At 33.6% G+C, this 144,179-nt stretch overlaps 2 protein-coding genes across 3 annotated transcripts; one reads left to right on the plus strand and one right to left on the minus strand.

Moving 5' to 3' along the window:
* Positions 1–11,575: 11,575 nt before the first annotated feature.
* Positions 11,576–92,026, minus strand: LOC124414087 (growth hormone secretagogue receptor type 1-like). 2 transcript variants are annotated; one of them, XM_046894994.1, is made up of 8 exons: positions 91,834–92,026; positions 89,302–89,417; positions 83,701–83,863; positions 42,717–42,825; positions 40,617–40,688; positions 14,959–15,657; positions 12,839–12,920; positions 11,576–12,503 (listed from the first exon to the last, which is right to left on the minus strand). In XM_046894994.1, exons 1-7 carry the CDS (start codon positions 91,925–91,927, stop codon positions 12,896–12,898), a joined length of 1,278 nt encoding a protein of 425 aa, XP_046750950.1. In that variant the 5' UTR covers positions 91,928–92,026; the 3' UTR covers positions 11,576–12,503; positions 12,839–12,895. The 2 variants fall into 2 exon arrangements, with proteins under 2 accessions (XP_046750950.1, XP_046750951.1); XM_046894995.1 differs by lacking the exons at positions 11,576–12,503; positions 12,839–12,920; positions 14,959–15,657 and adding an exon at positions 20,697–21,357 and having other exon boundaries at positions 91,834–92,019.
* Positions 92,027–134,845: 42,819 nt separating this feature from the next.
* Positions 134,846–138,203, plus strand: LOC124413943. Its single transcript, XM_046894755.1, has 2 exons — positions 134,846–135,022; positions 137,434–138,203. Exon 2 carries the CDS (start codon positions 137,455–137,457, stop codon positions 138,076–138,078), a length of 624 nt encoding a protein of 207 aa, XP_046750711.1. The 5' UTR covers positions 134,846–135,022; positions 137,434–137,454; the 3' UTR covers positions 138,079–138,203.
* Positions 138,204–144,179: the final 5,976 nt, after the last annotated feature.

The following is a 144,179-nucleotide window of genomic DNA, read 5'->3' on the forward strand; positions in this document are numbered from 1 at the left end:
AAAGTCGTCGAAATTTTCGCCAAAAATGCAAAGGGGTTAGCCTTGGATTTTTTTTGGCCGAAAAATCTTTTGTCTGGGAATCGATCCGTATGACGCTTTTTAGACTAATTCGACGCCCAGGAACTCAGAAAACACATGAAAAATAGCCTAGGACCAGCAGCAGAGCAATGACGACGAAAATCAGCAGTTTTTCGGCTGTAACTTTGCAGGTGTTGCTCGCAGCGCATCGGGACTGCGATGAATCGATTCCTCTCGCAAAATCACGTCGGAATGGTACCCTAAAGAATTAATCGCAGCACTTTTCAAAGTCGTCGAAATTTTCGCCAAAAATGCAAAGGGGTTAGCCTTGGATTTTTTTTGGCCGAAAAATCTTTTGTCTGGGAATCGATCCGTATGACGCTTTTTAGACTAATTCGACGCCCAGGAACTCAGAAAACACATGAAAAATAGCCTAGGACCAGCAGCAGAGAAATGACGACGAAAATCAGCAGTTTTTCGGCTGTAACTTTGCAGGTGTTGCTCGCAGCGCATCGGGACTGCGATTAATCGATTCCTCTCGCAAAATCACGTCGGAATAGTACCCTAAAGAATTAATCGCAGCACTTTTCAAAGTCGTCGAAATTTTCGCCAAAAATGCAAAGGGGTTAGCCTTGGATTTTTTTTGGCCGAAAAATCTTTTGTCTGGGAATCGATCCGTATGACGCTTTTTAGACTAATTCGACGCCCAGGAACTCAGAAAACACATGAAAAATAGCCTAGGACCAGCAGCAGAGAAATGACGACGAAAATCAGCAGTTTTTCGGCTGTAACTTTGCAGGTGTTGCTCGCAGCGCATCGGGACTGCGATTAATCGATTCCTCTCGCAAAATCACGTCGGAATAGTACCCTAAAGAATTAATCGCAGCACTTTTCAAAGTCGTCGAAATTTTCGCCAAAAATGCAAAGGGGTTAGCCTTGGATTTTTTTTGGCCGAAAAATCTTTTGTCTGGGAATCGATCCGTATGACGCTTTTTAGACTAATTCGACGCCCAGGAACTCAGAAAACACATGAAAAATAGCCTAGGACCAGCAGCAGAGAAATGACGACGAAAATCAGCAGTTTTTCGGCTGTAACTTTGCAGGTGTTGCTCGCAGCGCATCGGGACTGCGATTAATCGATTCCTCTCGCAAAATCACGTCGGAATGGTACCCTAAAGAATTAATCGCAGCACTTTTCAAAGTCGTCGAAATTTTCGCCAAAAATGCAAAGGGGTTAGCCTTGGATTTTTTTTGGCCGAAAAATCTTTTGTCTGGGAATCGATCCGTATGACGCTTTTTAGACTAATTCGACGCCCAGGAACTCAGAAAACACATGAAAAATAGCCTAGGACCAGCAGCAGAGAAATGACGACGAAAATCAGCAGTTTTTCGGCTGTAACTTTGCAGGTGTTGCTCGCAGCGCATCGGGACTGCGATTAATCGATTCCTCTCGCAAAATCACGTCGGAATGGTACCCTAAAGAATTAATCGCAGCACTTTTCAAAGTCGTCGAAATTTTCGCCAAAAATGCAAAGGGGTTAGCCTTGGATTTTTTTTGGCCGAAAAATCTTTTGTCTGGGAATCGATCCGTATGACGCTTTTTAGACTAATTCGACGCCCAGGAACTCAGAAAACACATGAAAAATAGCCTAGGACCAGCAGCAGAGAAATGACGACGAAAATCAGCAGTTTTTCGGCTGTAACTTTGCAGGTGTTGCTCGCAGCGCATCGGGACTGCGATTAATCGATTCCTCTCGCAAAATCACGTCGGAATAGTACCCTAAAGAATTAATCGCAGCACTTTTCAAAGTCGTCGAAATTTTCGCCAAAAATGCAAAGGGGTTAGCCTTGGATTTTTTTTGGCCGAAAAATCTTTTGTCTGGGAATCGATCCGTATGACGCTTTTTAGACTAATTCGACGCCCAGGAACTCAGAAAACACATGAAAAATAGCCTAGGACCAGCAGCAGAGCAATGACGACGAAAATCAGCAGTTTTTCGGCTGTAACTTTGCAGGTGTTGCTCGCAGCGCATCGGGACTGCGATTAATCGATTCCTCTCGCAAAATCACGTCGGAATAGTACCCTAAAGAATTAATCGCAGCACTTTTCAAAGTCGTCGAAATTTTCGCCAAAAATGCAAAGGGGTTAGCCTTGGATTTTTTTTGGCCGAAAAATCTTTTGTCTGGGAATCGATCCGTATGACGCTTTTTAGACTAATTCGACGCCCAGGAACTCAGAAAACACATGAAAAATAGCCTAGGACCAGCAGCAGAGAAATGACGACGAAAATCAGCAGTTTTTCGGCTGTAACTTTGCAGGTGTTGCTCGCAGCGCATCGGGACTGCGATTAATCGATTCCTCTCGCAAAATCACGTCGGAATAGTACCCTAAAGAATTAATCGCAGCACTTTTCAAAGTCGTCGAAATTTTCGCCAAAAATGCAAAGGGGTTAGCCTTGGATTTTTTTTGGCCGAAAAATCTTTTGTCTGGGAATCGATCCGTATGACGCTTTTTAGACTAATTCGACGCCCAGGAACTCAGAAAACACATGAAAAATAGCCTAGGACCAGCAGCAGAGAAATGACGACGAAAATCAGCAGTTTTTCGGCTGTAACTTTGCAGGTGTTGCTCGCAGCGCATCGGGACTGCGATTAATCGATTCCTCTCGCAAAATCACGTCGGAATGGTACCCTAAAGAATTAATCGCAGCACTTTTCAAAGTCGTCGAAATTTTCGCCAAAAATGCAAAGGGGTTAGCCTTGGATTTTTTTTGGCCGAAAAATCTTTTGTCTGGGAATCGATCCGTATGACGCTTTTTAGACTAATTCGACGCCCAGGAACTCAGAAAACACATGAAAAATAGCCTAGGACCAGCAGCAGAGAAATGACGACGAAAATCAGCAGTTTTTCGGCTGTAACTTTGCAGGTGTTGCTCGCAGCGCATCGGGACTGCGATTAATCGATTCCTCTCGCAAAATCACGTCGGAATGGTACCCTAAAGAATTAATCGCAGCACTTTTCAAAGTCGTCGAAATTTTCGCCAAAAATGCAAAGGGGTTAGCCTTGGATTTTTTTTGGCCGAAAAATCTTTTGTCTGGGAATCGATCCGTATGACGCTTTTTAGACTAATTCGACGCCCAGGAACTCAGAAAACACATGAAAAATAGCCTAGGACCAGCAGCAGAGAAATGACGACGAAAATCAGCAGTTTTTCGGCTGTAACTTTGCAGGTGTTGCTCGCAGCGCATCGGGACTGCGATTAATCGATTCCTCTCGCAAAATCACGTCGGAATAGTACCCTAAAGAATTAATCGCAGCACTTTTCAAAGTCGTCGAAATTTTCGCTAAAAATGCAAAGGGGTTAGCCTTGGATTTTTTTTGGCCGAAAAATCTTTTGTCTGGGAATCGATCCGTATGACGCTTTTTAGACTAATTCGACGCCCAGGAACTCAGAAAACACATGAAAAATAGCCTAGGACCAGCAGCAGAGCAATGACGACGAAAATCAGCAGTTTTTCGGCTGTAACTTTGCAGGTGTTGCTCGCAGCGCATCGGGACTGCGATTAATCGATTCCTCTCGCAAAATCACGTCGGAATGGTACCCTAAAGAATTAATCGCAGCACTTTTCAAAGTCGTCGAAATTTTCGCCAAAAATGCAAAGGGGTTAGCCTTGGATTTTTTTTGGCCGAAAAATCTTTTGTCTGGGAATCGATCCGTATGACGCTTTTTAGACTAATTCGACGCCCAGGAACTCAGAAAACACATGAAAAATAGCCTAGGACCAGCAGCAGAGAAATGACGACGAAAATCAGCAGTTTTTCGGCTGTAACTTTGCAGGTGTTGCTCGCAGCGCATCGGGACTGCGATTAATCGATTCCTCTCGCAAAATCACGTCGGAATGGTACCCTAAAGAATTAATCGCAGCACTTTTCAAAGTCGTCGAAATTTTCGCCAAAAATGCAAAGGGGTTAGCCTTGGATTTTTTTTGGCCGAAAAATCTTTTGTCTGGGAATCGATCCGTATGACGCTTTTTAGACTAATTCGACGCCCAGGAACTCAGAAAACACATGAAAAATAGCCTAGGACCAGCAGCAGAGAAATGACGACGAAAATCAGCAGTTTTTCGGCTGTAACTTTGCAGGTGTTGCTCGCAGCGCATCGGGACTGCGATTAATCGATTCCTCTCGCAAAATCACGTCGGAATAGTACCCTAAAGAATTAATCGCAGCACTTTTCAAAGTCGTCGAAATTTTCGCTAAAAATGCAAAGGGGTTAGCCTTGGATTTTTTTTGGCCGAAAAATCTTTTGTCTGGGAATCGATCCGTATGACGCTTTTTAGACTAATTCGACGCCCAGGAACTCAGAAAACACATGAAAAATAGCCTAGGACCAGCAGCAGAGCAATGACGACGAAAATCAGCAGTTTTTCGGCTGTAACTTTGCAGGTGTTGCTCGCAGCGCATCGGGACTGCGATGAATCGATTCCTCTCGCAAAATCACGTCGGAATAGTACCCTAAAGAATTAATCGCAGCACTTTTCAAAGTCGTCGAAATTTTCGCCAAAAATGCAAAGGGGTTAGCCTTGGATTTTTTTTGGCCGAAAAATCTTTTGTCTGGGAATCGATCCGTATGACGCTTTTTAGACTAATTCGACGCCCAGGAACTCAGAAAACACATGAAAAATAGCCTAGGACCAGCAGCAGAGAAATGACGACGAAAATCAGCAGTTTTTCGGCTGTAACTTTGCAGGTGTTGCTCGCAGCGCATCGGGACTGCGATTAATCGATTCCTCTCGCAAAATCACGTCGGAATGGTGCCCTAAAGAATTAATCGCAGCACTTTTCAAAGTCGTCGAAATTTTCGCCAAAAATGCAAAGGGGTTAGCCTTGGATTTTTTTTGGCCGAAAAATCTTTTGTCTGGGAATCGATCCGTATGACGCTTCTTAGACTAATTCGACGCCCAGGAACTCAGAAAACACATGAAAAATAGCCTAGGACCAGCAGCAGAGAAATGACGACGAAAATCAGCAGTTTTTCGGCTGTAACTTTGCAGGTGTTGCTCGCAGCGCATCGGGACTGCGATTAATCGATTCCTCTCGCAAAATCACGTCGGAATGGTACCCTAAAGAATTAATCGCAGCACTTTTCAAAGTCGTCGAAATTTTCGCCAAAAATGCAAAGGGGTTAGCCTTGGATTTTTTTTGGCCGAAAAATCTTTTGTCTGGGAATCGATCCGTATGACGCTTTTTAGACTAATTCGACGCCCAGGAACTCAGAAAACACATGAAAAATAGCCTAGGACCAGCAGCAGAGAAATGACGACGAAAATCAGCAGTTTTTCGGCTGTAACTTTGCAGGTGTTGCTCGCAGCGCATCGGGACTGCGATTAATCGATTCCTCTCGCAAAATCACGTCGGAATGGTACCCTAAAGAATTAATCGCAGCACTTTTCAAAGTCGTCGAAATTTTCGCCAAAAATGCAAAGGGGTTAGCCTTGGATTTTTTTTGGCCGAAAAATCTTTTGTCTGGGAATCGATTCGTATGACGCTTTTTAGACTAATTCGACGCCCAGGAACTCAGAAAACACATGAAAAATAGCCTAGGACCAGCAGCAGAGAAATGACGACGAAAATCAGCAGTTTTTCGGCTGTAACTTTGCAGGTGTTGCTCGCAGCGCATCGGGACTGCGATTAATCGATTCCTCTCGCAAAATCACGTCGGAATAGTACCCTAAAGAATTAATCGCAGCACTTTTCAAAGTCGTCGAAATTTTCGCCAAAAATGCAAAGGGGTTAGCCTTGGATTTTTGTTGGCCGAAAAATCTTTTGTCTGGGAATCGATCCGTATGACGCTTTTTAGACTAATTCGACGCCCAGGAACTCAGAAAACACATGAAAAATAGCCTAGGACCAGCAGCAGAGAAATGACGACGAAAATCAGCAGTTTTTCGGCTGTAACTTTGCAGGTGTTGCTCGCAGCGCATCGGGACTGCGATTAATCGATTCCTCTCGCAAAATCACGTCGGAATAGTACCCTAAAGAATTAATCGCAGCACTTTTCAAAGTCGTCGAAATTTTCGCCAAAAATGCAAAGGGGTTAGCCTTGGATTTTTTTTGGCCGAAAAATCTTTTGTCTGGGAATCGATCCGTATGACGCTTTTTAGACTAATTCGACGCCCAGGAACTCAGAAAACACATGAAAAATAGCCTAGGACCAGCAGCAGAGAAATGACGACGAAAATCAGCAGTTTTTCGGCTGTAACTTTGCAGGTGTTGCTCGCAGCGCATCGGGACTGCGATTAATCGATTCCTCTCGCAAAATCACGTCGGAATAGTACCCTAAAGAATTAATCGCAGCACTTTTCAAAGTCGTCGAAATTTTCGCCAAAAATGCAAAGGGGTTAGCCTTGGATTTTTTTTGGCCGAAAAATCTTTTGTCTGGGAATCGATCCGTATGACGCTTTTTAGACTAATTCGACGCCCAGGAACTCAGAAAACACATGAAAAATAGCCTAGGACCAGCAGCAGAGAAATGACGACGAAAATCAGCAGTTTTTCGGCTGTAACTTTGCAGGTGTTGCTCGCAGCGCATCGGGACTGCGATTAATCGATTCCTCTCGCAAAATCACGTCGGAATAGTACCCTAAAGAATTAATCGCAGCACTTTTCAAAGTCGTCGAAATTTTCGCCAAAAATGCAAAGGGGTTAGCCTTGGATTTTTTTTGGCCGAAAAATCTTTTGTCTGGGAATCGATCCGTATGACGCTTTTTAGACTAATTCGACGCCCAGGAACTCAGAAAACACATGAAAAATAGCCTAGGACCAGCAGCAGAGAAATGACGACGAAAATCAGCAGTTTTTCGGCTGTAACTTTGCAGGTGTTGCTCGCAGCGCATCGGGACTGCGATTAATCGATTCCTCTCGCAAAATCACGTCGGAATAGTACCCTAAAGAATTAATCGCAGCACTTTTCAAAGTCGTCGAAATTTTCGCCAAAAATGCAAAGGGGTTAGCCTTGGATTTTTTTTGGCCGAAAAATCTTTTGTCTGGGAATCGATCCGTATGACGCTTTTTAGACTAATTCGACGCCCAGGAACTCAGAAAACACATGAAAAATAGCCTAGGACCAGCAGCAGAGAAATGACGACGAAAATCAGCAGTTTTTCGGCTGTAACTTTGCAGGTGTTGCTCGCAGCGCATCGGGACTGCGATTAATCGATTCCTCTCGCAAAATCACGTCGGAATAGTACCCTAAAGAATTAATCGCAGCACTTTTCAAAGTCGTCGAAATTTTCGCCAAAAATGCAAAGGGGTTAGCCTTGGATTTTTTTTGGCCGAAAAATCTTTTGTCTGGGAATCGATCCGTATGACGCTTTTTAGACTAATTCGACGCCCAGGAACTCAGAAAACACATGAAAAATAGCCTAGGACCAGCAGCAGAGAAATGACGACGAAAATCAGCAGTTTTTCGGCTGTAACTTTGCAGGTGTTGCTCGCAGCGCATCGGGACTGCGATTAATCGATTCCTCTCGCAAAATCACGTCGGAATAGTACCCTAAAGAATTAATCGCAGCACTTTTCAAAGTCGTCGAAATTTTCGCCAAAAATGCAAAGGGGTTAGCCTTGGATTTTTTTTGGCCGAAAAATCTTTTGTCTGGGAATCGATCCGTATGACGCTTTTTAGACTAATTCGACGCCCAGGAACTCAGAAAACACATGAAAAATAGCCTAGGACCAGCAGCAGAGAAATGACGACGAAAATCAGCAGTTTTTCGGCTGTAACTTTGCAGGTGTTGCTCGCAGCGCATCGGGACTGCGATTAATCGATTCCTCTCGCAAAATCACGTCGGAATAGTACCCTAAAGAATTAATCGCAGCACTTTTCAAAGTCGTCGAAATTTTCGCCAAAAATGCAAAGGGGTTAGCCTTGGATTTTTTTTGGCCGAAAAATCTTTTGTCTGGGAATCGATCCGTATGACGCTTTTTAGACTAATTCGACGCCCAGGAACTCAGAAAACACATGAAAAATAGCCTAGGACCAGCAGCAGAGAAATGACGACGAAAATCAGCAGTTTTTCGGCTGTAACTTTGCAGGTGTTGCTCGCAGCGCATCGGGACTGCGATTAATCGATTCCTCTCGCAAAATCACGTCGGAATAGTACCCTAAAGAATTAATCGCAGCACTTTTCAAAGTCGTCGAAATTTTCGCCAAAAATGCAAAGGGGTTAGCCTTGGATTTTTTTTGGCCGAAAAATCTTTTGTCTGGGAATCGATCCGTATGACGCTTTTTAGACTAATTCGACGCCCAGGAACTCAGAAAACACATGAAAAATAGCCTAGGACCAGCAGCAGAGAAATGACGACGAAAATCAGCAGTTTTTCGGCTGTAACTTTGCAGGTGTTGCTCGCAGCGCATCGGGACTGCGATTAATCGATTCCTCTCGCAAAATCACGTCGGAATAGTACCCTAAAGAATTAATCGCAGCACTTTTCAAAGTCGTCGAAATTTTCGCCAAAAATGCAAAGGGGTTAGCCTTGGATTTTTTTTGGCCGAAAAATCTTTTGTCTGGGAATCGATCCGTATGACGCTTTTTAGACTAATTCGACGCCCAGGAACTCAGAAAACACATGAAAAATAGCCTAGGACCAGCAGCAGAGAAATGACGACGAAAATCAGCAGTTTTTCGGCTGTAACTTTGCAGGTGTTGCTCGCAGCGCATCGGGACTGCGATTAATCGATTCCTCTCGCAAAATCACGTCGGAATAGTACCCTAAAGAATTAATCGCAGCACTTTTCAAAGTCGTCGAAATTTTCGCCAAAAATGCAAAGGGGTTAGCCTTGGATTTTTTTTGGCCGAAAAATCTTTTGTCTGGGAATCGATCCGTATGACGCTTTTTAGACTAATTCGACGCCCAGGAACTCAGAAAACACATGAAAAATAGCCTAGGACCAGCAGCAGAGAAATGACGACGAAAATCAGCAGTTTTTCGGCTGTAACTTTGCAGGTGTTGCTCGCAGCGCATCGGGACTGCGATTAATCGATTCCTCTCGCAAAATTACGTCGGAATAGTACCCTAAAGAATTAATCGCAGCACTTTTCAAAGTCGTCGAAATTTTCGCCAAAAATGCAAAGGGGTTAGCCTTGGATTTTTTTTGGCCGAAAAATCTTTTGTCTGGGAATCGATCCGTATGACGCTTTTTAGACTAATTCGACGCCCAGGAACTCAGAAAACACATGAAAAATAGCCTAGGACCAGCAGCAGAGAAATGACGACGAAAATCAGCAGTTTTTCGGCTGTAACTTTGCAGGTGTTGCTCGCAGCGCATCGGGACTGCGATTAATCGATTCCTCTCGCAAAATCACGTCGGAATAGTACCCTAAAGAATTAATCGCAGCACTTTTCAAAGTCGTCGAAATTTTCGCCAAAAATGCAAAGGGGTTAGCCTTGGATTTTTTTTGGCCGAAAAATCTTTTGTCTGGGAATCGATCCGTATGACGCTTTTTAGACTAATTCGACGCCCAGGAACTCAGAAAACACATGAAAAATAGCCTAGGACCAGCAGCAGAGAAATGACGACGAAAATCAGCAGTTTTTCGGCTGTAACTTTGCAGGTGTTGCTCGCAGCGCATCGGGACTGCGATTAATCGATTCCTCTCGCAAAATCACGTCGGAATAGTACCCTAAAGAATTAATCGCAGCACTTTTCAAAGTCGTCGAAATTTTCGCCAAAAATGCAAAGGGGTTAGCCTTGGATTTTTTTTGGCCGAAAAATCTTTTGTCTGGGAATCGATCCGTATGACGCTTTTTAGACTAATTCGACGCCCAGGAACTCAGAAAACACATGAAAAATAGCCTAGGACCAGCAGCAGAGAAATGACGACGAAAATCAGCAGTTTTTCGGCTGTAACTTTGCAGGTGTTGCTCGCAGCGCATCGGGACTGCGATTAATCGATTCCTCTCGCAAAATCACGTCGGAATAGTACCCTAAAGAATTAATCGCAGCACTTTTCAAAGTCGTCGAAATTTTCGCCAAAAATGCAAAGGGGTTAGCCTTGGATTTTTTTTGGCCGAAAAATCTTTTGTCTGGGAATCGATCCGTATGACGCTTTTTAGACTAATTCGACGCCCAGGAACTCAGAAAACACATGAAAAATAGCCTAGGACCAGCAGCAGAGAAATGACGACGAAAATCAGCAGTTTTTCGGCTGTAACTTTGCAGGTGTTGCTCGCAGCGCATCGGGACTGCGATTAATCGATTCCTCTCGCAAAATTACGTCGGAATAGTACCCTAAAGAATTAATCGCAGCACTTTTCAAAGTCGTCGAAATTTTCGCCAAAAATGCAAAGGGGTTAGCCTTGGATTTTTTTTGGCCGAAAAATCTTTTGTCTGGGAATCGATCCGTATGACGCTTTTTAGACTAATTCGACGCCCAGGAACTCAGAAAACACATGAAAAATAGCCTAGGACCAGCAGCAGAGAAATGACGACGAAAATCAGCAGTTTTTCGGCTGTAACTTTGCAGGTGTTGCTCGCAGCGCATCGGGACTGCGATTAATCGATTCCTCTCGCAAAATCACGTCGGAATAGTACCCTAAAGAATTAATCGCAGCACTTTTCAAAGTCGTCGAAATTTTCGCCAAAAATGCAAAGGGGTTAGCCTTGGATTTTTTTTGGCCGAAAAATCTTTTGTCTGGGAATCGATCCGTATGACGCTTTTTAGACTAATTCGACGCCCAGGAACTCAGAAAACACATGAAAAATAGCCTAGGACCAGCAGCAGAGAAATGACGACGAAAATCAGCAGTTTTTCCGCTGTAACTTTGCAGGTGTTGCTCGCAGCGTATCGGGACTGCGAATAATCGATTCCTCTCGCACAATCACTCCGGAATAGTACCCCAAAGAAATAATTGCAGCACTTCTCAAAGTCGTCGAAATTTCTGCCAAAAATCCCAATGGGTTAGCTTTACTTTTTCCGTGATTTCCGGAGCTGAAAATTTTTTGTTTTGGAATTGATTTGTATCACCCTCTCTTGATTATTTGGATGCCCAGGAACTCAGAAAACACAACAAAAAGAGCGTTGGATTAACAGCAGACAAATAACGGTGAAAAATTCCAGCTATTCGGCTGCAGCTTTTTAGGCGCTGCTTGCAGCGTATTTGGACTGTGTTCAGTCGATTTCACTGGCAAAATACGAACATGTCTTGCCCCTTAAAAAGAATTCCAATAATATTTAATCCGGACAATTTCGTCACCTAAAATACACAGATGCTTCTCCCATTCTTCTCATTATCTTCGAAGCATAAACAAATTACATACTCGAAAATAACCTGTGTGTCACGAAGAGAAATTTCACAGATCTCGCTACTCGTGATGCATGAACGAGATCCGTTTGAAGAAACCCTATACGAGCACGAATACGAGGCTTTCAGACAGTCGATAACCATCAGAATACGCTCTGGGCAAATAAATATTTTATTCATTTATACAAAATATTTACAACGTTCTTCACATATACATGTATATCATATATTAAAATAATTCGTTTCGCGTCTATGATATATATTTCCTATACATAATGTAATTATATATATAGTGTGCATCGGGAGGTGTATATGTATTTACATTCAATCATAATCATATTTAGTTGAAAAAGAAACCGTTACTTAAAAATCGGTTTACAACATGTCGACAAAATCATTTGTTATAGTAACATAAATATCTGTCAATTGTATTAAAACCTTGTTTATGAATCGCGTAATTATGGGATTATCACAACAGCCTTGTTGAGAAATAATCTTTTCTTATTCGGTATGAACGTCTGTCTGAATCTCAATTAAACTCATAAACTGCTGATCATGAACGATAACAGACATCCTGGATATCGCATGAATCCTTTCCTATGGAGTTCTTTGCAAAATCCTCGATACATGCTCCATGTCTGATATCGTTGTGAAACGATTCGAAATATTTGGCGAACGGTTTGAAACAATTAAATCAATTCTTATTGCTTCTTAATGAGCAATTTATACCTTTGTTCTTGATAATTATATTACAATCAATCGGAGGCCCTCGTCGTTTGATCCTTCTCGTTATTCATATTCACAGGTAAGTCGTATTTCAATTATATTAATTACCTCGACAATTAATATTAATCACTTCTTAATTAGTCTTAAATCAAACTTACACTGTTCACTATACATATAGACAATTAACCTGTCACATGATGTAACGTACTTTAAACATACAAAATTTATCTTAAACTGATAGTGGGGATACACACTCGTTAATAATTATTACAACAATAAAACTCTGTTATAAACACAGAATATATAATGAGCATGAGTGCGTGCAGTCTCGAATTGAATATAATATTATAATACATTATATAAACAATGGCTTTGTGCTAATAGCTCAGAGCTGACTAGATGAAAGTGAGAAACAACGTGAATTATTCCTTTGTGTTTGGTTCTGAATTATTCTCTAGAACAAAAAAGAAAAAAAAAAAGATTAAATAAATAAATAAAAACAACAGAACGACTTGGTTGAACAGTATTTCAACTGTGATTAAAACTGCAAAAGCAATAAATATCTCCAGGTACACAGTGTAGGCTTTACGCTCATGTGGATCAGCGTATTTTTCATATTTAAACGTATGCCGATGTATGATAATTCAATGATAATTAACATTGACAACATTAATAACATTTAATAATCGTGTAATATAGTTTTTAGGTATAAATGACAAGTGATATATATATATATATATATATATATATATATATATATATATATATATATATATAACGAGAGCTTACCTACAGGTAAGAAGTAGAATTTTGGCCAGTGACAGTTTCATATTAACTCTCCATAAATCAATCTCTCGACTTCTGATTCAGTCTGTTGAAAAAAAAAGAAAGAAAAAAAAAATCAAAAATCTTTAACGAAAACTGATAGAATAACGCAATTTTTTTTCTTTTTTAAAACGTTATTTTGAGTATTAAAATCGAAGCATATTATTATATAGTTATATGTGAGATCGATGCAGCGGTGGATCTGAAAGGAATTCGGAATTCGTCCGAATCGATTAATCGTTCTTTCGATTTATCAAACTTTTCGATTAATCGATCGACCAACGATTTCTGTTAATCGATTGGCCGAAGTTGCCTCACAATAATTTTGCAGGCCATTCGGTGTTCGAATCGAAACCGTCGATTAATCGATTGATAAAAAAATCGAATCGAACGTATTATCGTCGAAACTAAATTCTACGTAATAGCGTACAAAGTATGGAAAATTCATTCCGAAAAAAACGGAACACGAATCTACCGACTAAATGGAACACGATAAATGTATGGCACAATTTTGCGAATCACGATTACCGATATTTTATACGCGGGTATAAAATAATCCTCACGATGATGCGACTGTTGGTTTATATATTTGAAAAATCTTATCGAATTAATCTTCATCTTGTCTTTTACCTTTCAGCAGTCACGGCCAGTCTCAAATTTCAATATTATTATACAAAGTGACTATTATATTAAAGGATCATGTATATATATGAGGCATTCCTTGCGGTTTCGAAAGGTCAAAAAGTTGTTGACTCACAAAAAAATTGAAACTTTGTCAAATTATTCAATTATGTGGAAAAGATTAGTGTAAATTTTTTCAAAATTTTTGGTTCGCATTTTATTTACTTTCTCAAAATTTCAATATTTTCCAAGTACGATTAAACAGAAAAATGTTTCAGACAAAAAAGTTACAGTTTTACGTAAACTTTGTAAAAAATTGTGTTTCTGTACGTTGTCAAGTTAAAAAAATAACCATTTTCATCAAAAATATACGAAAATCATTTTTTTCGGTCGGTATGTCAGTTTCGATTTATTTAGACCAAAATTCCAAAAAATATTCTCAAGTGTGTACAATGGAAACATATTTTTTTTAGATGGCTCGATTAGTTGTTCCAAAGCTATGCTTTGTTTTATAATTATAATTTCGTTTTTTTTTCAGAAAAATTAATTATCATTAAAAATTATTCTCTTCTAAATTTTCAAACTAATTGAGGCATCCAAAAAAAAAAAAAAAAAATTTCGGCCGTTCGAAACCGCATGGAATGCCTCATATATATACATATATTAACAAATGATGACAGAGCTCTTAAATTAGTCTTGACACTCATAATGTAATATTTATAACCTTACATGCAACGACCGTCTTAGCGATTAAAGTTTTATTTATTCTTTATCATCTTTGATCCCAGAATGAGTCGATTCCTCGGTCGTGAATACGTAATAAATATTACACCCACATGCATACAGTTTCTATAATATTATTATATGAGAGAAACTCGAGTCCCAATTATTCGATTCTTCCAAATCATTAAACCATACTTTCGGGTATATTGTTGAAAATTTTTCGGGGCATTTTAAACTTATCGTCCATTCGATGGATCTGCATTATTTCTGGCCCCCTTTGATTCTATCTAAATTATCTGTACAATCGACCCTCTCGCAACGGATTTTTGAGCCAGTGATAAATTTCTCAGTATATCATCAATAATACGTATTTTATCGAACGCGTTAGTAAATTCTGCATGCAAATTTCTCGCCACATAACGAGAGTTAGTTCCCCAAAAATCGATACTTTTTTTTATCAATTTCATTACCACGTAGTCATACATCGAGAACTAATAATAATCTTCGAATAAAATGAGAAATTGTCAAGTAAAATCAAACGTATCTGTAAGATTTTCAAAAAATTTTTTACCGATTCGTTTGCTGCAATTTCGTAATTAACAATTTTTATATTCTAAAAAAAAAAAAAAAAAATGTTGGTACCTCGTGAATAGTGGTAAAAAAAAAAAAAAGAAAAAAACCGAGTGAAATGTATCGATTTTTGGCGTAGCAATTCCTCGCGTAAATTGATTTCCACTTACACATAACTCTCCTGTTTTTTCCTGATTATGCCATCGGCAACGGAAGAGAGAAGCGGAAGTTTGAGCTGTTTTTCAACGGGATTATTCGGCGCCTTGACGCTGCAGCTTTTATTGCTGCTGTGCCTCCGCCAGAAGTCCGAATGATTGGAACTGCAGTTAGTTGATCCTGTTGTATAAGTGCCCGTTCTGCCAGGAGCCTTCTTCTTCACGCCAACGCCACAGAGCCTGAAAAATCCTTCGCGAAATTTCGTCGACATAAGATTGTAGAGGATCGGATTGACGGCCGAGTTCAGGTACAGCATCACCCTGCTGAAGTAAAGGACCCCGTAGTAGCCGTCGATCCCGAGGCCGATCATCGAGTCCTGGGAGCCGCAGATCACCCAGAGTGTGAAGGCCTTGAAGGGCAGGAGGCATACGAAGAAGCTGACAACGACGGTTCCCAGCATGAAGACGACCTGCTTTCGATACTTCAGCAAGTTGTTGGCAGGACCTCGACTTATCGTTGGGTTAGCCATCAGGTGTCTCGCTATTATAGTGTACAAGATAACGAGGATGAAAAGCGGCAGGAAGAAGAATATCACTATCGTTGTTATGAAGAACGCGCTCCTCCAGGCCTCGTTAGTTTGTATAAAGCACACCGGAACCAGCGATCCGTCAGTGTAGATCTCCATCTGGTATTCGGACATCAGGATACTCGGACTGTCGACACAAAAATTTATACCGTTTGTTATTTTTTCAACAATTTTTCACTCACGAGAGTGGATTTTCAATATGCAGATAACTACATTACCGGCAAAAAAATTTTTTTTTCGATTATGTGATGGGTTTTGAAAATGCAGATTACTATATTACCGACAAAAAAATTTCATCGGTATGTGATGGGTTTTGAAAATGCAGATTACTATGTTACCGACGAAAAATTTCACGATTACGTGATGGATTTTGAAAATACAGATTACTATATTACCGACAGAAAATTTCACGAATATGTGATGAAGTAAGAAAATGTAGATAGCAATATTACCGACGAATAATTTCACGAGTACGTGATGGGGGTTATGAAAATGCAGATTCCTATATTACCGACAGAAAATTTCACGAGTAATTTTATTTTGATAATAATGCACACAGCTAAAGAGATGACAACTATATCATTGCATTATGCGATTCTGAAGAATAATTCTTCACCATAAATTCATTCAAGAATAATTTCTCCCATTGTTTTTATTAATACTAGGTATATTTTGAATTATGATTTGGTTAATTGGTTTCAAAAGCCGAATTTTTCAATCAGTCAGTAATCTATAAAAAGTACAACTATATATAATTTTGTATCTCTCAATTGGAATAACCTGAATTGAATAAATTTTTCCACAAATAATTTTGCTGATTCGTAAATTTTTATTGATTCATAAGCTCAAGATTATTGTGTTACACATCATTTTTGGAAATAAACAATTTTGATTGTGTTCGCCTGCGTGAGCCCGATGCTTGTACTATTAATTGTAAGCCTTAATTATTAAATTGTAAACGCAGATCGACAATTGTTACCTATAAATGCTGCTGTATAAAACAGCTGATTGGTGAAACGACGTTTGTATAATATAAGAATCGTATTCGATATAATTGTATTAGCAAAAAATTCTTACGTCTACGTAGCTCCTTAAAACTCTATAAATATTATAAATCGTTATTATTGTGACGTTAATACTGTAAAGTTGTTCTGAATTTTAATGTCCACAATTATTACTGCCATACTTATCACAATTAGAGAATATTTGAAATACGTATTTAACGATAAAAATTTATACTCTCGGAAGCCTAACTATGCGTAAATACTTATAAAATACTTTGAAATTATTTCCTAATGCAGTCCTTCGTGTTAATACTATAACATTATACCATATTAATTGAAACAATTGCGAAAACGACGCAATTACGGATCGATCCATTGTCAAGAGCGAACCATTTCAGCTGGAGCGAAACTTTTTATTTTGTCATTTTGCAAGACGATATTAACAATTCTCAATTAATTCATGGCTTTAGTTGAACTTGGAAATTTGTTTCAGTTTTGAAAATTAGAAAAAAAAAAAAAAAAAAATGTTGTCCAAATCTAAAAATTTGTGTAAATAGAGTAGAAATTTTTTTTTATCAAAATTTTAACAAACAAATTGTACTTCGAAGTCAAACTGCAGCGATTGGCAAGTTTTGTAAAAAAGGGTACAAAACTAAGAACATTTAATACTCAAATATTATAACTTATACAATTATTAATTGGGATTAAAATTTTTGCGAAGCTCGATTCGTGATGCTGCTGATAATTAAGTGAAACACTTAATTAATAATTACTTAAGCACTTAGGCATTTTAGTTATGCTATTATGTTGACTTTTATGTACCTAGTGTTAGACTTTCTTTTTTTTCTTTTTTTTTTTTTTCTTTTTGGTACAAGTACATTGCAATGATTGTCTTCTATTTAGGTACACATATAGAACTAGAAGAACAGAACGTTCCAACGATTTTGACGATTTTTGAAAAATTCGATTCGATATTAAATACTTGATAAATATCATTGAATTTAAAGCACGAGTTGAACTCTATTTGCTCGAGATAATTTACACATACATACGGCTAACCTTAACATATATTTTTTATAGCTAAAAGGCATTTAAACTGTAAATTCTATTTGGATGAAAATTTAAAAAAATAACATACAAAGATCATTTTGTTTTGGCACATAATTGCAGCTGTAACGTATCCCGATAGAAGTAAGAGAAAAAAAATAGGAAAAAAACTGACAACACATTAATTTTCCATTTTTATTTCTTTTTTTTTTGTTTTCTTTTTCTATTTGAAGACTCGAAATTTTGGCAAACCATTAATTTATGGATTTTAAAATCGATTATTTGATTTCCAATCAAATTTCAATTTCTAAGCACTGACGAGAAGCGAGAGATGAAAAAATTTACTCGGTGAATAACTATATTTATATAGAAATTCACAGACTATCTAAATATCACGACGACAGTTGAGAAACGGTGAGAATAATTGTTATTGGTAAAGACCGGAAGTAGGTCGAGTCGACCTGGAATGGGCAATACGCGTTTATATGTACACGTGGGTCTTTTTCAGAGCGAGAATGATCACTCAGGTTCTTAGGAACAAAAAACGAAAAAAAACAAAAAACAAAAACAAAACAGTAATACGTGTGTGCGAGGTCGAGATTTCCCATAGGAACAATTTTTTGTGTGACAATTTCTCTCACCTTATCTAATATTAATTGCAACACATAATATTTTCACAATTTTGGCTCTTAGAGGGTGGAATTTTTTTTTTTTTTTGTTTCATTTTCTCTTTTTTCTTTTTGATAAGAATGACTGAATTTCTTTCCAGTAATTTTTCAATACATCGTTGACGTCTATAAATTTTCTTCTGTTTAACGAACAAACAATCTTCTTGAAGCAGTGATAATTGTCAGAGTTATGGTTTGTTTAAAAAATTTTGACTTATATATATTGTATATTAGGGTGGCGCAAAAAAACCGACTATTTTTTTTTTTTGAGTCTCGTGTGACAAAATGTTAGCTTTTGACGTTTTAAGAGCCCACTCCAAAGGACAGCTCAAAAACAAAATTTTAAGAGGTCAGTTCAAATTTTTTTAAATGTCAAAAATCGTCAAAAAATTAAATTAAAAAAATTGTATTTTCAGTATTTTGTTTGATTTTTAATTCATGTCGTGGTGTATTGTTATCGATTCTTTCTTACTAAATTGAAGAGAAAAAATTTATGAAATTTTAATATGAATGTTAAAAGGTCGCTCGAAAAGATCTAAAGAAATGCGACAAAAAATTGAAAAAAATTATGAGCGACCTTTCAAAATTCAAATTTTGAACTGAAACTTTCGGAAACTTTTTTTTTTTTTTGTCTATAATATTATACCGTAACGAGAAAGAAAATTAAAAAAAAAAAAAAAAAGTGGAGCGACCTCTTAAGAATTTTTTTTTGAACTGTCCTTTGGAGTGGGCTCTTAAAACATCAAAAACTAACATTTTGTCACACGAGACTCAAAAAAAAAAATATTCGGTTTTTTTGGGCCACCCTAATATATACAGCTTCTTGAAAATTATCGTAAGACTAATTCAGGGAGGAAAAAAGAATATTCGATACCTGATCGATTCTTCTCACGCTAAGATTCGCTTGATTTTCAGTATAACAACAATCAGGACAAGTAATGACGGTAAAGTTGGAAAAATCTGAGTAATACTGATTATTAATATTTTAACTAATTTTATACAATATATTATTTATAAATACGTATAATAAGCTAGCCTTAGGTAATAATTAGATTTTTAATACGCAATTGGAGCACCAGATAAATTTTCGTAATGTGATTTTGTCATGTGGCATGTGTGTCAAATAATCCATTTTATTTACTAATAATACATAAAATTTAACGGTTTAAAAAGAAAAAAAAAAAAAAAACGTTTGGCTAATCAAATGAAAATTAGCTTATTGCGTAAATAAGGAATCAGGATTTATAGTTAATCTTAACGTTTGACGATTTGATAGTTGGAAAAAAAATTCGGTTCAAGATACACTCAGAGAAAAAAGTTTTTTATAATCGTAAAAAAATGTGCTTTTTTTCTTTTCTTCGAATCAGTTTGTTCAATACGAAGAGAAAATGTGTTAAAAGTAATTAAAGATTTATTTACTTAGATTTCAAAGTTTATTTCATCAACGAGTTTACTTGCTTTCTCATAAAGTAATTCATAGATTTTTTTTTACTGAAAGAAACAGTTTAACGGATATTCGTTAACCAGTCGTGTGTCTGGAAAGAAAAAAACGATTCATTCATAAACAAATTGAATACAAATTTCTTCAACTGCAGTATCGGAAAGTAAACATTTGTTGGATATTCACGAAATTTGATTGAATTCGAGTTTAAACTTTTTCACTTTACAATAAAAAAACAGCTGATTCTGGGATTTGTTATCAAAAAGACAAAACAAAAACAAAGAACAAAAGGGAGACAAAAATTTGGTCACCAGTGCTGTGAGTGATGAGTCAAAAAAATCAATGATAAAATTACGTTTAGGATAAATTTGAAACCTAAATGTATATACAGAGTGTCCGATTTTGAAAAATTTGCTCAAATATATCGAAGACATAAGTATTAAATTGAAAAATGTTTTGAACAAAATTTGTTGTATATGAAGTAGGAGGTCACATCAGCATCCCAGTTTTTGGGTCCGGGGATTTTGCTGGGCCTATTTGGGCCCAACTTTTGTTTTTCAAACGGAACCTTCCATTTATTACTAGATTTTCTTATTTCTTATTGTGAAAAGTGAGTAAATTTTACTCGCAGTAATTTTTTGGTTTTCGTCTTTGAACAGGCCCAAAAATTTATTCAAATTTTTCTCGTGAAAAGAATGGCGATACGTAAATCTTTGCGATGAATTAAAAAATGAGAAAAAAAATTCTACGACGAACAGAACAATGTTCAACATTGAAAAGTGTTTCTTTCTTGACGAGCTTGATGGATTTGAATGAAACTAACACTGAAGTCGCATCTTTGGGGCTCGTTTTCACCCCTTCAAACCGTTTTTCCGGACATAAAAAAAAAAAAAAAAAAAAAACGTGTCTCTTAGTTTTCAATGTTCAACAACACACACGAGTCTCATCAAAATCAGTTTCATCAATTCCTTGTGAGTTTCCGGTATATCTGAGCATATTTAAAAAAACAGTCCACCCTGTAGATGGGAAAGGAGGGTCCGCCTGGATTCTAAACGAAGTTCTCCTGCTGTCCTTCCTTCCTGGTGGCCCACCTGGAGAGCCTGCTAGCAGTGACAGTGCTCCTGAGGGTGTTCCTCTCAATACGCCTTGGTTTCCGGATGCCACAGAGTTTAAGGAAGCCAATCCTGAAGCGACTGCTCATCAGGTTATAGAGTATGGGGTTGATAGCGCTGTTCAGGTAGAACATGATCCTGCCGAAGTAGAGGAGGTTATAGTAGGTGTCCATTCCCAGGTCGACGGCGCTGTTGGGCGAGATGATAACGAAGAGGGTGAAAAGCCGGAAGGGCGCAAGGCAGACGAAGAAGCTGAAGACGACGGTGAGGAGCATCAGGACGACCTGCCTCCGCGCCCTGGCGTGATAACTTTCGCCGCAGGAGCTCGTCGTCGACGAGTCCTTGACCAGGTGACGGACTATCACCAGGTAGAGGGCTAACAGCAAGAAGAGTGGCAGAACGAAAAAGAGGATTATAAGGACTATCATGAAGGCTACTTTCGCACTCGAGTTCACCTGCGTCACGCACATCGCAACAGTCTTCTCTTCTTGGCTCACTTCAACGCCCGCAGAATTCGCCGCCATTTTTTCATACTTCGTTACGAAGAGTACCGGACTGCAATCAACCAAAAGGAAAGCACTTCTTAATTCACCTAGGATAATCGAAATTACCTTGACGAAAAATCAAATAAAAAATAACAGACCGCACTTTTGGATGAATTGCAATTTTTTTTTTTTTCTGCCTTTCATACTCGTCGTGGAAAATATATTCTAGATCGAATTTCGTTGTTTTGTAATATTGATCGAATTATGTAAAAAAGAGACGAAAAAAGAAAAAGGAACATATAAATATTTATCGACAGGTTATTTCGACGTTGAACAGCCGTTTTTGTATTCTTGGATTTTTTTTTTTTTTTTTTTTTTTGTCACACAAATAACGCTTTGACATCAATTTCATCGAGGTAAATTTCAAATCTAGGGAAAAATCCACGAAAGAATATTTTCACGGATTTTCGCAGACTCGCTAAGATTTTGAAACTAAGGTAAAATTGGACAAAGAGGAGAGAAAAAAAAAAAAGAAAAAGTTAAAGTAGTTAAAGATCTGTTGACGTATGATTAAATCGATAATAATTATATGCATAATATTTTATTAGCGGGAATTTGAATTTACTGTGTATAATTTTATTTGAAAATTTTTTTTTCCCCCGGTATTGATAGTCAATTTCTCTGTTATAACTTGATTATTATTTATTTTCGTTTCTTCGCAAAACCTGTCGAATTAAGAGGGTGATCTGGTCTAGAAGCCTAAATTTTAGGCATTTTTCTAAGTACCATATATAAATAAATCCCTTCGATTAATCGCTGTTTAAAAAGACAAACTTTGACTTCTTGTCGAAGCGTCAAAAAGTGTTGCAAATTTTGGGATGAATGGAAACCGAAAAACTGCAAGCAAAACATAAAAATATGTTACATTTATATCGGAGGAAAGAAAAATTCATTTCCTCCAATGACAAGAGTCGGATATTAATAAGCGAAATTTAGTGACAAAGATTGGAAAAAAAAAAAAAAACAAGACAAGAACCAAAATAATAAAAAAAAAATGGCGAAGGAAAGCGAGGTGCAAAAATAGAATAGTGCGAAAAGCCTATAATATATGTAATATTATATATGATGTATAAGAAAATACAAAAACGCATTTCGCCGGGATTAATACCAAGGCAAGAGAAAAGGAAGCCTCAAGTCTAACACTCAAAAATAAGTATTGAATAACTATAAGATAAAGTTGAAGTATAATTTTTTTTTTCACCGAATCAAGCATCGTTTTCTCGAAATCTCAAGTGTTGAAATTTTATCACTTTTAATAAATAAAGATTATTATTTATAATTACACTTGCTCCGTTTTATTGTGAAGTCAAGAATAGGGTTAACTTTCTCTCAAACCGCAGAAGAAAACTATGTAACATTTCATCCCAGGGCCGTAATTTGTTGCTCCAGACTGTTGTGAGCAGTGGCAGTCTGTTCGGGTTTAAATAGCTATTTATGTGGCATGCCCATAAGCCGCCTGTTTTTTTTTTGGCAAGGATAAAGATTCCAGGACGAGCTGAAGGCGAGCCGGAAGCGAACCGGAAGCGAGTACTGAAATTATCCGAGCCAAATAACGGCTTACGGGCATGCCACGTACAATATTTTTTACGGTATGGGCATTGAAAAGCAAAACGAAGAGTGAGGTTATGTCGCAATCTGTTCAACGAAGCTACTTTATTCGGCAGTTTGGGATGCGCACTTCGAACTGCGCATCAAAACTCCGGAATAAAGACTTTATTCCGCAACTTTGTTCGCTGCCGTATAAAGCGTCACTTTACGGAACGAAAACTGTCACAAAAAGTTGACTTTCCAATGCCCATGCCGTAAAAAAAAATTTTTACGTCAAGAACGATTTTCGATATTCAATTAGTTCTTTCCCAAAAATAATATTTGATAATGAACCCCTAACGCCACATCAATTAGGGATGAATTCGTGTTTATACGTTGTGCGAACTTAAAATTTTTTTTTAAGACGTGTAACTTCGAGCCTCAGTTTCCCCTACATTAGAATATTTTTGCAGATTGATGATTGGGTACGAATTTCGTATTTAATTGCACAATGGGGGGTGAGATTGAAGTTCCAAATTTGAAAAGTTCCGGAAAAGCTTGGTTCCGAATTATTTGACGGCGAAACTTGAAGCAGAGAAATCAAACTTTGAAGAAACTACCAAGTTTCGAATGGTCGGAAAGAGTTCAAAGAATAGAGCTTAAAGTTCCGAAATTTAAATTACGATGGAGTAAAGTTCCGAGAAATAAAGTTTCGATGGAGTGAAATTCCGAAAGTTAAAATATACTCACAGAGCGTAGTTTACTCGATAAGTCGGTGTAAAAAATGAGAAAAACCGAAAATCAAAATGATCAGAATTCCCAAGGTAAAAATATCGACAATCAAAAACAAAGACAGATCAAAGCGGTGGAATTTCACGAAACTGAAAATCTTCGATCATTCTGAATTTCGATGTTTCAAATATTCAAATTTCCGGAATTTTCGGAATTTTGAGCGTCGAGTTTCGGACCGTTCTAAACTTTGATATTTTATCAAAATTTGATTTCCTTACTCAAAGTTTCCCCCGCAAAAAAATTCGTAACACACTGCTTTCGGAACTTTTTAAATTCGGAACTTCATCCACGTCCCAAAAGTTCACCAATTAATTATATATATTCGCAGCTCTGATTTAGAGACTAACTAATTAAAGGCGTAACCTAATTTTCATCGTTCTTCATTTCATAAAATTCTTCATCAAAGTAGTTACCGAAAAAAACTTGTTGCTAATTAATTCCAGCGATTCGATATACCCTGGTAAGAAATATTAAAAATCACCACTTTTAATTGACCAAACGTAAGATGAAATTACTGCAACGCAAAAGGAATTCGATAGTTAAGAAAATTTGTGACTAGACAAAATAATGAAAAAAAAAAAAAAAAAAAAAAATTAACAACAGAAAGAAATGGCTAAGTTACAAGCTATCGGAGCACGTATATCATTAATGTGTTTAACGATCGTCGTAATCCGAGTAGATGAGACTGCGTAGGTATATCGGATACCATGAAGATCTACAACTATAAGGCATTCTGAAAAAAATTGCTTCTGATTAATTACAGACTGTTTATATCGGTGTTGTAAAAAAAAAAAAAAATTTCAAGAATCTCGTTAAAAGGAATATTATATGCCCTAAAAGCTTTCTTCGATTTTGTGAACCAAACATTTTCACAATGTTTTTATTATACCGTCGTGTTAGAATATATTTCACCGTTATACCCCCCGTAATAACGAAAGAATTTTATTACAGTACCTACCCGACGTTTCTGGTTCTATAACGACAAATCATTTTTGGATAAGTGGAGAGTATAAAAATATAGACGGGAGAAAATCGTTGAAAAAAACCAATGGACGAAACCCGAAGGATTCGGACGGTCGAGTGGACATTAAAGGCATCGAAGATTGACGTCCTCGTCAGAGATCTATTATAGATAAATCCCGGTGAACACGAATCCATTAAATTTATCTACACGCCTGTCGTATACGGGGTGGATCACGTGGATCGCGTGGATCACGTATATTACGTATTCACAATAGGCGTATAAATTACATCATCGACTAGTGTGACTCGGGATAAAAAGAATAAAAAAACAAAAGCAAAAGCAAACAAATAAACTCGACAATGAGATATAACCAGTGAAAAATACCGCCTTCAATCATTCCTTCGAAAAAAATCAAATCTACTGTCTAGTATTATTCCGATTAGAATTTATGCCATGAAATAAAACACCATGGCTGATGAAGTGAGGGCACTTGAGACGGTATTCTGGTCTAGAAATTTTAATGAATGGATTTTTTTTGTAGTCCCCACTTCACCACCCTGTAACTTGTTGCATTTTTCATATTTTTTGTTCGATTAAATTTTTTCTTGTATTCTTATTGAAAGATCAATAAAGGTCTTGTAAAAAAAAATTGATGGTAAAAATGTTGTTTGTTTCTTTTTTATCTCATTTAGAAAAATGCCTAAAATTTAGGCCTCTAGAACAGAATACCCCCTTAAATGGATACTACGTCGTACTTTTTGTCGAGGTATCACGATCGTGATGAGCCCTATTGAGCTCATTTCGTGTTCTATTCACCGAGTTTCAACCACACTTCGTAGTGGCTTCTTTATGCACAGTTTTTTTTATTCTTTCTTTTTCGTTTTTTGCTCCTCTTACATTCTACTTCAAACGGTGCTTATAAAAATTACGCTTTGAGGTTAGATTTCATGTTCGCTATCAAATTGTTAGGTTGGTATAACTGGAACTTCAGACCGTTTCAAGCTTGCAAAGATCGCAGACAGTTTCGCTGCGCTGCAATTTTCGTGTTATCGAATGGAAGAGACGCAATGTCAGGGTCAGATATATAAAAATAGAACTTAAGTATATCGAAGAAATAACTCGACTATGTATTCTAACCTCTGCACGCGGCGATATACAAGTGGGTTCTTATAACTAATGCGTCTGCCTTTTACATCGACGTCGTTCAATGTCTCCCGACGCGTTAATAATACTAGATCACAATTTTCTTGGCAAAGTATATTTTTATTGTTTTTTTTTTTTTTTTTTTTTTTTTCATGCTAACGTCCCGACGAAACTAGTTTCCTTCGATTATACCTGCTATTTTTTTTTTCAAAAACGATCCAGTTAGACGGTATAAAGAGTGAATGAAATTAGAGAGAATCAATTCACAGGTTAAGAAATGTTTCAACATTTTTAAGGGTAAACAAATTTCTTCAATTTTCTCACAAAATTCAAGAAGGATTGTAGAAGAAGAAAGATTTCTTGGGTTTTCTGTCTTGGACGAGTTGCGTAAGCCTGTGTGATAAGAGTGGATCGTTTCATGGTGGTGGGAGGCAGTTCATTCAAGGGTGTATCAAAGTGACGGGCAATTAGAGGCTTTGGTTTGACTGGCATCTGGGTATTTCCACAAATGAACGTCGAGCATGTCGATCCTCGGTTCGTTTCTCGCTTTTTTGCTTCATCCCACGTTTAAGGATTCGATTTCCATGGGATATCATCGAATGAAGAGAAGAAAGAAAGAAAAAACGAGCCAAGTTTGCTTTGATACGATGTCGTTTTACAAAAGAATTATGTAATCACGTAGGCGCAAATTTTTTACCGAGGCGATTGAGGGCCGTTAATAAGAGGTTGATAAAGTTTAGGTGCCTATCACCTGTGGAATTATAACGTTATACCAACGTGATTGATGTGCCGTTCGATAATGACTAGTCAACCTCTGCACCAAGGCTTGATGCTTAAACAAGAAAATCTAAATTTCATTACCATGCATTCGTAAGCGAATGAAATCGGTCACGCTTGATTTAACTTGATGAATTGGCTACACTTTTCATATCGCAGAAATACTGGGGTGAATAGAGCTGGACATGATATTGACGAGGCCAGAAAATTTCAGGTCTAGTTTTTTTTTTTCCAGAAAACGAGCTAAAATATGTGAAAAAATGACGGAATAGAGAAGAAGAGTTTATAGTCATCTTGTAAAACCTTTTCTCAAATTCTTGATACCTGATAAGTATTGTGCTTTACAAATCTGCTCAGAATCATTTTTATCCAAGTGGTAAAGAAATTATTTCACCGAAAAAATCCCCAGATGCCGTCGATAAGTAATTCGACTAATCCGTTAAATTTTCTTGTTTTTTCATAAACGTCTACTATGCAGCTCAAAAATGACGTCAGATTTGAGTTTCTGAGATACAAGTATCAAGAAATTATTTCACCAAAAAATTCCCCAGATGCCGTCGATAAGTAGGATTTCTTTTTTCACAACTTGTTAATTCGACTAATCCGTTAAATTTTCTTGTTTTCTCAAAAACTTCTGCTATGCAGCTAAAAAATGACGTCAGATTTGAGTTTCTGAGATACAAGTACAAAGAAATTATTTCACCAAAAATTTCTTTTGATACAGAAATTGTCGTCTATTGATCCTAAAATTTTGGCTATTCGTATCCAGAAGATTTTTGCACCACTATCTATGAACCCTGTGAAATTTGGAAGCGCTTTTGAAGTGGTCATTGAAAAAGTGTCTCAATTTTTTCAAGCCTCTTCCTTGTAAAGCGACGCGATATCGTCTCCAAAAGTGAATCTGGAATACTTGAACTTTTTTTTTTATAGTTCACCGACGTTTTAATCCACACAAACCTCGTGTCACGTCAACGAACAGAGTGCAGGATATCAGATTCTGACGTCGTTCGCTTTCAGGATCATTTTTGACTCGGCACTCGCCGAAAGAAGAGATTCTTACTTTTCACTTCACGTGGGCGTAGGGTTTCAACCCTCTTTGAAACTAATCGATCAAATACCGAGAAACACAAGGTGCCTCGATTTTCTTCATTTCCCCAGGCCATTCTACCAAATTGAATGAATAATAGACAACGAAACTGACAATTAACTTCTGCTCGAAACGAAAAATACATACTAGTCTCCAGACTTACAGTAAATTAGGAAAAGCTTGTTAAAAGTTTTCCAGTACCAATAGATCGGTGGTAAAAATTGATGAATAAATTTTTTACCACTTCGGTGATTCCAGAAATTTTCCAAAAGTGTGTGGATATTGGAGATCGTGAAAATTATTGGAACGTAGAAAATATTTTTGACTGATCTGTGTGCATCTCAAAGATTTTAAGGAAGTTTTTTTATTGTCCCGAAATAAATCTACGCTGCGGTTTTTCGAGTTCGTTTCGAATGACCTGTAAGTTTATCGTTGCCACAAGCATCTCCGTAATTTTCGCCATCAGTAACGTATCAAGATTTACGAACTGTTGCGTAAAAGTGAGAGGCTCGCGGACCTTTCGGGTGATAATTTACGAGGCAATTCAAGTTGGTAAGGTGTAAACGCATAAAAGATGAAAGGGAAGTGCAGAGACGATGTCTGGGTAAGATATCTGGATCCCGGATTAATTCTGGAATAGATTTAGCCATTTGAGGGTTGAATAGTCAAACAGGTCGACACATTCGAGGGCGTTTATTATCTGAATAGAAGATAGACGATTAGGGTTCTGGGCAGTCGTTGATGGAGCAGTTCAAATGAGGTGACTCGCGGGAAAAAAAGAGCGGTTAAGAAAGGAAGTCAAAGGGGAAAACGACTCGCAGAACAAATCTTACAAGCGTATCGCGATGGTTTCGTATTGCTCAGAAGGGAGTCAGTCGCTTATCGATGATACCAAGGAAGAGACGAGGAGACCAATAGAAAAGCTCGTCCTTGCGGTGAAGGATATTTGAAGAAGGGTTCTTCCACTTTCGTCACGGATGTTCAAGTCTCTAGGGTGAAGAGAGTGTAGAGTGTAGGTATGGATATGATCGTATGGTAGAATGCAGCGGGGAAGAAAAATTGGTGGAATTTAATTTCACCTTTTCTTTCCATCCCCCAAAGACGATAAAATCTTGGCGCGAAGTCGCCGATCCGGACTTTTTGGTCTCAAGTCGTTTAGTCGAATCGACGAAATTTCTTCTTATGCAAATTGCGCAACAGTTTCGAACAGTTTACGACAGTTTTATTTGACTTCCCTCTATCTGCAGGGTGGATTCTTTAGGGCGAGTGTAACTAACCGTTGCGAGGAACGTTCGCTTCGAAAAAAAAATCAATTTCGGCTAGGCTCGTAGTTTCATTGAATCCCTTTCCTTTCTTTACCTATTAAGAGGGTATTCTGATCTAGAGGCCTGAATTTTAGGCATTTTTCTAAGTCAGGTATAAAAAAAAAAAAATTAAAAATATTTTTACCGGCCATTTTTTTACAAGACCTTTATTCATGTTTCAAGAATACAGAATCAAAAGAAATCCTTTGTTCGTAAAGACGTCTTCAATAGTCCAGGGTACGGAAAGAGAAAGAAAATTTGTATACCAGGGTAGCTAATGACATGGTTTTACAAATTTCGAAACATTGTTTACTATGTCTGTACAGCGTTAATTTTTTTATTTTACTTTGTCCAGACACGCGGAGTGAGAATAGGAAGGAAAAATGTTGATTATGTGAAAATTTGATTACTTTCTTCAATCGCCATCACAAAAGTACTGAAAATATTATTTAAAATTTTTTCAAATTCGTTATTTCACACGCGATAACATCGTGTGTACTTTAAAGTTGATGATACTGAAAATCATTTGTCAGATCAGTCAATATATTCAATATAATATCATTATCATCACGATTTTTTTAATTACTGGTGTAAAATTATATCTTTCTACCCTTATCACGTTTTAATAATTCCTTGAATATATCGATAAACAGTGAACGATTAAAAAGCTATTTCAGAGTCTACAAACTTTTTGCGAAGCTGGCGAAGGGTGGCAATTGCGTAGATTCCGTTTTAAGCATTCTCTACGGAATTGCTGACCGTAGTTCGCAGTTGTTTAAAACTTTTCGAGGGTTGATCGGTATGGGAATCCCTGCTGCAGGGGAAGAGCGTTAAATGCGAGGGGTTAATCACTGAGTTTCGTGTGTACATCAGATTTCAAAATTTTTTACATGATCTCATGAATTTCAACATATTTTATTTCAAATTTTTATTCCAAAGATTTCAAATGATTTTAAGGGATTCTGAAAAAAAAAAATTCACAGAATTTCAAAAGATCACAAAGATTTCAGAGAATTTTAAATGTTTCCAAAAAAATTCACAGAATTTCACATCGCACAGGATTTTGGCGGGATTTCAAGGGATTTAAATTTTTTTTTCCTTCAATTTTGGGATTTCACAAAATTTCACAAGTTCGCAAAGGATTTCAAATGCTTTCAACAGATTTCACAGGATCCGATAGTTGCCACAAGATATCAGAGATTTCGAAGGATTGCACAAGATTTCGCAGGATTTCAAACAATTTCCTGAGATCGCCGCGGATTTCACAAGGCTTCCCAGGATTTAGCTGGATCCGAAGTATTTCATAAAATTTTGGATGTTGAAAAAAATCTCACGGGATTGCAGAAGATGTCACAAGATTTCAACAGATTTCACGAGATTACCGATAATTTCACAAGGTTTGACAGGATTTTATTGCATTCAAATTATATCATAAAATATTTCACATGCTTTAAACAGATTTCAGGGGATCCGATAGTTGCCACAAGATATCAGAGATTTCGAAGGATTGCACAAGATTTCGCAGGATTTCAAACGATTTCCTGAGATTGCCGAGGATTTCACAAGGCTTTCCAGGATTTAGCTGGATCCAAAGTATCTCATAAAATTTTGGATGTTGAAAAAAGTCTCACGGGATTGCAGAAGATGTCACAAGATTTCAACAGATATCACGGGATTACCGATAATTTCACAAGGCTTGACAGGATTTTATTGCATTCAAAGTATATCATAAAATATTTCACATGCTTTAAACAGATTTCAGGGGATCCGATAGTTGCCACAAGATATCAGAGATTTCGAAGGATTGCACAAGATTTCGCAGGATTCCAAAGATTTCCTGAGATTGCCGAGGATTTCACAAGGCTTCCCAGGATTTAGCTGGATCCAAAGTATCTCATAAAATTTTGGATGTTGAAAAAAATCTCACGGGATTGCAGAAGATGTCACAAGATTTCAACAGATTTCACGGGATTACCGATAATTTCACAAGGTTTGACAGGATTTTATTGCATTCAAAGTATATCATAAAATATTTCACATGCTTTAAACAGATTTCAGGGGATCCGATAGTTGCCACAAGATATCAGAGATTTCGAAGGATTGCACAAGATTTCGCAGGATTTCAAACGATTTCCTGAGATTGCCGAGGATTTCACAAGGCTTTCCAGGATTTAGCTGGATCCAAAGTATTTCATAAAATTTTGGATGTTGAAAAAAATCTCACGGGATTGCAGAAGATGTCACAAGATTTCAACAGATATCACGGGATTACCGATAATTTCACAAGGTTTGACAGGATTTTATTGCATTCAAAGTATATCATAAAATATTTCACATGCTTTAAACAGATTTCAGGGGATCCGATAGTTGCCACAAGATATCAGAGATTTCGAAGGATTGCACAAGATTTCGCAGGATTTCAAACGATTTCCTGAGATTGCCGAGGATTTCACAAGGCTTCCCAGGATTTAGCTGGATCCAAAGTATCTCATAAAATTTTGGATGTTGAAAAAAATCTCACGGGATTGCAGAAGATGTCACAAGATTTCAACAGATTTCACGAGATTACCGATAATTTCACAAGGTTTGACAGGATTTTATTGCATTCAAATTATATCATAAAATATTTCACACGCTTGAAACAGACTTCCCGGGACTTCATATATTCATTCCAAAGTATTTTACCTGGTATTTCACAGACTCTGGTAAGATTTCACGAGTGGCGTAGAGCATATTTCACGGGTTGTTAACCCCTGGGTTAAAAGAGCGCAGCCAAGCGACATGGGAGTCAAGTTCTTTCGGCTGCAGCACCGCACCGGCGCGTTTCTCCCCAGCTGCCATAAAAACTGAATTGGTTGAGCCTAGCTGGCGGCTTTCCCTGATGGATCAGTGCAGCGCGGCTAAGTGGCTGGGGATCGGGAAACCCGTGTTGCAATTTTTCTTTATTTCAACGGTGGTTGTTGGTGCGACGGAAACTGGGTCAAAAGAACGATTCGGATGGTCGGCGCCTCGAGCCGAGGACACTCACCTGTACCTTCGACCTTTTTTTGGTCTTCCTCGGAAATCAAGGATTCGCCGCACGTCGCTTATATGCGGTGGAAAACTGCACAACCGCATCACGTATACATTGCACAGGATTAGATACGATTTGTCTAGAAAAATAGGGCATTCCATGCCAAACGACCAGGGTCTGACCCTCGACCTCTTCGATCTGGTTCGCGATCTATTATATCGTTGTTCTGCTTCTAAAATGCGGGCAAATTTTTTTTCAAACTTTTTTGCCAGTCATTTGTCTCACATGTGATTTTTTGAAAGTCAACATGTCCTTGGACTAAATTTAAGGGGAACTGCTAGTGTGAAATTTACAAAAAATTGATTTCTTTTTTTTTACACTTTCCGATAGTTTATGCTTTTGAAAATAACATACTAGAATTTTGAGTATGTATTTTAAACTGTTTTTGAGCCACAAAGTTGATTAAAAAATTAGAAAAAAATTCAGGATACTGTTTCAAACTTGGGACAATTGCATTTAGAAAATTTTTTAACAACAAAACTAGAAATGCTGAGGATCCCTCACGGAACCCCCTGTACGTAAAAAATCCATCTATAATCGCAAAGTGAATTTGCAAAATACATCGATTTCGAAGCAAAATTAATTCGCGAATTCATGAGAAATAATCCAACGAACCTCGAATTTTCCGAGCTCCGTTCATTCGACGATTTCAAAATAACGACCACATCTGTGCAGCCACCGTTGCCTCAGTATAATGGAGTAAAATCGTGCAGTTATGCCGAGTCTATCGGGGCTGTTTTCCATGCCTCGTAACATCGAAAATCAATCAGTTTGACCGCTTTGAAGCTGTGGTAGCCGCTTTCATCCAATTTGCAATTATGCCACAGAGGCCAAAGCCTTGTTTATAAATGAGCAAGCTGCTTCTGCATTTGACTAAATAAAACCGCATACAATAAAGCCATACAATAAAGTATAACGTATATAATTCTAGCAAATAATTTTACGATCCCAATTCATTTGTAAAGCTTCAAAAATTTTCAGTCACCGATAAAAATGATTCAAGTCTGTGAAAAACGGAGATTATAAAAAAAAGTAGCTCAAAGAGTTAATTGAGAAGATTAAAAAAAATTTCCGAACAGATTTCGTCTGCCTTTGAACACATCGCAGCTGCGAAATAAAGCTCACCACATGCGAACCGCTTATCGCGAAGTTATAAGTAGGATAAAGAAAAAAAAAAAGTAAAAACTACGTCAAAGGAATAGAAGAAGTAAAAAAAGAGGAGAAAACCTCGAGAGTATCACGGCCAGCCCTCGCTTTTTCTTCCCCTACTCTATACTAGGAGAACACTGCGGTGTCGTAGCGGAAGTTTGTTATCCCCAGGGTGCATTAGACTCGCAGGGCATCTTATCCCCCTCGCTTGTTTGCCTCGTCCAGGAGTGCCAAGCGTTTCGTCGTAATGCTCCGAGCAGCGCGATCGAATCGCCGGACTCTCGTTTGCTTGAGAAGAAAATGCACCGAGTTGCACGCGTCAACCTTTATGTTTTCAATCTTCGAGGTGGTCTCCGGTTTTTTGAAATTAACCTCAACTCGTACCCACCTTCCCTCAATTGTTGAAAGTGAAAAAAAGACTCTTCTAATAGTGGTGAAATATTTTTAAACTAGTGGGCAAAAACAGTTTTTCCGCACTAGTGGTGAAAAACAATTTTTACGCACGAGTGTGTAATAAAATGTTTTTACACACTAGTGGAGAAATGGCTGGATATTTTCTAACGTGTACGAAATATTTTTCCACTAATGGGGAAAAACAATTTTTGGACACTAGTAAGCAAAAACTTGATAACTATGCGACAATTTTTTTCTTTCTTGCCTTTGCTGTTGTCTTGGACGTTTTCTTTTTCGTTTCTTTACTTCATCAAATAAGGACAGGTAATTCAATAAGCCGGAATACTAGAGATATATATGCGCAGAGATGTTTCACCGCAAACGGGACAGGGACAGTTTCCATAAATCTTCGAAACGCTGTCGCAGAATTTAAAGCGTACGACCCGAAAGCCGCGTGCTTACACGTATCTATAATACGATGCCAGTGTATTCGTTAAGTTAGATTTATACGTGAAAACGGGAAAACAGCTTTGGTGAACAGAATATAAAACGGAATGAAATGCCATTCAAGTGGAACATCGTTATTTTTTAAACGGAGAAAAAACATTAACGCGTCGTTAAATAAACGTCGTCGTTGGATTTTTAATTATCTTTTCGTAATATCACACGAGTTAATATTTCACTTTTTGTCTGATCTTTCTTTTTATAATAGTTCGTAAACTTGTGGGTTAAAAAAAAAAAGGAAAGAAGAGAAAAAGTTGAGCTTTTAAAGTTGCTGGTTATTGTGTTGGTTAAATTCGCACACAGTGGTAGTAAAAAAATTATATCAGCGATACTATAATCCGAGCTTTTATACGAGCTGAATATCGAGTGTGAGCCAAAAACTATGAGACGTAACGTAAAAAATTGTGACAAAACGGGGCTCAAGATTAATTTAAAGCTTATAGTTGATGTGGCTTCTATTATATCCCTCTGGGAAAATTTCTCATTCAGTATCCCTGAGAAATTAGGCATATATTGGGAATTTCAAAGCCGTCCTTTAACGAACAAAAATTATTACCCTTTGAATTCGAAGTTAAATTCTACAATTATTCTGAAGAAAAATCGATCTCATTTCGGTCTTCGGTTTCAAAATTTTCCGAAATTCAACACATCACGTGACAGTGTAACGAAATAATTTTTTAATTCCGGAAATAAAACGATTTACTCTAATTGCGAGTAATGCAACTGAGTAATCCTAAAGGTTTAACTTGAAACTAATATATATGACTTGTAAAAATTCGACAAACAGTAGAATAATTTTTCCCACAATCCTTCGAGCTTCTACAGAGATCACGTTGTGCCAGAGGCCCACGTGCTGTGGCCTCGTCGTCGATACTTAGCAGTTAGCGGGACAAATGTTTAGTTAGCAGAACGAAGCAGTAAACTTGGCAACTGATTCCAACTCTTACAGGTGGACAGAATGTGCGTAATCTACTCGGTGGTTCTTTGAAATAAAACGAAATTTTCTCACGATCAGATTTACTCAAGATTTACTCCATGAATCGATCCTCTGAACGTGGTTAAAGGAATCAATTTTTCCGAGGTTAAACTTTGTTCGAATGATTTCTATACCGTTTTTTGTATCCAAGAAACGAAAATTCATCAAACGTAAATTACAAAGAGAATTTAGAAAAAAACAAATTTGGAAATTTTTTTTTTCTCTCCGAGAACCACGGTTACGAAATTTCTGATTGGTAGCAAGACTGGATGTTTTTTCGCACTAAGAGATATGCAGCGTTAATTACGAAAAGAATATTTCTTAGTTTAAAATTTTTTCTTTTAATGAGAACCACGAAGTAAATGAGAACCACGGTTACGAAATTTCGCTAAGGTGGCGACACTGGATGTTTTTTCGCACTAAGAGATATGCAGCGTTAATTACGAAAAGAATATTTCTTAGTTTAAAATTTTTTCTTTTAATGAGAACCACGAAGTAAATGAGAACCACGGTTACGAAATTTCGCTAAGGTGGCGACACTGGATGTTTTTTCGCACTAAGAGATATGCAGCGTTAATTACGAAAAGAATATTTCTTAGTTTAAAATTTTTTCTTTTAATGAGAACCACGAAGTAAATGAGAACCACGGTTACGAAATTTCGCTAAGGTGGCGACACTGGATGTTTTTTCGCACTAAGAGATATGCAGCGTTAATCACGAAAAGAATATTTCTTAGTTTAAAATTTTTTCTTTTAATGAGAACCACGAAGTAAATGAGAACCACGGTTACGAAATTTCGCAAAGGTGGCGACACTGGATGTTTTTTCGCACTAAGAGATATGCAGCGTTAATTACGAAAAGAATATTTCTCAATTTAAAATTTTTTCTTTTAATGAGAACCACGAAGTAAATGAGAACCACGGTTACGAAATTTCGCATAGATGGCAACACTGCGAGGAGAATCTTTCTCAATATTAAGAAATTTTTTTTGATGGGAACCACGGTTAGAAAATTCTCATAGGTGGCAACACTGGCTGGTTTTCCGAACTAAGAGAGATGCAGCTGTCGTCCAGTGCTGGACAGTGACAAATTGTCCAAATTCTTATACCCTCGAGCAATATCTGCGAGGTTATAGTTGAAAAGTTTTGCCAAACTCGTAAAACCCCTGGGGAAACTAATAAAAGTACCTAGGGTTGAAATTAAACCATTCTCGACGGTTATGGGTTGAAAAAAAAAAATTCTTTCACCCCAAAACATAAGACGACACTCAATTCGTTGCCCGACGAGCCTGCGGCGTGATAATATTATAAAGATTGTTACACCCAGGAGTGTAAAATTTCCTGACAATCGGTAAAAGCGTGAGCGTAAAATTGTACGATAATTTCCAAAGATCATTAAGCATTATAGTTACACCCTGAGAACCCTGAAATTACTTTGACCAAAATAAAATGAAATTACAGGAAATGAAAGGTATTTAAATTCAATTTATCCAGGGGTTTGAGGTTAACTGTGAATACAGAAAACAGAGAGCACCTGCTAGTGATCGAAAACTGGACAAATAGCGAAGTACAAGAAACCGCCGCTAGATTCGCTAGTTCAGAGTCTGGCTGCTGAAGCCTCAGATTATTTTTAACCAGTTAGACTTTTCGAATCACGAAGAGTTGCATAACGATTTTGAAAAATCTCTTGGGTAATTCTTATAAAATAATTATTGTGCCTTACGAATGTAAAAATTTATCGTAGTTATTTGTAACGATTCGAAAACTCTATCCTTTCAAAATTTACAACATTTAAGATTATTGTTGCAGTAAAATAAAAACTTTTCTCCATTTTGATCACCTATTTCGAATTTCGACCCTTTCCTATCTCGTGCTGATTCTTCTCGCGTAGAACTGGCTTAAGACGAAAGAGTAATACCTACTACCCCGAGTGTTTCAAGTTGCGGTGGGAAAAGCGTGTAATCAAGGGTCAAGGGAAAATAAGGGAAAGGATGGAGCCTCTCGAATCTAGGGTAAGAGAAGTATGCTAATTTTCCGGGAAGAAAAACTAACTTCCAACAAAGTGTAGGTAATTACATCCGTTGCAGTAACTCGGTGGTTAAAAAATTCGCCCACCTGGCTGTGGCTTTTACTTTTTACAACTCGACACTGTGATGAATCTTTATGTAACACATAGGGGGGGGGGGGGGGGGGGGGGCAAAACGGGGGTACTTAGGGAAATACTCAGTTTTTAAGGATTTAAATAAGCAAATTTTTTTTTCTTTCAGTTGAAACCAAAGAAAATAGAAACGATTTTCAAATGTCAGGGGGGGGGGGGGGGGGGGGAGGAGGAAATGTTATTGAAAATTTTTGAAAATTCAAAATAATGCTCAATAATGTTTATAGTTGAAATTTTTTAAAAACCGAATTTTTTTATAAGGCTTTAAGGGTGTCCCATTTTGCCCCCCCCCCCATCCTATGTGCATAAGCACCATTCGCGGGATTGATTATCCACAAATACGATTCATCACTTATTCCTTATTGATTACTCCAGGGTGTCGTTTGGTGCCCAGAAAAGTCAGTTTCGATCTAGATTGACGGGGTAATGGACCCTTAGAGATAACGTCGACGCAGCTCTCCTTTAATCCTCAGACAAAGGAATTGGCGCGCCTCTAATTCTGACAGGAAAATGTATCAATCCGATCCTCCGCCGTGTCGTATTTTCTCGACTTGATACGAATACCTACTTTATTTCTATTAAATTTCGCTCAATCTTATCGCAAAAAGGAATGAAAAAAGAGAAGGTAACGGATTATTCAATGTCCAAATAAAATTCGAATTGCTTTCACAATTTTGTGAGGAATATATTTAAAATTCGAGAATATTTCAAGGATCCAAAAATTGGATATCGAAAAAATTTTGAAAATTATTTGCAAAGTGCCGAAAGTTTTTTCAAAATAGAAAGAAAAAAAAAAAAAAAAAAAAAGTGGCGTTTTAGAGAAATAAGAGACCTTGTGGAAATATTTTGATACAACGATTGCGTTTCGCGTCGGATCTGAACGAAAGTCAGATTTTCCAGAAAGTCTTTTTATTACATCTTTTACATGTATTAAAAGGAATTAAATTAAGTAACGCGTGATTTTTGCAACTTTTGCTAGTTAAGTGGGTCGATCGATATTTAATTATCGTTTAAAAATAAATGTTTGTTTTTCTTTAGAATGAATCAAAAATCTCTCATCACAGTTAGAACTGCTATTTTCTAAATCGGATAATGAAAAAAAATTTCATTCATCCGTTTCGGTGAAAAAAAAAAAAAAAAAAATCACGAAAATTGCAGAATGAAGAAAAAGTGATATTTTTCTTTTAAACATATCTTCCGAAATCGATTACCTGCTAAAATAAATATTTCATTTCGCAACCGCTACGGGAAGATCGATTCGTTATTATTCCATCAACTGATCGATAACGCAAACTCACAATTTAATAATTGGCACGTTTAAAACTATATATGTATGTACATATATACGTATTAGGGTGGCGCAAAAAACCGACTATTTTTTTTTTTTTTGAGTCTCGTGTGACAAAATGTTAGTTTTTGATGTTTTAAGAGCCCAATCCAAAGAACAGTTCAGAAAAAAAAATTTTTTAAGAGGTCACCTCACATTTTTTAAAACGTCAGAAATCGTCAAAAATAGATTTTTTATTTCAATTTTTTTCTCTCGTTACGGTATAATTTTATAGACAAAAAAAATAAGTTTCCGAAAGTTTCAGTTCAAAATTTGAATTTTGAAAGGTCGCTCATAATTTTTTTTCAATTTTTTGGTGCATTTCTTTAGATCTTTTCAAGCGACCTTTTAATATTCATATTAAAATTTCATAAAATTTTTTTCTCCAATTTATTAAGAAAGAATCGATAACAATACACCACGACACGAATTAAAAATCAAACAAAATACTGAAAATATAATTTTTTTAATTTAATTTTTTGACGATTTTTGAAATTTTAAAAAATTTGGAGCGACCTCTTAAAATTTTTTTTTCGAGCTGTCCTTTGGAGTGGGCTCTTAAAACATCAAAAATTAACATTTTGTCACACGAGACTCAAGAAAAAAAAAAAAATTGTCGGTTTTTTGCGCCACCCTAATACGTATATATGTATACATATACGTATATAATATATATATATATCGAAAATTCGCAATCTGTAGACATAATCTTGAATTTTATCCGACTGTCTCCAATTTCGTGGGTAGTTTCCATCCGGCTTATCATCATCCCTCTGCTCGTGGGTGCCCACATTGTTATCAACCCACGTTGCCCGCTTCTATAACTTGACAAAGTGTAACGTTCAACCCCAATTTTCCGACATTACACCCAACCGAGGCTTGATTATTTCGTAATTGCAATATCAAATGACGCGGTCTATTATATGCGTCTCAATTTGCAATTTGCTCAATGATAAATTGAGTTTAATATTACTGCATATTCCGAACTCACGGCGTTCCTATAGTAAACACGCACGTTCATCCCCTGATCGGGTCTTCCGACAACCCTCGCTTTTGCGATTGCAGCGTAATAGTAATTAAATCAATAGTTCCGAAATTGAATGGAAAACTTGGAAATTTCCTTACTTTTTTTTCTGTTAATCAGACCCATTCGGTTCTGCCGATTTCTCGCCATACCCGAACCTTGATTAGTATCGATTGTGGTTTTTTTTTTTTTTTTTGCTTTTTGCTGTTTCTTTTCTCTTTTTTTCTTACCCCTAACAGTTTTAGCTTTTCCATTCGTTCACCTGATATATATTCGCCTTCCAACGTTCGACGCGAGAATATTTTTTACCAGTCGATCTGCGCGACTTTTTCCTTCCCATTGTTTTTATTTTCTTTTTTTTTTTTTTTTTTTGTATACATCCTAGGAAATTTTCTCTCCAAATGATCGTAAAAAATCGTCATCAATTTTCATCACATATCGATATTCTTGAATGAATTTACATCGCTTGGTGGGCAAGTATTGCGTGTAATTATACAATAATTTTTAAAGTGTAGATATAGAGAATGTAAGTTATAATGCGAGAGAAATACGAAAAAAATAGAAACACGATTTTAATAATTATACAATGCATCTGCATTTTCAGCGTATAGGAATAGATATATATTATATATAGATCATATAGTAGCTTTGGCGTATTTAAAATGGATCAAAGGAAAAAAAAAAAAAAAATTTGCATGCATGCCTCAAGAATCGCAGAATGCAGAATTTGCAGAGATAATAAATATCGTTCGTAATATCCACGCGTTCTCCTTTTCAACATTAAAAAATCGACGCGATTGTCACGGTAAAAAAGAAGAGTTAAACAGAAGCAAAAGCCAAAGAAAAAAAAAATCTAACAAAACTGGCTATCAATTTGGAACAAGAATTAAATGCCGCCAATTTTTTATCGGTTGGATTTTTATTCAATGCGTGAGAATGCGTGAACATTAGGCGACGATTTTTTGGAAATCTGTTTTTTTTTTTCTTTCTTTTTTTGTTCTCTAAACTATAATCAGCTTGAGGTAAGAGATAAAAAAAAAGTGAAATAAAATTGTAGAAAGAATAATCTTACCTTGTACAAAGAGCTGCCGCTGCCCATGCTAAGAAACACAGACAAGTAGCTCTGGCTTTTGTACAGACGTACCTGAAACGTGAGAAGAAGAAAAAAAAAAATCAAATATTTGACGACACGAAAAACAAAATATTTCATATTTTCTACGATTGGAGTGAAAATTTAATCGTCGAATTCGATCGTGAATGAGAAAGAAAAAAAAAATTAGTAACTGAAAGGTCAGGAAAATAAAAAAAAATGAATAAAAAAAATCAAACATTTGACGACATGAAAAACAAAATATTTCACATTTTGCATGATTGGAATGAAAATTTAATCGTCGAATTCAGTCGGAAATGAAGAAGAAAAAAAAATGAGTAACTGAAAGGTGAGGAAAATGAGAAAAAAAATATATATATATATATTTTACGACACGAAAAACAAAAAATTTCACATTTTGTACGGTTGTGACAATTTAATCGTAAGTGAAAAAAAAAAAAAAATGAGTAATTGAAAGGTCAGAAAAATGGAAAAAAAATCAAACATTTGACGACACGAAAAACCAAAAATATGTCACATTTTGTACGGTTGTGACGACAATTTAATCGTCAGATTCAATTAAAAATGCAAAAAAAAAAAAAAAAATCAAACATTTGACGACACGAAAAACCAAAAATATGTCACATCTTGTACGGTTGTGACGACAATTTAATCGTCAGATTCAATCAAAAATGCAAAAAAAAAAAAAAAGAATACCTACATTTTATTTAGTTCGAAGAAAATTCAAAATTTCTTAAACAACTTGATTCTGTAATATAATATAATATGTAAATAAAATAAAACAATAATAAACGTCAGTTAATTTTATCTCAGTTTTCGCCAGGCGTACCTACAACACTCGTATTCGATAATTGTTTTCAGAAGGATCTATTTTCGCAAAATCGGCAATTAGAGGAGGGGGGGGGGGGGCGAAGGTTGGAGTGCTGCAGTGCAAACTTGTGCAAAGTGTAAGTTAAATATTTAACTTCCGTTACAACAAGCAGCTATTAAGCAGGATTGTTTATAATAAGAGAAGCCGAGAAGATTGTAAATCATAAGCGGATTTTTCATAAGGAAAAATATCTGTTTGTACCTCACTCTTGGCGTACTTAAGACCTCCCCTAATTTCTTGGAAAGACACACAAACTCGAAATTTTGCCGGTTTTACGATCTTAGTTGCAAGACTGAAACTCTTCAAAGGGACTCTGCTTTGCCGAATTTAAAATAAGAGAAAATGGCGAAATACGATTTTTTTTTCAATGCTTATTGGGGGTATTTTTAACGAGGAAATAAGTCCCGACTGAGTCTTTCGTTTCGGACTTTGAAGGGATGATTTTATAATTTTTTTTTTTTTTTTTTTCGATACGAGATTAACAATTTTGAAAAAATTTTTACGGGAACCAAAATCAAAACCGGTGATTGCGAATTAGTGGCAAAATTAGGAAGGGAAAAAATTGTTTTTGTTTATTTTTATTCTTACGATTAGAATTTTACTGCAAGTAGCTTTTTTAAAAAACATCACGTTTTCACTTTATTTTTTAAATAATATGTGGACACATGTGGAATATATTCGATTGAAACCGAATGGAAAGTATTTTTGATTTATGAAAATTCAGTACGAGTTCAAATTTGAAGAAAATCGAAAAACTAGAAATTTTTTAAATCGTCTAATTTTTTTTACCGGATTCTAAACTCGGAGTTAAATTCTGTCGATTAAAAAAGCTCCAAATTTATAACGTAACTTTTGATCTCAACAAAGCGTTTATCAGTTATTTATTTTATTTTGTTTATTTATTTTTCTTTCTTCTCGAATGTTGAATAATTGTTTCTAATTTACAATAACTAAATTCTCATTACTAAAAACGAACATAATAATCCCTGTTTTTTTTATCAATCAATGATTTGCCATCGTGGTTCTGTTAATACCATTGTTAACAATTTAAACTAAAATAAATTTCAAACCTTTTTTTATAAAGGTAAGAATATTTCATCAAAACAAAAAAAAAACAAAAAAAAAAAAACGCCACATTCAAATGTTTTTTTCCAAATTTCAGGCAATTTCGGTTTAAAATCTCTACTCACCCAGCTCTCAGTGGTTCGCATATTGCGTAGTAACGCTCAAAACTGATGGCCAAAATAGTCAGGACCGAGGCGTGAGCCACAGTCAACTCCACAAACGGAACAGCTTTACCTGAAAAATGAAAACAGAAAAATGAATTAACAATTCCGATCGACTTCGAATTTTTTTATTTAATAAAACTTATAAAAATTAGTTCAGTCGAGATCGTTTCGACCTACGTATACTCTTCAACTTTTCGGATTTGGCTCGAAATTTTTTACACGATTGTTCTCACTTTAAAAAACCAAAAGCAAATTTTTGAAAATTTTTCAAAACCATCTTACAGATCGACAAGGTTTAAAAATCTCAACAAAATTCTGAAAGATTAGCTTTCAGATATCAAAATTTTTTAAGCTCAGAGCCGTACGGAGTCAGGAAGCTTTTTCCCAAAGAAAAACTTTCCAAAAAATTAAAAGCTAGTGTCGTTTCAGTATATTTCAGGCTGCTGAAACATTTTCATATTTCACACCAGATTGTTGAGAATCTTTTCAGATATTTCGCAAGATAATTTTTTTTTCCTCATTGGAAAAATCAAAAACATTTTCGAAAATCCAGCATGACGTGTAAAAATGTTTCAACAATGATATATAGTAAACTGACTTCCGCTTCTAATTTTTTCAACGTTTTTTTTTTTCAGAAAAAACTTGAAAACAGTAAGTTTCAAAATTTTTTATATCTGACAAATGACTTTTCAGAATATTTTCCCATTTTTAAATTGTGTCGATCAATAAGACGATTTTTAAAAATTGTAGAAAATTCTAACCGTGTTGAAAAAATGTAAGAGAATAAAAAAGAAAAAAATGAATGCTTAATAATAAGAATATTTTTAGCTGGGAAAGGTTTTATTCTGATATTATCAGTGAATAAATTTGTACACGGAATATGGAAGAAATTTGTTATAGTTGGCATTATTATGTTAATTTTGTAAATGGTGTCTGTAGTCCGAAAATTAAAACTGATTTATATTCAAATGAGGCAGCCTTGTATCCTCTCATTTAAATTTAACTATACGTATACGAGTTTCGTACGAACGAGCTGTTCTTGGATTTCAAATTTGATAAAAATTTTCTTATACTGTAAATCGTTGATTCGTAATGTATTTTTTGAAACGACAATAATCGCAGAACTTTACTGCTTCGCTTTAAATCTTGTAATTTTTCATAATCGGCAATAATTAATGATCGAAGAATTTTTTTTTATTATTGAAATGAATTTCTCTGAGACGAATAAGTTTTTGTGGTTAATATAATAAATATAAGAATAGGAAATAAAATTTATTGCAGAGATTCAAGGCTGTGAAATTCTTTATCTATTGTATTCAGTTTTCAAGAGGATATATGAATTGATCACTAAAAATTCTCGAGAATATTCACTGACTTTCCCTGACCAAATTTAATTAATATTCTGACTAAAATTATCCAAAAATTTCGCTGTAATATTTTAGATTTTGCTTCTTCAAATTTCCCTGATCGATGGTAGAGAAAAATTGAAAAAAAAAAATAAAAAAACAATGACACGTACAAAAATTTTTCAATTCTTCTCTTGAATTATGAGTTTGGAATGCGTGACGTTGGTTTTGAAAAATCGTTCAAAAATAACAATTCTTCGGATTTTGTTTCTCCATGAGGAAAATTTGTTTTTTTTTCTGGTTAAAATCCATAACAAAAATAGACTGAATCAAAGAATACCTGACATTTTCCTGACCATTCAAAGAAAAGTATTGAAAAAATGGTTTGTAAAGGCAATTCGATAAAAATTATACCCTCGATGAAAACATTTTTTTTTTGTTCCCACAAAGAGAGGAAAAAAAAAACAAAAAAATGCCACTTAGAAACGTTTTTCAATTATCCTCTTAAATTACGAGTTCGGAACGCTTTATGCTGGTTTTGAAAAATCGTTCGGTGAACGCTTGGAGGAATGATCCAATAATAGCCGAACACTAATTGTCCCTCCAAAACACGAGTCAAGTGCTGCTAAGCAAGCTGCGCTCGTAATTTCTCTGAAATAATTGCAATCTCGCGTATAACGGACTGTAAATTAGCAGACGACTCGTATACGCGAGGCTCTGCGTCAAGTCTTTATGGAGTCAGGTCAGGGGTCTGCAGGCATAACGGAGCCGCACCGGAGCTGGCGGAATCCGTATTTCGCAGTGGTCCCAAAATAATGGCCTTCGAGGGACTTGCCAGTTTATTGCCAGAGCTACAGCCACAGTCACAGGCTCAGCCAATCGTCCAACAGGAAATTAATCCGTTTTCCTTGATATAGGAATTTTTTTCAAGCCAACCCCGGAGGCGAATTTTTCACTTTGGCAATAATTTTCATTCAAATTTCGAATTGAATCATTCCGTGAAATTATGCGAAAAAAAATGAAGAATCGATTGTTGCAGACAAGAATTGTTAAATGTTTTTTTTTTTTTTTTTTAGAATGAAGTAAGAAAATGGAAAATTGCTTTTCTGTTTTCAGTTAAGAAGCTATAAAAGCATTTTCCGAGACTTTTAATACAATTATAATTCAATTATAATAATCCAGGATTAAGGAAAGTTTGAAAATCAAACTTTCGCAGTTTCAAATTAGGAGACAAATTAGTTACATTAGACTTTATTCGTAGTAACGAAATTCCTCATGACAGATGCTTTTGTTACACATAAAGTTCAAACCACGATCCATTAACGTCCGCTAATGTTAATCAATAAAGAAACTAATTAAAATGCCAACGAAGACAATAATGGTAGCTAATTTGTTTACAATGGGAATTAAGTGGCTAGAATACATCATCGATAACAATTCATCCTCAAGGATCAACCAATGAGGCTAATTTAAAAAATTTCATAACTATTAATTTGAAATTTGAAAAATATTTTAGTCAGTTTTAAAGTTGCGTAAAAGAGGGTTAAAAAAATTTTTGTCTATAAAGTTCAAAAATCCCTGTAAGAACTTTTCACTTCAACTCAGCACTCGGGGAAATGTTTGTTCGTTAACAACTGCGATTAGCTCCTAATGACAACGTCGTCGTCCTGCCTCCTAAAATCTCATAAAGTGCTCTTAAGAAAATATACCGAAGAAGTTGATTCGAAGGGGATAAGAAAAATTTGCCTTCAAACCATCGAGAATATTGCTAAGAAAATGACAATATTATACCCTTAACCGTTTTGGGGCTAAAAACAAACACTGAGAGGGATTCTTTACTTTAAGCCCAAAACGCTTTCGATAACGCGGCTGATGTACAGAGGGTGAAATGGCTTGTATTAAAGCGAAACTTTGGAAAGCCTCGAGATGTTTGCTGTGACACGAAGTCGTTGTTTTTCAGCCAAAATAACAATTTTTGTCAAAAAAATGTTCATATTGGTTACTGAACAGTTGTTAACTATTTTATTCGTTAACGCAGTTAACAAATATAGTTGCTGTTAGAAAATAAAAATTATTTTTCTAATTGTCATATATCTTGTGCCATGGATTATTATACCTTTTCATTGTGTTTAATCGTTTAATAGAAAATATATCGACAGTTATAGTTAGTTATACTAAATAGTTACTTGCGTTATATTTTATTGTAATTTCAACGTTTAACACGATCTTAACAGAGACTAATTACACCGGTCGACACGATTTTTGGGTCTTACTTATGAATGTCAAATTTTGGTTTCTTCTACGTTAACAATAAAGGGAAAAATATTTTTTTTCTGTTAAAGCTTGCTTTTGTAGGAACCAGAGTGATTTTTCTAATTTTAATAAAAATAACTGAATTTTTTATCATTTCATTTTAAATTGCAATCAGAAAAACTTTTGCTGAACGTCGGAATGTTTTTAATTCAATAATAATGATTAGTAATGGCATAGAAATGAAAAATAATAAAAAATCAAGTTCGACAATGAATATTTTTAGTGATTTTCTTATGAGTATATTGTAGTATTCTTTAATTGTTCTTATAAGTATGTATAGTTATTGAGTATTCAAGTTACAAAAATATAAATAAGTTCGAAACTTTTTAGATTTCAATTTTATATATAATTTTAAATTAACGTAGACAAAATAAGGTATCGATTGTTTATCTTGATTCCGAATTTCCAGGTTAAAGTAGGCTTCATAAGCTTCACAAAGCTTTAAATTTGCTGTCGAAGAAAATTTTTAAAAATTTTAACAAATCCACCGCAAATAAAACAGAATGAATCAACATCTTGTTTACACTGTCTTGACGCCATTTTCTAACTTAGAAAATTTTCTAATTCACAAGAACGGTTGTTACAGCTTTGATAGACAAGTAAACACTCGAGTAATATGGAATTTGCTACCGTTTTGATCAAAATACTATCACCTGCTGCTTGTAAAATCAATTAAAATCTTTAAAACTCACTTATCAACGTAAAACAGACAAAAGCAAACTTTAAAAGCTAAGAATGGATATTCTGGTGTTTTTCGATGTTTAGAATCAGAATTTATGTATTAAAACAGAAACTCAGAAACGAAAAAGTTTTGTTGTTAACCTGTGTTATTTACAACTTCACAGCCGTTAAATTGGTTTATCATTTTATTCACTTTCAAATTAGAACACATTTCGACCGTAAATTAATTTTATAGAAATGACCAACTGAGTGAAATTTTCTTTTCAACCCAGAGTTGCTGGTAAAGATGTTACAAGAAAAATCTGTTTTACCGTCGAATCTGTTTTAACGTTGAATCTGTTTTATCGTTGAATCTGCTTTACCATTCAATCTGTTTTACCATTGAATCTATTTTTGTGACCAAATCAAGCGTGAAAATTTGTCAAACATGATACGATTTTTTAATGAAAACAATACAAAACGACATAACGCGATGATTTTCAAATTATTAGCAATTTGTTTTATCGAATTATACCACGGAGTAGAGGAAAAAACCCGAGCAAGCCAGATATCGAAAACAAGTTTATTGACCACAAAGCGCATCAGACACGAATACATCAAGGTGAGGACCAGCGGAAGTCAATCTTAATTTCTAGATCAATTATGCTACCTAAGAGATTTCTCTTACTTTAGTCCAATTAAAAGTAAAAAAAAACAATACTTCGAGGAAACGAGACTTCGATCAATCCGTACAGTATTGTAAAAAGTACACCCTACCTAAGTCTGCAGGCCACCCAGACGTTTCAGGGCCTCTATCATGTTGTAGGATGTGGACCCAAGGTCGAATTAGGGGATGATCCTCGGATATGATCCTGAGATCACCACCCGCGAACACATCACGTGACTCGTCCAGGTGATACCCCCTGACTAGCTTGATGAACTAGTCGAACGATTGGCTAGTAGCTCTAAGAGGCAAGCCCTTGTGCTAATGCAGCCAAAGTGGACCCATAATATAGGGAGACCGGATCGAGTGTACGTCGAATTATGAACTACGCGCTAAGCTGCGCTAAGCTGCGCTCGTCCGCACTCGCTCACTGCCGAAACTTATCTGCCGAAATTCGCGCGCTCGCTTTTATCGAGGAATCAAGCGGCACCCGCCTGCCCCCTGGTTGTTAGCGCTGAAACTATATTCTAACTATGAACTGTGTCTTTAACCATACAGATCGCCAGAGGCGCGAACTGAATGGAACTTTCGAAATGACGATTTTTAACTTTATTTCATGTTAGGGAAAGATTTTTCGAGTAATCCCTTTTAATCTTAGTTTCGAAAACCTAATCTTCCCATTTTCAGTTTCACCAAATTTTTATTCGACGTTTTTCAACGACTTTTAGATATTCCGTCAATATTTCTCTGAGTATGAGTCGATCGGTTTTCAAGGATTATAATTGAAGTTAGGCGATTCGAGGAGGATGTCACGGGGGTCAAATTTTTCAAAAAACAAGGTCACGTTCAGGTCAATAACAAGCTTCGCGGCGATTTTCCTCGCGGTAAGTTGACATATTTACACGCGAAACTTGAAACTTTTGTCGAGCATCGGCTAAAAAGAGGCATAGAAAAAACTTCCGTTAAACTCGAATGCGACAAAGAAATTATTCGACTGCAGCATTTATCTGTTAAACTTTCTTTTCTCGAGTGGAACAAACCCCGATTTAGGGGGCGAGTGCCCACTTCCGATATTTTAATACGCCCATATATTTCCTCGTATCCTGAATCTGGACCATTGATCGATTTCTCAACCCCCAAGGCCAAAGCCAGTCTGTATACCTACTATACATATACGGCAAGTCTATCGGACTGTCGATACTAATTGAACTAGATCACGAAGGAATTTTACTTGATCTACGAGAATCTCGTTCTTCCACGCAATGATCACGTCATGATTTGTAATATCCGTTCTCTTTTTACAGAGTTCAATTATTTTTTATCTTAGATTCTGATAAGCTAAAAAAAATTCGAATCAAGCAGAGACAACTTTCCCCAGTTTAATTTGTTAGTTGTTAAAAAATTTGCCACACTTTTCGGTTTTATACACACGGCATTGTTTTTATATTTTTCTGAAAACGAAATATTCAATAAAATTAGTATCTCATCAGTTACAAACAAAAGTAAATTTTGTTAGCATTATTATTTTATGTGAAATTCTTAAGAGTTATCAAATTTTCAACAAATTTTTGTTGGTCGACATTTTACGACTGAAAGTCGTGGTAAATTAAAAATATTCTTTAATATCTACTAGTTAAATAATTTTTATCAAGAAACAATGTTTTGTTTTCATCAATATTCAACAACATCAACAAAAATATATCCTCCGCTGTTAAGACAAAAAATTCCGTACTCACAAATCGATAAACCGTAATTCGGTTATGAAAATGATATAATTATTATAATTCCATGAATTCGACAAATAAAAAGATTATCAAACTTTCGAGAAATACATGCCACTTTGTAACAGCAAATAAAAAGGTTTGAAATGGGAGGAAAAAAGTTTTTTAGCTGGCGGCAAATTAAAATTTTTAAATAGTTATTATTAATTTTTTTCTTTTTTTCTACGACGACGACGTTAACGACAAAGATTTCTTTCCAACATAATCGGAGATTATACCGTCGAAAAGTTTCGTTCAACCAGCGTGAAGAGTGCACGTAAAAGTGGTGAAAAAAAACGAGCCAAAGGAAAAGAGAGAAAAAAAAACACCGTCGACTTTGAACGTTTTAATTCGAGGAGTGGGTGGTCTTATATATAAAAAAAAAAACGTACAAAAACACGTCGAAGTAAAAAGTTATTAGGTTAGAACGCCTGCAGTAATCGTAGAACCGCGAGGCTGAAACTCGGTCGGTAAGGCAGTTTTTTCGCCATTGCAAGTGAGAGGTTAACTGATGAATAACCTTCTTCCAAAAGACAGTTTTTTAGGGAAAAAAAAACGCAACGGAAGATTAGGGGCGGTGATTTGTTTCGGACGGATGCGTTCGCGAGCTTTTTGACAATGAGATACCGCAGAGTGTTCTGCTCGAAAATTCATGCGGCGTCAGGACACCTTGTGAATCGATTTCATTATCGACGAAACCAAAATGCGAGGATCGCTCCTCCCACACTCCAATTTCCTCCGCATGAAAGGCGATTGAAACCAATTTCTTTTTTCACCACCACAGTTCACCGTTTCTTTGAGCAATTTATCATTGGCTTAAAGGTGGGTGGAAGAGAAAAAAAAATATATATAAAAAATATAAAAAAGATCTGACTTCGAAAGGCGAAACCTACGAAATTTTGCTCACTCTAATCAATTGCCAACAATTTTTGACAGGTATTGACATTTCCGAAAAACTTCGTGATCGTCAATTTTCACTTTAATCATTCCATATTTTGATGTCCCACACCAATTTTTTAGTTTACTAAATTTTAATTCCTTTTTGAAAAAACAAAAAACGTTTAAACACTGTAAAAATGATAAACTAAATTATTTGTAACGCTACATCACGATAAATTTTTTTAGAAAAAAAAAAAAAACGATACAATTCAATCTTCTACGGATGATGTACTTGACATTCCCTTTTTTATTCGACAATATTATCATTCTACGAAGGGTTGTAAATCCTAGAGAACGGTTGAAATTTCCAAGAACCCGGAGGAAGTTCTGTAACAATATTATACATATAAAGTCTTTAGCCGTCGCTCTCTCGGTCCGTACAAATTTCAATGCTAATTTTGTCCACAGATTTTCTCGCCCATCCGGTGATCATCTCAGAATAAAAACACGACCTTCCAGAACAAACTTTTTCGCTCTAGATCTTTTGTAGATGAAAATTTTTACACGAAACTTTGATGCTACTAATAATAGTTATTATTTAAGGTATATTATGATTTAATTCATTCGATTGAAGTCGATATAAAAAATTGTCAAATCTGTTTCTTGTCATGAAGAATTTGGTCATCAACATTTATTTTATTCATTATCTTGGCCAAAAAATTAATATTAAAAATATCGCCATCTTGAACGATATGTTCACGGTGACTAATGAAAAAAAAGTCATTTTTTTTTTTTTTTTTTTTTGCCCCACCCTATTACGTATATTTGAAATTGAATGAATCGTTTTTTGAAGGATTAATTTAATTTATACACAAATTGGGGAAAAGATTCTTCTGAATTTAAATCAATTTCAGCGTGATATTGTGAAGTGATATTTGGATTGTTGGGTAGTGAAAAATCCTCAAGTCAATAAACCTTAATTATTTTCTTTACTCTGCGACACAGTTGTTACTTAACAGCGAAGCAATATGCAAAGTTAGTTACGCACCTGACGGTAGGTAGCTTGCATTAAGTCGTCGGTCGGAGGATGTCGGTAATGAGATTATCGTGTGGGAACGGAAATGGAATGCTGGGGCGATGATTAGGAATATCGGCGGGGTTTAACAGCCGGTCCGGACATAAGATATCCGATAAAATTCCCTCCCATCGATGCAGGGAAATCGGTGATACAACTTTCGAATTTTTCCACCATTTCATTAAACATTCGAGCACAGTCAGTTGGTGAAAAATATTGAATTTTTCAATCAATCCAGCAAATTCTAAAACGCAATTAAGCAAAATCCTTTCTCATTGCCAGGCGATGAATCTCGCTTTCGTCATGATTGTCAAAGCCACAATTAGATCGCCGTGTAAATCACTCGAGAAATTTATCGTCGTTATAGATATACATACAAAAAATACGATAGAAAATGAAATGAGTTTGATCGAAACGGGAATGAAATTATTTATGTACATAAAAGCAAATTTCGGACGTCGATAAATCATTGAGAATGTTGAAATTTCACGCGATCAGCGATTCAATTTCGCGTATCATTCGTTAAACGTAAACATACCATATGAACAGATTCGCCCCAGTCATCTGAACGTCGCAGTATATTGAGTTGCCTATCAGCGCGGGGAACAAATATCGGTAAAACAGACGTACAGAATTATCGGTAGGTAGTGTGTTTAAAGTCTTCGTGAGTGATTTGGAACAGCCGGTGTTGCTAAGTTGTGTGGATTTGGTCAAGCAGTTCTTTCGTTGTTTATAACCTACGCAAATGCGTTCAGTGATTTCGTTACGGAGTTACGTTAACCCTTTGAAGCATACGTTTTTCAAACGATCGTATGATCGTGAAAGTTCTCACGTGAGGGTTTATCGGGTTGCTGATTACGAATCCGAACTCAGATTTTCTAAAATTTTTCGCCATCATCTAGAACCCGCCATTTTGAATTTTGAAAATCTGAGTTCGGATCCGTAGTCAGCGACTCGGAAAGCCAACTTTCACTAAATTTCAATTTATTTCCTTGGATGGATTTTTTAAAAATGAATTTTTTCCGAAAAAACTTTATTTTTCTAGTTTGTTGATTTATAAATCTAGAAAGTAAAGTACCTAACTAAAAAGTGCAGAAAAACAACGTAGGTTCCTACCATGCTTCAAAGGGTTAAAGCGGTTCTATGAATTGACGTGTCTAAAGTGATAATGACTCGATAAGTCTGTTTTACCGATATTTGTTCCCCTCAGAGGTAGGCAATCCAACATACTGCGGTGTTTCCTAAAAAACATCCGGCATCTACGTGTATATCAGTTTAGATAATAGTTACCTTATATGATCATACAAATTGTACGCTTTGGTTAATATCGTTGATTGCTGTACGTGGGTGTTTTCACAAACTGCCGAATTGATATAGGTTGGTATATAGACATACTTAGATTGAAATTCGAAACAGCCAAGTTTGCCAAACAGATCGATTAGCTATTCAAGCAGATTAGCCCGCGTGATTATATCTAATTCTACTGATGAATATCGTGCAATTCGATTTACGCTTTAGCAACTTTTGTTATTGATTTCAGCAATGACTTCATCGATCATATTTTTTGGCATACAAAGTGAAAAATTTATTTAAAAAAAATAGGATTTTTCTCACTCGGAGAAAAGAGGATACAAGGTTCAAAAAAAATCTATAAAATACGTTCTTTAGTCGAAGAAAAAAAATCTTCAGAGTTTGGGAAATTTTAATAGTCAATAACGTTAATTTATTTTTCTCCTGTTATTTTTATCCTAGGAAAAAAAGTCCCGCAGTATCATAATTTAATTTCGTTATAAAGTGTGTATAATTTTCTCTTTCTCCTCGAGTGTTTTTTTTACCTTCTCTAACGGGCAATTTTCTCCGCCCATTCGACATTGGATGTATGGAAGAAGCAGGAAAACATGGGCGACTGGTTATTGTATTTCCTTCTTTTTGCTAAGGTTGAAGGGAATTAGGCGAAACAGGATAGAGCCGTGCAGGCGACTTTATTCCCGCATACAATGTAGGACGCGCAAAGGGCACCGCAACTTTTATACATGGAGTGGCATTCTGGTTGAAGGCACCTACATGACCGACCGAGACTAAAAGCTCCGGTAATACGCAACGGGATAGTTTCGTTTCTAGTCGAGGTGGGTTATACAGCCTAGCTAGCTGCCATGCTTGATGCGTGGGAGGCGGTTCACTCGTTCTTCTCTTTTTTTTTTTTTTTTTTTCTTCTTCTTCTTTTCCACTGGAAGTTATTTCACGCTAGAAATCTGCCCCTTTGGCTTTTTTCTTTCTCTTGTTCCTCATTTCTCATTTTCATTAAACTTTTACTAAACTTTCAAACTTTGTAGGCATAACACCTGCAATGACTTAACAAAATTTTATAATCATAGCTCAGGAAAAAAAAAAATAACCTCAAAAGTCTAACTTGTCTAAAAATATTAGCATTTAGTTGTTGAAAATTGGACACTATCTATGCATAATAAAATTTTCAAAGACGTCAATTCAGATCGAATTATGTCTGATCATATTTGAGTTGATTTTCAACCACTGTGTGAAATTTCATAATCGAAATCATAATTTGATATTTGAAGAAAAAAGTGTCAGATCCAAATGAATCTCAACGCTTCTGATTACATCTGATATCGTGACTATCGTACATATATTTGGTTAAACGGAATGATAAAAATCATATATAATCTACTGAATCTGACGATTACGGTGTATAAATTTTATGGTATTGATAAATCAGATTTTATTATACAAAACACTAATTCATTAATCAATTAGATCCATGGTGTCCATAAGTTGAACACATTTTTCTTTCTTTGTGTAGATGCTAAAAATTTCATTCTCACGTTAGTAAATCGCCCGAAAGTAGAGGAAACGAATATTTCGACGATCGAAGAGGGAGAGAGAATATATTAAATAAGAGTGATGCCGGATGGCCGGATCGAGTTGACAGCATGTCAGCTAGGTCATGATCGCAGGTTGATGGTAATTGACACGAACTACTGCCCAGGAGATAATTCGTTCTCCATATGATTACGACTGGAGGGAGAATGATTTTGGTACACCAAGTTTATTTTTTTTCTGTCTATAAATGCAATAAAGTGTCAGGTTTGATGGATGAACCGATAAGCGAAGAGTTCCCCTCGCGTGAGCGAAAAGAGTTTGAACAAATGGATTTGAATGTAGTGTAAAAACTTTTACTCCAATCATTCGGTGCTTTTGGAAAGCTCGAGGCGTTCGATAATTGCGTTTTCTTTCGTGACTCGAAACGTTGGCAAAGTTTCTCAAGGGGGTAAAAATCTGATCTAGAAATTTGAAAAAATCGATTTTTTTTCTCCATATTTCAAAGTTTAGACTTTCAAGAATAAGACTCTAAATGTTTTTTGTATATCCTTCCATGGTTGGATGCACGGATTTAAAAAAAAAAGAAAATCGCTACTATTTTTACAAATTCGGAAAGGTCAAAAAAAAAAAAAAAAAAAAAAAAAAAAAAACAAAAAAAAAATGGGGCAAAAAAAATTTCTAAAAAAAAATTCTTCTTCTCTTTCCGTTCTCCGGACTATTACGACGTCTTTACTGAAAAAGACTTTCTTTGGATTTTTTGTTCCGAAACACAACAAGAGTCAAAAACATGTCGACCAGGACGCGCCATTTTTTTTGTTGTTTACCATCCTATAACTCTGTGTATTTTTTATATCAATTTTTGACGAATTTTTTTTCGTATTCTCGAAACATCGATAAAGGTCTTGTAGAAAAAAAAAAAAAAAAAAAAATTGAATGGTAAAAAATGTGTTTTATTTCTTTTTTATCTCACTTAGAAAAATGACTAAAATTCAGGCCTCTATACCAGAAAACCCCTGTTAATTCATATCCTGAATGGCCCACTTCTCGAACTCATATAAGGAGATCGTAAAGTTGAGAACTCTCAGGTACGATTTACCTCATTTTTCGTTCCATGAAACCACGGCTGTAGGTATAGATATATACAAGTAAAACGTTGAAAATCGTGAAAGTTCATCACCTATATATGTATATACGTAGGTACTCACCTACAAGTACCTGGTATCATCATCTTAAGGACTGATTTATTATCGTTTTCCGTCTCTTCTCAAGATATTCTGTATTCCAGGTGCATCCAGTGAAAATTCTAGTTTCGTGACCGGAGGTGCATATGTCGGTGAAACTACCGTACATCGACTTTTACCTTCTAGCTGCAGAATCGTTCGGAGTATAAAGAATTCACTTGATATTGCAGAAAGTTTGAAAACGACTAAAAGATACGTGAAAGTTCTACTCAATCATGAAAACGTAGACGATGACAATCTGACGTGACTATATACATATATATATATATCTCGTTTTTGCTAATGAATTGTCGTTGAATTGACTAAGGATTGGCACATATGAGCTTTCAATTGAGATAATATTTGTTCCTAATTTAGGTAAACGTATAAATAAGTATTTACTCAGCTTGATTGTCGCACCTACCTATACAACGTGTCTCTTTCGAGGAATGTTCCAATTTCAAATGTAACACAATTTTTTTACACGATTGGTGCCTGAAGCATGGAGGCTAAATACGCCGAATGGCAGTCCTTATAAACACGAAAATAAATCGAGAAATAGAATCGATCTGTCCCGACGAAGAAAGTAAGAGAGTAAAATCAAATGGACTTAAGGTCACCCATCAAACCTAGAAATAGAAGAAAAATCTACGAGACGACGATCGGTGTTTTTCTACTACCATAATTCGAGTAAAGTTTTCTGGCTCCAATCGTGTTTCACTGGTTTCTAAAATGACCAAGAATAAGTGGCAAAAAATTTATCCATTTTGTACAGTAGGTACCAAGACCTTGGGATTCTGACCACTTCTGAAACGATGTGACTCGACACGACTCGACTGATGGTCGTAGAGCCCAAAAGGTTGAGTACCTCCATCTTTCGGACAAATGAGATATATATATATATATACGTCACGACGGGTATGTATGTTGGTACACATAGATTACAGTGGGATGTCCATGTATGTGCAGCAATGAGTACATAAGGGAAACACCGAGGAGTCCATTGCAGGCCTCAGAGGTAAAATTAGACCCTGAGTTTGAGGTTAGAATTGGTTGGGAAAAGGCGAGGATGATGGTTACGGAGGTTAAAGCATCCTCCAAATGTTTTCGGGGATTTTTCGGCTCGTCCTGTTACGAGAAATGGTGGCTACCATGCATCTCCGAGATGTCTTTTCTTCATCTCTTATTCTCGTTAGCTCTCGCGCCATGTTCAACGATGATAGGAAATTCTCAGCGTCTCCTTTCCGCTCGCTCTTACTTCCGGCTAGTAGCTACGGGGTATCGACCTAAGTACGTCAGTCGTGTAGACGCATATCTATACCTAGCTTATACTGTCTCTGAAGTCCAGGGGTGAGGAGACAGGCCAAGACGCGAGTTGCTGCCCATATATATCCTCCCCTTAGGTGATGCTATCTGTCTGGCCTGCTGATGGTATTACGGTCTTATTTCTTCGGGACCCTGTCCTCCGATACATACATATATGTATATACATGTACTTTGGTTTTGGAACAATTCAAATTAAGCGGGAAACGATTTGACGGATTTTTATTGCGACCTGATCTTATCGAACCGTATTGACTTTGCATATTTAATTTTATGTGATAACGCGCACGTGGTCAGATCTGAAGTGAGAACTTCTCAGATTTGCCTCAGAAATGTCAGATCCAGTAAGGTATAAAAATGTATAGATAGATTTGATGGTTTGTTTCGTGTGATCTGATTACACTCGGCTAGATGTAATGTCGGATCTTATCGAGTATAAGAATCAGATCTTAGTCAGATAGAAGAAAGACTCGTTAGATCTGGTGTTGCTTATCTTAGGATCTGATTAAATTCATGCAGATACAATGCCAGATCTTACTACTCAATAATCGAATCTTGTTAACAGATCTAATTAAATTCGGGCGGGTATAATGTTAGATCTTAAAACTCTCATTTTCACATTCATATCTTGGTAAGATTTAAAACGTCCGGTTAAGTTCCGTGTCTTGTTTCGTCAGATCAATGAATAAATTTGGCCGGATAAACCATCAAATTTTAGATGGTATAATCAGATCTTCGTCAGATATAAGAAAGTCTCGTTAGATCCGGTCTTGCGTTTCATCTGATCTAATTAAATTCATGCGGATTGATACAATCTAGAATCTTACTTACTCATGATCGAATCTTGTTAATAGATCTACTTAAATTCGGGCTGGTATAATGTTAAATCTTAAAAGTTTTATTTTCACATTCATATCTTGGTAAGATTTAAAACGTCCGGTTAAGTTCCGTGTCTTGTTTCGTCAGATCAATGAATAAATTTGGGCGAATAAAACATCAAATTTTAGATGGTATAATCAGATCTTCCTCAGATATAAGAAAGTCTCGTTAGATCCGACGTTGCGTTTCATTTGATCTAATTAAATTCATGCGGATCGATACAATCTAAAATCTCACCATGTTTTATCAGGTCTAATATGTAATCAAATATGACGATGTCCGCATGGATTTGACATTGTGTTTTATTAGATCTGATTAAAATGAACCGGATGAAACGTCAAATCTTACCGTACATAATCAGATCTAATTATATGTGTCAGATCTGAAAAGTTATGTAAGTTTTTACGGTTGGCTAATAGCCATGATGACTTTTCTCGAAATAATTGTTACAGAATCTAAAATCCTGACAAAGGATTCGTCAGATCTATCCACGTATAAGATCAGATAATTAGATTTATCTTAAACCAAGACATTGCCTGTACATAGACAGAATAAAACATCACATTCTGATTATTGTTCAAAATTTATATAAATAATACGATCAAGTTTCAGATACTAAGATACAATCAGACAGCATCAGACCCACAATTGTTGATATCTGATATTAAATCGAACCAATAACTGACTAGTTTCAATACATAAGAATCATAATCTGACGAAATACATACGAATTTCAGATCTGATTACGTATACGACTAACAATGTCTCATTCTCAGATTAATTGCCCAGGATCTAATCACGGTATTTTACTCAAGCATTCCTCCCCGAGTGTAATACAATAGAAGTAAACATGACATCTGCAGAAGCGGAATAAAATGAAATCCGGAGATTTAGTCTTTAGAAGACAAGAGCCAGAGACCTTCTTTGTTCACTGTGTTGAAATGTATTATGTAAATTATAATTGAATCCTTGCTTTTAAGAGGCGTCTATCAAAATAGTAAAGCTATAGATCAAATAGGACAAACCTATTCCAGTACATACTTCAGTCAGACGTCTATATCGAGCTGCCTCACGTCTTAACGAAGTCGACGACACCTACGTCAGTAACCGCGCAATAAATTTCTGAGAAATTCGTTGAAAATATATCGTCTATCGTTTTATTTATTCAGGTTAATTCGACTTTAGATTTAACTAACGCTAACGGAAGTAACGCTAATTGCGAAGAAAAATATTCGACACACTCGGTGTACAAATATATATAAAAAGAAATATCGATCGATCGATCCTTGGCATAAAATTTGATACTAATATAAGAAAAATAAAAATAAATAAATAAAAAAATTGAGTTTTTTATTCCACGCGCAGTGCTTTTCTGCCCAACCCTTTCTAATCAACTCTCGAACCATAAAGAGGTTTTCATTACTTCCCTCTCAGTTTATTTATTAGCTGCGTCAATTCGGGTAAACGATCGAAGCAAACAGCGTTTTCAGTGTAATTCAATGTTTTCTCATACCTGTAATGTAATATCTCTCGGCTAATTGTTATCTTAATTCTTCTGCGCGTAAACACGTAATGCAACACTTGAGTAAACTTCGTTTTTTAGGTAAAGTTCATTCGTGTTATCGTGATATCCAGTTTACCTTTAAATACTGGAATCGAAAAATACTTCTGGGAATGCTTGATTTTGTTTATTCATTTATTTTTTTTTTGAAGCTGGATTTTTCTTCCACCTGGTTTTTCGTTTTTTCCCAAATTTCATTTCAATCCAACTTCTCTGAATTATTTTTAAAGCGCCAAGTCAGGTGAAGAATTGGTAAAAAAAAATTCAGGAAGTTCTGGCATCTTTAGGCCTAGATCTATGATTGATCTAAACTTGTTTAATTCGTTCGACGTTCAATCCTAATCGCAGATATCTTCAAACGTTCTGGGATATATTATCTTGAGAGGTAGAAGTTCCCGGTCCTACAAATATATCAATAAAAAGTCTACTTCGCGGGTATATAAACCACTCGAGGCAAGACGCTCGATCGTAACTGTCTGATCCCTTTTATACACTTTTTCTCCAGAAGCATAGTCCCCGAAGAATTCCCAAGTAAAACTGAACGAGCCGTAAAAAAAAACCTCGAAGAGAATTATTTCACTGCACGTAGGTACGTCAAAATTTAATTTCCGATCATGAAAATCTGCGTGCAAGACACAGATGTGCAAACGGCATTCAAGTATGCTGAAGTTTATATTTTAAAAGACAAAAATTAGAAGGATAAATTTTCCATCTATCAGGATGTCTACTCAAGTTAGGATCTAAAAGGATTCCTTAGTATTCCAGGATATTCCAAGTAATTTTATAATTTTTTCAAATATTCAATATATGTTTTTTTTTTTTTTTTTTTTTTTCAAATTTGCAAAAATTAATTTTTTAAATCGATTACATTTCCAAAAATTTTTCCGGTATGAATACAAAATTCCCTGAGATTTCCAGGACTTCAAGGTTTTTCAAGAAGATGACTATTAACACACAAGAAAAAAATTAAAAAAAAAATCCAGTCAGTATTATTTCCATGAGCAAAATTAAATATCCAACGACAATAAGAAATTTAATTTTTCCACAAGAGAACTTTTCACCTTATACTTGGAAATGAGAAAACGCGTTTCACTTGATGTTCGGTTTCGACGCTCCTCGGGTAAGACGGCCACGTAAGCTTCTCCAAATAAATTAGTCACCATAGGGTGAAATATCTGAAAAGCCCTCCGGACGCGTTGAGACGTTGTAAAAGTACCAGCGCGTATCGTCATTATGGAAATTTATTCACCTAGACCGTGAGAGATGAATGGTCAATTTCACTTTCAAATAAACATCGTCTTTTTCACGTATACATGTGTATATTAGGGTGGCACAAAAAAAACCGACTGTTTTTTTTTTTGTTTTTTGAGTCTCGTGTGACAAAATGTTAGTTTTTGATGTTTTAAAAGCCCACTCCGAAGGACAGTTCAAAAAAAATTTTTCGAAGAGTTCGCTTCACATTTTTTAAAACGTCATAAATCGTCAAAAATCGATTTTTTTTTTTTTTAATTTTTATTCTCGTTACGGTATAATTTTATATACAAAAAAAAAAAAAAAAAAAAGTTTCCGAAAGTTTCAGTCAAAATTTGAATTTTGAAAGGTCGCTCATAATTTTTTTTCAATTTTTTGGTGCATTTCTTCAGATCTTTTCGAGCGACCTTTTAATATTCATATTAAAATTTCATACATTTTTTTTCTTCAATTTAGTAAGAAAGAATCTATAACAATACACCACGACATGAGTTAAAAATCAAACAAAATACTGAAAATATAATTTTTTTAATTTAATTTTTGACGATTTTTGACATTTTTTTAAATTTGGCGCAACCTCTTAAGATTTTTTTTTTGAGCTGTCCTTTGGAGTGGACTCTTAAAACCTCAAAAATTAACATTTTGTCACACGAGACTCGAAAAAAAAAATAGTCGGTTTTTTTGCGCCACCCTAATATATACATTATTCACCAGCGCTACTCGCGTTACCAACTAGCGACATTTTTTAAATGATAATAAATAGCCGGAAGCAGGAATGAATCTCTCTATACAGTTTATCTACGGCTTATCTACAAGCCGTTGGATTTTTATGAACGGTAGATCTCGATCCTTTGATCTCCTTCTGTACTGTAACAATATTATTTTATTCGATTGAAATTTTGTTTCCTGAATTTGATCAATGGAAAAAAAAAAAAAGAGTTTTCAAATTTTTTCATTCTCACTTTTGGTTTCATTTACAGATCACTCGTTGGTAATACAAGCGAGACAAGCTTTCACGAATTTTCTGATTCAATATTTTCGACACATGAATCGAGGAATATTTGGGTCGAATATCCAAAATCGAAAATCGAAAACTTCACTCTTCGAGCCGCAAACAAACTGGCTAACGGATTAATTGTATACTTGACGATGCAGCGATGATTTGCCGCAGCCGCGAATATCGTTTTTTTTTTTTTCGTTCTTCTTCTTGTATATTTGCCTCGGACGAGTGTTGACCGAATATTTTCTGCAACTCATTTTTTACCACATCTTGAAAATCTGAACACAGTAAGTCGTGACGAGGCACGATAATCCGAAATTTAACCACTCCTTAACGTTAACACAATGTGTTAAATTTTTCAAAAACTCAACAGTTCCAAAAAAAAAAAAAAATCACAGATTTCCAAAAATATCTCAAATCATTTCAAAGAATTCAAAATCTTTCGAATAAAATTTCACAGGACTTGACGGAAATTTGACAAAAAAAAAAAAAAAAAAAAATTTCAAAATATTTCAGTGTTTTTGATAAAATTCAAAATTCAGTTTTGAGATATCTTAAGTTGGATTGAAATAATTTAATTGAACCTCTTCGAAGTAATGGAAAATAATTTTTGGACATCGTTTTCCACCATCTTCAAAACACCGATATTTCACCCCCAAATTACGAGGGTGTTAAAACCTCGATAACTTTTTTAAAAATTCTTCTCCTTAACACATGTGCATATCAACGAGTGGATTTATTGTCACAACTGAATCGCAGCGATAATATACATATATGGGGCATTCCACGCCAAATCATCCGCTGCTGAACCTTGCATTTTGAAAATTTCTAATTGCGATGTTAAATACGATTCGGCGCTTAGAATTGAAAAATCAGATTGACTTAAAACATGAATGATTTTCGAAATAATTTTAAACGAAAGAGTATTTCAGAAAAAAAAAAAAAAAATTTGACCCCCTCATTTTTTTGAAAGAAAATTAAAAAAAAAAAAATCCTAATGGATGCATTTTTTTCAAAATTAAGAGTTTGAAAAAAATCAGGTGAGTTCCTTATCACGAATTCAAAATGAGAAGAAAAAAAATGAACAAATTTAAAAATTCAAAGGTCCAGCAGTGGCTGATTTGGCATGGAATACCCCATATATGTATTACATTTCGTGTTACAGCGAAACTGATGTTTCACAGCCGATTGGTTTGGTGCAGAATCCGTGTAACATAAAGACGTCAATCCGTATTCGAGTATCTTGGCGAACTCTTGTAAACAGAGAATCAGGCCAGGCGTTTCATCGGTTTGAAACTGCTAACTACAATCCGCATTTCACCAAAATTCAATTCGCAAGCTCCAGTTTGTTCCATTCCTACGCGTAAACAATTCACAAGCATTGCAAACAAATTCGGTGCAAATCTAAGGCTCGTTATTTGCTCTTGTTATCATAGGTATATATGGGGTATTCCACGCCAACTCGACCAGTGTTAAACCCCGATCATCTCAAAATCATTTCAAGTTTTTTTCTAACATTCTACTCGGTAAAAAACGCGACCTGAATTAAAAGTTCGTTTTTTTTATGGAACCGTTTATTTTTTATAAGTATTGGAAGTTCGATTGGGAATGCCAATTTATAAAAAAAAATGACAAAATTATCAAAAATACAGCCCCCCCCCCCCCCAGCGTGAAGGAAAACGTGGGCCGAATTTTTTTCTATTTTTATTTGTCACCTAATTCGAAATTTTTGGAATTTTGAAACCTCAAATTAACACAGGATCAAATCGTAAGAGTCGAAAAAGGGTTGATTTTTTTGCAAATTTTCGGTTTTACCAAATCGATGATCAATCAATTCTAATTCCACGAAGATGCCCAAAATGACAAATCAATTATACATTGAAAAAATGTAAATTTTATTACAACTAGCCTCAGATTTTTTCAATTTTTTAAAGCACAATTCATTCCAAACGAGCTACAATTCAAAACTATAGATCGATGCTTGCAATTTTTATTTCATCTCGACTCGTGAGGATGTCTTGAGAATAATTTTCAAGTATGAATAAAAATTTGTACCGATTCTAATTAATTTTTTAATCCTGACGAATGTTCAAAGATTTTTAAACAAAGTATTACTTTCAAAATTCGTGTCGAATCTAAAGCTGCAGCTCGTTTTAATGAGGACCAGATTGGCGAGCGATGCAATCGGAGAGATGAAAGTTTTCAGTTGGATAAACGTCAGTTGCAATATTTTTCACGCTATGAAAATGAGATTAAAACGTGATAGTGATTACTAACAGACCGCAGTGACGAAGGGTGAAGAAGAAGAAGAAGAAGAAGAAGAAGAAAAAAAAAAACTCGTTGCAATATCTACCGTGTGTGTATCTCGAGAACGTTGGAATGTTGGCAAGCTTTCAACACTCCCGCCAACTGCATGCCGCACAAATGTTACAATCGAATCAGACTCATTTATTTTTTAAATTTTATTTCTGTCGTTTCAAAAAACACGTATTGTTGTTAACCGTTAAGAAACCGAAAATGTCGATTAACTAGAAGACTCAATCATCCCGATAATTGATTAGTTTCTAATATACCTACCACAGCGTGAAAGTTATTATAGAAAGCATTTTGCAATAAAAAAACTTTTCTTCGATAATCTCTTAAGCTGTTTCCACTTCGTCAAAAACTAGAAAATTAAGGACAGACTTGAAAAAGTTCAACTAAATCTAATGTCTCAGCAGGTTCATTTTATATTTGTGTTATTTTTTACAATTCTGTTACTGAATATGACAAAAAAAATTTGTAATTCTAACATTTAACTTGTGATTTTCAATTTTTTTTTCACTTGGTAATTCATTAAAAAATGGTTAACTCGACACTAAAATTTTCGTTGAAAATTCATAATTTTTACACAAACTTAATACACACCAAAAAATTTGACAGAATATTTTCAAAATTTTTTTTGTTGTCCGTCGTATTGGATCCACTATTTTGAATCTTCGAATTTCTAATTCAGATTCGTAATCAGTGAACCTAAAAAAAAAAAAAAAAAACACGTAACAAAGTTTTATCAAAATCAAATAACTTTTTGAAATTACTTCCACCATATTAGAACCGCCATTTTGAATTTTCGAATTCCGAGTTCAGATTCCCAATCAGTGACCACAAAAACCACGTAACACAAAGTATTATCGAAATCAAATAACTTTTGAGTTTACGTCCACCATATTGGATCCGCCATTTTGAATTTTCGAATTCCGAGTTCAGATTCCCAATCAGTGACCACAAAAACCACGTAACACAAAGTATTATCGAAATCAAATAACTTTTGAGTTTACGTCCACCATATTGGATCCGCCATTTCGAATTTTCGAATTTCGAATTCAGATTCGTAATCAGTGAGCCCAAAAGCCCAGCAAAGCACAATTTCAAGGAAAAATGTATGCACAAAAAGGTTAAAAAATAATCCAGATCTAGTGAGTCCGCCATATTTAAAACACTGATAGAAAAAATCTGCTCAACTGGCACAAACAACGTCTTTTCTGCACGGTTTGATTTCCTGCCTAAATCATTGCTCGGCCAAACGTTAGCGACAGATTAAATCCCCTACTAAAGGAACTTCTATACGTTCTTCTAGCATCTGCTCTCATAAATTTCGCTAGGATTTAAATTTTAGAATCACGATTCACGACTCGACTGTCTACAATATTGGTTACAGATTTTCGTCAGTTGCGTTTGTTTCGATCTGTCTTATAATTATACACGGATAAAACAAAGTGGAGAAAAAAAAAATTAAAAAAACCAAAAAAACTAAAAAAAAAAAAATATTTAGTTTTTGTCATAAATCGAAATTCGAAATAGAAACTTATAATAATTAATTTTTTGCCAAGTGTTACGATTGTTTAGTGTTGACAAGAATAAAGTTCTCCGAATTCGTTTTTCGGTTTCAATGTTTACAAACCAGATACTTGATCCTCTTTTTTTTCATCAGTCTGAGCTAAAATTAACGATTAATTAATCAGGAATACAGGATAGTAAAAAATTTGGTACAGTCCGAGAAATTTTTTTTTTTTTTTGCAAATTCACAAAAAACGAATAAAGAAAAAAAAAAGTAACTGCTCAAAGTAAAACCGAAGTTGTTTAACTAGAGGCGTTAAAACATGTTGAGAAAATCTCTATTTATAGCGTGGTAGAAAAAAAAAAACGTCGAAATAAAATATTTTAATAGAAGACTTAACATTCGGTAAATAACCGATAACTATATTGAGAAACATCAAAGTATTTTACAATTCAGAAATTTCTGTTGATTATATTTAGTTTCAATAATAAGTTATTGCAAAAATTTTATTCATCGTCTATGTTACAAGAAGATCGTTAATTGCAAATCGCGAATATCCGTAATTTGAAAATCAGTCTTTTCAACGTTTTGAGGTTTACAACCCTTATAACGAATTTGTAAATTTTCTTGTATATAATTAACGCATAATTATTTGCGTAATGATCGCTTTTGCATAAAAAAAAAAAAAAAGTATTTTTCCATGTAATCCAAGTTTTCTTTCAATGATTTCATTCTACCAAATCAATTGGCAAATTCAACTTTAATACACGTTTCTGGATAATAAGAGGTAAGAAATATAAGGAATTAAGGGTGGCTCACGACGGACCCCCGTAATCCGGTTATTAATTCTCGTGGCTTTTTACCCTCAAATTAATTAATTTTTCATCCACTTTTGAACAAAAGTTCACCGAAATTTTACCAAAACTCTGGAAGAAGGGGGAAAAAAAAAAAAAAAAAAAAAATTAAAAGCAAGTTTTTGACCCAATTTTTTTGGCTGGTCCATTATGATCCCCAGATATCTCAGATTGGCTTGAAAATAAGTAAATGCATCAAATTTACGACAATTTGGCAGAAAAGAAAAAAGAAAAATGAAAAAAAATTGGCCAAAATTTTTTATGGGGACCCTTGTGCCTTGTTTGAAGTCCAGCAGGTGTTGGAGGGGGGGGGGGGGGGGGGGGGGGGGGTTAAGTTAGACGAAAAACGATTACAGGTTCAACCTTGGCCCCTCACTTCTGATTATACAAGGGTAGAGGTACCAGCCCATAACCAAAGTGGCGGGGCATTCAATTTACCGTCCAATTATTTAGCAGAATTATGTCACTGACTTGCCGCCGTAAATAACGGGGATTTAGTGCCGAGTTGGTGTTTCTATGGTATATTCCGGGGTCTAATCTGCGGGATATTCGCTCGAGAAGGAGTCCATTGTTTTCAGATTCACATTCACATTCACATTCACATTCACATTCGGGCGGATAGACGATTGTCGTTATAGGTATAAGGGTGGTGTCACAGGTCCGCGGATTTTTTGATTTTTAACTTCGACGGCACTTCCATGATTTTAAACACGATATTAAAAAACTTCGACATCCAGGGAACGTCAGGCGTATATATATATTACGTGTACGAGTATCAGAGTCTCGTTTTATTGAGGTCAAAGTTGAAACTTTCTGAAGCAGCCGGAATAGTCAAACTTGAAGGGGGGGGGGGGTTTAAAGAAAAGAACATCGATTATTTTGTTTCGGAACTTTGTAAATCTGTTAAAAGACTGTGAGATTCTTGATAAAAAAAAAAAAAAAATATGAATCAGTTCTCGCTGGAAACAAGGAAGCTATTGAATTCAGGGTGACAGTTCGGAAAAAAAATTTTTAAGGGGTCACTCCACATTTTTTAAAACGTCAGAAATCGTCAAAATCGATTTTTTTTTTTTTTTGTTCTTTTTTTTCCCTCGTTACGGTATAATTTTATAGACAAAAAAAAAAAATAAGTTTCCGAAAGTTTCAGTTCAAAATTTGAATTTTGAAAGGTCGCTCATAATTTTTTTTTCAATTTTTTTGTGTATTTCTTTAGATCTTTTCGAGCGACCTTTTAATATTCATATTAAAATTTCATACATTTTTTTTCTTCAATTTGGTAAAAAAGAATCTATAACAATAAACCACGGCATGAATTAAAAATCAAACAAAATACTGAAAATATAATTTTTTTTAATTTAATTTTTTGACGATTTTTGACATTTTTTAAAATTTGGAGCGACCTCTTAAAGTTTTTTTTTTTTTTAGCTGTCCTTTGGAGTGGGCTCTTAAAAGATCATAAACTAACATTTTGTCACACGAGACTCATAAAAAAAAATAAAAAATAGTCGTTATTTTTGCGCCACCCTAATATATATCTATCATAAACGACTGAAACAATAAATATTATTATTATAATTGTTATTATAATTCTGTGACAGAATTGATGAGAATTTTCTATCCATCGTCTCGAAAGGTGGAATGAATTATTTAATTTTTTCAATATTTCAATATGGGCTTTGCGTATAATTTTCAAACGAAATACAATTACGAACACATCGTGTTGATAAATGAATATATAGTTATTATCGAATTAATTATTATTCCGTACGTCGGATTGTTGTATTTTTTTCAGGTTAGAAATCCGTTGATAAGCAGCAGCATTTTGCATGTCTGAATACGCCAATCGCTACAGTGCGAATTCATAGTTCGCTGCAGGGTGAAGCGATTTGTATTCAACAGACAGATCTACATAAGGTTACACCGTTTTCAACGCTTTCGAATTTCCACTAAATATGAAATTCAGGAGGATCAGAATACCGCGACAGAGGCTAAGAAGGGGGGTAAAAACCTGAGCAAGGGATCCGCTCTAGACACGTAATTTATGTATGGCGGTTAACATCCACTTTATAACGAAACAGAAGATCCAAAAAAAAAAACGAAAGAAAAGGAAAAACAGTTTTTGGATAAACGTTACAGCGGTAAGTTCGTTTTAAGAGGATGCTATACGCGATATATTTACCGACCGAGTAAAATCCTCACTCTTTCTCACTGTTATCGAAACCTACGCTCAATTCTGTTTGACATTTTTTGTTTTGTTTTATCCCTCGTGAAACCGTTGGATTCTGAATAAGAATTGTAAATACTGTCAATACTTAAAATTTGAAACGATTTCGTTATTCCGACGAGAAGAAAAAGGGCAAAGTACGATTAGCTTGCTCTGTAGGTACATCGATATCTTCTTAATCGACAAACGGTAATGCAGATACCTTTTGTTCTTCGAGTACTATATAGCAATTCGTAATCGACTTTCGCAAGTTTTTGGAAAATCAAATTTGGAGAGTAGAGGAACCTGAAAAAAATTTTTTTACCATTCTGATAATTGAAATTCGTCAATAAGCTTCAGTATAAAAATGTGAACGAAAAATCCTGGATATTATTTCATTGATAAATTTCAACTACTAGAAGTTATAACTTGACAAATTTTCCGTCCAATCTCACGTTGTCCAGATTCTTCGCAGTTTTGGCAATCATTGGCGGAATTGGTGCCGTCAGTTAATTCGGGTCAATGCGATGGAGAAAAATCCGTTTAATAAGACGATGTTGGCTCCACTACTGCACTCGCAAGCATGCGGGATGAAAATCAATATCGGATTTTATTCCGGTTATAGAAAGGGGAAATTCAACGAGACGTGATCCCATCTCACATCCAAGATTGGACGAAATTATGAATCACAGTTTCGGGTTCGCGTCGCGTCGCATCGTAGTCGTTCCGAAAGTTCTTCCCATTTTCTCTTCTCGACAGTCGTTTGCGATTCAGATTTGCGGCGGGTCAGGGATCATCAGCCACATATTGGATCTTCGGGGTATTTCAACCCGCGAAATTCTACAAGAAACGTTTAATGGCCGCCTTGAAGATTCGTAGATTCGTAAATTCAACTTACAAAAAAAAAAAAAAAAAAAAAAAAAAAAAGAGAGACTATGACTTCGGAATAATGTTGCAAAAAATAAATCCAAAGTTCACATTTTATAAAATCTTGCCATTTTTCTAGCTGATCAACTTCCGAAGATTCGATCTCGAAAATTTGAAACTTTCCAAGCAATTTCTAAGACGTTTTTTGATTAAAAAAAATTCCAACTAATTGCTAGTTAAGATTTTATTAAAAAATTTTCGCCCCGATATTTAATTAGTTAGAAAATAATGACAATTTGATGAACGTAAAAATCTTGTTCGATGGAATTCGGTGAATTTAAAGACAAGATTTACTCGCGCTGAATTGCAATAAATAATAACAATAATAATAATAATATTGACTGATTTTCTTCACACTCGATATCAGTTTCCGGAACTAAACAGAAGAGAAATAAGTGTCAACCAAATTGACCAATTTCTTTACTTTCCTGTATCTCGTATAGTCTTCGGCTATTTCCTTATAAGTGGGTCAAGTGGATTTTGGGTTCGATTTACGTTGCTTCCTATAATATAATACGGAATCCCAAGTCTCCGCGCAGGTTTCGATCGAATCAGAAATTCCCCAAATACTCGCTGCAAAGGGAAGTTCAAGTTTCTCCGAACAATTGTAACCAAGTAATTTCACAATGCTTCACCTAAACACAAATATACTTTCAACTTACGGTTATATAAAAAACCTGAGAAGCCAAAAATGTGATAAAAACAGAATTTAAATCCAGCAATCGTAGTTTTAGACGAGTTGAAATCAGGTGAAATAAAATATCAAAATCACGTCTAAGAACATAATTTACAAAATTAAGTTTAAAAAAATTTTACAACCTTTTTGAAACAATATTTTTCAGTTGGCTCTTTCTATAGAGTCTGTCAAAATCCTAGAATAAACAAAATATATACATATGTAGAAAAAAAAACAGACGGAGTTACAGAATAAGATTCTGGCTATCAAAAATCCTTTCGTAAAATTCTGTCGCATTAGTGAAGGGACGCGTTTATTTTTCTCCAAATCGAAATTTGCGAATGTTGCAAAAAGATGAGAAGCTAAGAAAATCAGGAGGTTCGAGAATCTGCATCGGAGAAAAGAAAATTCAGGCTAAATAAGGACAACGAAGTTGAACTGATTTAATTTGTGCTCCTTTATTTTCTCTCGAGAGTATCCAGGTATTTCAACCGCATTACTAATCGCGAAAGCTCATTCACTTTGACAAGGTTACTTAAGGAATGCTGATATCGACGAGCCGAAGGCTTGCGATTTTTATTTCAATCGAGTACCCTTGAGGGTAAATAAAAGTCGACAAAGTAAGTTGAAACTTGTTGAAAGTAGTTTGGAAATACAATTTCTTAGTTTTCTTAGTACATACATACGTAAAATTGCTTAAAATGAAAAAAAAAAAAAAAACTTTAGAAATAATTTGACCACTTTTTTCTCACGTCACAGTAAAAACTGAAATTCGCAATAATCCTTGAACAAAGTGACTCGGTTTTCCGTGCAACATGAGCAAAGCATGATTTTAGCACAGACTGGATTTGCATTTGTATAATATCTACGTGCATTAGACCGTGGGAATGTAGATTATTGTACATTTTTTTTTTTTTTTTTTTTTTTTTGCGCAACTGACTGACTCAACTTGCAATGCATGCCAATAACTCGAGTTGCCTCGTAACGATATCGCGTTAAAAAAAATTGAAATAAGAAAAAAAAAAAAAAAAAAATGGTAGAAACAACGTTCAATTCTAGCGAACAAAATTTATCGCACACGAAGAATTTGAATCGAAAAATTTCAAAGCCAAAATTCCTTCCAGGCTTTTCAATTCACAAAATGATTTCCATTTTCAATTCAGCCTTTTGCGATCTTAAATTTTTTTTTTTCTATAACTTTACAATTAAAAAATTATTTTCCTTTTCCATATTCAATCAAATTTTTATCCATTTTTTACCAAAAAATGTCAAACCTTCGATAAATAAATAACGAGACCACAAGCAACGTCTCGCTTGTTTTCAACTGCAGATATACGCCAAGTATTAATTGTTTATTGATGATTATAAACTTTTTCACAACTCCCATGTATCCCGATTAAAATGGCAACTCGATACGGAAGTCGGCGTAACCCAAATAGATAAAAACGTGCCAAGCGGGTTCTGTATTTTCCGTATGCTAATCCAGACTGCAATTGATAACGCATATTTGCTTATAAGCTTAACCCGGTATTAATTTGCATACTCGTTTCTGTTCGACAAATGGTTAAATGAGTGATTTTTTATCGGAATCTAACCTATTCGTTTAGCCACGGTTACCAACAAAATACTTTGGATATATTTAGCGAGCAGAAAATCGGATTCTTATTTCAGAATATAACCAGAGGAATTCAAACTCGTTTTTTTATTTTGATTAATCGATTAATCGCAAAGCACCGTAAAAAAAAAAAAAAAGTAAACAATCATAATAAATAAACATCGCAGAAATTATTCGGTATTAAAAACAACGCAATTCCATTTTCAGTCGGTGTTAAAATTACACGAGCATTGAATTTGAGGATATCGATTTGTCGAACGATCAATTGATCGAACCAGATTAGTTCTAATTCGGTTTGTCAAAATTTTAGGATATCAAGTATATTAGACAGATCCTGGAATCATGCATGACTTGAAACATTAATTAATTTAATACGATGACGTTCATTGAAATTTCACGAGACTTTCTAAGATTTCAGTTAACTTCCTGAATCTTAATAAGACTTGCCAAAAAGTTCAAACACTTAACACTCGATTCAGTGTCTAATTCATATAAAAAATTTTACAATTGTTGGTAAATTTCATCGAAACTTGTATGATTTCACAAACATCATCACAAAATTTCATGAGATATCATCAGATTCTCATGAAGCTTAAACTCGTGTGGATTTGACAACCCTAAAAAAACTTCACTACCAACCATTTGAAAGTTTTAGTAAAAATTTTGCACATCGAATGCTCAATAGCTTGACGTAATGTTACATTTTCGCAAGTGACGACGTCAATGGAAAAAAGCAGAAATACACTGTTTACCGTTTACTTCATGGCGATTAGGTCACGTGGTTCGATATAAAGAGGAATTGATGCGCGGATTTGTTGAGCCAATGTTTGCTTTACAGCCTATTGCCATAAGTTTATTTATATATATAAAAAAAGAAAGAAGATATAAAACAAAAAAAAAAAAAAAAAAAAACACGAAGGTAGTAAAGTGGCAAACATCTCGCTGAATCACCTGAGGACATTTATCACAGAATGCATTACCATGAAGTAGACACTTTCACTCTCTTCTAGCCGGCTTTAACGTTTAACGTATCTGCAGCTAAAGAAGGACTCAACAGCGGACTTCTAATTATGCGTGATCACGACAAGACAAGTCCAGAGGTGTGTTGATAACACGAAGAGTGCCGAAACGTCTCTGCGCTTTATACAGTTTCCATCCACCGTTTGATTAATGTACCATTTTCGTAAGCGGAGGACTCTCTCTCTCTCTCTCTCTCTCTCTCTTTTTCAACCCTCAAGGGGAGGTTGAATGACGTTAAATTTTGTCATAGCAGCTAAAAATTGCGAAAGTTCCAGAAAACCGGAGATTGAAAATTGGGAATTGGAGAGTCAATAACGTTGGATTAAAAAATAAAAAAAGATTCAACAACACTTTGCAAACCACATGAGAGAAAATTCTTATATCAAGACTAAACTGTCTTCAAAAGTTCTTCATTCTTCAGACAGTATTTTCTTCATGTGTATAAAAGTTCTGAAATCTAAACGTAGAAATTTTTTAACAGGATAGCGAACACACGTGTAGGAGGAGTCTACTTTCCTCCAGAAAAGCTAAGTTTTATTCCAAAGCCAATCTCAATTTTAACGTATTAAAAAAAAAACAACAACGATTCATGTTTAGTGGATGAAGAATAAAGTTTCAATTCTCGACACCTGCAGCTGTGTTATACTTTCTACAAACTGTCAGTCAATCGAAGCTTGTAATCCAATCGATCACATCGCCATGGGACGACTTGCGAGCATAATTATTATCCGAAAAATTGCATCAATACGAAGTTCAAAGTTGCCATTCCCATGGCAAAAAGATAGTGAGAAGATACCATCAGTCTTGATTTCATTTCCACTTCTAATCATGGTACTCGTACTCGATAACTGTTCAAAACATGATTCAAATGTCATGGGAACTGATTATTTCGACCCTTAAAAACTAGACGTTTTATAGCTTGTCCAATCCGAACTCTTTCCATTCGAATCTGAATCACATGGATTAACTTTTACACCTGGGATTTGATGTCACTCAACTCCTCCTGTGTATGGATATACAAACGTAGCTACACACATGGCAGGTTGTTTCACGGAGTATTTCGCGACTTTTCCCTCCAACACGAGTCACGTCTTCTTACAGACCATCAGATGACGTGGCAACTCGTTGGAGATAAAAGAAAAAAAAAAAAAAAAAACACACGCACACACACAGCAACATAGACGTACTTCACGAAGTCCCAAAGAGTTACGAGCTGTATTAAACACGAGGGTATTGAATTATCGTTTGAAACGTTCGGTGAATTTGTTTCTCAAAATTGAACCGACTCAGCTGTCAGTGGATAGACGAATAAAAATGTCAGCCCGTTATATAAGACACGGAATTTTTTTTTCCACGACGAAGTAACTCGAGAATTGATCAGTAATTCAGAGCAATTCTTGGGCAAAATAAAAAAAAAATCTCTCTCTCTCTGGTGCTTCAGGATCTACAAATTTGTTGAAGAGACAGTTGATTTTATGATCATTGTTTGAAATAAGATATCGAACACTGAGTGACGGCGGAAAATCTTGTCATTTACGATCTGGCGGAAAATGTATCATCAACAGAGTTAAGTTAAGTTCAATATCCAAGGAAAATTGACTACGCTTGTGAATTTCTCTCCGAATTACGAGGTTATATTCGGTACGCATAACACTGTAAATCATAGCGCGGATTAGTTCCACGAAGTTGGGATTCGCCACGATGGATATGGGTAATGCAGAAGCTCACTTCCTCCACCTTGGATCTAGGCCAGGACTCGCTTCGATGATTCTGCACTGTACGAGCGATGTGCGTTGCCACGGAAGGAATTATGTACCAAGAAACGGTTTAATTCGATTTTACAGTTTCGAGTCACAACCTCAAACAGGATGGAAGTGCTGAATGCTTCATTCTATCCATCTGCTCTCTCATTGGCGGAAAGAAAATGTGATGCATGCACGTGATTGTGCAGTCCCTCAATATTGGTTTATGGTTCGACTCAGTCAAGATACGATTTTCATAGTCAGGATGATATTTACAATGGCTTATGGTGACATTGACTAAAGGTGCTTATAAAGACGCGTTGTACACCTCGAAAACGCGGGGATGCAAAACTCCTATACCGCTCAAGCGATCAGAGTGAAACTTGGGGAATTAATGCCTTGTTTTGGTAAAAAGTGGAGCGTCTTTTTACTTTTTCAAAATTTTGAAAAAAATTTTACAGATTGGTTATCACTCACAGAAATTGGCCCAATTTTCACAGTTGCACTGAATAGATCGAACTATCCGGTACGATGCCACTCGGCGGTGATGAAACACACATTTTAAGCCCAGTCCCATGAGATTTGATGGTGAAATGACGAAATGGCAGCTGATCTGGTTTTCGATTACGAAGAACACTGAAATCTCATTTTGGCGACATTTGTTACCGACATTACGCGCATGCCGGTAATGTATGCGTGTAATGTCGGTAAAAAATTACCGGCAGGCATGAAAGGTCGGTAACAAATGTCGCCAAAATGAGATTTCGGTGTACTTCGTTATCGAAAACCAGATCAGCTGCCATTTCGTCATTTCACCATCAAATCTTATGGGACTGAACTCAAAATGTGTGTTTCATCACCACCGAGTGGCATCATACCGGATAGTTCGATCCATTCAGTGTAACTGAGAAAATTTGACCAATTTCTGTGGGTGGTAACCAATCTGTAAGTTTTTTGTTTTCCAAATTTTGAAAAAGTAAAAAGACGCTCCACTTTTTGCAAAAATAAGGCATTAACTGCCCAAGTTTCACTCTGGTCGCTTGATCGGTATAGGAGTTTTGCTTCCCCGCGTTTTCGAGGTGTACGACGCTTCTTTATAAGCACCTTAAGGTTGAAAATAATTTTCGTCGCATGGATTATGAAACGATATCACTAGCTATGGACGAAAAGATTCTTGAGAATCACCCAACATCAGAATTCGTTAAGATTGCAAAATGTAAAACCTGTGACCATGGTTTGTACCCTTACACATCTGAATACTTGTAATTGCATTGACAATTTACAGTGCTACCAAAGAATCAAAGGTCGGATTTGACCATCGGAAGGAACTGAATGCGACAGTAAAACAAGTGGATGATGGGATTCCACCATTGGAAGTACTCCATGAACCATGATGAGATTCGACTATCAAAAGAACTCCACGAGCTTGAGTATAATCCAATATTCACACCACATGGTATCGAAATGGTGTTAATTTCCATGAGAATATAAAACGAAACAAAGTTGATGTTCGCCAAGACACCATATGGCTAATATGAATTCTAATATATGTGGGTATAAAGTACGCGAATGCGCATTAGCTGGCACATGTGAGTTGCGACTAGTGTAACGTCTGACTATAGAAAGCTTACAACGAGTTGCGTCCATCAAGCGCGAGGAGAAAATTAAGACAGGCTTATGCTGAGTAGGAGGCGCAGAGTCGTTTCTAACTATAGAAGCAATTGACTAGTGAAAATTTCGAGAACTGATTGCCTCGTAAAAGTCTAGTTTAGCCGGCGCCTCGACGCGATACGTTGGAGAGATAGAATGGTTTCAACCGGAAGTTTGTAAAAATTCACCTCTCAAGTTTTTCACAGTTCTAATTGTTTGACATACTTTTCTGGCGATCGAAACAGAGTTTTAAACGATAATTTTATCCAAAATATTAATTACTTGTCAGTTGCTTCGTTACACTCTTCATTTGATTAACTTCCCACACACCGTCTGTCTGCAGAAACTTGTTTGTTAGTCGGTTTAATATCGGGATTGTGAAATTTTAAGCTTAATAAGAACTTTGAAAATCTCGAAGCAAAAGTTCTATCTCACTGCAATATGACTTTTGCGACATCTGCAACTCCAGCCAATATCCGTACCGACCGTAAATTGAATTACAGTCTTGCAAGCGGAAGATTTGATCCATTTCGACTCTGCAGTTTGAGACGAATGTACCATACTTGATTGCTTATGGTCAATCAATCGCGAATCTAAAGGCCAACGAACAGTTTTAATTTACAGTCAGTTTTTACTGCTACTCCAATAATAATCAACGCAAAGTTTGGAAACACAACTTTGAATGCCACGTCGAGTATTGATTGTAGCGTGAAGTTTAGACCTAAACAAGTTGAAGGACCTTTTCTTAAACCAAAAAGCATTGAAAAGAGAAAAGAAAAAACAGATTTGGTACTTGGATTCGCGATATTTACTTAAAACGAATATCTTCTCGACGAAAATACTCGTATCAAGATCGCACTTTATCGACATTTCAGCATCAAAGCTTTGAGCCAACCTCTGAAACATGAAAATACGTATAAACGGGAAGCTCATTGTCAGTTCCTGATTTCCTTTCCTTTCATTCGTTGTTAGTACTGCCAACGACGAGTCTGCATCAACGCAATTTAAATTTTAAAACCTGAGTTTGAAATATACTGAAAATGGTCCCTCAGCTCTCATATTTTTCCGCTATTCGCTATCACGAGCAAAACAAGAATATCACACACTGCGAGAGAATAATAATAAAACGGACTGTATTCTTCCACTCAAATCTGAAACGAATCTCAATTCAGGTTCCTCCACGCTTGCTTGAACTTCCGTTAACATTGTCTCATCTGTGACACAATATGACTGTCAATCATCAGAGAATGAAACTCAAAAGTGATAAAATCATGAAACAGCTTGCAAGTCTGGATCGTCGCTTTCTTCATAAAAGAAGGCAACCAGGTGTTACATCGCGTGTTACATGAATAGTGAAACGAACGAACTTTTCCACAGGGTGGTTTTAATGAATAACGTAAAACACGATGTGCCAGACACGTTCTCAATATTTCACATCAAATCACCGTTTCGTTGGGCAAACTTTCTTTCAACAAATGGTACGATATGACATATAACGTCGCGTCGCGTCGGTTCCCTTCAAAAGCTGTGACGACACGTTTTAAAAGTACAATTAATCATTTCCTCCGCATTGAAATAATTATACGAGTGAAGAGAAGCTTTTGAAATGAGTCAGAAGACTTATCAGGCTAAAGTGAGTTACGTTAACGTAGCGAAACCAATCAAACTAAAAAGTCAACATTATTAGCTAATTATTGGGTATAAATTTAAAACGCCACCGGATTGTTAATAATTTATATTAAAAAAATTCTAAAACGTTCTCGAAGTTTTAAAAAATAAAACCCTTAAACTGAAATTGCTAGAAGTGATTTCATTTTCTTGAATAAAATTAAAAAAAAAAAAAAAAAAAACAACAACAACTCCTAAAAATAGGTATGATTTTAGATCCCTCCCCCCCTCCCCCCCCCCCTCTAGTCAGTTAATTGGTAATGACACGTATATGCGCGAATTAAATAATTCCTCTAAATTTTGATAGATTTCGATAAAACTTGGATACCCGGAGGTTTTTTTGAGTTACCGAAACAGAATTCGAAGTGGAAAAAAAAAAAAAAATGTGAAAAATGTCTTGATTTTAATGAAACTTTTTGAAGTCGGTGAATTCGAATCTGAAGTAGAAGAAATTTGGAAATTCAGAATAGTGGATCAAATATGACGGACTGAAATGTAAAAAACCATTTGATTTTAATGAAACCTGAATATGGTTCTAAGGTTTTCGGGGTCGCTGAATACGAATATGAATTGAAAATTAGAAATGCAATATAGGGGATGCAATATGGCGGAGAAAAACGTGAAAAATTATTTGATTTCAATGAAACAAAAGCTGGTCACTGCAAGTTACGACCCCAGAGTGTGCCACGTAAAGGCTGCGATAGAATTTTACATCCCTTATCATTATTATTTTTTTTTTTTTTTTTTCTTTTTGAATTTGAGTTTTTCTCGCCAACTAAACGAATTTCTAAGTTCTCACATGAACGACAAGAAAAATTTGCTTCTTTTTGTCATGCATTGTATCAGGGATGCGTAACATCGATCGGAAACTCAATTCTATATTCGAAAACGAAAAACGTGAAAAATAGTTACAAACGATTTTCGTAGTATAGAATAGACTATATAGTTAAACATGCGTCGTTACAGTAACTAAGTTACTAACTTAATTTTCATCTTTACTTGAGATAGCGAATCACCGACGATTATTATACCGAAACGCCAGTCGAACCGGAAGACCGATAATCCTCATGGCACGTTGCACTTTCATTTTATTTCACATTTCCACCGCGTTTATACCTAGAAGTAGATAACGTAGGTTTAATTTTCCTCGAGGATATGCTGCGATGAACTTGTTGCAATCTCCGAATTGCTCGTTGTCCTGAAGAGTGAATTTAACACTCTGCATGATGCGCACGTCTAGTGTTAACTACATTCGTACATACATACAAACATACAAACATGGACGTTTCTACCTTCCATAGCTTTTTCCAAGCGATTTAGTAAGTAGGATGACGTGTTATATCCGCTGTTAAAACTGCCTCCATCACACCCCGCCTTTTCCAACATATCCGGAGCTCAGCTATCACCGGAATGAATTTTACACTACCAACCTAGAAGAGCTAGCTATTCAAGAGTCGTAAACTTTCCAACGATCATCGTTTAGACCAACTGCTTCTAAATCTAGTAAGACCTCTCAGCTGCTCTCAGCTCGGACCTAACCCTAATAACAAATCAATTGGTAACTAGTCGCCGAGGGTCCTTTACGACCGTTTTAAACCTGTCGTCAAGGGTAGGTAGATCGGAATTCCTTGGGTTCCAAGGTTCGAAAAGGTTTTGTGTTTTGATCGAGTAGAGCTCGTGACCGTGTTCTTCCTCTTTTCATGGTCCAATTGTGGAGAAAATCACTGGATTCAATTCCACCATTTCCGAGATCAAGAATAGAGTAAAACTAGTAAGTTTTTGATCGAGGTTTCAGCCAGTGAACAACGAATTCAAAAGCACGGTTTGTGATTCGGTTCATGGATATGAGCATCGAGTAAGTTGACCTGGTGATTCCAATACAGTAACTCCAAAGTGCACCTAACCTCAACGGATTTCAAAATGGTGGATCAAACTATGATCGCATGCTGCGATCGCATCGTGATAAAGCAGAGCTTTCAGTAAACAGCAGCAGAGCTTTGGAATATACGGCTAATTGGTTCTTTCGTTGAATTGCAGTTTTCTCTTGGTATCCAACCATAAACTGCACTTTGGAGTCATTTCCTTCGCCGACTCTTTATCACCGCGAGTGGCCATCATCCTGCACTTCCGTAACAGACTTATAGCTATACAGTTTCCGGTTTCAAGTCAACCTCGACGTTACTCTAATGGGCTTTTACAATTTTCATCAGGATATAGTCAGAGGAACGTGTTTTCTCTGTATCTTAACCACGATGTGAAACCATAAGATTTAATTATACTTGGAGTGCACTTGGGGTGATTATACGTACGTGCACCCTCAAACAAGGATCGACAATCCTTTGTCCTGAATTGGTTTCGAATGTATGAGAAAAAAACAAAACGAAAACAAACAAAAATAAAAAACGTCAACGGATAAAACGGATCCAGAATATGGGTACAAAATTCTCATAGAAAGAAAGTGAAGAAAAAAAAAAAAAACCAGCAAATTTCATTCTGGATATGAAGAAGGGGTTGATGATGAAAAAAGAAAAAAAAAACTAGCAAATTTCATTCTGGATATGAAGAAGGGGTTGATGAAAGAAAAAAAAAAAGAAAAAAAAAAAAACTACAGAGATGGAATGGATTCGACATAAAACTTCCGCGGCGTCTGCTTTTCCTCGCCTCCCCCCCCCCCCCCCCCCCCCCCCCCCCCCCCCCGTTACTTTCATCCAAAACGACTGTTCTAATGTCAAAGATATGCCCCGATACTGCAGCGAAACGTCGCCTAAGTATATGAGGGGACAAAGTTGCGATCCGACTCTGATAAGAAGCAAATCTAACGTGGAACGCAGCTCGTAAAATCCAGCCACTAAACTCCTTCACCCGGTGAAAATATCCAATAGAGCAGAGTTAACGTCTTGCCATCTTCCAACATTTGTACCTTTAATACGTATGTAAGTAATGCCCAGAAGATTCGATCCGACTTTAATGTGTGTTTACGTGCATTGGGTGTTCAAAAAAAAAAAAAAAAAAAAAAAAAAAAAAGTAATCACGATTTTTCAACTTGGTATCCCTGAAAATTTTCTTCAAGTTGGAAGTGAGATACTGGGGAAAATTTGGAAGATCGTTCTGATCTGATTTTTCACTTTCTAATTTTCATTTTTTTCCGATTTTTTGCTTTTTGTATTTATGAAGAATGAAAGTGAAGAAAAAACTCTGCTGGGCCCATTGAGGACCAACTTTTGTTTTTCAAACGTGACCTCGCATTTTTTATTGCATTCTCTTATTTTACATTGAAAAGTAAGGAAGATTTTTTCCGGGTCATTTTTTCTTTCGAGTCTTCCACCAGGCCCAAAATGTTATTCGGAATTTTCTCATGAAAAGAATGGCGATACGTCAATCTTTGCGATGGATTTAAAAATTTCAACGAATTCTACGATGAACAGAATCGTTCAACATTCAAGAACTTCGAGTAAGATTTTGGGCCTGTTCGAAAACGAAAACGAAAAAATGACTACAAGTAAAACTTACTCACCATTTTCCCATATGAAATTAAAAATTGGCAAAAAAAAAAAAAAAAAAAATGGAAGGTTTCGTTTGAAAAATAAAAATTGGGCCTTATTGGGCCCAAAAAAATCTCCGGTCCCAAAAATTGGGATGCTCATGTGACCTCCTCCTTCATATTCAACAACTTTTGTTGGAAACATTTTTTCAATCTAATGCTCATGTTTTCGATGTATTTGAGCATATTTTAATTCGTTAATTTCTGTATTTACAGCTATTTGATCGGACTGTACGTTCGGGACATTCTTAATTCTGCAATCTCGATTCAATTGGGCCGAGAAACGGTGCAGGTAGAATAGTTTATAGGTATCCATGCTACGCGCATAGTTGCATCAATGCATCCGCAATGTTGCATCATGTGAAGCTAATTTGCATCGCTGTCACAGCTGCAGTAACATTGCTGCAACTGTTCTGAGACGTGATCTCGGCACATTGCAAATAGAGAAACGTGCTCGCCATACCATTCAAAAGCGTTGATATTTTACAATTTTTATAAAGACGATCGTTGACAGTTTTTGGCAAGAAATTTAAACACGATCATCAAGATTTTTTAACATTGAAATAAGTTGCTTAAATTCGCAATGAATATTTATTCCGCGATGTTTAAACAAGTAGATAAATTTCTGATATTCCAAAAATCTTACAAATATTCTACACATAAATCGGCGATTACGATTGTCGATAAAACCGATAATAAATAAATGATTGTTTATTTTATTTATTATTCTTAACCATCAAATTTTTGTTTGATGTATAAAGAAACGAAATTTAATGAAAAATGAGGAAATTTTTACGCTCAATCATAAAGTGGCTTAAGATTGTTTGAGTTTATTTTATTTTATTTGTATTTTCGTTTGTTTTTTTAATTTTTTTTTTTTTTTTCATCGTTGACAGACGTTACGATTTTTCCATTCGTCTCGATTTCATTTTACTCCCACGCATCGATCAAAATCGTTGGACTGAATATTTGCAGTTCATCGTTTCCTATAAATATTGTCAAATATTCGACGTTTTTTTTCTTCATTCCTCTCGTTTACCGTGATATCTAAATCACGTGAAAAATTTGTGGATATTTTCAAAAAAAAATTTAACTCGAATATCAAACGATTCATATTGTGTTAATATTTTTTTCAAAATTTTCCTAACCTCATCTGTTTTCAAATTCTCTGAAAAATTCGCTACGAGTCGCTGAAGACGTAACGATTTTTAAAAACTATCGTAATAATGAAAAAGTCGATAATAGAAGAAACATAAAAAAAACACAAGAAAATAACAAACAATCAATTTATAATCCAAATATAAATTAAATGAAGAACGAAAATTACGACTGTTAAAATTCTTTTACTTAGAAAACACAAATTTTTCATCAAATTTTGCAATTTTTTCACAGTTCTGATACATTGTTTTTTTTTTTTTTTTTTTTTTTTTTTTTTTGCGCAGTGCATTGCCGATAAATTAATAATTGAATCAGCACGTGCATTCGACGTGTGCGAAATTGGAAAAGCGCGAATTTTGCAATACACGATATTTCCGCGGCAATAACTTGAATCCCTGTCTCTTCCGGCCTTCGACAGAAATAATTTCAACCATGTGATAAAAAAAAAATTGAAAAAACTACTGGCAACTGACTCCGATCGTGAAATTAATTCGCGGTGTATTATTGTACTGCTATTTTCGCTGGTTAAAAAATTTGTAATTCAAACATTCAACAAGTATCAAATTGAGTTCCCTCTTTGAACCACAGAAACGATATTTAAAATAAATAAAATAAAAATCTCAAAGTGAATAAATAAATAAGAAAAAATTAACAAAAATAAAATCAGCGACAGAGAAATTATGACTAACAATTTAATCGGCGATTCGTCGAAAAAATCACATCAGTTTTTGGTATCGCGGTTCAAATTTTCAAGATTTTCAAAAAACTGGTTAGGTTAGGTTAGGTTTAGATATCATTCGCTCAGGTTAGGTTAGGTGTAGGTATTATTTGGTTAAGTTAGGTTAGCTTAGGTTAGGTGTAGATATTATTTTGTTAGGTTAGGTTAGGTTAGTTTTCGGTGTAGGTATTATTTTGTTAGGTTAGGTTAGGTTAGGTTAGGTGTAGGTATTATTTTGTTAGGTTAGGTTAGATTAGGTGTAGGTATTCTTTTGTTAAGTTAGGTTAGGTGTAGATATTATTTTGTTAGGTTAGGTTAGGTGTAGGTATTATTTGGTCAGGTTGGGTTAGGTGTAGATATTATTTTGTTAGGTTAGGTTAGGTGTAGGTATTATTTGGTCAGGTTGGGTTAGGTGTAGATATTATTTGGTTAGGTTAGGTTAGGTTAGGTTTCGGTGTAGGTATTATTTGGTCAGGTTAGGTTAGGCGTAGATATTATTCGGTCAGGTTTTTAGCGCATTTGGAAATTGAAAATTCTAATCGAGGACTAACGAATGAAAGCAGACAAGTAAATAACCCAAGACTCACACATGTGTTCGCCCAGCGCCCAAATTTCCGGCCTGGAGTTGACTTCCACGAGGACTGTCGGAGCGCAGACGAGAAGCACGCAGAGATCAGCGACACTCAGGTTGACGAGGAATATGTTCGTGCTGTTTCTCATATCCTTGCCTCGGAAGACGACCAGCGGAACCTGAAAAGACAAACGTGAACGTAGAGTTTCACTTCCGGTTTTGGGAGAGGCTTTTTTTTCTATTACTGTGACATCATGAAAAAAAGCTTAATTTTTTTTTTCTTCTCTTTTCACTTGTATAAAATTTCACGGTTTATATCGATCAATCAATAATTATCAATAATTTAAAAAGTTCAATTCAATAAACCATAAAATTTTATACGACAAGTTAATTGACGAGTTTGATATCTCAAGAATCATCAATCTGAGCATCTAGGTCTAGAGGACCTCTTGTTTGTAGAAAATTCAATTTGCGGCAGAATTATTTTTCGCATTACTACAGTAAGATCGATCTCTTTTCGGAGATAAGAGCGAAAAAAAATGTTAATTTTGGCAGTAAAAATTAACTTTAGTCAACCGTAAAATCACATCTCACCAGTCTTTGTAAGTTGCACTTACGTTGTTCTAGACACATTTTAAAAGATTGTTTAATCCTGCGTAAATTGCGATTAAGAACAATGTGACAGAATAAAGTGCCGCTGAGTCACAGAATCGTGAAAAATAAGAAAAAAAAAGAAAAAAAAAAACAATAATTTTCATTCACGTGTATTTTATATGGAAAATCTTTTCACACCCATGGAAAGTACCTACTTAATATCAATATCAAGGGCTGTAACTTTTAGGAAATTATTTTTTCGACGTATCCAACAAAATTTTTGATTGGGACTAGAAAAGTAAAAAAAAAAAAAATCAACTTAAAAAATTCACCCTGATATTATTATATATGTATAAATAGCCCCAATTGCGAATATTACAAGCGATTGAATTTCAGTTTTCAGCTATTAAATAAGAATTTTGTGAGATTAGAAAATGACAAAATACGACGCAATTTCTTTTTTTTTTTTTCTCTAATTTTATTCGTTCATTTTTTTTCTTTTTTTCTTTTTTGTAGAAACTATTCAAACACCGAAGGGACACGGAGTAGAAAAAAATAAAATAAAAACCATACGAAAAAAAAAAAAAAAAAAATAAGGATACATCGAGTAATGAAATTCAAGGCACGGGAGGCTTATGGCTTATTGCCATTATTATTGTCATTATTATTGTTATTATTATTATTATTATTATTATTATTGTTCGGTCGAGCCTTTTCGAAGCGTGCCTACCTACAGCTTTTGAATTATTCCTGTAAAGCCGGGTGTCGCCTTTAACCGGAGATATTCTAGGTGAGGTCGTGTAATCCGGCGAGCTGCACTGTCACGGGGCTCTGATTTGTGGACGAAATATATTACCGAGGTTCTAAACGGTAGGTGCGCACGCGCGGAACGGAGCGAAGCGCAAAGAAGCCAAGAAGAAAAAAAGAGATACTTTACTGACTCGTCGTCGAGCCCCCGCTCCGCCGGGTGAAAGTCATCGAAAGAATTTTGCTGGATCTGCGGATTCTCACCGTTTTTAGAAAAATTGCCTCAACATTTAGTTCATATATTGTATATACGTATATTAGGGTGGCGCAAAAAAACCGACTATTTTTTTTTTTTTTTTTGAGTCTCGCGTGACAAAATGTTAGTTTTTGATGTTTTAAGAGCACACTCCAAAAGACAGTTCGAAAAAAAAATTTTTTCAAAGGTCGCTCCACATTTTTTAAAACGTCAGAAATTGTAAAAAATCGATTTTTAAATTTTTAAAATTTTTTTTCTCGTTACGGTACAATTTTATAGACAAAAAAAAAAAACAAGTTTTCGAAAGTTTCAGTTCAAAATTTGAATTTTGAAAGGTCGCTCATAATTTTTTTTCAATTTTTCGGTGCATTTCTTTAGATCTTTTCGAGCGACCTTCTAATATTCGTATAAAAATTTCATAAATTTTTTTTTCTTTAATTTAGTAAGAAAGAATCGATAACAATACACCACGACATGAATTAAAAATCAAACAAAATACTGAAAATACAATTTTTTTAATTTAATTTTTTGACAATTTTTGACGGTTCAAAAAATTTGGAGCGACCTCTTAGAATTTTTTTTTTGAGCTGTCCTTTGGAGTGGGCTCTTAAAACATCAAAAACTAACATTTTGTTACACGAGACTCACAAAAAAAAAAAAAAATTATTCGGTTTTTTTTGCGCCACGACGACGGTTGACGATTTTCATACGTCATAGCGGATTTTTGAAATTTTTTTTTTAGATTTTTCGGAACTGTTTTACGATTTTACGTAAAAAAAAAATCTTGCGCAAAATTTGAACAAGTTCTCAACAATCTCGTGTGAAGTATGAAAATGTGTCAGCAACTATCCATAGTTAAAACGACTCCTGCAACTAATTTTTTTGGAATTTCTCTTCGAAAGTAGCTCAAAAAAAGTATTTCGGAAAAATCTCTCCACTTCAGTTCTGAGCTTGAAAATTTTTATATCCGACACGTGATTTTTCAGAAATTTTTTTGATTTTTAAATCGTATCGATCAATAAGATGGTTTTGAAAAATTGTAGAAAATTCGGGTATGAAAAAAAAAAAAAAAAAAAAAAAAAAAAACTAGTGCTTGAAAATATTAACAAATTTATGTCGGATAATAATAATAATGACATAAAAGAATTTTTTCTCCGATTGGATTTGAAGTATAAAATTATTATTCACAACAGACTAAGAATAAACAAATTTCTTTTTTTCTCAAATAATTTCGATTGTATATTTTATAGATCTATTTTAAATTTGTTAAATATTTTTCTCAAACATTCTAAGAGTTCGTTAAATTATTCGGACATCTAAATACGATTGAAAAAAATATTTTCAAAATTAGCAAACAAAGTTTCGTAAGATTGTTGAAAATTAAATTTGTTCAACGATCTTCTTAAGATTCTGTGTGAAAAAAAAATTTTTAGTTCTTCCAAAATTTCTACCAAATATTTCTAAGAAATTCGAAACTTTTCAAAAACTTCGTTTAAACAAATTAACTGAGATTCTGAAAAATGACTGAAAAAGAAAAAAAGAAAAGAAAAATCGTTAAAAAATTATCAGGACCGGTAATTCGTGCAGGTAAAAAGTACATTCCACGAAAAATCTACTGTACATACATCGACCGATACGGAGTAAACAATTTATACGATTCCGAGTATTCATTAAGTTGGCTATAAATTTTCAACTCGGTCAAACTGTGATAGGAATTCCTGTAGGGTTGTACGAAAATATTTATCCAACGCAGTAATAGTGCGATAATAATCTCTTTGGACAGTGATAAACAGAAAAGTGTCGTTATATGTTTGCCAAAGTGTGTGACGAGTGAAAAAACGCTGAGATGATTAGGGACGTGAAACCAAAAGAGGAAAAGTAAGAAAAAAAAAAAGCAATAAAACAAACAATTCATAGAATTTTACATTTTTTATAAACTGAAAAAATACCATTTTAATCGAAAACCAACAATCCAAATCAAAAAAATGGTCACCGATTCGGAAATATAATTAATGAATTAAATTCAACGTGAGTAAATTTTTTCACTGTTTTTAAATTTTTTCGTAAAAATCTGTTTCTTCGATTAAATAATTTTCGATACCGTTTTTACTTCGCAACATAAATTTTTCTTTAAAATTTTTGACAATTGTAAATTTTCTTTCCCGATTCTCGTCGAAATTCTTACAATCAAATCTAATCAAATTCATTCACAGCCTTTCAACCCTTGTATGTATATAAGAAAATAAAATTTTTTTTGTTCCTTTTCGTTTGTTTTTTTTGTGTTTTCTTTTTCAACGTTTTCGTTCAAACCGCAAGCCTGAAATACTTTTGAGAATTGAATTTGCAGGTGGGAGAGTGGGGGGGGGGGGGGGGGGGGGGGGGGGATGGAAAATCGAGTCGCCGTCAAGGAATTTCACACTTGCGGTGAAATAAGTTGTCGACGTCGAGTTTATTACACGAACGTTTCCGTCGAGCCTGAGAAATTCTTGGAGCATTGTTCGTTGCGCGGCATATTGTTATGTATAATTTATGGCACATTATAACGAGGCGTGGCTGGAGTTTCAGCTTATTCCAAGCTTTGGCTAGCTTCAGTTTAGGAAGTTTATCACCCGGCAATTCGACTTTGGCAGTAATTAGGGAAGTATGAAGAAAGGTTTGGGCTTGATTGTCAGGAGAAAAATTTTACCAACAACAAATTGCAACAAAATCAAAAACTGAACAATGATAATTTACAATGAGTACAAATTTTTTTTTTTTCTCCATTTTATAATAAAATTTTCTCACACGATGTTGCATCGATGAACGAAAAAAAAAAATGATGATAATAATAATAATAATAATAATTCAATTGCCACACGAAAGAAATTTTCAATCGAAATATCGCTAAGATGATGATATTTTTATCGAAATATGCGCGTTGAACTGGATTTGAAAAAAAAAAGGAAAAAATTTAAAAATTATCCTCCCCCCCCCCCCCCCTCCAGACGAGAAATCAAAAAAAAAATAAGAAAAATGGTACAGAAAATCAAAGATTATTAGTAATCGATTGAACAGATCAAAGTATTCGAGCAATTGTGTTGCTTTTTCGTTTTTTATTAAGCTAGCCTAGTTTTTATAAATTCAAACACACATTAACATGAAGAGAAAAAAAAAAAAACGAAAACTTTGAATCAATCGTGCCGCAGATCGTAATATTATTTTCCGATTTATAACGAACGATTTTGTTTAATAGGTTTCATTTGTTATCTTTTTGTATTATTAGATAAGTGTAAAATTGTTTGGAATATAATCTAAATATAAAAATATTTTCGTAAGCACGCGTGACGATCATAGAAATGATGATATGATAACACGTTAAACACGTTTCCTTCACAATCAGCATAACAATTGTTGTTTATAAACTCTGACAATGAGAGAATTTGCAATATTAATTATATCTTTATATAACAATCCATGGATATACTTTTTTCCGGGTTCATTAGCTCGACTTTTCAAACTCGGGCCAGAAAGAGTGCAAATTGAGAGTTGATGAAAAGACGATGGCCTGCTTGACTCTGAAATTCTCCTTAATGATGATTAGAGACGTGGAAATTATTATTAATTTTTTTCTCTCTCTTTTTCGAGATATACAATGAATCCGCCGAGCCGAAGCAAACTCAAAATTTTTGCAACCGGATCCCAAAATTTCAGGAATTTTTCCAAGCGAGATAAAAAAAAAGGAATAAAAAAACATTTTTGCCATCCAGTTTTTTTGTTTTTTTTTTTTGTTTTTTTTTCTCACAAGACCTTTTCGAAAAAAAATTTTCACACGAATATTGAACTTGTATCGAACTAACCAACTAATTCGTTCGTTCGACTATCTTAAACGAGTGAGTAATTTTTTTTTAGAAGCCAAAAAAAAAAAAAAAAAGCAACCAAAAAACAAAAAAAAATAAAAATAATTCTTTCTCCGTCGCACTCGTTGTTCACTCTCCTTACAACATATAAATACATGTATAGTTATAACCCATGAAAACTCACCATGAGATTACCGACGACACCCAGCACCATGACAAGGATGCAGACTATCATGGATGTCGTCCTTATGTAAGCCGGCAACATGTAAGGCATCACCGTCGCGTTTCCATATTCATTATCTGAAACACGATAAGTTTATGAAGATTTTTTCGGCTCCTCTAGATCTTTGGACAGGCAAAATCGTGTTGTTGTTGTTGTTGTTGTTGTTGTTGTTGTTGTTGTTGTTGTTGTCGTTGTTGTTTTTTTTTTTTTTTTTTTTTTTTTTTTTAAATATTTTCTTTGTGACGGTTTTATCGACGATTGAAATAGCGAGTGAAAGATTTTTTTTAAACTGTAGTTAACGATCGTATTTTAATTGCATTTCAAAGTCTTTAAAGTACGGGAGATGCAATTGTTGTTTTGAAAAAAAAAATAGAAAAAAAAAAATTTCCATTGAAAATTAGGAATTAGTAAAAAGAAAAAAAAAAAAAAAAAATCATGCGCAGCTTTTCGATAAAAATATCTTAAACAGTTTACAGCAAATTTTTTCGACGATCGATCAGATTGAGGATAAATACAAAAATCTCACGTTTCGATTTTTAAATAAATATTACCGTCAGTTTCTTTCGAAAAATTCCAAAATTCGGACGAAACAAGCCGGATAATTATACGAAAATTAATGTTAGTCAAAATTTAACTGTCATATATAGTCTAAAATTTTCATGATTTTTAATTCAATTACTTTTTTTTTTTTTTTTTTTTTTTTTTCCTCTCATTACGTCAAAACGACAGCAAATTCCATGAATATATTTAAAAAAAATTTATCGTCATTTTTGCGTGACGTTGATTATTAAAATGATAGGCGAAAATTTATTTTTCCGCATACACATGGAAATTGAGTAATGAGTTTACATAATAAAAAGTGGAACAATTTCTTGTCGTTGTTTTTTTTCCTATTTTTTTTTTTTTTCCCATCTTGTATCCTTTACTATTACCTATTTTCAGAACGAAACTAATGCGCGAAGTGAAAAACAGACAGCCCGAAAAACAATTTGCCATAGTGATATACCATGGCCTGAATATAGTAGGTAAATGAATGTGTATATATATATATACATAGAGACCTTTCTTCGGTATGAATGTATAGTCGATCCACTAAAATCGAATCGTTACCCTGTTATCGTCTCGTGAAGCGAACGAAATAGGGGGAAAAAGATGCGGTGCGATTTTTTTCGCTCTATATAGCTTTCGCATCGCGTTTCATCAATTCAATAGTAGGTACAGACTCTGAAAGCCGATCCAACAGTTCGGAAAATTTGATACAACGTTGCAAAAAAAAAAAAAAAAAAAAAAAAAAAAGCCTCAAAATATTCCTCAGTCTGATGGAAATAAGAATAATGCAAATAAATTTCGTGAAAATGGTAATTATTATTAACAAATAACAAAACACAGAAATAAGCGGCTGTAGCCTTTCCGTTTTCTCATTGTAGTTTCATCAAAATTCACGGAACAAAAAGATATGAATATCGATTTTGAATTTTGAATTACAAATTCGGATTCGTGATTGAGGATTCGATAAAGCCCTTGGATGTCATATTACGTGAAAATATGACGCCTTTTTTTTTTTTTTTTTAAGCACTGTAATGGATCTACCATCATCATAAATTTTGGAATTTTGAGACCTTGGATTCGTTGTTGGTGACCCAAAAAACTGAATAATTTTAGATTTTTTTTTTTTTTTCCCACCATATTCGATTCGCCATTTTAGATTTCACAATCTGACTTCAGATTCGTGATTAGTGATCGAAAAAACTGTCACGGTAGGAATTTTTATTCAAATCCGTTCATTTATTCTCAAAACAGCATTTTTATTTATTCGACTGTTTGGAATTTTTTTATATTTAAGTAATTTAAAAAGCACTTGACCGATCAAAGTCAAAATCTAATCAGTCATTAGTCTCAATAAAAAAGATGAATAGATAAAAAGATTTTTTTGATTTGTTTCTGAAAAGTATACAAAATATCAAAATTTTCCGTAACATATTTTATTTTGCTTCTGTTAAGAACTGTTAGAATTTGATTTTCACATTTTTTTTCCATTTTCTAATTACGATAGACACGACAATTATTTTTTACCAAGAACCTCTGAAAAAAAATTGCTGAATTTTAAAAATGCCGCTTTTTTAGTTGACCCTTTTTGACAAAAAAAAAAAAAAAAAAAAAACGATCGTCGCGCCGCCTGAAGGAGTAGCGAGTAAATTCTTGAAAAAAAAAATTAGGCTTCTCTTGAAGTGAAATCAATGCGAAAAAAAAAGTTATGCAAGAATCTGTTGACACGAGGCAAACGACTTCTCGATTTCACTTGGAATACCCCATATGTGTATATACATAACTTTTTTTCACAGTGTAATATTAATATTGTTCACCCGATTGATAAACGCTTGAAATCGAATAATACAACTAATCTCAATTCGAACAATTTTTACATAATTTTTACGATTGATCCTCGGTTTTTTGAGTTTTAATTAAATTCAAAATTTGGAAAAAAAAACTCACCTGAGGATCCCTCCAAGAGTGTAGATTCGGTGACTGCACTTGGATAGTGGGAAGAATTCAAGCCAAGAGTATCCGAAGACATGTTCGTAAACATTTTCACTATTTTCACTCTGCGCGAGTCGAGGATTCGAAAAAATGAGAAAAAAAAAAAAAAAAAATGAAAAAAAAACAACAACAAAAAAAAAAAAAACCACAAAACAAAACAACGTAGCACGTAACAAATGTATTAAATATATATTTATAATCGGATATATAAAAACGAAATAATTATCTTCGAAAATTAATCTTATCAGCCTTTTTCATGATAATCATCATTCGTCGGATTATATAATATTTTCATTATTCAATCACTGTCGATCACCACACCAAGCACATAGTATCAGGTTATATTTTTTTTTTTTTTTTCACACATTTATTTTCATCAAAATTACCGTTTCAAAAACTTTTTTATTTCAATTTTTTTCCATTTGTTTCAAAACATTTTTTTTTTTTTTTTTCACACAAATTAACGAATCGATTTTTCAAAAAAAAAATAGTTCTCCCACTCTTGTCCACCAAAAACTTTGTAAACGTTCGCGATTTTTTTTTTTTTTTCTCTTCTCTCTTCTTGGAATTATCGTGCGAATGTTTATGCCACAGAAGAGCAAAAAGTATTGCGAATACTGACGATAAATCGATGCATCGATCACTTGATCGGTTTAACCGAAGATTAGCAGTTGCCTTTTAGCCAATTTATGGTTTCCGTTGTCTCGAAGCGATGAAGAGTGCAGTGTTTTCAGCATTCTTGCACCCTGTTATTATATATGTCATATCAGCCAACGTCAAGTGAAGAGGAATCATCTTCCGGCGATATTTTCGCGAACGATTCACCTCCGCATCTGCGAAAATTGTTCAAATTTTTTTTTTACAATATTTTTTTTATAACAATTATAACGCTGAAATATTTATAAAACGTGTGAATAACGATAGAAGAGAAAAATTTATTCTTAAATAATAAAGTTTTTCAAGTTTATTGAAGGAGGAGGATATAGTTTTCAAAAAAAAAAAAAAAAATAACAGTTTTTTTCTTTTTCTAATTCATCGTCAAATATGGCGAAAAAAATGTTACGTGTAGAATAATAAATTGATAAAAAAAAAAATTCACGTGGATTTACACGAGAGCCCAAATTTCTGTTTTAATTTTTTTTTTCTCGATTCCGTTGATGAAAAAAAAAAAATTTTCATGTAATTCGAGAGTGCATATTTATCAAGCCTAACAAAGCTTGTATCAATATTAACAGTTAAAAATCATTAAAAATATTTTTGAGAAAACCCTTTTTTTTCTCGTCAGTACGGTAGATCCTTTAAAAAATATCCCGGAATTTTTTTTTTTTTTCAAGTTACTTGAATCTATGAGACGATAATCGCTGAGTTTCGAGTTTCAATTTTTCCAATCGAGAGACCACGAGGTTATTTACAATTACAATCAACTCGTGTTTGCTAATGTTTCTATTATGCCCACACAATTTACGTGATTGCAAGATCGCCTTGCGCCAGATGTGTAATAACAATAAGGTATTTAGGGCGCTAAGTGAATGAAAATAAAAATTACAATTTCTTAAGCTAAGTTTATGCTGAAAAAATTCAAGTTAATCAATTTTCTAGGGGACAAAATATTCTTCGATCGTTCAATTTTTAATCACCTGTGAATACATGCGTACATGATCGATAATTGATTTAACAAATTAGGTAATTAACGTCAAACTACTTCTCTCTTTCTTTCTCTCTCTCTCTGCAAGTGTTCGTATAAAACTTGAAAAAACGGGCAAAACGCAAAGAAAAAAAGGCAGAAAAAAATTTTACTACCTTGCGAAGCAAAATTTTTTAATTTTTTTTGTACAGGATACGAGATATTCTTAGTTAACAATATTGTATTCAGTTATATATCTATGACATTTCGTCGCGAGTTTTAATTCATCTGCAAAAAATATACGGGGCTTTCCACGCCAAGTCGAACGGTTTGAAAAATTTTCATTTTTAATTTCTTCGATTTTTATGATATTTCTTAGTACCCCTCAAAAGAGCCTTTCTGGTAAATTTTGAGATTTTTTATTTTTTTTTTGATTACTTGTTAAAATAAAATATCAAATTTTCGAAAAGTTCCCTCTTTTCTTGGTTTTTTGTTCATAACTTTCTAAACCATGGTTCAAATTGAAGCTGGTTTTGTTCTAAGTCTTTGGTTTGAGTTAGCCCTTACAGAAAAAAAAAAAAAAAAATACAAATAAAAAAAAAATAGTATTCAAAGTATTTTTGATTGAGATTTTTGAGTTTGAAATTTTAAACAGTGTTTTTGAAAGTGAGTGTATCATTGGATTTTTTTTTTTTCAAATTTGAAATCTTTCAACAAGTAATCCAACGAATAATCCAAAAATTTCCTAGAAAAGCTCTTTTGAAGGTTACTAAAAATACGTTTAAAAAAAAATTGAGGAAATCAAAAATGAAAATTTTTCAAAACTTCCAATTTGGCGCGGAACACGCCCCATTATAAGCAGAGATTATGAACTGAAGCACGAAATAGAATGCAAAGCCATTTACATCAATTTATTTAATATAATGTTTATAACATGCATGTGGGAATGACAGTAAGGCAAAGGTGAGATAGTCGAGAGATAGACAGATACTTGAATAGCGAATAGCAATAAACAAATACGGATTTAATAAACATCCCGTTGCAAAGTTACAATCTCAAAATCATGTGTTCACGTGATCACATTGACATTAACTTCGATTTCTGAACAACGCATATATAAATTTATCAAGATCACTGAATCCCCTCCAAACTGAACTCATAATTATTAATTAACGAACAATAAATTCTCTGAAACAAAAAAAAAATTTTTTGAAAGATGTTTAAAAATTTCAAAATTCAGAAAAAAAATTCGGCCGAAATTTCCCCTAATGGGGGAGGGGGGGGGGGGGGGGGGGGGGGGGTCGTCATTCACTGGATTTTTGAGAATTCATTCAGATTTTCGAAAATCGGCATTCGCAATCGACTTCAAATATTTATAAAAAATAAACGGTTTGATAAAAAAAAATTTGAAAAAAATTCAAATTGGCCCGGAAAGATAAGAATAAACGCAGTTTAACGCGGTTTTTAATAAGCTAACCTCAAAAGGACCAAAAAAAAAAAAAACCGATACATCGCTTCGCCCTGTGATATGAATTTTGCAAGTATATAGCTTATACGTGATATCAGAGACTAATTTGGGAACTTTTTAAAGTCGATTTTAACTCTCAAATGCCAATCATCTATAGTAAAAATTAAAACAATGACCGTGAAATTGTTGGCTCGCGATTAATCCTGCGGTTAAAAATGGTAATCGGGTTTATTAACTTAATTATGTATGTACGATGCAGAAAAATAAAGGAAATTAAAATGATGATAAAAAAAAAAACGAATTTTTAACTATCTGAATATGTTTATTTTTATTCAAAGTAGGAGAGATTTTTTATAGAGCAGAAAATAGAGTCGAAAGGGGGGGGGAGGGCAAAATAAACGCCACAGAGTTTTCGAAATCTGTAAAAATAGAAGAAAAAGAAGAGAGTCGAGAAGTGCAAAAATTGTAGAGTGTGGAAAATATAAATTCAAAATCGTCGGAAATTATTAATTTTTTAATTTTTCGTAAATTTTCACTCAAACCCGATTTCGATCTTTTGTTTTCTCATAAATGGGTGCCAAAGCCATTCAGTACGAATGATGATTAATGATCAGAACTAAACGGGCTTTGATTGTTCAACTTGATTATTCAAAACCTAGTAGTTTATTATTTTACTCAAAGTAACCGATTTATTTCTTCGCCTTAAGATTGTTTGAAATTTTATATATAATTATCTTGATACTTTAATGGTCATTATTTATAATACTGATATTCCAAAGAATAAATAATTGTCTTTGATGGGAAAAAAAGAATCTTTAATTCACGTCAAATTATAAGTATTACTACAACTGATTCTCATTGTCAGCTTTTAACAACATTTAACCATAAATGAAAACTATTGGTAGAATCTTACGTGAGAAGTGGGAAGGGAAATCCAAAAAAAAATCTTGTGGATTTTCAAATTCTGGAGAAAATCAATCATACATACATATTTGGAGCATTCCACGCCAAATCGACCTCTTTTGATTCGGCTGAGAGTTTTTTTTTTTTTTTTCTTATCCTTTTCTTCCCTATCAAAAAGGTGTCTCAAAAAAAAAAAAAAAAAAATCAAATTTTTTATCACCCCACTTAAAAAAAAAAAAAAAAAACGTAGTGAATTTTTTTTTATGAAATAACTATAACTTTTTCAAAATTTTGAAATTTCGGGAAGTTTTTTCTCTTGTTTTTTGGTTCAAAAATGGCTGGAATCGTCCTTACGTAATTAATACATGGGACCCTTGGTCGTTTCCTTGGCGATAGATTTTTCATACTTGGCCGTACATTAACATCGTTTAACCCCCGTACATTGAAGCCAATTTGTATAACACCGATAAAGCGCGTTAACACCAGCCTCCGAGCTATTGATCGTCATACACCTAATGTAGCAATCGAAAATCTGTGTCAATCAGTTGCAAATTTTCTATCCAACACATTAAGCTTTGGCAATTGATAGCTGTCATTCATCGAATCAGGACCGTTAATAAACCGTAATTCAATCCTCTCGAATGATCGCTGTCAATAAATTAAAGACCGATTTGTCAATGGACGAGCAATTTTGAATCGGTGTCACGAAAAAATTTGCTATTTTATCAGCTTGTTTTTTTTTTTTCTTCTTCAAACGCAACAAGATTTATTTCACATGATTTTGAAAATTATTCCCAAACGACAGATCAAGTTTCACCGAAGAAGTTTTTTTTTTTTTTTTTTTTTTTTTTTTTTTTTCGAAATTCGAACAGCGAAAATACCGGAGACTTCTGACCAAAAATACTGTCGATTGTTTCGTTTTTTATGTAGTTCGATCAATTTTCGAAAAGAAAATATTCAAGAAAAGAGAGAGAGAGAGAGAAAAAAAACAAACAAAAAAACTAAAAACAAGTGAATATTTACAATTATTTTCAACTTTAACCGTGGAATAAACTTTGAAAGAAAGAGTTGCTGGTTATAAAAAAATAAAAATTACAAGAGACCTTTCTTGTAGAGGATTATTTAAAAATTCAGAAATAAATAATATTTTATTTTCTCATCTTAATTAAATGAAATGTGAAAAATTGCGTTTGGAAATTACTGAATATTTTTTTGAAGAGCTTATTTCACCGTTTTTTCGTTACAATTAAACACTGTGACGTATGTAAAAATCAAAATAATCGTTTTTACGTTTTTTTTTTAAACAAGTCCAGACTGTTCACGTATATATATATATATATATATTTATTTTCCGACTTTTGATTTTCGTTTTTTGGGGGTTTTTCTCGCCTGCAATGTGGCGAGCCTGATGACAGAGCAGGCGCAGGAGTGTAACTTATAACGCATCGCTTTTCAACGCGTTACTCAATCCCAACTAGGCCTATTATAATTTTAGATTCGTCCGAGTCAACGGAACGTAAGACTGAACTCCCACGCTCTCGCGTGTCTGATGCGAGAAAATTTCTAACAATAAAAGCTTCAAGTTCCGATAAAGAAGATTCAGTTTTTTATAATTTTGTAAAGCTACCAAGATTTTTTGTTTTTCGGGTTTTTTTTTCTACATTTTTTACAAGCCAAAACACTCCAACGTTATTTGCATTTTTAATCTCACTTTGTGCACATTTTATTTTCAAAATGTATAAAACTTTGAATGATTTGTTAGTTGAAAAATTTTTGCCTGATTTGGAGTCAAATTTTTGGAGAAAAATAGTTTACTTCAGGAGTGGATTGTCAAGAAATTCGTTAACGGATGAATTCAATCGTAGACAAGTTTTCGTCGATAGAATGGAAAAGAAAGGAAAAAAAAAAAAAAAAAAAAAAAAACAAACAACAAACTACAAAGTGTAATACGATCATTTTCGAAATCATGAAAAATTTTAGAAATTATCTTTACGGAGCGGAGAGTTGAGAAAGGCTGTATACAGAGCAATTTTTTTTCCAAATCAAAAAATGACACCGGAAGCCGAAAAAATGGTACTTTTATTCACAGTCTTTTGCTAATTTCCTGATTTAAATAGCGTATCGTAATCCAAGTAACCAAAGTTTGAACATCCGAATTGAAAAGTAGAATAAAAATCTGTAAGTGCCTTTTTTTCTTTTCTTTTTTTTTTTTTTTTTTTTGAAAACCTTCATCGTGAAATCGAAGAGGAGAATTCAAGTAGACCGAGAAAGGTGGAATTTCTTCCAAATAAAAACATGGCACCTGAAGCTAAAAAAAAAAATGGTACTTTTTTGACAGCCTTTTTGAATTTCCTCATTAAACCAGTGTATCGTAATCTAAGTATGAGTTTGACCGTCCGAATTGAAACGTAGAATAAAATTCTGCGAGCTTCTGTTTCTCGTTTTTTTTTGGAAAAAAATGGTACTTCATTGTGAAATCGAAGAGAAGAATTGAAAAAGGCTGCAAAAAGTGCAATTTTTTTTTTTTTCTTCTCAAATCAGAAAATGGAACTTGTTGCCTCAGAGATGAGAACAAAAAAAAAAAAAAAAAAAAAAAAAAAAAAATGGCTCTTACTGCCATGTTTTATTATTCTCTTCAATTCGATCGGTGAAATTATTGTTGGTTCGATTGCGATGTACCATTTTTATCGGGAGTGGCAGAGAAGAAGAATAAAAAATAAAAAGACAACATTGCAGCCTTAATTATAGACGGGTATGCATATTTTTTTTTTGCACAGGTTGAACTAACAATTCCTTCGTATTCGAAAACCGGATGACGATAAGTACACACCTACGTCGCTCTTTTATTTATCATTCTTATATATTGTATTTAGGTATTCTTTTATATATATATCTAGTATCGACGATTTTTTTTTTTTTTTTGGCCGTTGAAATCGTACCGTGAAAATTTCGGAATTCCTCAACTGCTTTTGCACTGTGAAAAGTAATTTTCGTTTTCTTTTCTTTTAATTGTTTTTTTAATCTAAATCACGAGTCTTTTTTATATTATTTATTCGCAAACATCCGGATTGAATACAGATTAACGATTTAAGCGAGATTCAAAAAATTACCAACCGAAATTGATTGATTGATTTGAACGTCGTATGTGGAGATAAAATTGAAGGATTGAAAATTCGATGAAAATTCATTGAAAGCAATTATTTTAAACGAATTATCAAACCCGTGTTGATTTCGCGAATAAAGTTTTTTTGCTATTAAATAAATCTGCGTTAAAAAATTAGAATCGAATTTGCTAAGCAATGAAATAGGTTATAAATTAATAAAATTGGTCAAACGAAGATACGTGTTTAAATTCTCTTACATACGATTAGCAATAATTGAATTTATTGTTCTCACAGTATTTCGATTTATCAAATTTTTTCTTCTCTTGCAACAATTAGCAACTTCAGAAATGAGTTGATAGAATTTTCAGATTTCAATCACTTTTCAAAGAATAAAATCGACTAACAAGAACATCCTCGTCTTCTTTTGGTCTGTTTAATTTTTTTTACAATATTAAGAAGAGAGGGGAGAAAAAAGAAAAAATACACCGTACGTTAAAACAGCGAATTTTATACTTAATCCAAGTGAATTTTTACAGAAACGTAAGACCTTGAATTTATTCAAACATCGACCTTTTCTTCCTATCGCATATAAATATTTTATAATTATTCACGATCAGTTAAATTGGCGCTTATAAAATTGATCAAAACTGAATGAATAATTTTCAGTATTGATAAAATTTAATTTAAGACAATTTTCCGAGATAGTTTGTTTTTTTTCTCTCTCTTTTCTTCTCTTTTACGATTCATTCTTTTGGCTAGCCAAAAGAATTTATCGATTTATTTATACATCGATGTAGATTTTTTTTACGATCACTAGTATAATAATATTGTGGATAAATTACGAGTCATCATTTATGCATATATGAATATATATTAGGGTAGCGCAAAAAAACCGACTATTTTTTTTTCTTGAGTCTCGTGTGACAAAATGTTAGTTTTTGATTTTTTAAGAGCACACTCCAAAGGACAGTTCAAAAAAAAATTCTTAAGAGTTCGCTCCACATTTTTAAAAAGGTCAGAAATCGTCATAAATCGATTTTTTTTTTAAATTTTTCTTCTCGTTACGGTACAATTTTATAGACAAAAAAAAAAAAAATAAGTTTGAATATAAATAAAATTTGAATTTTGAACGGTCGCTCATAATTTTTTGGTGCATTTCTTTAGATCTTTTCGAGCCACTTTTAATATTCATATTAAAATTTCATAAATTTTTTTTCTTCAATTTAGTAAGAAAGAATCGATAACAATACACCACGAAATGAATTAAAAATCAAACAAAATACTGAAAATATAATTTTTTTAATTTAATTTTTTGACGATTTTTGACATTTTAAAAAATTTGGACCGACCTCGTGAAATTTTTTTTTTTTGAGCTGTCCTTTGGACTGGGCTCTTAAAACATCAAAAACTAACATTTTGTCACACGAGACTCAAAATAAAAAAAATAGTCGGTTTTTTTTTTGCGCCACCCTAATATACAGTATATTAATATTATAATTTTATTAACCGACGTATATATGTATACGTCAATATGATAAATGAAAAAACACATACCCATTAAATTGGAATCGCATAAAAGATGAAAGCGATTCGTTTGCTTATAATTAATTTCTTTTTTTTTCTAGTACTCTCTTTTCATTCACCTCACATCACCGTACAGCTTATATAAAGAAAAATTCACACATTTTTTTCAATTCACTCGATTATCACTGATATACGTATATATGTATATACATTTACATATATTATATATATATATATATATATATAATATCGCAGAGAAATAGATAAAATGAGAGAAAAAAAAAAAAACGTTTAGCGCACTTCACTTTTCGTAAACTTTGTAAAAATTTTATTTATCATGTCTCATTATTATTATTATTATTATTATTATTATTATTATTCATATCGTAGAGAAACTTTACATCCGGATTGAACGACGCACAAACTGTTTGATGATAGAATATATATTTTATTGATGTGATTTAAACGCAGAAAAAAAGAAAATTTTTTGTAAAAATGAAAAAAAAAAAAAAAAAAAAACAAGAATCCAACTATCCGCGACGATCGTTGGAAACGATGATTTCTCTGCGAAAGTTTCCGCGACTTTAGACCGGACCGGCAGACGGCAGACGGAAGACGCAGGACTTTCGTCGTTCTTAAACGAAGCGAACCCTGCACGCGTCAGTTTGACGACGCACTGATAGTTCGAGACACCGAACCCGCGAACCTCACTTGAATGAACGAACCAATTCGCGCGCCTGCGCAACGCCGATTAGCGTATTATAGTCATGCCTGTTACGCGTGGAGGATCTTTGACTCCGCGACACGCGACCGAGTAACTCGCGGTGCAGCGGAAGTCGGATTTTTGAACTGCGATAATAAACGAGTGTGAGAAGAAGAATGGAGAGAAGAAGAAGAAAAAAAAAATGATTTTTTTTTTCGACAACAACGATAGATTGGAAAAGTATGAAATTCATTGTTTTTTTTTTTTTTTTTCTTTCTTTCTTTCTTTCTTTCTCCTTCTTCATTTTTGACATTAGGAACTCGACTTTCGGTAGTAAACTGATTTTTTACCAATTAATTTTCAACCGATTCTTTGTTGCTTTCAAAAACAAGACAATAAAAAAAAAAACATTTCCGTAGAAAAGTTCAAAATCGCTATGAATTTCGATCAGCTGAGTACGCGGTTGGCGTCAACTTTTTTTAGAGATGTTGGCTTTACGGATGATTTTTTTTTTTTTTTTTTCCGAAATCCAAGAAATCCGTCGGTTTTGTTTTCTGGATTTTTGAATTGTTGAATTTTTGAATATTTCAGAGTAAGAAACCAATTTTGAGATGTCGACTGGTTTCTTGTCGTTTGTTTTTTTTTTTTTTTTTTCAACAAATTCTTCGTGAAAATAAAAAAAGAAACGAAAAAAAAAACAAACAAAAAAGCACATTCAAGTCGAAAAGTTTAAAATCGTTATGAACTTAAATTCGCCAATTTCGCGGGTCTCGACAACGTTTTGTAGACATTACATTTTGAACGATTTTTTCCAAAACCAAAAAGTTGATATTTTTTTTGGAATTTTTCTAAATAAGAACTCAAGTTTTAGTCGTGAGCTAGCGTTTAATTGATTTTTGCAAGAAATTCTTCGTCGTGTAAAAAAGAAGAAAAAAATATTAAAAAAAAAAAAAATGCATCAAGTCGAAAATGCTAAAATCGTTATGGATTTCAACTCGCTAAATTTGATTGTCAACAAGTTTTGGAGATACTACGTTACCGTATGATTCGCCGAACTTTAAACTCGATTATCCCGAAACTACACATTTCTCGAGTCCCTGCCTAGGATATCTCGAAAACGAAACAAACAATTTTTACCAAATTTGGGAACAAAGTTTTTGTACATTTTGTCTCGTTCGCTGCGTAAGGCTGTTTTTTTTTTTTTTTTTTTTGCTCTTAATTCAATTATTTATTTTTTTGATTCCCCAAAAAAAGATGTTAAATTTAGGCCACAAAACGAACTTTAAAGTCGCAACGTTCACCGTTCCGTTAATTAGAAAACGACAAAAAAAAAAAAAAAAAAAAAAAACCACGCAGCGAACGGATCGACATATTACATTTCAAATCGAATCCCGTCGAAATTTTTTATTTTAGATAAACCGACTGTTCAAAATCCTAAGCACCGCAAAAACCCTGCGTCACAGTACGGAAGATTTTTTACGCTTGCCGGTATAAAACAAAGCCACGAGTGGTTAAAAATATTGATGAAAAAAAATGACTGAACGTATAAACTTTGAAATAAAAGAAAAAAAAAATAATAATAAAAAAAAAAAAAACGAATGAAATCGAATAAATAGTTTTTGGGATGAAAATTTTCAAAAATTTGCCTACTTTTTTAACCGTCTACTCGGATGTGCCCCCTTAATTTAATACTGTCCTCGAGGTAGTATGAATAAAAAAAAAAAAAAAAAAAAAATCAGGGTGGATTGAGGATCGTTGTAAAAATAACGAATTTCTACGGTTGAACTTTTCCCCCCGACCCCGAAATTCAAAGCTCGCTTCTCATCTCCGTTCGTTTATTGCCAGGGTGGTTTTATAATGGAGAATTATCCGGCATCAGCCGGCAGCACGATTTCGTCTTGAAAATTGTAGCCTCTCGTTTCAAAGGCAAGTTGAATGTGTAATTCGAGTTTACGTCGAAGAACGCGGTTGTTGTTATTATTACCGTGTAAATTTTTTTTTTTTTTTTCATTCTTTCCAAACGGTAAAAAGTGCTTCGAAATACGTAAAACGAACGAATCACTTCGTCTAGTCAGGGGTTCGAAAAATCCTAATGATCAACCGACACGCGAAGCTTATCAATTTTAATGACGTATCCAGTCTTTATGATGGTTCGAATTTCGCCATAATATTTTTAGTATTTGGATAATAATATTCTATGGGTAATTCCATGGAAACACCGCCGTGAAACAAACGTCTGATCTTCAACCATTTTTCATTTCGTTCACAATTTTTTTTCTGTATTTTTCCCAGCTACGAAACGGTAGCCTGAATTTTTTTCTAGATTTTGTCTTCAACATTTAAATTATTTATTTGTGAATATTGAGAGTGATTTTGTGCAAAAAAAAAAAAAAAAAAATGGGAACAAAACTTTTGTGATGGAAAATACAGTTTTGAGAATTTTCAAGATTTAAGAAAAAAAGTTCTTTTTAAAATCACTTTGAATACGTATGAAAAATCTGAAAAAAAAACAATTTTCAAACAATATCGGAGATGGCGATGGGTCAGATTCACATGGAATTCACCATATGCTGAAGAAGTTTTTAGATTTAATTAGATCAAAAGTATCGTCGTGAAACCTTTAAGTACAAAGAAAAAAAATCAAGCTGTCCTCTAATTAAGATATTATAGTTATTCGCAATTTTTTAGTAATTAATAAGAACTTAATCAATATATTTCAACTATTTATAAAATAGTTAGACATTCAAGTCTGAATTCCAGAATTTGGTGGGTCAAAAAAATGATGAAAAGTTGAATCTGTAAGTTCGTAATAGTTATTCGCAATTTGTTAATTACTAATAAAAACTTAATCAATATATTCTAAGTATCCTAAAATAGTTAGACATTCAAGCCTGAATTCCAGAATTTGGTGGGTGAAAAAAATGATGAAAAGTTGAATTTGTAAGTTCGTAATAGTTATTCGCAATTTGTTAATTACTAATAAAAACTTAATCAATATATTCTAAGTATCCTAAAATAGTTAGACATTCAAGCCTGAATTCCAGAATTTGGTGGGTGAAAAAAATGATGAAAAGTTGAATTTGTAAGTTCGTAATAGTTATTCGCAATTTGTTAATTACTAATAAAAACTTAATCAATATATTCTAAGTATCCTAAAATAGTTAGACATTCAAGCCTGAATTCCAGAATTTGGTGGGTGAAAAAAATGATGAAAAGTTGAATTTGTAAGTTCGTAATAGTTATTCGCAATTTGTTAATTACTAATAAAAACTTAATCAATATATTCTAAGTATCCTAAAATAGTTAGACATTCAAGCCTGAATTCCAGAATTTGGTGGGTGAAAAAAATGATGAAAAGTTGAATTTGTAAGTTCGTAATAGTTATTCGCAATTTGTTAATTACTAATAAAAACTTAATCAATATATTCTAAGTATCCTAAAATAGTTAGACATTCAAGCCTGAATTCCAGAATTTGGTGGGTGAAAAAAATGATGAAAAGTTGAATCTATAAGCTGGAATCAAAGTAACTTTGCGCAAGTTTTAATTGCCGGCGTTATAGCCGTGCCAGCAGTTGGAATCGCAAGTTCGGCCAAAGTACGAATATCGCCCTTCCCCCCCCCCCCCCCCCCTCCCGCCCCGTAATTTTCAATAACCGTCTGTTATTGAATGAGTGGCAGCTTGAAGTATAAACATTTCTCGCGGTACATATAAAAACGTCGCATTAAATTCACTTCATCAAAGCGAACTTTCATTCCGAAGAAATACAATTTTTCAAACGAATTTGGGTCAAGTTTACGTTAAAGTGAGTGTTTTTTTTTTTTTTACAGTTTTTTTTTCTTTCAATGTTTAATCCATTTCAGATTATTCAACAGATTTCGTTTATAAATATATTCAATTTATTTATTTTTTTTTTTTTTTTTTATTGACACACCGATATCATTTCGGATTAAATTTGGACGAAAGAAAAAGAAAAGAGGAAAAAAAATATCTTAAAATTCAAACTCTCGTTTCTCTCTCTCTCTCTCTCAAAAAATAAAAAAAAAAGAACCGGTCGTATGGCAAATTAACGATCTCTTATATATACATATATATACATATATATATATATTCTCTATCCGGCAGAAAGTTAATAGATTATGATAATATGCCAAAAGATATTTCCGCGAAAGCGTAATTATGTGACGTATTGTATATATATATAGATAATTAAATATTCACACACTTTCATTTCCGATGTGACCGATGAATGAATAATAAATCTATAAAGATTTTTTATGAAACGACATACTCGTATCGTTGTAAAAATTCTCTCGATCTTCTCGGTAAGAGAAGAAAAAAAAAATAAATTTAAGCGTTAAACGTTGTAAAGTATATAAAATATTATAATTATGCTAAAAAAAAAAAAAACTTCCACCACATCTAAACTTGGCATTAACGATTAAAGACGATCATTTTCATTCAAATTCAAATATTGTCGAATTTCTTTGACATGAAATTTTACCGATAAATAAGGAACGAATTTTGAAAAATTAATTCACGAAAAGAATTTGGAAAAAAAAAAAAAACACACACACACACACACAGAAACGAAATTTTTTTTTTTCCAAACGAATAATTCCGTCACCCCGTTAAATATCTACATTTTCACACTTTGTGCAAAATGTTATCTTTCCGATTTTCAATACGTATGTATAATTTGTGAAAATTGCGAGACGAAGAATCAATGAAAAAGAAAAAAAAAAACAAACAAATATATCGAAGATCGCGATTCGAGAAGCTGGAACAACTTTTTTTCTTTTAACAATTTTCTAAAAATCAACGATTTATCCTGATCGATATCGTTTGCTATACTTGTATATATATATATATATATATATATATATATATAAGTATATTTGTTTATTTATTTATTTATTTATTTACGTATGGAATACAGGATTAGAACCTAACAGAAAAAATTACAGGATAAGTAATAATCTGTCAATGCGGAAAATAACATAACGGGCAGAAAATTGACAAAAAAAAAAAAAAAAAAAAAAAAAAAAAAAAAAAAAAAAAAAAAAAAAACTATAGAATAGAAAATAAAACACAACTAAATGAATAAATTCAATATTTTCAAGATTCGTAGTTATGATCATCATGAACGATTTTTTACAAAGGTGAAAATAATAATCTATTAATAAAAATCTCCGATCAACAGTTGCAAGGTTGATTATTTTTTAATTTTCTTCTTCCTTTCTCTACTTCACGTTACACCTCGGTTGGTAAAAAAAAAAAGATAATTCCCCATCAAACTTCGAAAAACGAAAATTGATTGCAAAAAAAAAAAGTGTGAAAGAGTGAAATGTGAAGAAAAAAAAAAAAAACGCCGGCAGTCGGAAAACGATTAACAGAAAATTGTAACACGCTCGAGGCTTGACGACGAACGTAAGAAAAAAATGAAAAAATAAAAAAAAATAAAATAAAAAAAACAAAAACAAACAAACAATCAATCCAACGATTCTTTTCGGCAATTATTTCATACGCGCCCTCGTGTTTTCTAAGGTACATACATGCTCGGTTACATGTAAAATATATATATATGTATAGGTATAGGTATGAGTAATATCTCGGGTGAAAGAAACCGCTTTGGTTACTACGGGGGCAGCCTGCGGAGAAGAATATTGGCTCAGATCCAAGTTGCCTGGCAAAAGGTACGCGTAGAATGAGAGAGAGAGAGAGAGAGAGAGAGAGAGAGAGAAAGAAAGCGAAAAATAGAAAGAAAGAGAGAAAAAGAAAAAAAAGAGAAAGAGAGAGAGAGAGAGAGAACGACGCCCTTCGATAGGCTGTCTCTTACAGGAGCGTCGATAACTCTTGGAATACGACATTCGAGAGTTTCCTTAACCCATAGTGTAAGGCAGGCAGGCAGGCAGGCAGGCACGTATGTGTGTACAAAGTACGTACAACACACATTGAGACACGGTGTCGACGTGGGTGGAAAAAGAGAGTGAAAGGAGCTCTGTGAGTGATAGAGCGAGAGCGAGCGAGAGAGAGAGAGAGAGAGAGAGAGAGAAAAATAGAGAGATCTTTCTCCTTTTTTCACCTTTTTCTATCTTTCTTCTTTCTTATTCCTCCTCTGTTTCATTTATTCTCCAGTCTTTGTCTACGATGTTGGTAGTTAGAAGAAACGAGAGCAAGTGGGTGAAGAAAAAGAAAAAAAAAAAGAAAAAATTTAAGAAATGAAATGACAAGAAAAAAACAAAAAAGAACATGGAACTAAGGAAAAGAAAATTCAACCGAGATAAGGAAAAACTCGTCCAACCCTTTCCGCCACTCGTTGTCAATCGTGAGATTTTTTTCCTCATATATATATATGTATATATAATATACACATTTTGTCCTACCTTGTAAAAAGATAAGAATACGTACTACGTATATAGAACGACGCGATCTTTGCTCTGTGCGAATTTATTTTCCGCATGTCGAATTCAACGGTGATTTTATATTATTCTTTCGACGAGGACTCGGAATTTTTTTGTTTTGGACACATGTTTTTATGACAATATTAACAGCGACGATAATAATGATAAGAAGAACAAAAAAAAAATATGAAAAATAATGACAAATATATAAAGAAAATTATAAAAACGATGTAAAACGATTTCTTGGCCTGATTCACGTGCTTATTTTATTTCAAGTACTTGATTGTTTTTTTTTTCACACAACATGCGACTCGGATGAAGAATAGGGTGGCGCAAAAAAAAACTGAGTATTTTTTTTTTTTTCTTTTTTTTTTTTTTTTTTTTTTTTCTTGAGTCTCGTGTGACAAAATGTTAGTTTTTTGATGTTTCGAGAGCTCATTCCAAAGGACAGCTCAGAAGAAAAAAATTTTAAAAGGTCGTTCCAAATTTTTCGATATGTCAAAAATCGTCAATGAATTAAATTAAAAAAATTGTATTTTCAATATTTTGTTTCATATTTAATTCATGTCGTGGTGTATTGTTATCGATTCTTTCTTACTATATTAGAGGAAAAAAAATGTATGAAATTTTAATATGAATATTAAAAGGTCGCTCGAAAAGATCTAAAGAAATGCACCAAAAAAAATTGGAAAAAAAAAATTATGAGCGACCTTTCAAAATTCAAATTTCGAACTGAAACTTTGGAAAACTTGTTTATTTATTCCTTTGTCTATAAAATTATACCGTGACGAGAAAAAAAAAAATTTGAAAAAAAAAATCGATTTTTGACGTTTCTGACGTTTTAAAAAATGTGGAGTGACCTCTTAAAAACTTATTACATCAAAAACTGACATTTTTTCACGCGAGACTCGACGAAAAAAAAAAAAAAATAGTCGGTTTTTTGCGACACCCTAATGAAGAATACATGAACTTGAAACAAAAAAAAATGATATCGAGTCGACTCAATTTCGGCCACAAATCAAAAGGTTCACTCGAATCAACTTTCCACTCGATCGCAACGAAAAAAAAAGGCTTTTTTTTTGTTGCAGCAGATGATTAGCTGGACGAAATCACAAGCTAATAACTGAACCGAAATTGTTGAATCGAATTTATCATATTTTGAAAAAAACAAAAAAAAAATAATAAATAATAATTTATACTGTATTAAAGCGATATGATTTTAAGAAAATCTATTCCATTGATTAATAAATTCCTTTCCCACCGTGTAAGATGCGATATAATAATAAATCAGACCCCGCATGAGAAGAAAATCTTTCTGCAGTTGTTTGAAAAAAAAAAAAAAAAAAAAACAAAACATCCTTCTTTTTCCTCTCCTCATCTCCGTTTCGATCAGGTAGTTATAAGTTACTTGATACAGACGCGCTGTAGGATCTCGTTATAACTATCGTAAGAAGGGCTAATTATAGTCTATCTAACTTTACTACTATTATTATTGTTATTATTATTATTATTATTATTATTATAATCACGATCACATGGTTATTCGAGCTGTATTTTCATCTCAGTGCCACAGCACAGCACAATCACAGCACGTGTATACAGACACACAGCAGTAGCAGCAGCATGCAGAGTTCGTTTCGTTTTGGTCTTTCCATTAGTTAGCCAAACAATCGTTGATTTTTGTGAGAAAGGAAAGAGAAGAAAAAAAAAATATATACATATATATACTCGTATAGTTTAATTCACGTATACATAGAGCTTAATGCTCTCGCTTTCATTTAATTTTCTCTCACCATCTTTCTTTTTCTTTTCCTCCTCCTACTGCTACTTGTTGGCGAAACCTGTTTTTTTTTTTTTTTTTTTTTTTTTTTTAACCTCCCCCATTTCACCGACTGCTGACCTGTAACGCGTGTGATATTACGGCTAGAATTGCCTACCGCTTTTATTATTTTAGCTTCGAACAATTTCCATTGAATTAAATTTCAACGTCAAGGGTTGATGGGTAATATATATATATATATATATATATATTAGACTGTATGAAAAAAATTGAATGTTTTTTTTTCTTTTTCAATGGTATACTGAAAATATTGTTCAAGATGACGAAAAAGAAATACCATAAAAATTTCAGATTTTAATATTGATATTTAGAGATGCCTCATCGCGATTTTCTACTTTTCATAAGAATAACATGGCAAAAATGGTTCTTGCTCCTTGCGATTTTTATAACTAAATAACGACGCGGCGTACAGAAAATTCGTAAACATGTTTTTGTAGGAAATTGAACGTTCTTCAAAAAAGGTCTCTTGTCACTTTACGATAAATTTACTCCTTCAAAAGTTATTTGAGGTCAAACATCAGCAAAGGACCTCAAATAACCATCATCAACGATGACCGGCATTTTTTTTTTTTTTATACTAAAGACAAAAACGTTTCGAAAATTGTGATTTTTTACTGCACGTGTTAACGAAAATAATAATACGACAATGATGATAATGATGATGATTATTACGATTATGATTATGACGATAATGGTAAATAAATTTCAAGAATGGTTATAAACTAATGAAACCTGTATCTAGCTAATGGCGCTTTTTTTTTATGAAAAAAGATTCTTTCATCACGTGGCCTTGAAAGTTTGCACGGTTCGATTTCGTTCCGACAGAAGTTACGGGAAAAAATTTTGAGATACGATTTATTATTCAATATTTAAACACACAGACTGTCAAACATCAGTTTTCGTATGAAAAGAAGATAATAAATGTGAAAAAAAAAAATTTTAAACAAATACTCGAACAATTTTAAGGATCCAACAAGTATCAAAGGCGGTACTATACGGTGTCAATCAAAAAAACTGTCAAAGTGAAAAATATTAACAAACAGAACGATTTTTAACGAGCAACTGAAATTGATAGATACGAATTTAGTTGAAACAACATTCTCGTGACCTAGAAACTAGAACGAGATGGAATCGAAAAAAAAAAAGAGGGAAGGAAAATAAAAACTTACCACCTAAATTTCGAACGAGTAAAAAATTTTCACTAATACCGTCATTTTTCACATAGTTTCATGTATTGTCATCGCACTTTACTTATCAAATAAATAAATTTCCCTAAAAGCAAAAGCAAAAAAAAGTTTATAACGATGATTTAGCCAATTTTAATACATCGTCGTTGATTGTTAAATTTTTTTTTTTGGAAATCAATCAATTTCAACAGATATCATCGTCTAATTGTTTGAACAACAATTAAATCGGACACCGATCCTCCTTTCTGATGCTCGCAATATTTTTTTTTTTTTTTTTTTTTCGCGGTTTCAGATATTTTTGATAAATTTGGCATCACTTTTGGCACAACGAATACGTCAAAGGCTGAAAAAAAAAAAAAAAAAAACCCGCGAGACAGATGAGTGACAGGAAATAGAAACACCTGTAGAATCGTAAAAAAAAAAACAAGAAACAAAAAACCAAAAAAAAAAAACACATATTCGACACATGTAAGTACAAAACGATGCTTTGCTCATAAAACGCGGAACTTTGATTTCTCTAAAATTGATTCCGTCCTCTTGGCGTAAGATATATATATATATATAATCGTTTAAACACAAATTTCGCGACACTTTAATTCCGACGTTTCGCACAAGTTTCAAGCTTTATAATCGTGGGACGTATCGTATATTTTTACGTCGTTGCAAACATGCTACACGAGATAAATGAAATATTATAGGTTGGAGGAAAAGTTTCTTGGACAGTTTCCAACCGTCCTTTCGCGAAAATTTTATTACACGCCTTGGCAGGACCGACACAAACGGACTCATAGCGCTCAGATTCGCTGATCCAAGCAGAAGCGCAAAAAATCATCACGTGACATCAAAAATCGCAGTTTTTAATGTAAATTTTCAAAGCGCGTAAAATTAAACACAGCTGATTAAAATAGAAAGTTGAAAAACGCTTTTCAAAGTGCCCGTGAAGTGAACAAAATCAGAAAAAAATTGAAATGAACCTTTTTTTTTTACTTCGCTATAATATACTTTGAATTTGTCTCTGGATTTTCTTTTTTTTTTTTTTTTTTTTTTTGAAGAAAATTTTGAAAAAGAAGTTTTTTAGACTCTCGAAAAATTCTCTGAAACTGTATTTTCTATTCCAAACATTTCAAAACCAGGCCAAAGATGGGCCGATTTGTTTCCATTTTTTTTTTCAAAGCTTTTAATTTTTATGGGTCAGCTAAAATACTGTATGAACAGTCTGAAAATTCTCGGAAAATTCTTCAAGCGTCAATTTCTCACTGAGAACATATCTGGACCAGTTCCATTACGGAGTGATTTTTCTCTACCTTCTTGGCACGTTCAACTATTGATCAACTTCATAATGAAACCAGTCTAGAAATATTCTCAGTAAAAAAATACAAGTTTTGAAATTTTTTTGGGAATTTTCATAAGTTTGAACAACGTTTTAGATTATGAAAAATAATTAAAAGTGCTGGTAAAAAATCATCTTGCAAAGATTGGAAAAGAAAATCCAGTTTTTAAAAGTTGTTTTTGAAAATTTTAAATAAGATCCTTTTCAAAATCATTCTCAAAATTTTTTTCTCAAATGGAATTTCTGCAACGGCAAAAACCGAGGAGATAGACGAATAATCCCGACAAACATATATGATAAACCTTATCCTCAGAAGTGATATAACTGCTGATCGACGAAGTATGATTGAACCTCTTATTTCACGGTGAAAAAACCTTTTCAATCGTCAGTCAAAAATACGGTTCATCGAATTTCCGCCTTCAAATCCCATAGAAATTTCTCAAAATTGGCGATTCCTGAGAGATTTCTTCGTTCACGAAATTATTGCCTAGCGAATTGCTCTCTCTCTCTCACTGGAAAAAAGGTAAGAAAAAAAAAAAAAAAAAAAAAAACAGCAAAAGTGTTTTGAGAACTGCATTATTTCACCCTCTTTCTTTTTCTCATTCTCTTTCTCTTTCTCTTTCTCCTCACTGTATAAACATTTCGTATTTCTCCGTAAGCAATTCGCTCTACAGACCGAATAAGACTTGAGGGTCGGTTATATCGTGAGAGTTTCGTACAATAAAAAGTTTTCCAATATTTGTTTCGCCACTTGTCCGTAGTAATATACCTATAAGTCGACAAAAAGCATAAAACAAAAATGAAATGTAAAAAAAAAAAAAAAGTACAAAAAACGTGAAATAAGCAGACAATTTTCACAGTAGGTACGAGTTAAAAACTCGATTATCTATATATATCTGCAGGTTAGATTTCAAAAGTATACTCGAATTTTTTTCTGCGGTGAGGATACTTCATAACAAAAATTACGAATTTAGAAGAAGAATATTCGTCCATTTATTATCTCATATATTAATGAAATATATCATATATGTAACCATATATTACGAGTATAAATCTCTACGGTTGTTATACCCGTAGGAAAAACTGCGATGATTTGTAACTTGGGCGAAAAATTGGGGAGGAAAATGGGAATTCGAAAAAAGAAAAGAGAAAAGAGGAGAAAAAAAAACAAAAAAAAACGAAAAAAAAAACAGGGAACACTCAATTTTCAATCAGCAAAGTAAGGGAATTTTTTTTTTTTTTAGTCTCTTTTTGGTGTCTTTTATTTTTATTGAAAATCTATCGTGTTTAAGAATCAAAGAATTTCGTTCAGTCAGCTTATATGTGAGGTATTTCACGATAACTCGACGAGTGTTAAGCCCCGGTCCTCTCAAAATCGTTTTTGGAATTTAAAAATTTTCCAAACTCAAAATTAACACAGAATCAAATCGTAAGCGTCAAATAAGGGGATTAATTTTGTGTTTAAGAAGTTCGAAAAACTGAAGTAGGTGATGAAAAAAAATTGAACTAAAAATTAAGTCCACGTTTTTCCTAACGGGAGGTGTTTTGTGTCGTTCACTGGATTTTTGAGAATTTTTTCAGACTTCTAAAAATGCCCATTCACAATCGACTTCAAACATTTATAAAAAATAAACATTTCAAATGGGCATTTGAAAATTTAGTGTTTTTGCAAAATGCGAAAACTGTGGACGCCGCCATTACTAAAAAACTATTGAACACAAAAATTAAAAAAAAATCATGGATGCTTGCTTTAATACGTCCTTTCAGATGACTTTCTTAGTTTTCCTAAATTAAGACCACCCGGTACAACTTTGACACAGATTTGGTGGAATTACCCATATATATTGTTTTTTTTTTTTTTTTTTTTTTTTTTACCTGCACAAAAATGTTGAAAAATATCAGGCTTTTTCGGCTAATTTCGATTTTCACTGTTTTTGATTACACTCGTTGGAAGCGCGGGGTGAAATTCTTTGAAACTAAGCGAATGAAAAATAAGCTGTTTATTCATCAAAGAACAGCAGAGCGTGCCGATTAGATCCGAATCGATCCCCGTCCGCTCATTTATCGAAACGACGACAGTACAAAAACAGTCTCATGTATCAGGCTGATTCGAAAGAATGACCGTAAGGGCCGCGGCTATTAAAATAGTGTAGCTTCGTTCAAATATAAAAATAAACAACCTGCTCTTTGGTTTATATTTGTATCATAGAAACTCGGAGCGGAGCGTTTCGAATTGTGAAATCGAACGATATTTGTTGAAATTGTTGAGACACGTATCGATCCCTGAGATCTACCGAGAGAACGATTAAAAAAAAAAAAAAAAAAAAAAAAAATTAAAAGAGAATTGATTTTTCCAAATTTTCAACAAAAAGTTTGTGTGTTTTTTTTTTTTTTTTTTTTTTTTTGAAAATTTTGAAAAAAATTTAATACGGATACATAAGAATTTTATATAATACTTTATCTCAAACGTTAAAGTTACGTTTAACGTGCTTCTAATTTCATCTCCAGCTTCTATTGTATAAATAAACAAAAAATTTCGTTAACGTTGTTGAAAAAAAAAAAAAAAATACAAATACAAATACATGCCGCAAGTATTTCATTCATTCACGAAACAATGTAGTATTCATCGTCACTCCTCGGTTATCCAAACGTATTGAAACAGCAAAAAAAAAAAACTATTAAACCGTATCTCTTTGAAATGGTTTTAAAGCTTTAGAACGCTTTTGCAAACAAATTTTTTTTACAACCGTCGAAATATTAGCTACGATCCTACGTCCAACAGATGAATGAAAATATCTGGAATTTTAAAGGGGAGCGTACAACTTAATGAGCGTCTGAAATTTCCTGCAAACGAATCTCTTGCTCGTTTCGAATTCAACCTTTTAACGAAATAACGATTAAAAAAATTGTCTTTTTTTTTTTTTTTTTTTTTTTCACAGTACTTTTCATAGCTTTTGAAAACCATTTTAATTACTGAAAGATTTTATTGTCATTAACGTGCAATATTTTTCACAATGTTGTTATTTTACTTTTCATGAAATTGTTTCATATTTTATCCTTTTTTTTTTTTTTTTTTTTTGATTCATTCCGTTCCAATTTGTATAAAATTATCTATAGAAAAGGCATCACGAAACGTGTCGAGATTTCTTCGAGTTTTATCAATTTAGTTGTTTTTCTCTCTTCTCAACTTTGGTACAAAAATTACGATAAGCAAAAAATACAGAAAAAAAATTTCTCAATACCAATAATTTTACAGTAAAGTCGTGAAAATTTTGGTTTATTTTTCCGAGCCATTTTAGAGATTATAGCGGCCTAAGAGTTTATCAAAATTTGATTTCTTATCGATAAAAGCGCGCGTTGAAAAGAAAAAAGAAAAAAAAAATAGGAAACTAAAATTTTTCGTACCCTTAATACCGTAGATTTCGGAATATTTTACACATTCCTCTGAAAAAAAAAGTAAAAAAAAAAAGAAAAAAGAAACCTGTTATCGGATACTTACGGAGGTCCGTAAACGTGAAGATAAAATTGAAATATGAACACTTGTCTTTTATAACTGTAAATGATAAAAAGAGTGAAAAAAAACAGCTTCAAAATAGCGAGAAGTTGGTTTTTTTTTTTTTTTTTTTTTTTTATTATTATTTCTTTCTCCCGTGTGTTATTTACTATATGACGGATGTTGAAAGTTTGGCGGCACGATTGAGTATTGAAATAAAATTAACACTTTGTCGATCTGATAACGATTTGAAAAAAAATTTACCACCGTTTACATATAGTTAAGTTCCTTTTTTTCCATTTCGTGAGAGGTTAATGGGATCGTGACCTGATTATATAGAATGCGTATTATCATTATTATTATTTTATTTTTATTTAACGCTGTAATTAGACACAAAGACGCGATCACAGAGTTCTTGACGAGCAAAAAAAAAAAAGATTTTTTCAAGAATTTTTTTAACAATTTTTTACTGTAAATATTGATACAGGCTTTGTTAGGCTTATTATATACACTCTCGAATTACATGAAAAAAAAAAAATTTTTGTCCATTATAATCATTTTTTATACACGAAAATCGTAGTTGAAAATCAGTCTGAAAAAAGTAGGTCTGAGGTGTTGATGATTTCTCGGAGATGGTTAACCTGAAAACAAAAAATCGAATCGGTTTTAAATTCAGCATGTTAATGGCTTTGGAACGAATCATACGTTTTTTGAAATTTTCATTTTAACCACACGTTTTGCTAAGAACGACAAAAAAAAGCGGTCTTTTTCAACCTTCTCGAAAAATGGCTGCCGTTTTGTTAATTTTGCAAATATTAAAAATCTTATGATTCGTTCCAAGGCCGTTAACATTCTGAATTAAAAACCGTTCGATTTTTTTGGTTTCAGGTTAACCATGCATCTCCGAGAAATCATCAACACCGCAGACCTACTTTTTTTCAGACTAATTTTCAACTACGATTTTCGTGTACAAAAAGTGATTGAAAACGATTAAAAGAAAAAAGTTTTTCTTTACGTAATTCGAGAGTGTATTTATTCAGACTATTCACAGTTAAAACTTATTTAAAAAATTCTTGGACAAAACATTTTTTTTTTTTTTGTTTTTTTTGCTCCACAGTTGGGTGCACCCCTTAAGGAGGACGTTTAGCATTAAAAATTAATACTTTTCTGATGATTTTCTCACAAGACAAGATCACAAGTCGAGTATAATTAAAATTATCAACAAAAGCTTCGACGTCGATTATTATTTATTTCAACTCGTTAATTAAAACTTTTAAAAATTTCGTAATTTTTTTCGGTATTTTTACTCTGCGATGAATCGTTTTGCTGAGAAAATTATTCTCTCTTTTTTTTTTTTTTTTTGTTCCCTACCACATTAGTATCGTTGAATATTTAATTTTTCAATAATGTTTAATAAAAATATAGATTTGGTGAAGATACGAAAAACAATTTTTCAAACAAAAATTAGCGCCATCGTGAAGTGAAATCGAACAATTCTGTTGAATTTTTCACGATTTTTGAACAGTTTTAAATAAAAGATCGCTATCGAATCATTTGTTAATAATTTTAATCTCCGTTTATCACGTATGTTTATAAAACCTTATCAATAATATATCAAATATTATACACGCGTGAGAAATTTTATTGCGATAGAATGCTAAATAAAAAAAAAAAAAAAAAACGAACAAGTTTTTCTTTTTGTTTTGTTTTCGTCGCTTTTTTACAACAATTTACAAGGATTGTTGACAAATATTTTTGACACAAGTCAACTGCTGGGCCGATAATTTATTTTCTCACGACTTAATTAATTATGTATATCATCGTCCCCGTCCTCGACCTCGACTCTTAGATAATCAACGGCTAATTTATTCGTCTAAGCATAATTTGAAAGGTCAATAACATCTGATAATTACCGGCTACTAACGATACTCTTGAAAACGATACGTTCTACTGTATACATATATTTAAACAGATTCTTCTTATCCGTCGAGTCATAGAATTCTCGCCACCTATTTCGTATCAATTTTTTTGTGTTTTTTGAGAACTTTTTGAGAACTTTTTAGAACACATTTCTATGCGGTTTTTTGCGGTTTTTCTGACAGTTTACTAATAGCTTTTCAATACTAGAAAGTAATCATTGCGATTTGATTTAAATTATTGTTGTTGGAAAGAAATTGATTGAAAAAAAAAAAAATCGTGAAAATTGAAGGATTAATTCGTTTTCGAAAAATTGAACGATTAGGAATTTGAAATCGGAGTTAATGGAATTCAAGATGACGGATCTAATATGGCGGAAGAAAATTTCGAACTCGATTAAATCCGGAAAAAAAAAAAACTTTGTCCGGAGGTTTTTGGGGTCGTTGATAACGAATTTGAAATCAGATTTTGAAAATTCAATACGGAAAATCCGATCAGCGATCCCAAAAACTCCTGTATTCAGTTTTTTTCTCGGATTTGATTAAATTTGAAATATTTCGTTCGTCATCTTGAATTTTTTTATTTTTTAAATCTCATTTCAGACTCGTAATCAGCGACTCCAAAAAACCACGGAATACCGTCTCTATTCCCAAAAGTTGACTAGTTAGAAAATACAAGTCACAGGGTAGATGTGATAGTTCTGAGATTTTTCAAGATGGCGGTGTATACCGACAGAGGATCATTCCCAGATTTTGAAAAAAAGTTTTTCCAGGAACGAAAAAAAAAAAAAAAAAAAAAAGAACAAATCATCCAAAAATAAAATTCCCATTCGATTAATTGATGTAAAAAAAAATTTTTTGTTCTTCTCATTTCTGAGAGACATTTCAAGAGTAACTTGGCTCGTATAAGGAACTCACGATACCCACGAATGATAGGTGCAATAACGAGGTCTTATCGCATCGTTGATCGTGCGAATTACGTATCAAGGAATTCGTGCCATTCGAGAGACTTCGAAGGATGAATACAGTCGAAACTCTCTAACTCGAATCATCTCAGGGGCGGAGCTAATTTTTTCGAATAAAAGAGGTTTAGGCTTATCGAGGTTTTTCAGTTTTTTTAAGGTTACCAAAACGGTATTCGACTTATTATTGAGGCTCGGGAAAAAATTCTAAAAATATGTTTTCTTCCTTTTTTTGAACCAATCTTCACTCCTTTAATTACTCTGATTTCTTCAACGATATTCAACGGTTTCAGTTTCTCTTTGGAAGTCATTTCCGGACAAATTCTGACCTGGAATCACTCATTCAGATGAATCGGGTATCTTTAAGGGGGTATTCTGGTCAGATATAAGAGTCCACGTATTTTAAACATAAAAAGGGCTTAACAGTCTCATATTCTATACACAATTCTGAACAAAAGGACTCGAATACGTTTTTATTTGATGAAAAAATATTTTTTTATAATGGCACAAAAACTACGAACTTACTGCTAACGCCATTTCGTAGTTTGTGTGACATTTCTGCGGTAAACTTTTGAGTTATTTTCTGTTTTTTTTTTCTACCAATTACAGAGGTTTTTGCAAGGGAACAAACTGCATCTCACAATCAGACGTATTGAGGTTTTCGAGTTAGCGAGGTTCGACTATATAACGCCGTATTAGCATGGAATTAACTGTACATACCTATACCTATATCTATACCTGGACCGAAATTAAGAGACGAGAATAAACTTGACGGTTGTAGAAACGAATGAAAAAAGAGAAGGAAAATTACTCGCGTGTTACATGAATGCGCAATTTACAGAGTTTATTTAATAACGCACGATATTGTAGTCTTCAATCATTCTTCGTGGGAGATAATTTTTCAAAATATGGAGTTGAAAGTAACTGGAATTTTGTAGCAAAAAAAAAAAAAAAAAATTCTCACAATTTAAGACGTAATATATTGATCGCTGATTGACATTTTGAAATCGTCTTTGCGAATACGGAATAAATTATATCGCGATTAAGATCAGAAAGCCGTCAACCTTGCAAAAATTTTCGGTTCAATAAACGTCCGGGAAGCGATATACAGAAACAAAAAAAAAAAAAAAAAAAAAGGGGGGGGAATGAAGATAAAAAAAATTACGATAATAAAATAGAAAAGAAACTAAAGTTTTCAATTATTGGCGAAGCGAAGAGAATTATTGGAGAAAACTAACCGAGTCTATAAACCAAGAAGTAAAAGACAGGTTATATAGTCTAGTGCGAAATTGTTGTTGATTTTTGACAGCGTTTTACGAGTCTCAAAATAGATTATAAATACCGAATTCTCAACTCGTCGTCAGACTAAACAACTGATCTTGACGAAATCTCCTCATGGCGTTACGTTTAGTAAAAATTTTTACAGTTACAATTGATTTATTTGCAATATAAAAAAATTTCACTTTTCATAGTTCAAAGAAATTTTTTTTAACCAAATTGGTATAATCGTAGATGGCGATTATATTATTGTTTATGTTTTAGTACGATTTTGTTTTTCACTTAAATATTATTTCGCCTTCGATTCAATCTGTTTGTTTGATTCAATAAATTTTTTCACTCGGATTATAAAATCTCCTAAAAATTAATTATAATAATATATTATTAATTAATGTTCTAGAAATTGGTTCAAAATCAGTCTAAATCCGTTTGGAATCGCTTGAAACTACTTTGAAATCGATTAAAATTTTTTGAAATTATTTTATGCTCATATTCAATCATTTTGGAACAGCTTTGAACCAGTAAAAAAAATTTCAAAACTTCTTGAAATTAGTTTGTAATAATGTATCATCAGTTTGTAACGTTTTGAAATGATTTGAAATTCCTTGAAACGATTTTCCAATAATTTGTAATCACACATTATAACGGTTTGAAATTTTTTGAAACCGTTTAAAATTCGTTTGAAACCGTTCGCGTGATAATTTTCATAGAACTTGAAATTATTTTCCGTTTGAAATCACTTAGAAATCGTTGGTAATCGTTTGTCACTCGATACGTAAGAAGACAATCAATTTATTTTTGCACTGAAATAAAATTATTGCAATAGTTGCAAAAACAAAATTAAAAAAAAAAATATTACAAAATGTACGAAATTTTCTGATCCCTTGAGAAAAAAAAAAAAAAAAAAAAAGAATTCAATTTAATTCTGTACCCAGAACCGTAAAACTGAAAGGCGAAACGATTCTTAAAATCTGTTCTAATTTATAATTTTCAGACTTTATTTTCACGCGATATTGTCTTCAATCATCATCCGAGATTGTTTTTCGAAATATCCGGATTAACGGTAATTGGAAATAAAATCTTTATAACTTAAAACATCGAAAAGAAGCTTTTTAAGGGTATGCAATACTCCTACCCTTACCGACCGAGCAAACTTTCTCATTCTCATATTAAATAGAAAAAAAAGTAATGAAAAGAGTTCAAATTACTGATATCCCGAAAATCGTGTAAAAAAAAAAAGGTTTATTCTTTTTCCAACTTTACCCCATTTAAAGGGCCAAAAAGTGCATAATAGAGATACTTCGCGCAATTCCTGAAAGAATGAGGAGAGAAACGAGCCATCGTGAGACTGTTTTGATGCAATATTGAGGTCGCTCGGTCGATAAAGGTCGGAGTACTAGATAGCCTTAAAACTAATTTTGACACTTATTCACCTGCGATGAATATTTAACGCGATGTCGTTTTCAATCATCATCCGAGACAGTTTTCAAAAATATCCAGATTAACGGTAATTGGAAATAAAATCCTTATAACTCAAAACATCGAAAAGAAGCTTTTTAAGGGTATGCAATACTCCTACCCTTACCGACCGAGCAAACGCATTCCCATATTAAATATAAAAATATTATTGAAAAGAGTTCAAATTCCGATGGAATATCGCTCAAAATTTTGTACAAATATTTATTTACGATACTGTGAATATTAATTTCTATTGTTATTCTTACTGAAAAAATATTTTTTTGCAGCGAACATTTGCTACGAACTGCTAGACGTATGTATGTAATATAGAGTGAGTTTGCTCGGTCGGTAAAGATAGGATTACGACATGGCCTTAAATACAAAATTGTGAATAAAAATTTGAAGAGCATTAGCCTGAGGGGGTGAAAAGCTCGATCCTTGACAGAGATAACAAACATCCGGCAAGTAAGAAAACTGTCTAATATCAAAGATTACAAACGTTATTCACGATAGGATACGGAATGATGAAACATGAACCGCTATTCAATATAGGTATAATAAATAGTTTATTTATATTACGGGGCTGTTGAATATCTGCAGTTTGCAGACTCCTTGAGTTCGGTTCGCGCCTCATTTACAGCCCAACGATGCATCCTGAAAATACGTCCGCGACGCGTTCACGCGGAAAATATGCGAACGAAAAAATCCCTCCGCGAATCCCTCCGTCGGTACAATCGATATTCGATTTACGATTCATCAATTAATCATCTGCGAGTTGCTTGAGGCAAATAGCCGCACTATATTAAAAATTAATCCACGTTTTGGAAGTTTATTTCATTTTTTTTCTCCTGAATCTTCAAACAATTTATTCGTCAGTCCATAAAATTGTTTTTTTTTTCCGAAGGGTTATTTAAAAAAATATTAATATAACGAGAATTTCTTTGAATTTAACAAAAAAAAAAAAAAAACTTTTCCATTCAATTAAATCTCTTACAGCTTTGGCGAAACGAAATTTTTTTTTCTAACTATAGAGTTAGTCACGCAATCGTCGAACGGAAGAAAAAAAAAATACAAAAACGATCAAGTGAGATTGATTAATTTCTTAAATGCAGGCGGAATGCAAAGCAGAGATTAAATATGTATACCATACATATACACAAAATGATAGATAAATCAGATTGAACAATCAAACAGTTTGACGCGTGGTAAGATAAATCTTTGGAGAGAAAAGAATCGCGAGATACTGGGAAAAAAAAAAAAAAAAAAAAATGAAAAATGAAAAACGTAGAAAAAAAAACAACTACACGTGAAAACAAACCGTGAAAAAAAAAAAGACTTGATAAACTGATGGAAGAAAAGTTTAGATGCAAAAACCGACGAGGAGAATTTATTCTTTTTTCCTCGTTTCTTGCACAATATTACGAACATATATATTGATAAAAACAGCTATAGATATGCACAAGAGTAAAGATAAGAGGAGGGGATAAGAGAAAAAAAAAAAAATGACATAGAAATAAGATTAAAGAATAATAAAGTAACGGATCAAGAAATAATAATTAAACGTCAGTAGCAGAAGATCGACGATCGCTGATCGATCTAGAAAAATGCTGCCGCGGCGTCTCGATCCATCAAAAATTTTCACTCTTGCGCATTTTCAGCGATTAATAGCTCGCGATTCGTGTGTTCGAATTGAACGAACTGATATGTACAGACTTTCAATTGAACACGCCAATGAAAGATTATTATCAACGAGTGAAAAAATCAAGACGAAAAAAGAGATTCCAAATTATTATTGTTAGAATTTTTTTTTTTTTTTTTTTGTTGGTTGAAAGAAATTTTATTTTGTACAGTAAAAATGAATTGTAAAATCAAATGAAATCGAGTTCAGTTAAATTATGGAATTTATTTCTTTCGAAACGGCCGAAAAAAAAACTAACTAAATAAATTCAACATATTTTTATTGAATGCAAAAAATTTTTTGTTTTTTTAATAACGAATAAATCCGAAAGCATAACATTCCGAATAAAATCGTTCCCCGTTGACTAATTATTTTGATTTCGTAACTTTTTTTCGTCCGTATCATTCACTTCTAAATGCTCAAAGTTTCGTCAAATTTGAAGCTATAATTAAGTTCAGTTTACAAATATTTCGTAAAATTGTACAGAAATCGATGAAATATTTTTTTACAATTCGATAATCAAACCTGCGTTAATTAATAATGCAAAGTGTTATTTGCAATGCATAGAGAAAATCGCTGGTTATTATTATTATTATTATTATTATTATTATTATTATTATTCACTTGGCGCGGAAATTCTGAAAGAACTCGAGAAAAAAAAAACATGAAGCCGAGTTTTTCAACGGTGGAGAAAAAAGCTTTTCCCAAATTTGACTCGGAAAAAAGCAAAACCTGCACGACGACGTTAGAATTATTTAATCAACTTAATGTTTATCCAGACTGGATAAACAACGCACCGTTTTATAGGGTATTTAGGGTTCACTCTAAGCCAACCGGTTGTCCCAAGTTTCAGGTAAAAGGTTGAGATATTAGGTGAGGTTTATTTGCGGCTATAGGCACTAACGGAAAGAAATGTCGTCTGCTTAATCCTGATTCCATTTTCTTGGCCAATTCCTTCTCCAAAGCTGATCTGATCCTTTGATAAATAAATTACATCTACTGTGTTTTTTTTTTTTTTTTACGAAGATATTAAAAGTTGGATTAAGAAAACAAAAAAAAATAAAATAAAACAAAAAAAAAATCCGGACCAAATATTCACCTTTTTTTTTTTTTTTTTTTGATAGTTTTTTTTTTTTTTTTTCATTATTTCCGTTGTATTTTGCAAAATTATATTTTTATACTTGTAAGTACTTTCTATATTCTCAAAGATTCAAGTTACAAGATACTTACGGACGAAATTGTAAATTTGTTTATTTATAATTTGTTGTAAACAATTAAAACGCAGATAAATCGTTGTTTTCAGAATAAATTCAACTTTTCTTAAAAGAATTGTCTAATATTGTTTCCAAATTTCTTGTCAAGTTAAATTTTTCAAAAAAAATTTCGTTACGAGTTTCGAAAAATAATTTTTTTTCTTCATTATTTATAATTTGATATAAAATTTTCCTCCCTGCATCAAGATTTGTGTCATACTGGGTCCGCCATATTAAATTTTTCAATTCTAACGCCTGAACCGTAATCAGCGATCCCAAAAACTCTTGGATCATCTACGATTTTGAAAATTTGAAGAACAGAAAAATTTTCCCCCCAAAGGGTTAAAGGATCACAAATTCTAGATCTGAAATTTTGATTTTTTATACGTAAACAATAAATTAAATGATAGTTCTAAAAAGTACAAAAACAAACTTTATAACAATTAAGCAAAGGTTTTGGTTATCAGTCGATGTATCAGAATCAGAATTTATTTATCTCTCTAGAAAATCGGAAGTTTTTTTTCTTTTCTTGATCTTCTTTATTTTTACTTCACCCGTGTTGTAATCCCGACGAAATATCTTCGCCTCGTCAGTTTCGCGGTTGGTTTTCCTATCTCGATACAAGATTTGAGCTATGATGAGGTATAATGTGTACGTACGTTTGGTGAGTTTAATGGAGATGATATACCGACACAAGGAAAAATTACGAAACTTACTCCGGAGCGATACGAAACTTGGTGCAACTTTTCAAAAGCTGTATAAAAAGTAATTCGTGTGATCTTTGAACCCTTGGAATACATCGTTAATATAATAAACAATAAATTTACAAACTGAAGCAAAGTGGTGATTAAAATTCTTCCGCTCTCTGTTTTACCTACAGTCGGTAGTGTTTCACTTTAGCTCGTTAAAACTGCGTGAGAAATAGTTCTCTCTCGTATAATTAACTGGAAAAGTTTTTTTTTTTTTTTTTTTTTTTTTTCTTTTTTTTACCTCGGTAGGTCAGAAAACTTCAGCAGGAAGACTAATTTTCGATAGATGTAAGAATTTTATATTCTTAACAGCACACTTCATTCTCATCGTAAGAAAATTCTACTTTTCGGTTCGAATTGATACGATTTTTTCTTAAGGGGTTTAGAAAAACGGTTTTTTCAAGAATTTTTTAAAATAAGTTTTAACTGTGAATATTGATATTGGCTTTGTTGGGCATTTTTGTTGATTTTGAGCATTTTTTTCCCACGTGATTTTCGTATAAAAAGTGACTAAAATCAATTAAAAAAAGTCACATTTCCCCAATTTTTGATTTGCTGAATCATTTTTTGGTTGTTTTTTTTTCTGCTTTTTTTTTTGTTTTTTTTTTCTTCATCACTAATAAAATTTATACTCAAGTATGGTTTTTTATTTATTCGATGAACATTTTCGGTTTCTTCAACATAGTTTTCTATACAATATGATTAAATATATATATATATATGTGACTATCTGCGATTGCTGTTAAATACAGTGTAATTAACTACCCTTGAATAAATTTTACGTCTCGTATAACAACCTAAGCATTCCTAATTCAATTATCCAATTATCCAATAATCCCTCAATTCGTGTCTCAAATAATCGCCTTGAACCATTTAGATACGCCAGATTTTCCACCGATACGCAGTTTCTAACGATATTCATCTCGTGTTCATTCTGATAAACGAAAAATGAGTGACAAATTGTTTGCGGGACGATCGAGATTATTTTTGTTGAGATTGAATTTTTTTTTTTTTTTTTTTTTTTTTTTTATCGATTTTTTTGACACGGTTCAAATTTTCTACAATTTTTCAAAAACGTCTTATCGATCGACGTAATTTAGAAATGTGAAAAGATTCTGAAGAGAATTCAGGCCGCGTTTTTTACCGAGTTAGAATGTTAGAAAAAAAAAACATGAAATGAATTTGACATCATTGGGGTTTATTTAAGGTGCTTATAAAGAAGCGTCGTATACCTCGAAAACGCGGGGAAACAAAACTCCTATATCGCTCAAGCGATCAGAGTGAAACTTGGGCAGTTGATGCCTTATTTTGGCAAAAAGTGGAGTGACTTTTCACTTTTTTTAAATTTTGAAAAAAAAATTTACAGATTGGTTACCACCCACAGAAATTGGCCAAATTTTCACAGTTGCACTGAATAGATCGACCTATCCGGTATAATGCCACTCGGCGGTGATGAAACACACATTTTGAGCCCAGTCCCATTAGATTTGATGGTGAAATGACGAAATGGCAGCTGATTTGGTTTTCGATTACGAAGAACACCGAAATCTCATTTTGGCGACATTTGTTACCGACATTACGCGCATGCCGGTAATGTATGCGTGTAATGTCGATAAAAAATTACCGGCATGCATGAAAGGTCGGTAACAAATGTCACAAAAATGAGATTTCGGTGTTCTTCGTAATCGAAAACCAGATCAGATGCCATTTCGTCATTTCACCATTGATTCTCATGGGACTGGGCTCAAAATGTGTGTTTCATCACCGCCGAGTGGCATTATACCGGATAGTTCGATCCATTCAGTGCATCTGTGAAAATTTGGTCAATTTCTGTGAGTGGTAACCAATCTGTAAAATTTTTTTCAAAGTTTTGAAAAAGTAAAAAGACGCTCGACTTTTTGCCAAAATAAGGCATTAAGTGCCCAAGTTTCACTCTGATCGCTTGAGCGGTATAGGAGTTTTCCATCCCCGCGTTTTCGAGGTGTAGAACGGGTCTTTATAAGCACCTTAACACTGACCTAGTTGGCGTGGAATACCCCATATATAAAGCATAGAAGAAATAGAACGACACTTGAATACACGATCAGTTCTACATTCGAGTACATTAGGTACAACCATTGGAATTACAATTAAAGTCCATCTTCATCAATTAGACGAATAAACAACACATTAAACGTACCATCCAATGAGTTCAATTCGCACGTTACAAGTTTCGCCTCACATATAATACCGCAGGTGGCCAATTGCCATACGGAACGGTATTCAGGTCACTGATCAATCAATCAATCAATCAATCAATCAATCAATCAATTAACAGAATTGCCGAGTCTAGGTCTTCGTCAAGTTACGCCAAATCTTACTTAATTTTTTTTTCAAATTCAGTCAAATTATCAAATTTTATGTAATATTTATACGCAGAATGAGTGTGAACTGTATAATTGATCAATGAATTCCGTCATTCCAAACTCCAAAAAGTCATTCTTAATTCTCAATACTCGATTCTTACAAGTCTCGCACAGAGGGTAGAAATTTTTTTTCCATGCGATTAAATGATCAAGTCATCAAGTTGAAGCAGTTTGTAATAAGACTTGAAAATTTGATGGTTAATTCCTGTTACCCTCCCCCCGGCCCTTTTTTTTTTTTGTAAGGCAACGTTTTTTTTTCCCCTGTTTACTGGAACAATTTCTATACGAACAACTCGCTGAATTAATGATTCAATGGGTTTGCGGATCGATTATAATTAATCTGAATAAATGAGAATTAACTTAATTATCGGAAACGAACTGAGAAATAATTGAATTACCTGTGAGAAAATTTCAAGTCAAGTTGATTTGAATTACTTTGAATTCGCGTAAGAATTGTCTGTTTACAGAAAAAAAAAGAAAAGAAAAATAATGATTAAATTGAGGGAGTGAAAAAAAATAACTGTCGAGTTTATTAAAATTATAATCAAATTGACAGGAAATACGAAAAAATGAATTGAAATGTTTGGAAAATTGTTGAGTATAAGAAAAAAAAAAAAAAAAAAAATTGAAATTCATGATCTGAAATGAAATAAGTTGAGTTAAAGAAATTTATCTTTACTGAAAAAATAATATTCAAATTATATTCAACTCGAAGAAGAAGAAGAAGATGAAGAAGGAGAAGAAAAGAAAAAAAAAAGACTAGAATCTCACGAAGCAGGAAGTACACAAGGATAATACACAGAGAGTTCGGTAAAATCAAAAAAATTTCAGTATTTGTTTTTTGTTTTTTATAAAGTATTGAAATAAAATCAATTGAAACATAATTTTTTATCAAAATACATTACTTATTCAAATCATTGTTATTAATTATTTAAATATCTTAGATTTAAAACAATAGTACTATTAACTATCAAAATATTGAATAATTAAAAATAGAAAAGTTGCTAATTATTTGAATATTCAATAATCAATATTAAATATTTTTAATTATATTTAATTTGATTAATTAAATATTCCAGTAATAGACAGGCAACAGATTATTAATTTGTAAAATATTTGATAATTCATAATAGAATGTTAAATACTAATTAGAAATATGTTCAACAATCATCAGCCAATACATTATTAATGTACATACACACAACAATTATACTATAATAACTAATGTATTGACTTATGATTATTGAAAATATTTCTAATCAGTATCTAAAATTCCATAATAAATTATCAAGTATTACGAAAATTAATAAAATATTGGCAATCAATTACTGAACACCGAATGAATTAAAAACATTCAACATTGACATAATTATTAACATTGAAATAATTATTAACTTTTCCATTTTTAATTACCAGCACTATCGTTTTAATTCTCAAATATACAAACAATCAGTAACAATGATTCGAACAAATAATTTCTTTCAAAAAAATTTACATTTCAATTGATTTTATTAAATACCTACTTTTTTAAAAAACAAAAAATGATTACCAAAAATTTTCGATTCACCCGATCTATGATGATACAGTCCGATCCCCAGCACTCGCAACTTTTTTTACTTTTGTGGACTTAATCAGGACATAATCAGCGTCGCTTGATCCCGTTCGCCTTTCTTTTTAGGCGAGGCAGCCCATCTTCGGTTAAAATTATTTGACATATTCCTGAGATATTTATATCAACCTGTGTCTCCTGCGCATATTACAAATTTTGGCCTTAACTTTCAAACGTATTCCAAACATCGCTTCCCAGCCGCACCAGTCTCGGAATAATAATGAGTCGCTGTTGAACCCGTTATGGGTCGACAGCACTGCATCACACGCCGACCTTTGACCTCTCGAATTTGGCCCACGATTTTTTATAACATTCTTCTCAAATTAAAAGGCGCTAATTTTTTTTTTTTTTTTACATTTTTTCGACACGTTTCGAATCTTCTACAATTTTTTTTTTCAAACGATTTTATCGATCGATACGATGAGAAAGAAAATTTCAATCGCTTTTCTGTTTTTTTTTTGTTTTCGTTTTTTTTTTTTTTTTTTTTTTTTATTTCTTAAATCGTTTTTTTTTTTCTGTTTTTACAACTGTTCAAAATCTATCATAATACGAAACGAATCTTCGGTTCGATTGCTGGTTTTTCTTATTTTTTCGAAAATTGTCTCCTCGGTTCTAAAACTTGCTGACAATATTTTTTTTTTTTCTTTGTTTGTCTGTTTTTTCCAAAAACAGATACGAGAATGGAAAAAAATGATGAGAAAATAGAAAATACTCGATATCACGTGTGAAATGGTTTAATTTCGGAAATGAAATGTTTTTTCGATTTTCGCCTGTCTCACGAAAATGAATAATTAGATGTTTTTGAGATGAGTTTAAAAAATCATAGAGTAAGGAGGAGTGATTGAAAAAAATTGAAAATTTTTTCGGAAGCTTTTCAGGAGTCCTACTAACGTGGGAAAAATTCTTTGTGAAATTGAAAAATCTCATGGTCAACCGTTTACTGAGTCGGTGTGGAATGCCCCATTACATACATTTTTACATATGCAACGGCATCGATTTTTCAAAAATTTACAACAGATATAAGCTTTTTTCGACCCGACCACCGTCTGACCTTCTGCGTTTGAAAATTTTCTCTTTAAAAGTGATAGATCGATAGAAATTTTTTGATTTTTTCTGAAATGGTCAAACTTTTTTTTAAACAATGTTTCAGTCGATAGGAAAAAGGAATTGAAAGTGCTCAAAAACGAAAAAGATAAAATACATAAAAAAAATCGACTTGAAAAAAAAAAAAATACAGTTCTAAAGAATTTTTTTCTTGACACTTTCAAAATCACTCTCAATATTTATAAATAATTAATTCGCCGGTCGAATAGAAGATGTTAAAAAATTCTATGCGTCTGTTTAACAATAAGAGTTAGGAAAATCGCAGCAAAAATTTTAAACAAAGTAAAAAATTGTCAGTATCAGATATAGGTTAGGTTAGCATGGAATTCCCTGACGAGTAAAAAGTTACACGCGATAACTAGTAACTTCCTGCTTTAAATTCGTGCATACTTTTTGCTGACAATGAGTTGTGAAAGTGACTAATTATAATCGAGATAAAATTAGTTCAAAGTTTGATAAAATTCGAATCTTTTTCAACCCGCTGCAGGAAGTCATCTTCGGTAAACGGAAGTGTATCTGCTTCTGCATGGGAGAAGATAATTATAGCTGAGAATCAGTTTCGCCGATTCTCTGGAGACAGGAAGTACGGATAACCGATACCCTGAACTTGGTCAGGAAGTTACTTAACACTTCGAAGATAAGATAAATCATAACCTCAAACTTGGATTTTACGCTCTAATGGAGAGTCTTATCGTTAGCTAGTGACAATTCGAAGTGTGAAAATGAAAAACTTGATAAGTTTCGTTAGATAGAATGTGTAAAAATAATTGATACGTATTTTTTCTTTTTTCAATTCAATGTTTATTAACAAAGATACAGCGGTTTGAAATTGACGCGTGACGTCACAACGCGCTAGATACAGATATACTGCAATGTAAAAATTGTGTAGCAGTATGACGTCACGCGGAATTCAACTTGCCGTATCTTTGTTAATAAACATTGAATTGAAAAAAGAAAAAATACGTGTCAATTATTTTTTCACATTCTATCTGATGATGTTAATGGAATTTTTCATTTGCACACCTGATCAGTGTCTATATATATATATACTAATAATAAAGAATAAGAATGATTATTAAAAAAAAATAGTACACGTTGTTTATTGATATTTAAACTTTATAAAAAAAAAATTATTTCACTTTATTTTTAAAAAAATTACTGTATAAAAAATCACGCGATCCGCAGTAATGAGAAAAAAAAGTTATTCCACGGTCGGCATCATATCTCTAATAAATGCTGATCGATGTGCAAAATTTGAAAAAAATTCGAGTAAAATAAATTTGTAGTTGTGGTATGTCGAGCCGGTATTTTGAATTTTGAAAAATTTAGCAATTCATGGCAGTATACAGAAAAAAGTATGCGTTTTACGTCATAAATTTTAAACTTTAAAAATTTTTAAATCAAAATATCAAAAACCCAACTCGTCATACTATAACTACAACTTTATCTTACAAGAATTGTTTTAAATTTTGCAGCTTGATCAACATTCACTGTAGATACGATGCCGACAGTGGAGCAACTTTTTTTTCTTACTGTTGTGTGGATCACGCGATTTTTTATACAGCAATTTTTGTAAAAATCAGCCAAAATAAATTTTTTTATAAAGTTTATATACCAACAAACAATGTGTACTATTCTTATTCTTATTAATTTCTATTATTATCCATTCTCAATTTTTTTTTTTCTTATTTCACACTTTTAGAAACAACCTAACAGATACACAAATCGAATTGAAATTGACGTATCTATACAAATAATTATTGGAATAATCGTTAATTGTAATGGAAATAGAAAGGAAGAAAAAAAAAAAAAAAAAAAAAAACATAACCAAATCAATTTAACAAATGCTTAAAATCAAATCGACGCAAATTTCAACAAGTTAAAAAACATAGACGTAGACCACGGACTGAGCATTCAGTCCAAAAATCCCTCGCTCTGTAGAAAGAGACAGAAATTCTCACGGTCAATATCTCTATCTCTTTCTAACCAGGAACGTCACTTTCGTATCAAGCACCCCGAATGTGAAATTTTTTTTTTTTTTTTCAAAATGAAAAGGAAACAAAAAACCTCTGCAATCAGGAGACCCCATCAAAAACAAAGTTTCTTACGATTTTTCTTAAACTCCGAATTTAATTCGATATAGAGATTTATAGATTGTTTATATTTTTCAAAGTGTTATTCTTCTCTTTTTAACTCTGAGCATATGATTTCACTCTTTTCATTGTCTCTCTATAATATTTATAAATAGTAAATAGTAAATAGTAAACCCTCAAATCACATGTATGTACATACATTAAACGTATATATAAACAGTAAATACTTGTATCAAGTTATACAATTCAATCAACTTACTTTAACAAGTTTCAGTTACACTTACTTACTACAGTTCCCATTTCTCCAATCTTCATTGCAAAATTTCAATAATCAAACAATACAAATCACGTATAATTTGAAACAAAAACCAAATAACATATATATATAAGATTCAACGAAATTGCCACGCGTTCAATATTGAGGTTATACAACCGGCCGCGCACGTGCTCGCAGCTCAACACACTCGTGTGTATTAGAAAGAGACAAAGAAAGTCGCGCAAGGGGGGGGGGGGGGGGGGGGGGGGGGACACTTTTTCTTCTTTTTTTTGAGTATTGAGTGAAAAAAATATATTTTTTTTCTAGTCAGAAAACAAAAATCATTTCTTCCATGTTTGGATACAAAAACTTAACCTCACTTTGCGAGAATCTATACTTATTTACTTACCTATGAAACGATGTTTGAGGTTCACAATCTGCTCGGCACTCGCACAACACCAAACAATTAGAATATAACATATTGAATTTTTTTATTTTTAATCAACTCCGACGAAATATATAATATTTATTATTTATTATTAAGAAATAACCAAATTTCACTACGATTACAAATCTACAGCGTGATCGCGATGTAATTGCGTCGCGTCGCGTCGCGTTGCGTTCACTTGACGACGACGCCGACGCTGACACGTTACTGAGCTCTCGACCGACGACCAATCGAATGTTTGGAAGGAGACAGACGATGACAACGACTGTTTCATTCTCTCTCACTTTTTTTTTTTGGCACAAGCTGTACACGAAATTGACAATAGATTGACTGACGAGCGGCAGTGACGCGTAATTCTTGGAAGATTCTTGAAGAACTGATCTTTGTGACGTTCGATTAATCGATTACAGTTGTCGACACGATTTTTGGGTCTGATTTGTGAATGTGAAATTTTAGTTTCTTCTATGTTAACAATAAAGGGAAAAATATTATTCTTCTATAAAAATCTTGCTTTTGTAGAAACCAGAGTGGTTTTTCTAAGTTTAATAAATATAACTGAATTTCTTATCATTTTATTTTAAATTACGATCAGAAAAACTTTTGCCGAACGTCGGAATGTTTTTGGCTCAATAATAATGATTAGTAATGGGATAGAAATGAAAAATAATAAAAAATCAAGTTCAACAAATGAATATTGTCAGTGATTTTCTTATAGAGTACATTGTAGTATTCTTTAATTGTTCTTATAAGTATGTATAGTTATTGAGTATTCAAGTTAGAAAAATATAAATATGTTAGAAACTTTTTAGATTTTAATTTTATATATAATTTTAAATTAACGTAGGCAAAGTAAGGTATCCATTGTTTATCTTGATTCCGAATTCGCAGGTTAAAGTAGGCTTCATGAGCTTCGCAAAGCTTTAAATTTGTTGTCGAAGAAAACTTTGAAAAACATTAATAAATTCACCGGAAATAAAAAATATTTTTTATTTATTTAATTTGTCGGTCCATTTTTTATAAAACTTTTATTTGATGATAAATAATATTATTTAATTATATACGTAGAATACGATGGTTGTACTAAGAACTCGCTATGATGTAGAGGCAGTTGTTAAAAATCAATTTAAACATTTTTATTTCTTATAACACTATGAGTTTGTTGATAATTTTCAATGAAACTATTTTTTTTTTTTTTTTATCAAAATTCAGTCATTTAGCTTTAAAATAAAAAAGAGAAGAACCTTCTATCTCAAACAGAACCGGAGTTATGAATTTATGAAAATGAGTCTACAAGCCAAAAATCACCAGATTCTCAAATTTTCGATCCCCTCTGTTTTCCAAAATATGTGAAAGAAAAAAAAAATCCTCAAATACGTATCTCTTTTTCTTTTTCAATACAGAACCCGTAAAAAAAAAAAAAAAAATTCAGCCAAATCAAAAATGTGTCGGGTCAATTTTTATCCAAATCTATCCGGTTTGTAAAAGAAAGAATATATGTTGAAATTAGTAACGTTATCGAAACAATTGATGCTGATATAAAACCGTTATTTCTCAATTTTACAACTGTTTGAAAATTCAGTTATTTAAGCACTAATAAAACAAAACATACTGAAATTAAATTTTGCAATTCTAGTTACATCAAAATCGTTGTAAAAATCAGAAAATAGTAAAAAAAAAATATATTCTCAACGTTTTGTTCTGTAACGTTATACCAATTTCAACTTTGTAAAGAAAGTTTCTTTTTTATTAAGAATTAACAGACATAAACTTGGCAATAATATATGCTTTGAATTTTTTCGATCCGAGTATGACGACCAAAGGGTGGTGGGGGGTTGAATTTGCTAAATTGTGTAATAAATTTATTGTGTTTGTAAATTGAATAAATAAACAGTTAACGAATGGTCAATTATCTGTTCCTTATCCGAATAAAACTCTCAATACAATGTAGAAAATTCCATACAGAAAATTTAAACAGCAATGTGTCAATTTTTCCAAAGATAAAATGAATTTATCAAATCAAATCAAATACTCACCCTCAAATACAGGAAACGACTGTCCGTTCGACATCTTGTATTCTCCAGAGATCACTTCCCGTTGAATCTGCGCGATGATTCGCTCGCGTGTTTCCCGATTCGTTGTGTGGCCGTTAGAATCATCCATCGGTCATCAGTTGATCGATCACCTGAGCCTCACTTCAGTACGTTCGACGATTGCGAGCACCGGCCGAGTAATTCTGAGACAATACAGCAGCTCGTTTGAATCATCGTTATATTAACTTTCGTTACTTCGCGTATCGACAGCAGAATTTTTCGAGAATCAAATCGCTGCCGTGATAATTCACATATCTTTGAATCAAGGTAAGTTCTTCACACATTTCCGCATAATCTGTTTTCGCGTTTAATTAATCCGACTCGTTCCCAGTCGGCTTACGTTCAACTGTTATTTCATTGTCACGTGGTTTTCATTTTTCATGTTATTCTAACTTCACGCCGCTGCATCGAAACGAACAATTGAATCGCTGATAAATGTTTGCTTCTATTGTTTAATTAAATATTTCTAAAACGAAGTAATTCAGTCACGTTATCAAGACATCTACGTCATTCTTCTGTCTTATGATTAATTGTATTGTACTTACGATAAACGAAAATCTATTTCTAGATTCTAGTCATGTGTAAATCAATTTATTTTGTCTATTCTCGTGTTCAATCCGTCTTCTCTTCTTCGTCGGCGGCGGCGTGAATTCGACTCCCTGACCACGTGGTTTTCGCTTTTCATTTGTTCTGCGGCTACACTCGCAGCGTCAAATCGCTCAGTTTTTAATTTTTACTTAAATATTTCAAGAACGAAATAATTCAGTCACGTTATCGAAATATTTACGTCGTTTTTTTTTCTCCTACAATTATAATATTAATTTATATTTACAATATAATAATTTCATGCAGATATTGTTTCGATTTTGACCGTTCAAATCGTGCGTAAATATTTGTTTTTCTTTTTTCGTTTATCTTGCTAATCCGCTGAGGATGTCGTAGACAACAACAAGCTAATCCCGTCACACAACAAGTTAGAAAGAGAAATTTTCGTGCCAGGTGTAAATATGACTGTTTTTTTTTTTTTTTTTTTTAATTTATTTATTTATTTTTTTTGAAATTTTACCACTTACTCAAACTACAATTTTTCAGATCATTACACTGGTCGTTTTTATCTTTTACTTAATTTTCGTAAAACGCGTCAAGAATTGCTTTCAAGAAAATTTATGATTCTAAAAATAACTTGTGATGTTAAGTTTTTGAGTTAATTCCGAACTGGATCGATTCTCGATTCTCATATTAGAGAGTATAACGTATTGTTATAGGTGTACAAAAACCGATTGTATGGCTAGAAACATAAACACTTTCGGGGCGAAAATGTGTAAACACTGCGAGATACAAGGAAGTTTACACGCAAAATGGCAATATAACGAATATTCTTAGCACCGGAGTGAAATTATGCGATATTTGTAGTATAGAGATGAATTATACCGACTGTAATTCTGTAGATCATATTTTAAAGCCCGTAAGCGTTTGTAAAGGTTTTTCGTTTATTTTTCTTCGATTCTTTCAATTACGCGCCGACAGGTTGAAGAACAATTATTCTCAAGAGTGATCGGCATTGCTTTTTCATTTTTTTTTTCAAGCTTTTAACTCGATCTCATCAAGTGAGAAAATACAGTGAAGCAAAAAATGAAAGTTTCGGACGAAATGGTTGAAAAAAAATTGATAGTTTGATATGATAATTGATTATTTTTTAATTAAATAATTGTAAAAATTTGAAACAAAACGGTACTATAATAATCGTAAATCATATCGAGCGTTTTTAATTAACTCCTAAAATTTTGACAAAGAGAAATTTATTTCCAAGTTATTTTCGACTGTCGTGAAATTTCAACTATCTCACTTGTTAGGTTTAATTACATTTGTTTAAAATGCCACCACGACTGTTCTCCAGGGACACACAAAGAACAAAAGTTACCATCATTTTGCAAAATTGATGCACGATTAGCAATCAAGCTATGCCAGTTATTTGCAATTTGTAACATTCTGATAAATTTTCGATTGAAAAAGTTTTGACGATCTAACAGGCAAAATTTTATTCGATGTTGATTTTTTTTCATTCGCTACATTTTTTTTTTTTTAGTAACTGGAATAATTCGGTATTTGATCAATCAGCTCGCAAATCGGTTTATCAAAATAAATGTTAAATTATTTAAATTTTAAAATCTGCGACGAAAAAGAACCGATTGTTTACGCTGTTTGATCCAATATTTAGAAACTTACCGAATACAGTCTCGGTTCTCACAAGCTAGAAAATATGCTTGGTAATTTATGAAACTTGATCGATACTCAAATTTTTTTTATCTCAATAAGAAAAAAAAGTTTAGACTCTCACCACAACGTTTCAGGTTAAACAATTATCATCTATACGAAATTTGAAATTCAACAGAAACATTCTACGAGACGAAGAGTTTTCGAAATCGTTAAACGACGACAATTTCTATTTGCAGGTAGTCCATTTTTACTTTCTACCACAGGAAAAAAAATACAGTTTTTAATATAAAATAAAAATTATTTTTATAGCCGTATCCAAAAAGTTTGAATTACTTGTAGCATATGTTCTTGTAATTCCAACAATAATTAATTTGCGATGGTAGATGTGAACGATGTCAATTAAACCATAGACTTTTTTAGTGACCATAATAAACGAATTCCCCCCCCCCCTTGTATTCCAGATCTGTAATCAACAGGCGGCCATGAAGGGTGAGAGTAAGGAAATGGATCCTGCAGCGAGGGATTCGAGAAGTGGCGACATCTGGGGAGCGTTGCAGGAAGTGGTTCGAGACAATCCGAGATTCTGGTTGTACTTCAGTTCGGTGATGATCCAGGTCCGAGAAGCGGTTTTGGAACGAGCAGCCGCTGGTTCAAGCCGCGATTTTTTTCCCGGCTATCCAAAGTACCGAGACGCAGCGACCCAGACGGAAACGATTTCCGTACGCGATGTCAGCACCCAAACTGAAATAGACGACGTGGACTGTCAAGACGATAAGACACACGCCATCTGTCGTAAATTGACCGAATTAACCGAGTCCTCGCAGTCGCCGGACGACGTGCAAATGGCGACGCTAGAGGACGACAAAATGGCGGCGCAAAGGGAGGAGCAAATGGCGTCCAAGACTGAGCCTCTGTCAGAGACAAAAGGCAACGAGGCTACTGAACAGGCGTCAATAGAGCCTGGCGAACCGGAGGCGAAAATAATGACGAATTCGTTTACCGAACGGCAAAAATCGGCGGCTCCTCGACGACGACGTTCCAGAAATCATCACAGGACGCGCAATCCTTACGATCCGTTCGACTATCTTCGATATACGTATTATTGAGGGTTGACTTCTTGTCGAAACTAAACATACATCTACTGCCGCCATATTGGGCTGACTGGTGTCGGACCCAATTCATCTACTACCGCCATATTGGGTTGACTGGTGTCGGACCCAATTTATCTACTACTGCCGCCATATTGGGTTGACTGGTGTCGGACCCAATTTATCTACTACTGCCGCCATATTGGGTTGAGTGGAGTCAGACCCAATATATCTAGTATCGCAATATTACAGTTGTCACTGATTGTGAGTCGATGTAAGATGGCTAGTTTACGAAATTCAGTTTCGGCTATGCGATTGAAAATTCTTTCTCAATTTGACGTTTGAAAAATCAAAGAATATATATATTTCAAGGCGAAGGTCTTCTTAGGGCTTTCTTCATTTTGAGTTAGGATGAATGGCACTCATCACAGGGTGAATCAAGAGTTGGAAAAGAGTTGAAAAAGTTAAAAAAGTTGAAAAAAAAACGTTCAAAAAGTATACATCTTCTACAAAAGCAATATATCGATAATTCAAGTATAAGTTATGTAGTTAGAACGATCAAAATGATTAAACCATCACGTATTTTATACGATTTTAACGATTTATTTTGTTCGTCGAAACGATCTGCAGAGAATGAATAATTGAGAATAGATTCTTGCAAATAAGGTAGAAGAAGATATTCTTCAAGAATTACATTTGCGCGGTACAAAGGCACCACAATCCCCCCTCCCCCCCCCCCCCCCCTGAGCGAAAAGAGACTAGAAGAGGATCAAAAAAACTTAAAATTAATCATTTTGAAGGTTCTAATTGCAAAACGTTGTGTCAAATTTTTGTTATCTTAGCTTTCGTTATTGATTATCTAAGATTCAGTTTTATCACACTAATTATTCACACAATTTAACTTTATTCACTACCATTGGCCCCAATAACATCGCTGCAGATTTTGTAAACGTTTTTTTATCCTGTCCCAAATGTTGATCATTAGACTGTGGGGTCCCATGAATCCTCAATTTGGATTTGTGAGAATTGATTTCAACCATAATCCATATGTTTCCATATAAAACATGTCATCGTATAGATAGATCAAAGTATAAAATATCTATTTTTGAACGAAAAATTTAGTACCTACGTATACTTACATGTATTGTATGTACGTATTATGCAATAAAAATGTGTTCGAAAAAATTTATTTCTCTTTATTTTTTATACCGAATTACGTCTTTTCTGGATACTTGATTAGAATAACTTTAATATCATTAGATGTAATGAATTTACGTGAAAATTAGCGAGAATAATTAATTTCTAACATTGAAATAAGAAATTTTTTCAAAGTTGACACATGCAATGACAAAATCACTCTCAATATTGTTGTAAAAATAATATTAACGATTATTCACAGACGACGAATGAATTTCATATGTAAAAAACAAAACTGCATGTTAATTATTTATTCTTAATTTCTCATCGAAATAAGTGATAATTCAATCTTACAAAGCATTTATTCATGACGAGTAACGTCAGCCTTGACATTCTTGACTTTTTTGTAATCTCGAGGATCCCCCTTTCAATATGGACAGCGTGTACATACATATATAGGGCATTCATAATATAGTCTAAGAAACCCCGAATCTCGTATCGTTGCAACTCGAAAAAAAAAAGAAAATTTATGAGCACTTTAGGAATTCCGGCAGGGAATTTTATATAGATTCTGAAGTCGAAATTTATCGTTGGCAATAATTTCGATTTTAGCCCCCCATCCCTCTAACTCTCTTCCTATTCACTTTCATTCGTTTCCACTCGATTAGACTCGCGTAATTATTACTTCACTGCTCTCTTTGTCGATATATTCGTGAGTTTCTCGAGTATAGAATGGATGTATGGATGTAGAGACAGGCACTAATGGTCCAGGCGAATACAGTCATCTCGTCTTTGAACGGAAAAAGAAAATAATAGGAAAAAATGAAAATTAATAAAGAAAATTTCTCTTACGGTTTGGCTTTCGTTCAAGTTTTTTGCACAGCTGACGACACGACCAGCGATGTCGGCAAGTATTGTTTTCGGAAAGCCACGAAAAAACATCTACGGTGAAAATTTTCAAAATATCAAATTTTTTTTTTTTTTTTTTTTTTTTGTTTTTGAGATTTCGCCATTTCGTCAAAAATTATTATTCTGCTTATTCCTTCGATCGATTACAAGATGATACATTATATTAATGAAATGTTTTTAGTTTTTTCATTTGATATTATTCTTCAGTATAACATTTTTTGTTTAATTTTATTTTATTACTTCAATGAACAAGAAAATAATTCAGAACAAATTTTTTTACCGCGAGACTTGATTCGTAAGTTATTATTACGACTTGAATAGTCATCTCGGCAAGAGTCGAATCAACAAAGAAAAATTTAAATGCTTGAAACTTGAATGGTAGAAAATATTTGAACGAAATAAAAAAAAAAGTTTCGGGAAAAAAAAAATCGCGTATATTAGTAATAATAACATATTTTTATGTTGAAGGGTAAAATTTATGCTCTGTCTGTTGGCACATATAGTTATAGCCACATATCCATAAGAAATGCAAGATTCGAGAGAAATATTTTCTCACAGCTAATTTGAATTCCTGAAATGGCTAGTGGCCGATAAAACGAAACGATATTGGAGCGAGAGAAATGCTTTTTAATGAAAATTAATTAAATTCCATAAAAAGAAAGATGCTGAAATATGTCGTTGCGTAATATAAGAGCAATTCGCACATCACCAAGTACCATGCAAGAAAAGGGTCCAAGAATATTGATTACTCCTTTTGGCGAATATAGTTTTGCACGAAAGGTCGGCTTTACAAATTTAGAAGATGGCATATATTCTTACGTTTGCGGTTATAACAGCGTAACATTTCACGATATTACGTATCCCAGTTCCCTCGTTTCTACCTTCACCATTGCCCATTTCATTAGACCGAATTGCTTCACGTGTTGTTTTGATAGCCAAAAAATGCTAAATATCCTCCTTTTTAAGTCAGCCATTGATTCTAATTACGCAGATGTCTCAAATTTTTATTTCACATTCAGATACAGGAATTTAAAATCAAAAAAACTCTACTTCAGAAGAATTTTGACTGATTTAAAAAAAATCCTAACTCGACTATTGAAGAAGAAGTCTAATTATGAAGAAGTCTCAAATTTTTATTTCACATTCAGATACAGGAATTTAAAATCAAAAAAACTCTACTTCAGAAGAATTTTGACTGATTTAAAAAAATCCTAACTCGACTATTGAAGAAGAAGTCTAATTATGAAGAAGTCTCAAATTTTTATTTCACATTCAGATACAGGAATTTAAAATCAAAAAAACTCTACTTCAGAAGAATTTTGACTGATTAAAAAAAATCCTAACTCGACTATTTGGTTTTTAATTTGACTATTGGTTTGACTATTTTGGTTTTTTGGTCTACAGTCACCGCGATAAAAAGTTGAAGCGATACAGGTGAAGAAAAAAAAAATTAACATCTGCGTTTTTTTTTTTCAGTTTACTGCTCGTCCCTTTTTGACCAACAAATGCTCATTTCAAAAGCTCGTTCGTGATTTCTGTGTGAACCGTAACTGAAACGAATTTCAAATGAGAATATTTACTTTTCCCGCACGTGTGCAGAAAAAATCACGTTGCCATCAGTAATATCAAAATAAAATTCTGCTTTAGTCAGCAATCATTTGTAGTCATGAGAAATGGTTCAGGATTACAAACATCTGTTTGTAATTTTAGAAAATCATATGAAATTTTAGTCATTATGAGAAATCACAGTGAGTCTTAAAAATTATAGGAAATCTAAAAAATCGTGAGAAAAGTAAAATGATTTATCAAATAATCTCTGGTAATCGATCACTCTATAAAATGTAAGTAATCATGGTGTGACTTTTTGCTAACAATCAGTGCAACTGACGATGAAAAATTTCTTTCATTATCAAAATACGACATCGATTTTGAAAAAAAATTTGCATGTATAACGATATAAAACAGTTGAATTGCAGCATGAAATCTCGTTTTAACAATATTTCCAATAATTTTTTTGGCCAAAATCGATGTGCAATTCGAATCTGGTGTACATATGGCGAGTATAAATTAATACATTAAAGCGCACGCACAATAATGTACTTGAAGTGCTTTCATGCGCACGTTTCGACCACTCGACGCGAATCCTGAGTACACTAGCTTAATTTTTTTTTATTTCTTTATTTCTTTTTTTTTTTTTTTTTCTCTTTTTGTGGTGAATTTCAGAGAGACGGTAAAAGAAAATGTTTGCTTTACTAATCACTTGAGCTGAGAGAGTTGAGCGTACGCTTTGCAGATGCCTGGCGCGATACCAAGGCCAACAAAATTTCCTGAAAGCTTCTCGGAAGAATTTTTGCCTACTTTTCGCTTGTATCTTAGGTATAACTGTATGTACAAATAGAATAAGAGTGATACATAACCTCAAAGTGATGACTTCATAGATTTTTCATATATCTATAACATTTTCGCTTCAAAGTTTATATAACCGAACGGAGAAACTTTTAGGATAATTCAATTGGTGCCGGTGTATTAAACACAGACTACGCACGCCACTCTAAGTTCATTTTGCTGTTTCATGTTAAAATGAAATTTTACAATTAGTTGATTCAACGGATTCCATTGAGTGAAAACTTTGTGTATAAATCAGAGTTTGGTTTATTTGTCTTGTTTTGGCTTTCTGTGTTTTTAGGTTAACGGGAAAGAAATCTCACCGCCATGGATAATTTCGTCTCGTTATACACAGAGTGGCGACTCATGTGGAAAAAGTGCAACCCTGTTTTTTTTGAAACTTTTTTCTATAAAAACCCAAAACTCTTCCGCAAAAAAACCGACCATTTTTTTTTTTTTTCAGTCTCGTGTGACGAAATGTTAGTTTTTGATGTTTTAAGAGGCCACTCCAAAGGACAGCTCGAAAAAAATTTTTTAAGATATCGCTCCAAATTTTTAAAAATGTCAACACTCGTCAAAAAATTAAATTAAAAAAATTATATTTTCAGTATTATGTTCGATTTTTAATTCATGCCGTGGTGTATTGTTATCAATTCTTTCTTACTAAATTGAAGAAAAAAAATGTATGAAATTTTAATATGAATATTAAAAGCTCGCTCGAAAAGATCTAAAGAAATGCACCAAAAAATTGAAAAAAAAACTATGAGCGACCTTTCAAAATTCAAATTTTGAACTGAAACTTTCAGAAACTTATTTTTTTTTTGTCTATAAAATTATACCGTAGCTAGAAGAAAAAAAAAAAAAATCGATTTTTGACGATTTCTGACGTTTTAAAAAATGTGGAGCGACCTCTTGAAATTTTTTTTTTTAACTGTCCTTTGAAGTAGGCTCTTAAAACATCAAAAACTAACATTTTGTCACAAGAGACTCAAAAACAAAAATAGTCGGTTTTTTTGCGCCACCCTAATATATATATTTGCTTGATATTCGTCAAGATACTTTGATGAAACCATTTTTATATTCTCAATCTGCAGAGACTCGATAAAGTGTCGATTGATCGCTTATCACAGGCTAAAAATCTTTTATCGTTTTATTATTATAAACAATTTATTACGCGTTTAAATTTTAGTTACATCAATCATCAGAAATAAAATCATTGGCTTGTATTGTGTTTTTTTTTTTATTTATATAATCGCGAGCAGTAAATTTGAAAGAGTGTGAACGCGAACAATTTGGCAAAGATTGAGCAAATAAACGCGTTACTCGTTAAAATAAACACACAATATACGATTTTATCACCTGGCAGGTTTGTTTTTTTATTCGTCAAAGAAAAGTATTATATATGCATCAATAAAACATTTATTTATTTATCTATTTATTTATTTAGTTTTATATAGTATATTTTATTTATTTTTTTTTTTCTTTCTTTTGTCTCCTTTTTTCTTACGTTACTCACAACTTTTACGTAACGACGAATAAGTTCGCCTGCAGACGTAGCAATTCGACATACGGAAGACGTGTCGTGTCGTTCACTCGAGCGAGAAATTCGCGGTGTGAAAAAATGTAAAAATACTTTTCCGCGGCTAAATTTGTTCATCGTTAGGTATGTACCTAGAACGCTCTTTGTG

The sequence above is a fragment of the Diprion similis genome, chromosome 13, assembly GCF_021155765.1.
Source record: "Diprion similis isolate iyDipSimi1 chromosome 13, iyDipSimi1.1, whole genome shotgun sequence".
NCBI classification, from domain to species: Eukaryota; Metazoa; Arthropoda; class Insecta; order Hymenoptera; family Diprionidae; genus Diprion; species Diprion similis.

Coding starts and splice junctions, on each gene's coding strand:
- LOC124414087 (XM_046894994.1), bottom strand. CDS start 91,927: ATGTTTACGAACATGTCTTCGGATACTCTTGGCTTGAATTCTTCCCAC. Junction 83,864..89,301: donor GTGTCGTCGGTAATCTCATG/GTGAGTTTTCAT, acceptor TTGTCTTTTCAG/GTTCCGCTGGTCGTCTTCCG. Junction 42,826..83,700: donor GGCGCTGGGCGAACACATGT/GTGAGTCTTGGG, acceptor TTCATTTTTCAG/GTAAAGCTGTTCCGTTTGTG.
- LOC124413943 (XM_046894755.1), top strand. CDS start 137,455: ATGAAGGGTGAGAGTAAGGAAATGGATCCTGCAGCGAGGGATTCGAGA.